The 119462-nt window shown below is 44.5% G+C and overlaps 10 protein-coding genes across 12 annotated transcripts; 5 read left to right on the top strand and 5 right to left on the bottom strand.

The window, feature by feature from the left end:
* The first annotated feature begins 1140 nt into the window (after window positions 1–1140).
* Window positions 1141–10868, top strand: asphd2 (aspartate beta-hydroxylase domain containing 2). Of its 3 annotated transcripts, XM_083644521.1 has the most exons (6): window positions 1141–1240; window positions 1385–1465; window positions 2539–2586; window positions 4597–5787; window positions 9522–9635; window positions 10292–10868. In XM_083644521.1, exons 4-6 carry the CDS (start codon window positions 4941–4943, stop codon window positions 10399–10401), a joined length of 1071 nt encoding a protein of 356 aa, XP_083500647.1. In that variant the 5' UTR covers window positions 1141–1240; window positions 1385–1465; window positions 2539–2586; window positions 4597–4940; the 3' UTR covers window positions 10402–10868. The 3 variants fall into 3 exon arrangements, with proteins under 3 accessions (XP_083500647.1, XP_083500648.1, XP_083500649.1); XM_083644522.1 differs by lacking the exon at window positions 2539–2586; XM_083644523.1 differs by lacking the exons at window positions 1141–1240; window positions 1385–1465 and having other exon boundaries at window positions 2537–2586; window positions 4604–5787.
* Window positions 10869–20469: 9601 nt separating this feature from the next.
* Window positions 20470–36090, top strand: cabp1a (calcium binding protein 1a; the record flags this gene model as incomplete). The annotated part of the gene is made up of 7 exons (XM_083645188.1): window positions 20470–21132; window positions 33940–33970; window positions 34072–34215; window positions 34313–34422; window positions 35301–35375; window positions 35845–35917; window positions 36049–36090. 7 exons carry the CDS (start codon window positions 20470–20472, stop codon window positions 36072–36074), a joined length of 1122 nt encoding a protein of 373 aa, XP_083501314.1. The 3' UTR covers window positions 36075–36090.
* Window positions 36091–40702: 4612 nt separating this feature from the next.
* mlec (malectin) lies at window positions 40703–50924 on the top strand (the record flags this gene model as incomplete). Its single annotated transcript, XM_083644119.1, has 6 exons — window positions 40703–40828; window positions 41343–41586; window positions 42658–42836; window positions 43974–44150; window positions 48737–48794; window positions 50680–50924. Exons 2-6 carry the CDS (start codon window positions 41376–41378, stop codon window positions 50922–50924), a joined length of 870 nt encoding a protein of 289 aa, XP_083500245.1. The 5' UTR covers window positions 40703–40828; window positions 41343–41375.
* An 11110-nt stretch (window positions 50925–62034) lies between these two features.
* hps4 (HPS4 biogenesis of lysosomal organelles complex 3 subunit 2) lies at window positions 62035–73661 on the bottom strand. Its single transcript, XM_083644400.1, has 12 exons — window positions 73315–73661; window positions 71297–71387; window positions 70416–70559; window positions 70195–70302; window positions 69802–69918; window positions 69124–69218; window positions 68921–68993; window positions 68566–68690; window positions 64482–65106; window positions 63550–63676; window positions 62942–63053; window positions 62035–62374 (listed from the first exon to the last, which is right to left on the bottom strand). The coding sequence occupies exons 1-12, from the start codon at window positions 73344–73346 to the stop codon at window positions 62203–62205; spliced, it is 1821 nt and encodes a 606-aa protein (XP_083500526.1). The 5' UTR covers window positions 73347–73661; the 3' UTR covers window positions 62035–62202.
* A 1458-nt stretch (window positions 73662–75119) lies between these two features.
* On the bottom strand, window positions 75120–78562 carry cox6a1 (cytochrome c oxidase subunit 6A1). The gene is made up of 3 exons (XM_083644757.1): window positions 78440–78562; window positions 76018–76163; window positions 75120–75566 (listed from the first exon to the last, which is right to left on the bottom strand). Exons 1-3 carry the CDS (start codon window positions 78543–78545, stop codon window positions 75474–75476), a joined length of 345 nt encoding a protein of 114 aa, XP_083500883.1. The 5' UTR covers window positions 78546–78562; the 3' UTR covers window positions 75120–75473.
* A 3896-nt stretch (window positions 78563–82458) lies between these two features.
* LOC310783828 (C-type lectin domain family 10 member A-like) lies at window positions 82459–85210 on the top strand (the record flags this gene model as incomplete). The annotated part of the gene is made up of 6 exons (XM_083644725.1): window positions 82459–82534; window positions 82612–82695; window positions 83031–83081; window positions 83172–83311; window positions 84753–84865; window positions 84950–85210. 6 exons carry the CDS (start codon window positions 82459–82461, stop codon window positions 85107–85109), a joined length of 624 nt encoding a protein of 207 aa, XP_083500851.1. The 3' UTR covers window positions 85110–85210.
* Window positions 85211–85739: 529 nt separating this feature from the next.
* On the bottom strand, window positions 85740–87614 carry LOC310783827 (phospholipase A2-like; the record flags this gene model as incomplete). Its single annotated transcript, XM_083644724.1, has 4 exons — window positions 85740–85864; window positions 86578–86711; window positions 87260–87413; window positions 87572–87614. 4 exons carry the CDS (start codon window positions 87612–87614, stop codon window positions 85740–85742), a joined length of 456 nt encoding a protein of 151 aa, XP_083500850.1.
* A 1329-nt stretch (window positions 87615–88943) lies between these two features.
* On the top strand, window positions 88944–91885 carry LOC310783826 (phospholipase A2, minor isoenzyme-like; the record flags this gene model as incomplete). Its single annotated transcript, XM_083644723.1, has 4 exons — window positions 88944–88980; window positions 89231–89390; window positions 89765–89892; window positions 91678–91885. 4 exons carry the CDS (start codon window positions 88944–88946, stop codon window positions 91806–91808), a joined length of 456 nt encoding a protein of 151 aa, XP_083500849.1. The 3' UTR covers window positions 91809–91885.
* Window positions 91886–101100: 9215 nt separating this feature from the next.
* prkab1b (protein kinase, AMP-activated, beta 1 non-catalytic subunit, b) lies at window positions 101101–110122 on the bottom strand. Its single transcript, XM_083643889.1, has 8 exons — window positions 109983–110122; window positions 108729–108901; window positions 108407–108576; window positions 108207–108300; window positions 107794–107908; window positions 106925–107058; window positions 106769–106837; window positions 101101–103718 (listed from the first exon to the last, which is right to left on the bottom strand). The coding sequence occupies exons 2-8, from the start codon at window positions 108873–108875 to the stop codon at window positions 103641–103643; spliced, it is 807 nt and encodes a 268-aa protein (XP_083500015.1). The 5' UTR covers window positions 108876–108901; window positions 109983–110122; the 3' UTR covers window positions 101101–103640.
* On the bottom strand, window positions 108877–116036 carry LOC310783825 (transmembrane protein 233-like; the record flags this gene model as incomplete). Its single annotated transcript, XM_083644722.1, has 4 exons — window positions 108877–108901; window positions 109002–109075; window positions 113387–113521; window positions 115860–116036. 4 exons carry the CDS (start codon window positions 116034–116036, stop codon window positions 108877–108879), a joined length of 411 nt encoding a protein of 136 aa, XP_083500848.1.
* Window positions 116037–119462: the final 3426 nt, after the last annotated feature.

The following is a 119462-nucleotide window of genomic DNA, read 5'->3' as shown; positions in this document are numbered from 1 at the left end:
CCCAGAGCTTATAACCTCAAGCCATGATGGCGCATCAAATCTGCTGAGACGTTACGGTAGGCGACACCTGCCACTCCCACAAACAGCAGGCTGTAGGTGACTTGGCACAAACCTCCTTACTACAACAAGCCTCATTAACTCTAATCTGCCAATAACGTGCACAATAAAATATTTGACATCCGCCCCATGATTAATGGCAATCTCTTATAATAATAATCATCATCATCACCTAAGAATGCGAAGTAGACTATGTGTGTGTGTGTGTGTGTGTGTGTGTGTGTGTGTGTGTGTGTGTGTGTGTGTGTGTGTGTGTGTGTGTGTGTGTGTGTGTGTGTGTGTGTGTGTGTGTCAGTGTGTGTGTGTGTGTGTGTGTGTGTGTGTGTGTGTGTGTGTGTGTGTGTGTGTGTGTGTGTGTGTGTGTGTGTGTGCTGATCATCTGCATTGGCAAACAGAACTTGTTGAAAGTGTGTAAGTTGCAAACTTCCAGGAAAACACATGTTGATCATTCTGCCACAACCTATTTATTGATGTAGTGATATCGTAATTGCAGGGGCCTTGTGGGCGCAACCCTCGCAAGTTGCATCTTGGGAACTGTAGTCTGCGTGATCAAACAGTTGTCGATGGGCGAGGAGCCATTCAATCTCGAGCCATTACGGAAGAGAAGGTTTACAGTTGTCAAGTGAGCTGGCGATAATCAGAGCAATACCGGAAATACTTCGTTTTTCCCTTCAAAGTAAAAGCATATAATAAGTCACTTTTGAAAAGGGAATACGCATTTTGCTCAATGATTTTGCTTGTACAGAACAGAAAAAATACTCAGTGGAATCAATAGTTAAAGGAACACTCCGCCGATCCACAAAATCAGTCGTACCCAAAAACGGCAAACAGTTTTGCAGGCATTCATTAGTTTGACAGTGAGAGTTGATTTGAGTTAGGTTGTGGACCAGTGATATAAATTCGTGTACAAATGACATCACTGAGTGTTAAATATGGAGCGTCATGATGAGGACAAATTCCTCGCGAAATGAAATTGTTTTACTGTTATGTTCGTCAATAATACTTTTATTTTTGAAAGTAGCAACCAGAAGTGGTGCTGTGCATTCTGGCCGCTTTACGCTTCGATGTGGCTTGGCTTCCCCGGTGGATCTCTGTCAGTATATTTACAACAATAATGGTTTGAAGCCACCACAGTCTGACGTCGCTGATCACCACCGCCAGCAGGGAGGCTCTCCGGCCGTCGGTAGGGGCTTGTCTTGTGTCATTTTATTGTCTCGGAATGAGACGCGTGTTTCCTTACAGTCAGGACTCCTGTTAATGCTTTTTGGAAATATTCCCTATATAATGTTGGCGAGTGATATCCGTCTGTCCGCCTGTTTCTCTGCAGTGGCGTGTGCAGCTTCGCCTGGAGAGAAACACCTGTGCGCCGCTGCTTCCTCTCCTCCACCGGCCACAGTGTGACTGTTGAGTAGGTATTATGGCTGCAATGCAAACCTGTGCACGAACCAACACACCATGTAGCATAGGAGCAAACAAAGAGAGATCTGCTTATTTATATTGACCGTGCTTCATTCAGGCCAATAGCTGGCCATCTGTTTGTCTGGGCTGACATGACACCTTGGCGCGGCTTGGCCTGGTGGTGATGATGACTGCAGGCAGCCCAGCCCAGGCAGGCGTGTAATGGCCAGATGACAGTTGGGCCAGTGAGGGGGTCTGGAGGAGGAGGAGGAAGAGAATCGTGTCTTGTCTGCTTTTTAGATGACTGTGGGTTGTTAGATAACCAGAGAGCCCGGGCCTCTCTCTTCAAAGCAGCGGGAGTATGGTGGGGGGATGTGGGGGTGTCTTGTTGCTGTCAGACAGGGTAGAGAGGGGAGGATCTGTTGGAGGATTACTACCCCACCATTTTTAGAGAGAGAGAGAGAGAGAGAGAGAGAGAGAGAGAGAGAGAGAGAGAGAGAGAGAAGAATCGTGAAGGAGTTGTGATCACTGTTGTTGACGCATTGCATAGACTCCTGAGTTTGGGCTGCTGCTGCTGACCCTTCTCATCATTATGTAATCATCATGCCCAGGCAGTGGTTTTGTATTTACTTTAGCTATATGATTGCACAGACTAACAGCTCGCCAAACCCCCAGAGGACGCATTCACACACTCAGCCTACTGCTGAGCAAACTGTGATGAAGCCTATTATAAATGTGGGTGGGTATCAACACTGTTTACGTTTACATAATTCATCCTCTGTGTGTGTGTGTGTGTGTGTGTGTGTGTGTGTGTGTGTGCGTGTGTGTGTGCTCGTGTGCATGGTGCGCAAAAGAAAGAAAGGAGTTAAATGCAGCAATGTGCCCGGCACATGACTCATGGTTTTATACAGTGTGCAGTACAGTGTGCAGTACAGTGTTTACAGTGTGCAGTACAGTGTGCAGTACAGTGTTTACAGTGTGCAGTACAGTGTTTACAGTGTGCAGTACAGTGTGCAGTACAGGGGTGTGCGGAGAACTGAAGTGCCTTCATAGTGTGTGTCTTTTTCTTTCTTTCTTCTACAGTGTGGTGTGTGCACGGCGCAGTCATTTTGAAGTCCACACAGTGTGTGGGTGAGTTTCAGCAGGTGGTATTTAGATGTGGTGCACAGACTGTGTGTATTATTTAGATGTGGTGCACAGACTGTGTGTATTTAGATGTGGTGCACAGACTGTGTGTATTATTTAGATGTGGTGCACAGACTGTGTGTATTTAGATGTGGTGCACATACTGTGTGTATTTAGATGTGGTGTACAGACTGTATTTTGATGTGGTGTACAGACTGTGTGTATTTAGATGTGGTGCACAGACTGTGTGTATTTAGATGTGGTGCACAGACTGTGTGTATTTAGATGTGGTGCACAGACTGTGTGTATTTAGATGTGGTGCACAGACTGTGTGTATTTAGATGTGGTGTACAGACTGTGTGTATTTAGATGTGGTGTACAGACTGTGTATTTAGATGTGGTGCACAGACTGTGTGTATTTAGATGTGGTGCACAGACTGTGTGTATTTAGATGTGGTGCACAGACTGTGTGTATTTAGATGTGGTGCACAGACTGTGTGTATTTAGATGTGGTGTGCAGACTGTGTGTATTTAGATGTGGTGCACAGACTGTGTGTATTTAGATGTGGTGTACAGACTGTGTGTATTTAGATGTGGTGCACAGACTGTGTGTATTTAGATGTGGTGTACAGACTGTGTGTTTTAGATGTGGTGTACAGACTGTGTGTATTTCGATGTGGTGCACAGACTGTGTGTATTTAGATGTGGTGCACAGACTGTGTATTTAGATGTGGTGCACAGACTGTGTATTTAGATGTGGTGCACAGACTGTGTGTATTTAGATGTGGTGTACAGACTGTGTGTATTTAGATGTGGTGCACAGACTGTGTGTATTTAGATGTGGTGTACAGACTGTGTGTATTTAGATGTGCACATACTGTGTATTTAGATGTGGTGCACAGACTGTGTGTATTTAGATGTTGGTGTACAGACTGTGTATTTAGATGTGGTGCACAGACTGTGTGTATTTAGATGTGGTGCACAGACTGTGTGTATTTAGATGTGGTGCACAGACTGTGTGTATTTAGATGTGGTGCACAGACTGTGTATTTTGATGTGGTGCACAGACTGTGTATTTAGATGTGGTGCACAGACTGTGTGTATTTAGATGTGGTGTACAGACTGTGTGTATTTAGATGTGGTGTGCAGACTGTGTGTATTTAGATGTGGTGCACAGACTGTGTTTATTTAGATGTGGTGCACAGACTGTGTATTTAGATGTGGTGCACAGACTGTGTATTTAGATGTGGTGCACAGACTGTGTGTATTTAGATGTGGTGTACAGACTGTGTGTATTTAGATGTGGTGTACAGACTGTGTGTATTTAGATGTGGTGCGCAGACTGTGTGTATTTAGATGTGGTGCACAGACTGTGTGTATTTAGATGTGGTGCACAGACTGTGTATTTAGATTGGTGTACAGACTGTGTATTTAGATGTGGTGCACAGACTGTGTATTTAGATGTGGTGTACAGACTGTGTGTATTTAGATGTGGTGCACAGACTGTATTTAGATGTGGTGCACAGACTGTATTTAGATGTGGTGCACAGACTGTGTGTATTTAGATGTGGTGCACAGACTGTGTGTATTTAGATGTGGTGTACAGACTGTGTGTATTTAGATGTGGTGCACAGACTGTATTTAGATGTGGTGCACAGACTGTATTTAGATGTGGTGCACAGACTGTGTGTATTTAGATGTGGTGTACAGACTGTGTGTATTTAGATGTGGTGCACAGACTGTGTGTATTTAGATGTGGTGCACAGACTGTGTGTATTTAGATGTGGTGCACAGACTGTGTATTTAGATGTGGTGCACAGACTGTGTATTTTCTGTCGCACATTAACTCATTCAGCCCTGTGAGCGCAGCAACGCCAACATTAAACACAATCGCAATACAGCAGCACTTAAGCCGTTAATAACAGTGTCCTGTTCTCTCCATCTCTCTCTCCCTCTCTCTCCCTCCCCCCTCTCTCTCTCTCTTTCTCCCTCCCCCTCTCCCTCTCTCTCTCTCAGACCACAGATACTCTAAGCTGCGCTGTCTGTCTGCATTTGTCTGAATGAACCATAGAGAGAGCAGCACATCCAGTCCAGATGCCATGCGAGGCAAAACCCCCCCCTCGTCCCCGAGCGCTGAAACGTTAGGCCTGGACGAGCGTGTCATATCAAATCAGCACACTTTTTACAGTAGGGGGCGCTGACGAGAAGAGCTGCCCGCTAGACTCACAAGACACCCCGTGCGTGTTTTAAGGGCCCTTACAGTCAGCAGCACCGAGCAAAGCGGCGTTAACTGCTCTCTCTTCCATCAGCTCTTTGTTCCCCTCAGACTCAGCGCTCCAGAGCAGAGGACGAGAGACGAGATGGAGTGGTCACTGGAGAGTGTGAGGGAGATGGTGGCCGGAGGGATGCAGTCCATGAGGGAGTGTGAGACCAGCGCGTTCGGCACCGCCATGTGCCTGCTGCTGCTGTTTGTGTGGTATTGTTACCGGGTGGGCCGCGAGCACAGCTCCAGCCCCCTGCGCGGCCGCTACGGCGGGGAGCCCGGCCGCGTCGGAGGCGGGGTCCTGATGGGCTCCGAGGGGGGCCGGTCCAAAGGGAAGACGCTGGAGGAGCAGAACGGCTTTGCTTACTGCCAGTCCACCGACTGCTTCCGCTGCACCAGCGCCGGGGACGGCCTCAACCAGAGGCTGTACCACAGCCTGCAGGACTACGCCAAGCGCTACACCTGGTCGGGCATGGGCCGGGTGCACAAAGGGGTGCGCGACCAAGGCCGGTACCTCAACAGCCGGCCCACCATCCAGCGGCCGGAGGTGTTCTTTCTGCCCGACCTGCCCTCGGCGCCCTTCTTCTCCCGGGACGCGCAGAAACACGACGTGGAGCTGCTGGAGCGGAGCTTCCCGGCCCTGCTGGCCGAGTTCGAGAACATCTACCACCACCCTCCGGCGCGGGGCGGCTCCTCTCTGCCCCCCGGCTGGAAATCCAACAGCACCCCCCACGGGCAGTGGTGGACCTACTACCTGGTCAACCAAGGCACTCCTCTGGCGCTCAATGCCAGGAGGTGTCCGCGCGCCTGGAGGGTCCTGGGCCAGCTGCGCACCTTCATCGCCAACAACGTGTTTGGAAACGCCTGCTTCTCTGTGCTGACGCCCGGAGCTCTGATCAGCGAGCACTACGGACCCACCAATGTCAGGCTGCGCTGCCACCTGGGTAAGAGAGTGAATGTCAGGCTGCGCTGCTACCTGGGTAAGAGAGTGAATGTCAGGCTGCGCTGCCACCTGGGTAAGAGAGTGAATGTCAGGCTGCGCTGCTACCTGGGTAAGAGAGTGAATGTCAGGCTGCGCTGCTACCTGGGTAAGAGAGTGAATGTCAGGCTGCGCTGCCACCTGGGTAAGAGAGTGAATGTCAGGCTGCGCTGCTACCTGGGTAAGAGAGTGAATGTCAGGCTGCGCTGCTACCTGGGTAAGAGAGTGAATGTCAGGCTGCGCTGCTACCTGGGTAAGAGAGTGAATGTCAGGCTGTGCTGCCACCTGGGTAAGAGAGTGAATGTCAGGCTGTGCAGCCACCTGGGTAAGAGAGTGAATGTCAGGCTGCGCTGCCACCTGGGTAAGAGAGTGAATGTCAGGCTGCGCTGCTACCTGGGTAAGAGAGTGAATGTCAGGCTGCGCTGCTACCTGGGTAAGAGAGAGTGAACTGCTTCACACCACAGTTCTTTCACCCGTATGGATGTCAAGGCCCCAGAGACTGCAGGTTCTGATTCTGCAAGTTCTGATTCCAGCCAGACACTGTAACAGCAGCTCATCTTTCTGATTAGCACAGGGTTCCTACGCAGCTCTGGGAAGTCTGGAAAAGTCTTACAAATGAATTGGCTCATTTCCAGGTCTTAAATAGTTTGGAAATAAATAAATAAAAAAAGCCTGGAAAAGCATGTAAAATGTTGAGGTTCAGGTCCGAGACACACATAATTCTAGCTTTTATGCGGTTGTTTTTTGAATCCACAGTTTGTGTTGATGATCAGACTCATGTTCAGAGGGGTGCTCTTATTACTCAGCTGCTGCCAGCATTCATGATATCAAATGCCCTGCCCACCAAAATCACATCCAGTCAGGAACATAGGATCTGTCGGGAAAAATATGGAATTTTAAAATGAAACGGTGTAGGAACAATGCCAATCAGTAAATCATATTGAACACCAGACAAAATCTTCAAAACAAATCAAGATCTGGGAAAAAGTATGGAGTTTTTTTTTATAGAAGATGTGTAGGACTGTTAGCACTTTCAACCAGAGAGGAGAACTAACCAGTGAAACCAGAGAGGAGACCACTGACTAACTAACCAGTGAAACCAGAGAGGAGACCACTGACTAACTAACCAGTGAAACCAGAGAGGAGACCACTAACTAACTAACCAGTGAAACCAGAGAGGAGACCACTAACTAACTAACCAGTGAAACCAGAGAGGAGACCACTAACTAACTAACCAGTGAAACCAGAGAGGAGACCACTAACTAACTAACCAGTGAAACCAGAGAGGAGACCACTGACTAACTAACCAGTGAAACCAGAGAGGAGACCACTAACTAACTAACCAGTGAAACCAGAGAGGAGACCACTAACTAACTAACCAGTGAAACCAGAGAGGAGACCACTAACTAACTAACCAGTGAAACCAGAGAGGAGACCACTGACTAACTAACCAGTGAAACCAGAGAGGAGACCACTGACTAACTAACCAGTGAAACCAGAGAGGAGACCACTGACTAACTAACCAGTGAAACCAGAGAGGAGACCACTAACTAACTAACCAGTGAAACCAGAGAGGAGACCACTAACTATCTAACCAGTGAAACCAGAGAGGAGACCACTGACTAACTAACCAGTGAAACCAGAGAGGAGACCACTGACTAACTAACCAGTGAAACCAGAGAGGAGACCACTGACTAACTAACCAGTGAAACCAGAGAGGAGACCACTAACTAACTAACCAGTGAAACCAGAGAGGAGACCACTGACTAACTAACCAGTGAAACCAGAGAGGAGACCACTGACTAACTAACCAGTGAAACCAGAGAGGAGAACACTAACTAACTAACCAGTGAAACCAGAGAGGAGACCACTAACTAACTAACCAGTGAAACCAGAGAGGAGACCACTGACTAACCAGTGAAACCAGAGAGGAGACCACTGACTAACTAACCAGTGAAACCAGAGAGGAGACCACTAACTAACCAGTGAAACCAGAGAGGAGACCACTAACTAACTAACCAGTGAAACCAGAGAGGAGACCACTAACTAACTAACCAGTGAAACCAGAGAGGAGACCACTAACTAACTAACCAGTGAAACCAGAGAGGAGACCACTGACTAACTAACCAGTGAAACCAGAGAGGAGACCACTGACTAACTAACCAGTGAAACCAGAGAGGAGACCACTAACTAACCAGTGAAACCAGAGAGGAGACCACTAACTAACTAACCAGTGAAACCAGAGAGGAGACCACTAACTAACTAACCAGTGAAACCAGAGAGGAGAACTAACCAGTGGAACCAGAGAGGAGAACTAACCAGTGGAACCAGAGAGGAGAACTAACCAGTGGAACCAGAGAGGAGACCACTAACTAACTAACCAGTGAAACCAGAGAGGAGACCACTAACTAACTAACCAGTGGAACCAGAGAGGAGACCACTAACTAACTAACCAGTGAAACCAGAGAGGAGACCACTGACTAACTAACCAGTGAAACCAGAGAGGAGACCACTAACTAACTAACCAGTGGAACCAGAGAGGAGACCACTGACTAACTAACCAGTGAAACCAGAGAGGAGACCACTAACTAACTAACCAGTGAAACCAGAGAGGAGACCACTAACTAACCAGTGAAACCAGAGAGGAGACCACTAACTAACTAACCAGTGGAACCAGAGAGGAGACCACTGACTAACTAACCAGTGAAACCAGAGAGGAGACCACTAACTAACTAACCAGTGGAACCAGAGAGGAGACCACTAACTAACTAACCAGTGAAACCAGAGAGGAGAACTAACCAGTGAAACCAGAGAGGAGAACTAACCAGTGGAACCAGCTGCTGTGTCTGGTTTTAATCATGAGCTGAATAGTCTCAGGTCACGATGGTACATGAGAAATACTGCCTCAAGCTCTGAATTGTTTTTCTGGTTTTCGTTGCGCTTTGATTCTTCTCCCCAATGGTGTCCCTGTGAGACGGTTACAAATAGCAGTGTTTACTATTGTGTAAAGTTAGTTTGCAGGATGCTCTGAAACAACACCCTGTCAGGACATTGGCTACATACAGTATGTCAGGACATTGGCTACATACAGTATGTCAGGACATTGGCTACATACATTATGTCAGGACATTGGCTACATACAGTATGTCAGGACATTGGCTACATACAGTATGTCAGGACATTGGCTACATACAGTATGTCAGGACATTGGCTACATACATTATGTCAGGACATTGGCTACATACATTATGTCAGGACATTGGCTACATACAGTATGTCAGGACATTGGCTACATACAGTATGTCAGGACATTGGCTACATACAGTATGTCAGGACATTGGCTACATACATTATGTCAGGACATTGGCTACATACATACATTATGTCAGGACATTGGCTACATACATACAGTATGTCAGGACATTGGCTACATACAGTATGTCAGGACATTGGCTACTGTGTGGCTACATACAGTATGTCAGGACATTGGCTACATACATACAGTATGTCAGGACATTGGCTACATACATACAGTATGTCAGGACATTGGCTACTGTGTGGCTACATACAGTATGTCAGGACATTGGCTACATACAGACAGTATGTCAGGACATTGGCTACATACATACAGTATGTCAGGACATTGGCTACATACAGTATGTGTGGACGCTGGACAGACTTGTTGTGGTTCTCCTGCAGGTCTCAGAGTGCCTCCTTCCTGTGAGCTGGTGGTTGGTGGAGAGCCTCAGTGCTGGTCGCAGGGCAGCTGTCTGCTGTTTGATGACTCCTTCCTCCACAGGGCCTTCCATGAGGGTAAGAACACATTCAAACGTGATGGTGATGCCTGGTGATGGTGATGTTGTTGGGGTTTCTTTTTATTCCAAGTTTTTTCAGCATTTCTACCATTTTCTTCAGAATTGTACTTGGCCAATTCCCCCTGCTGTCCCGGTCGTTGCTCCACCCCCTCTGCCGATCTGGGGAGAGTTGTAGACTAGCACCATGCTTCCTTCGATATAAACAGTCGCCAGCCGCTTCTTCTCACCTGACAGCGAGGGGTTCCACAGGAGCTGGCGCGCGGCATGGAAGGATCACGCTATTGCCCACAGTTCTCCTTCCCCCAAACAGCTGCCCCGACGGACCAGAGGACACACTAGTGCAGCAACCATGACACACAGCCCACCGACACGGCCAATTGTGTCTGTAGGAACGCCAGAAGCTCCGCTACCGGGAATTGAACCCGCGGTCCTCCGCGGTGGTAGGAGAGTGCTTTCACCTCGACACTACCCAGACTCCCCCAAATCTAGATGTCTTTTTGGCAGTCTGTCTCTTTGGATTGTTCCTTGCAAGAGGATTGACCCAAAAATGCTAATCCCAGAGGTGTTACCCATCTAATCTGAGCCTGATCATTGGTGTCAGGAACCACGACAAGACGGCGTTATTGATTGATTTGTACCTCTGTGTGTGTGCAGGCAGTGCAGAGGACGGCCCCAGGGTGGTCTTCATGGTGGACCTCTGGCACCCCAACGTGGCCGCCGCTGAGAGGCAGGCCTTGGACTACATTTTTAGCCCGGGTCGCTGAGAAGAGGACGATGGGAGAGAGGGGATTAGGCGTGAGTGAGAAACCCATGTCCAACAAAGAGACAGATGGCATTTAGCAGAGAGCAGTGTCTGTAGGATCTTCAGCTTCCAGACCAGCGCTCACATTCACTGTGTAAACATCTTCTCCAATCCAATGACCAAACAATGGGCCTCTTTTATCAGTGTGTCCACATGTAGATCTACCACCACTAAACTGCAGCCCTACTCAAAAGCTCTCACGCAGAACTTTTCAGTCCCCATCAGTCTCAAGTGTCCGTCTCATCTTCATCTCATCATCAGTCTCAAGTGTTAGTCTCATCATCATCATCATCTCATCAGTCTCAAATGTCAGTAGGTCCCTTTTATTAACATGCATTCATGCAGTAGCGAGGGAATCCTTTTGCTTCTCTGTTGTTTGTCTTTTATTTTGAATCAAAATTCTATCTCATTGTCCCGTTGATGTTGACATTGACGTTTCATATAGGACCTATCTGAAACGTCATTGGACAATGACCCATGGCCCATCCCTCAATATAGGTCAATGATGTGATGGGACATTGTCTCATGACGTTTCATATAGGTCAATGATGTGATAGGACATTGTCTCATGACGTTTCATATAGGTCAATGATGTGATGGGACAATTACAAAAGTTACAGCCTTTTAATCAGCTCCCCCATATTATTCCGCCATACAGAAAAAGAACTGAACCATTCAGGTGTCTGATACATTTTCGTTGGATTTTCAATCAATCAATCAATCAACATTCCGGGCAAAGGTTTTCCTTGAATGATTGATCTGTCTCATAATGGCTGGAAGGAATTCTGGGCCAAAATTGTGAAGTTAAGCATTAGTTATTGTCCCTCCACTCCACCACGTTGGCTGCTGGTGGTCTGGCATTGTGACATGCAACTCATGATTAAAAAGAAATGTTTGGACCAATGAGTGCTGAGGGCTACTGACATTTAACCAATCAGCACCACTGAACGGCCAGTGTTGTGCATGAACGTGCTAAAATAGCGCCGTGCATTGAACAAGCTCATATCTTAGTGTACGGTGAGGCTGAGCTCAGCTGTTTGCGACTAATGAACGTGACACTGAGCGTCGTTAACTCCTGCCAGAGTGAACAGTGTTATTTTCACTCTTTTCTCGCTCTTTTCTCACCTTAATTGTGCATTGTGTTTACATGCGTGTGTGTTTACATGCGTGTGTGTTTACATGCGTGTGTGTTTACATGCGTGTGTGTTTACATGCGTGTGCTAACTTGCGTAAGAAAAGGCAGGTTTTGCTGTCAATTTGCCGTGCTGCTGATGCTTCAGTCTCTCATCTTCTCTTCTCTCTCTGTCTAGCGTGGGCGGGACACACACACACACACACACACACACACACACACACACAGTGATGTGTGTGGTAACGCTACGAGGATGTTTTCCTCCTTTCCCCGTTTTCCCCACGACTTGTTTCAAATCCAAAACTCCACAGCTCCTCCAGTGGGCTCCAAGAGAGACGCGAGCCAATTAACCTGAATGAGCTCAGTTTCTGCAGCTGCGAAGTTCAAAAGTCAAAATTGTGAACTATGAACGTGAACTAGTTCATTGTCATCTGAACTTTGAGCTAGCTCTTGTGAAGCGTGAACTTGCACAACACTGTATAAAATGGCGTAACGGGCGGGACAAGTGTGCCAGACCTAATAACAATAATGGAAAAAGGTAGATGCTGCTATGGAGGCTGTACTAAATCGATGAAAAGTACCAATTACCTTTTTAGTTATTAAATTGATCTGATATATCAGGCTAGTTTAGTTATTAAATTGATCTGATATCAGGCTAGTTTAGTTATTAAATTTATCTGATATCAGGCTAGTTTAGTTATTAAATTGATCTGATATCAGGCTAGTTTAGTTATTAAATTGATCTGATATCAGGCTAGTTTAGTTATTAAATTGATCTGATATCAGGCTAGTTTAGCTATTAAGTTGATCAACATTCTATCTCATTGTCTCATGCCGTTTCATATAGATACACCCAGTATCAGTTATTGATGGACATCTATAGGTTTTTGCTTGTGGCCGGTTATCCCCTACTAAAGGCTGGATCTGTCTCCGTCTGTCCGTTTGTTGGTTAGTCACACTGTAATGTTGACTTTGTGCCGCTAGGTCCATTCATGGTCCTTGGTCCATTCATTGACAATGAATGGACCAAGGATGGATGTTTGTATAGCAGATTAGGAGGGTACTTGGATGATGTTTGGGATATATATATACCCTTCTCCCTAGCTACAGGTTCATCACTCCCTTCTCCCTAGCTACAGGTTCATCACTCCCAACCTTCTCCCTAGCTGCAGGTTCATCACTCCCAACCTTCTCCCTAGCTACAGGTTCATCACTCCCAACCTTCTCCCTAGCTACAGGTTCATCACTCCCTTCTCCCTAGCTACAGGTTCATCACTCCCTTCTCCCTAGCTACAGGTTCATCACTCCCACCCTCCTCCCTAGCTACAGGTTCATCACTCCCAACCTTCTCCCTAGCTACAGGTTCATTACTCCCAACCTTCTCCCTAGCTACAGGTTCATCACTCCCTCCTCCCTAGCTACAGGTTCATCACTCCCAACCTTCTCCCTAGCTACAGGTTCATCACTCCCAACCTTCTCCCTAGCTACAGGTTCATCACTCCCAACCTTCTCCCTAGCTACAGGTTCATCACTCCCTCCTCCCTAGCTACAGGTTCATCACTCCCTTCTCCCTAGCTACAGGTTCATCACTCCCTTCTCCCTAGCTACAGGTTCATCACTCCCAACCTTCTCCCTAGCTACAGGTTCATCACTCCCAACCTTCTCCCTAGCTACAGGTTCATCACTCCCAACCTTCTCCCTAGCTACAGGTTCATCACTCCCACCCTCCTCCCTAGCTACAGGTTCATCACTCCCAACCTTCTCCCTAGCTACAGGTTAATCACTCCCAGCCTTCTCCCTAGCTACAGGTTCATCACTACCAGCCTTCTCCTTAGCTACAGGTTCATCACTCCCTTCTCCCTAGCTACAGGTTCATCACTCCCTCCTCCCTAGCTACAGGTTCATCACTCCCTTCTCCCTAGCTACAGGTTCATCACTACCAGCCTTCTCCCTAGCTACAGGTTCATCACTCCCAACCTTCTCCCTAGCTACAGGTTCATCACTACCAGCCTTCTCCTTAGCTACAGGTTCATCACTACCAACCTTCTCCCTAGCTACAGGTCAATCACTACCACCCTTCTCCCTAGCTACAGGTTAATCACTCCCAACCTTCTCCCTAGCTACAGGTTCATCACTCCCAACCTTCTCCCTAGCTACAGGTTCATCACTCCTAACCTTCTCCCTAGCTACAGGTTCATCACTACCAGCCTTCTCCTTAGCTACAGGTTCATCACTACCAACCTTCTCCCTAGCTACAGGTCAATCACTACCAGCCTTCTCCCTAGCTACAGGTTCATAACTACCAGCCTTCTCCTTAGCTACAGGTTCATCACTCCCAACCTTCTCCCTAGCTACAGGTTCATCACTACCAACCTTCTCCCTAGCTACAGGTTCATCACTCCCAGCCTTCTCCCTAGCTACAGGTTCATCACTCCCACCCTTCTCCCTAGCTACAGGTTCATCACTACCACCCTTCTCCTTAGCTACAGGTTCATCACTCCCAGCCATTCTCCTTAGCTACAGGTTCATCACTCCCAGTCCTTCTCCTTAGCTACATGTTCATCACTACCAACCTTCTCCCTAGGTACAGGTTCATCACTACCACCCTTCTCCCTAGCTACAGGTTCATCACTACCACCCTTCTCCCTAGCTACAGGTTCATCACTACCAACCTTCTCCCTAGCTACAGGTTCATCACTACCAACCTTCTCCCTAGCTACAGGTTCATCACTACCACCCTTCTCCTTAGCTACAGGTTCATCACTCCCAGCCATTCTTCTTAGCTACAGGTTCATCACTCCCAGTCCTTCTCCTTAGCTACAGGTTCATCACTCCCAGCCTTCTCCCTAGCTACAGGTTCATCACTCCCAGCCCTTCTCCCTAGCTACAGGTTCATCACTCCCAGCCTTCTCCCTGGCTACAGGTTCATCACTCCCAGCCCTCTCCCTAGCTACAGGTTCATCACTACCAACCTTCTCCCTAGCTACAGGTTCATCACTCCCAGCCTTCTCCCTAGCTACAGGTTCATCACTCCCACCCTTCTCCCTAGCTACAGGTTCATCACTCCCAACCTTCTCCCTAGCTACAGGTTCATCACTCCCACCCTTCTCCCTAGCTACAGGTTCATCACTCCCAACCTTCTCCCTAGCTACAGGTTCATCACTCCCACCCTTCTCCGTAGCTACAGGTTCATCACTCCCACCCTTCTCCGTAGCTACAGGTCCATCACTCCAGCCCTTCTTCCTAGCTACAGGTCCATCACTCCCACCCTCCTCCGTAGCTACAGGTTCATCACTCCAGCCCTTCTTCCTAGCTACAGGTCCATCACTCCAGCCCTTCTCCCTAGCTACAGGTTCATCACTCCCACCCTTCTCCGTAGCTACAGGTTCATCACTCCAGCCCTTCTTCCTAGCTACAGGTTCATCACTCCCACCCTCCTCCGTAGCTACAGGTTCATCACTACCAACCTTCTCCGTAGCTACAGGTTCATCACTACCAGCCTTCTCCCTAGCTACAGGTTCATCACTCCCACCCTTCTTCCTAGCTACAGGTTCATCACTCCCAGCCTTCTCCCTAGCTACAGGTCCATCACTCCCACCCTTCTCCCTAGCTACAGGTCCATCACTCCCACCCTTCTCCCTAGCTACAGGTCCATCACTCCAGCCCTCCTCTGTAGCTACAGGTTGATCACTCCAGCCCTTCTCCCTAGCGTGACTTTGGCCTACTTAAACGTCAGACTGTCATTACGTTCAGTCTCATATGCCTCAGAGGGGTCGTGACAAAGCGGTGGTATTTGACGCCCTGGGAGTGAGAACAGTTGCTGTAACACCTACCTTCCTGCAAGGGCTATGAGATGTTTGATCATTCTTGTTGAGCCAATAATGAACAAGCATTCCCATTTATTGTATTTTATTTGACATTATATTATATTAATCCGCATATCCAGTCATGCTTTATATGGTAAATGGTAAATGGCCTGCATTTATATAGCGCTTTTCTCCAAAACGCTTTACAATCAGTAGGTACATTCACCCATTCATACACTGATGGCGGCAGGCTACCACGCAGGGTGCTGGCACAACCATCGGGAGCAATTTGGGGTTCAGTCAGTGTCTTGCCCAAGGACACTTCGACATGCAGACTGGAGGAGGCGGGAATCGAACCACCGAGCTCTTTTATCCAAAGCGATTAGTGGACAACCCGCTCTTCCTCATATACCTAGAGTGGATGTTCACATTCATATTCAATAAAGACAAAAGATCAGTCAGTGGTTTTGCACATTTGGAACATAGGGTAGAAACTTAAATAGCCATGAATGGACACACAGTCTTCTGCTTGCATCAAGGGGACATGTTTGGGGTGAACACAAGGGGACATGTTTAGGGTGAACACAAGGGGACATGTTTAGGGTGAACACAAGGGGACATGTTTAGGGTGAACACAAGGGGACATGTTTAGGGTGAACACAAGGGGACATGTTTAGGGTGAACACAAGGGGACATATTTAGGGTGAACACAAGGGGACATGTTTAGGGTGAACACAAGGGGACATGTTTAGGGTGAACACAAGGGGACATGTTTAGGGTGAACACAAGGGGACATGTTTAGGGTGAACACAAGGGGACATGTTTAGGGTGAACACAAGGGGACATGTTTAGGGTGAACACAAGGGGACATGTTTAGGGTGAACACTGTGCCCATCGTGACTGATATACAAACTCACCGCCAACGTTTAGAAGCAGGAAGTGTTTGCACAGTGCTGGTTGCATTTAGGCCAACTGTGCACATGTTTCTAATAAAACACATGACATCAAGCCAGATGTCAACAACATCACTAATTAGCTGTTAACTCATATAACTGGGAGATCATAAACACACAAACACCATTCTGTGAGCCTATTTTATGAGTTGAGTTACTTGCACAAATCGTCTCTTATTACCATTCTGAATAAACTGACAACTGTTGACACATATTTAAACGTATTTATTCCTCAAGGTCATTGCATGCGCACACCGTGTTATCTTAACGTTGACCAAAAGAATAATAATCTCATTACCAAAAGCTTCCTTGTTTGATCATTTTCCAATCAATCTCTGAACCGATGCACTCCTTGAGTGAGGTCCAATGTGAAACATGACCTGAATGTTGACAGCCTCAGCCCATGTCTCTTGTCATAGTGTGATAGTTTGTTGTGAATAATCAGTACTGCTTTCACAAGATATGGTTAGATAAGCACATTTCTAGATCAGATGGTGTGAGTCGGCCTGTGCTGTAACACTGGACAAGTGCTTTTGGTAAATTTACTAAATCCCTGTAATTTGGTTGTATTTGATATCAGGTTTGTATTTCTGTAAATAGGGTTGGAGTAAAAACGATACAATCTGAGGTGTTTTGAAATAATTGTCTTAAACGCTGTAAGTATTGTGTTGTCTTGAGTTACAGGTGAAGTGATTGCATTTCGTTGTCATTCTCTGCTCCCAAACACCAACCACGATGACGTCATTACCGACCACGATGACGTCATTACCGACCACGATGACGTCATTTTTGATAGATTCAGTTTGTCAGTTCTATAAAATGTTTATCAAGTGATCTTGTTCAGTGACGTTTGTTCCGTTTAGTCATTTTGTAATGTTTTTGCGCCATCTGGTGACGACTTCCATTATTAAAGCCACAATCCTTAATTGTAGAAACAGCATAATGATGGACGTACGCGCACACGCACAAGCTTAAAGGTTTAGGATCTGTTGCATAATTATGAAAAGTAGCTTTTTGCAGCATTCCCAACCCGTCACAAGATATCTATTCATCTGTCTAATGTTTACAAAAAATACAAACATTTACAAACTGTTTACAACATCAAAATACACTTGACACTCACATTGAGCTGTCCATAATTAGGTCTTAACTCTCCAGTGCTGTGCTGTCAGCTGTGAGTATGAAAACTGTCATTCCCCATGCATTAGCCTTATACGTATGATGGGGCTTCCATTTTGTCCATTTTAGATTAAGGATTGGGCCTTTAACTCATTCTTTTGTGGATTTTGAACCGTATTTCTGTACATTTAATAAATGGCCAAGTATCTTATTTAACCATTTGTTGTCAGACGTGTCACTATTACACAAATGCCACAGATATGAAGCAAGAGGTAGCCTTGTATCAATTGTCGTGCCTCCACAGGCGATGGTCGTGGCCGGAGGCAGTATGTTTTCGGGTCGTCTGTACGTCCTTCTGATGTTTGTTAATGCGATATCGCAGGAAGGAACGCCTTGATGGAATTTCTTCAAGATTTGGCTCAAACGTCCACTTAGACTCAAGGATGAACTGATTCGATTTTGGTGGTCAAAGCTCAAACTTCAAGGTCACTGTGACCTCACAACCGCCCGTTTCATGCTTAAACGCAATATCTAAGGAACACCTTGATGGAATTTCTTCAAATTTGGCTCAAACATCCACTTGGACTCAAGGATGAACTGATTTGATTTTTGGTGGTGAAAGTCCAAGGTCACTGTGACCTCACGACTGCCCGTTTCAAGGTCACTGTGACCTCACGACTGCCCGTTTCATGCTAGTTAACGGGATATCTCAGGAACGCCTTGAGGGAATTTCTTCAAATTTGGCTCAAACATCCACTTGGACTCAAGGATGAACTGATTAGATTTTTGGTGGTGAAAGTTCAAGGTCACTGTGACCTCACGACTGCCCGTTTCATGCTCGTTAACGGGATATCTCAGGAACGCCTTGAGGGAATTTCTTCAAATTTGGCTCAAACTTCACTTGGACTCTAAGATGAACTGATTAGATTTTGGTGGTCAAATGTCAAAATTCAAGGTCACTGTGACCGCATGTCTGTCCATCCATCAAGGAAGGGGGATGGGGCTAAGTAAAGGGCCATAGCCGAAGGCCAGATGGCCTTGCTCCTAAAATGACGAAATTCCCACCCTGCACTGTATGAGTCTGGAAAACACAAGACTCTAATTTGACTTGCTGGCGGAGGCATACAATCAACCAACTATAAGTGCTGCTTCATACAGCTCCTATCTTCTTGCCAAAGTGTACAATCAGAAAAACCCAACAGCACGCATAAAAAAATAAAGTACCTCAGCAAATAGTCTTTGTAATATCCCACCACTGTGCTATTGAGAATAGACTTTGCAATATGAGACCAGCAGAGGACATCATTCTGTGCTGCTTACAGTACTGTTACAACCAGCTGCAGTTTTCTGTTGGTGCCACAGGGGGGCGTAGCTGCAACAGCTCTGTTTTCTCCATAGGGCAGCAGTTCTTTCCAGTCAGAGCTGTGCTGCCCTGGAAGCACCAAGCCAAAAAGCACTCGCAATGCTGACTGAGGCAAAAACCATGTTCCTGTTAGATAAAAACAGCCGTTTCAACACAGACTGGTGGAGAGTCTTGTGAATTAGTAACGGGTTCATATTAGGCCCTACAGCTGTCTGTGCAGTCAAGCAAATAGAATCGCAACACAAATTCAAGTCAATATGTCTTTATTACAGCATTCTTCAACAGGAAAGGCGTTGCGTCTTCTGGTCTTTTTGTGTGATAAAATTCAAGGCTCATGAGTTCTGAGTTTTCTGACTGCTATTAGAACTTCCCCATCTAAACCCCCATCACTTGTCGTAAGGAATATCAGAACAGAAGAGTTGCTTAATGTTCAGAAGGGCCTATACAGGGTGCAGAAATGTATAATTTTTTCGTTCTATATAGGTCAGAGATGCATGGCTGCTTAGGGCTATACTGCTTTATTTAGTAGTCTAGCTAGCCCAGTGCTTCCCAAAGTGTGGTCCAGGGACCATAGGGGTCCATGAGGGGTTCCAGGGGTCCCCCAACAACACAGAATAGTTTAATCTACATTTAATTTAATTTCTTTCACTTGAAAATGAGCACAACCAGAGAACATATAATTATGTTTGATCATAGGTTTCACTCTGCTCATTGTGGATTACCACACCTATGCAATTCCAATACAAAAATCTCATGTGATTATTGGGAAATCTTGGCAAAGTAATGGAAGGTCTGTGGTGTAATGCAGTGTTTCATGGACCCCTCCAGAACCCCTGCTCCCTCCATAGGGCCATGCCACGGACCCCCCAGGACCCCCACTCCTCATAGGGCCCCAGACCCCCACTCCTCATAGGGCCACGCCACGGACCCCCCAGGACCCCCACTCCTCATAGGGCCACGCCACGGACCCCCCATTTGATGAGATTTATAGATTTTCAGACTCAAATCTGAGAATATAATCTTTGTTTGATATGATTTAGTCCAGAATTCCATGACTCTGAATTGAGAGAGATAGACTATAATACAAAAAAGACTAGCCTATGATCAAAATATTCATTCTATTGTTCTATTGTAACTTGTAACTTAAATAATGGTGAAATTTGACACTTCAATTTATTGGGAGCCCAGCCCCCACTCCCTTCCCCCCCCCAATCCCCCAAGGACCCCTGGTGAACCACTGGTCTACTGTCTATTTGAGTGTCTCTCTGCCATGAAAAAGTGTGGGAACCGCTGGTCTAGCCTCACATCAATGAAAAGGTAACGCGCTCTGCAGGGATGTGTGTGTGTGTGTGTGTGTGTGTGTGTGTGTGTGTGTGTGTGTGTGTGTGTGTGTGTGTGTGTGTGTGTGTGTGTGTGTGTGTGTGTGTGTGTGTGTGTGTGTGTGTGTGTGTGCGTGCGTGCGTGTGCGTGTGCGTGCGCCATGCGCGCTCCCGCACAGCCGTCAGGTGGTGAGATGTAGTTAACGCAGGCAGGGCAGAGAGGCTGTGCTGTGTGTCTGTGTGCTGCACATTTATTATGGTGAGGCAACAATGGACCGAAAACGACCGTCTACCCCGTCAATGATCAACCCACCGACGAGAGCGGATCCGCTGCAACGATGAGCGCCTCTTTCCCCAAATCCGAATCCACCACCTCCCTACTGAAATCCTCCTCGGTGCCAGCACGGCACCAGCACCAGCACCACCACCGGCCACCGGCTCTCCACAGCAGCAGCGCCGCCGAGAGAGAGTCCTTCTGCTCGGCCGACGTCAGCGCCAGGAGACCCCTATGCCACCCCTCCCTCCTCAACACCCGGGACAACACGGACTGCGCCCGGGGCAAGAGCAGGTCTCATGTCCCCCAGAGCCCAGGTCCCGACCCGCTGGAGCCAAACGGTGAGGCGGACCGAGGTGTGAGGGTCTCCAAACCCACACACAGGCACAGGCACCACCGCAGGAAGCCGCACCGGGAAGACGCACAGGCACCCAGCCAGGCGGGACACCCTGAACCCGAACATGATCCCCGTCGCTCTCACGCACACACGCGCCCCAGGGTCCCCTCCCTGTCGGCCAGCAACGACGACACGGCGCCTTTCTTTGAGCCGAGGAGGGACCGCAGACAGCCAGGGGCCAGTGGTCAGGCCGGCAGCCCGTCCCCGTCCTCCTGCTCCCTGCTCCCGCTGTCCAGCAGCAGGTCCTCTCGCCGCTCCCGGAGGTCCAGCGCGACGTCCTCTGCGTCCGAGGTCAATTTGCGCATCATCCTCAAGTCGCTGTTCGGCCAGGTAAGGTACACACGTTAAGGGACATCAAATCAATGCATAGGCCAATCACAGCATTGCAATAATAATAATAATAATAATAGTAAGCATTGCAATAATAATAATAATATTAATAATAATAATAATAATACATAAAGGCTATGTAACCCCTGGTGGGGTACACATTTTTAAATATTTTAACTCTGGGGAGTGGGGATTTTTAATTCTAATGATTTTAATTCTGGGAATATAACCACCAGGGGTTACACCTATTATTATTACACATGCCATATCTTTAGTTGGTTGAGTCACCCCGGTCTCCACCTATAATGTAAGACTTGAAGGTGCGGGGGCTGCCCCTGCCACCCCCACCCCAATTTATCGAATGTGCACCCTCCATGCTGGACGTGCTATTGATAACTCCATACTGAGTTTGTGCTGACCTTATTGGACGTTATGGCATTGGTGTCTGTCTTGACTGGTCTTCAGCATTGTTTCATTTGATAAGAAGTTAAAACAATCAGATAATGTATGACTGTTTTGGTCATAGTTCCACTGTTAACCTGTATCTCTACCTGCAATACAGATAGACATGGAAGTCTGGACACATTTTCAGATTAGCGTTAGCCTTACGCCTGATTAGAGGATTACTACAGTTCTTTTTTGTACGGATGGAACTAAGATTCACTTAAAGCACTGAGGGTCATCATATGTATTAATAATACATGTTCCTGTAAAGCACTGAGGCTCATGGATGTTCTGTTTTGTTGTTGGTGTTGCAGAACACAGATGTGCTTGTGCCTTCAGTGACGTCAACCCACAATCAATACAGGCTCTGGTCTGTGATGCAGTCTGCAAACACTGTGCTTATTGGCCAGACTTGTCGATGTCACTGACTGGTTATTGAAAGTGGATGTGCAGCAGCGGCTGAATAGTGTGCCGGTACAGACTAGAGGTGGACCTCTCTGTAGTGCTAATTTGTGTGTGGCTGGAGAGAGCAAGATATTCACATTTCAGTGTGATTTAATCAGAAAGACCACAGTGATTTGAGTCTTTGAAGGAAATCACTTTGATGTGTCTTATGATGAAAGGGACATTTTGAGGAGAAGGAGTTCAGTGGCATCATTTTGGCCCACAGAGCTGACGGGTCCACCTTAATTAAACCCGTCGTATACGGTATGAGGGAATCTTGCCAATCTCTTCCACAGCATTCAGATTTCAGAGTGGCTGTTATTCTAGTTGCATTATCGGGTAGTTGGCTGGATTTTAATTTGAGAATTAATCGGGTCGCGGATTTTTTTTTTTTTTTTCTTAATTTCCCCTGGATTTTTCTCCCCTTTCTGCCAATTCCCCCAGTTGTCCCGGGCCGTTGCTCCACCCCCTCTGCCGATCTGGGCAGTAGACTGTAGACTAGCACATGCTTCCTCCGATACATGTGCAGTCACCAGCCGCTTCTTTTCACCTGACAGCGAGGGGTTTCACCGACAGGGCATAGCATGTGGGAGGATCGCGCTAAAATTTCCCCCCAGTTCCCCTCCCCCCGACCAACCAGAGGCAGCACTATTGCAGCGACCAGGACACATACCCCTAATCCGGCTTCCCACCCACAGACACGGCCAATTCTGTGACCCCTCGTGTTGGTAGGCAGGGAATCTACTTCTGCACTACCCGGACGCCCGCTTCACTGATTTCTCAACCTCTTTAGCCATCAATATGGAAAGATGGAGATCAGCTAAGAAAGGTATCCTACTTGTTTTGATGACAGTCTATTCTACAAATATCCTGTCTGTGAGCACGCTGTGAAAACATGAGCATGACCTGAATCAGGTATTTGATGAGACAGCTATGTGGAGACGAGCTGAATGACAGAGAGAAATGTAGCACATGATTTGAGATCCTCACGATGCCTTTGGCATTTCGTTTGAACAATGCATTCAAAACAAATGGAGTTCTTGTTCGGTGGCACTGGCTCCAGGCCATTTAGGTTTCTGGACGAGGCAGAAATCCACGCAGAACAGATGGTACAGACCAGTAGGGATGCACCGAATATGAAAATTTTGGCTGATACCGATAACCGATATTAACATTGCTGTTATGGCCAATAACCGATATTTACAGATGTCGATATGATCTGTATAAAAACAAGTTTCTATCATAATCGAATTTTGTACATAGTGGAAAAACACATACCATAACCGAAGTTAACATTGCTGTTATTTTGCTAATCTGACAGATAGCAACATATGAAAAAATGACTGCTGATATATCATGCGTCCCTCGAGACCATGAGGCACCGGGGGACAGAAATGGCTTTAAAACCCACGTGAAGGGGAAGCATGATCCTCGTTAGCTTTCTGCATTTGGAAAATAATAGCTTTTTAAGCCTATTGTCACACGGCCAGTGTCATTTGAATATTAAATATTTTCATAATCTTACAGTATACAATACATGATGTAGTCGCACTATATGCACCTCATCAGAAAGCCACTGTAAACTGATGGTTTATAACTAAATCTGCTCCTCTTTGGCTGGATGTGGCTTTGAGGTGGGAGTGACCTTGTCTTTGTTCACAGAGGGCAGTGGATGATGACATGATCACAGGGGGGTGGGGGAGCAGCAGACCCAGGCACAGTGCAGGTGGGGAGCAGACCCAGGCACAGTGCAGGTGAGGAGCAGACCCAGGCACAGTGCAGGTGGGGAGAAGAAATGAGACTGGAAATAGGCCATTGCATACAATGTGTTGTCAGTTAACTAGCCTGCTACAGATTTCCATAGCCTAGAAACAAAATGAACACCATATTTGTGTTGAAACCAAAGCAAAGGTGACTTGTCAGTTTCAGCTTGATGGGATAGCTGACTAGGCTATTTACTGCCAGGTCAGAGAGAGCCTAGGTCAGCACAGTGACCCCTGCAGAGAGAGCCTAGGTCAGCACAGTGACTCCTGCAGACTGAACCTAGGTCAGCACAGTGACTCCTGCAGACTGAACCTAGGTCAGCACAGTGACTCCTGCAGACTGAGCCTAGGTCAGCACAGTGACTCCTGCAGACTGAACCTAGGTCAGCACAGTGACTCCTGCAGACTGAGTCTAGGTCAGCACAGTGACTCCTGCAGACTGAACCTAGGTCAGCACAGTGACTCCTGCAGACTGAACCTAGGTCAGCACAGTGACTCCTGCAGACTGAGTCTAGGTCAGCACAGTGACTCCTGCAGACTGAACCTAGGTCAGCACAGTGACTCCTGCAGAGAGAGACTAGGTCAGCACAGTGACTCCTGCAGACTGAACCTAGGTCAGCACAGTGACTCCTGCAGACTGAACCTAGGTCAGCACAGTGACTCCTGCAGACTGAACCTAGGTCAGCACAGTGACTCCTGCAGACTGAGCCTAGGTCAGCACAGTGACTCCTGCAGACTGAACCTAGGTCAGCACAGTGACTCCTGCAGACTGAGCCTAGGTCAGCACAGTGACTCCTGCAGACTGAACCTAGGTCAGCACAGTGACTCCTGCAGACTGAGTCTAGGTCAGCACAGTGACTCCTGCAGACTGAACCTAGGTCAGCACAGTGACTCCTGCAGACTGAGCCTAGGTCAGCACAGTGACTCCTGCAGACTGAGCCTAGGTCAGCACAGTGACTCCTGCAGAGAGAACCTAGGTCAGCACAGTGACTCCTGCAGACTGAGCCTAGGTCAGCACAGTGACTCCTGCAGACTGAACCTAGGTCAGCACAGTGACTCCTGCAGACTGAACCTAGGTCAGCACAGTGATTCCTGCAGACTGAGCCTAGGTCAGCACAGTGACTCCTGCAGACTGAGTCTAGGTCAGCACAGTGACTCCTGCAGAGAGAGCCTAGATCAGCACAGTGACTCCTGCAGACTGAGCCTAGGTCAGCACAGTGACTCCTGCAGACTGAACCTAGGTCAGCACAGTGGCTCCTGCAGACTGAGCCTAGGTCAGCACAGTGACTCCTGCAGACTGAGTCTAGGTCAGCACAGTGGCTCCTGCAGACTGAGCCTAGGTCAGCACAGTGACTCCTGCAGACTGAGTCTAGGTCAGCACAGTGGCTCCTGCAGACTGAGCCTAGGTCAGCACAGTGACTCCTGCAGACTGAGTCTAGGTCAGCACAGTGGCTCCTGCAGACTGAGCCTAGGTCAGCACAGTGACTCCTGCAGACTGAGCCTAGGTCAGCACAGTGACTCCTGCAGACTGAGTCTAGGTCAGCACAGTGGCTCCTGCAGACTGAGCCTAGGTCAGCACAGTGACTCCTGCAGACTGAGTCTAGGTCAGCACAGTGACTCCTGCAGACTGAGCCTAGGTCAGCACAGTGACTCCTGCAGACTGAGTCTAGGTCAGCACAGTGACTCCTGCAGACTGAGCCTAGGTCAGCACAGTGACTCCTGCAGACTGAGCCTAGGTCAGCACAGTGACTCCTGCAGACTGAGCCTAGGTCAGCACAGTGACTCCTGCAGACTGAGCCTAGGTCAGCACAGTGACTCCTGCAGACTGAGCCTAGGTCAGCACAGTGACTCCTGCAGACTGAGCCTAGGTCAGCACAGTGACTCCTGCAGACTGAGCCTAGGTCAGCACAGTGACTCCTGCAGACTGAGCCTAGGTCAGCACAGTGACTCCTGCAGACTGAGCCTAGGTCAGCACAGTGACTCCTGCAGACTGAGCCTAGGTCAGCACAGTGACTCCTGCAGACTGAGCCTAGGTCAGCACAGTGACTCCTGCAGACTGAGCCTAGGTCAGCACAGTGACTCCTGCAGACTGAGCCTAGGTCAGCACAGTGACTCCTGCAGACTGAGCCTAGGTCAGCACAGTGACTCCTGCAGACTGAGCCTAGGTCAGCACAGTGACTCCTGCAGACTGAGCCTAGGTCAGCACAGTGACTCCTGCAGACTGAGCCTAGGTCAGCACAGTGACTCCTGCAGACTGAGCCTAGGTCAGCACAGTGACTCCTGCAGACTGAGCCTAGGTCAGCACAGTGACTCCTGCAGACTGAGCCTAGGTCAGCACATGTTTCAGATGCTGTGTTAGCTGAGAACACATTATTTGCCCTCTGTATTTGTGATGGGGTAGGAGGTGGCCACGAAAAGTTTTGAGATGTTCAAGTGGGCCCTGAGTTGGAAAAGGTTGAGAACCATAACTTGCAGACAGTGGATCATCCTTCTATCCTATAATAGGCATAACTCCATTTCCCTCCGTGCTCTGCTCGACCTCCCTCATGCAGTTTCTCTCTCTGGCTCTCCCTCCCTCTCTTTCTCCCTCACCTCCTCTCCCTCCCTCCCTCTCCCTCCCTCTCTCTCTCCCTCCCTCCCTCTCTTTCTCCCTCACCTCCTCTCCCTCCCTCCCTCTGTGGTATTACACCCTATACCAGTATACCACTGTTCGTTTGATTCACACTAGCTCGTGGGAGCCTGCACTGCAGTTCACTACTCTTTCACTCAGGTGTTCCAGACACAGGTGAACACAGGTGAACACACCCACGTCTTCATGGGTCTTGCTGAAACCAGCTCTCCTCTCAAAAGCCAAACTGTAGTGTTGACAGAAGGAAGGTCCCCATGCTCTTTTTTAGCACCTCTTTTCTCCTCTGGGATGGGAAACTGCTTAGAATCTCCTCTGACAAAGGTAAGATCTCATCTTTGTGATGCACTCACAGCATGTAGCACCAGCTTCTTCTCAGTTGATTCAAGATTCAAGATTCAAGATTTTTATTGTCACTCCGTAGTACAAGTATCACGTGTGAAACTCTTGTGCTGTAGGCTCCGTTACAACATAGTGCAAATAACAGTATAACAGTGCAAACAACAGGGCATATAGATGCAGTAAAACAAGAGAACAACAAGCAATAACAGTAAACTTTTCCTTTTCTTTTCTAGCGTAGACACCTTAAAACATGATTAAACATTCTGTTTGCACAGGTGCAAAATAACATCCACCAAATGAACGTCCCATTTGGTGGGTTTTGTGGTGTGCGGTTCTGAATTGAAATAATTACGTGAAGGGTCTCAAAGTTATTCTAGTGGGGCATGAAACTGAACAGTACCAGGACTTTTGTGCAAAATCTGTTGACAATGACACTGGATTTAGTAGCACTCCACAGCAGTTGTGGGCACGGTTTGTTCTTTCTGTTTAAAAGCACAAATAGAGTCGTTCATATTTCATACAAACCACTAGAAGTGTTTTTTTTATACCCATTATATCCAAACATGGGCATAGTTGTGAGACATCAAGTTAGGCGCTAAACAACAACCTGCACTCCAGTTACTCGTGGTTGTTTGTAATCTAGGAATGTTGCTAATGTAGGAATTGAAGCTCCAGCGCTGATCTCATTGTCAGCTCTGGACTGGAGTGTAAGCTCTGGACTGGACTGGAGCTGCCAAACTCCTCTTAGATTAATGGACATTGGTGCTCAACACCAAATATTGTCGAACAGGATTGAAGGTCTCACAGATTCAGTTCTGTTTAGATCCCCTATATGGCTTTACATAGCATCATCACAATCATATACTACATCATATGGTATATCTACACACACCAGAGGTTACATACTGTAACTGTACATGCTAGACGATACTACACTACACAAACACACTTTAGACTGTGGGAGGAAACCGGAGCACCCGGAGGAAAAACCCACACAAACACAGGTAGAACTCCACACAGAATGGACTTAGGGTGGAGATTTGAACCCACAACCTTCTTGTTGTGAGGGAAACGTCTCTGAATCTTTTCAGAGCATAATAATGTGTTCAGTGCCTGGTCTGCGTGTTTACTGTCCCTGTGACAGTGTATAGGTGCGAAGTGCCAGTCCCTACAACGTGGCAACTAAACTGTTATGAATGATGAGTGGAAAGTTGGCAATAAGCTATTTTATTGACGCGGCCAGTTCGTCTCTCTCTCTCTCTCTCTCTCTCTCTCTCTCTCTCTCTCTCTCTCTCTCTCTCTCTCTCTCTCTCTCTGTTTCACTCTCTCACAAGCACACATTTTATCCTAATCGCTCTTATAGCCGCATAACATTTAGTCTACAGTCGTTTTAAAATACATGCTACAGCATGCGCTGGGACGCGTCATCAGTGATGTTAGCTGGGGTCGTGAGGTGTTTCGGGTCTATCGAACATCATACACCCTCGCCCAGTAGACCCAGCCGAGGCCGATTAAGACCCCGACCCGCGTCCCAGAAGCAGCCGCTCACGGATCAGCCTTCCTACTCTGTCTGCAACGTTGCCCGCGGAAGGGTTGATCACGCCCAATCCACTGCAATAGAGTTTAGTGCTACACCGCAGTATTGTAAGGCCCTTCGGTGCATGGAGGGTCTAAGGCCCTGTGTGGGTGACTCCAGGCCGGGCACCTCCTTCGTCTCACCAGACCCTCCCGGGGAAAAGGCAATCCTACCAAGAAGGCCTGTGCGCTGCACGTCATTCGCCTGCGCCGAGCACCTCGCTCTAGCCTGAAGGACCCCAGGCCGCGCCGATCTTTGCACAGATTTTCAGGAGGCTGATCCGTAGCGTTTGTGGATTTCTCCCTCACGAGAGAGCCAGGCTGGGGTGCTAAACCCATCCCCTCCCTCACGAGAGAGCCAGGCTGGGGTGCTAAACCCATCCCGTACCGGATGCCGTCTCTCCGACAGTTAAGAAGATAGAAAGTCAGGTGTCCAGGTAGTGCAGCAGTAGATTCCCTGCCTACCAACACGAGGGTCGCAGGTTCGAGCCCCCGTGTTACCTCCGGCTTGGTCGGATGTTCCCTACAGACACAATTGGCCGTGTCTGTGGCGCCTGTTGAGGGGGGAGGGGAACTGGGGGGAATAGCACGATCCTCTCATGCGCTACGTCGGGGCCGGTGAAACTCCTCACTGTCAGGTGAAGAAGTGGCTGGGGGCCCGACTGCACATGTATCAGAGGAAGCATGTGCTACTCCAGCAGGTCCAAATCTTTTCTGAGTCATGGCCCACTTGAAAATCTGAAAGATGTTCGAGGCCCACATCTGAAACGTAAACAGTACGACGTGTTCTCAGAGCACTTTCTATTTGAGCGATAAAAGGAGCTGTCACATCAGCACCACGCAGAAATCCGAAACACGGTTCGCATCCTCGTGTTACCTCCGGCTTGGTCGGGCGTCCATACAGGCACGAGTGGCTGGTGTCTGCGGGAGGGAAGCCGGATTCAGGGTACTTGTCCTGGTCGCTGGCTGCACTAGCGCCTCCTCTGGTCGGTCGGGGGGCACCTGTTCGGTGCGTAAGCGAACTGGTGGGAATAGCGTGATCCTCCAATGTGCTACGTCCTATCGGTGAAGCTCCCACTGTCAGGTGAAAAGAAGCGGCTGGCTACTGCGCATGTGTCGGAGGAAGCATGGTGCTAGCCTACGACTCTCCCCAGATCGGTAGAAGGTGGAGCAGCGGCCGGCGCAGCAGAGGGAAAACATTTGCCAAGTACAAATGGGGGGGGGGGGGGGGGGGGTCTGTCTGCAATACATTCAGGTGGTGTCGACGTCATGAACGTGTGGTCAATGGATCAGCGTGGGGGAAATCCTCTCGTTTTCCCCCACGGCCACACACACACACACACATGTTACCGGAAGTAACGTGACCGACTGTATCTATAGGCTAATTAATGAATAATTAATTACAAATTAAATAACTGTATCATTCAACAATGGAGAAATGCATTCTCATATATAATAATAATATATATAGCTTATATTTTCCGCGAAGATCCTAATGTTTTCGCAAATTATTTTGTGGCCCACTTGCATTACCTTCGCAGCCCACCAGAGGGCCCCAACGCACAGGTTGGGAATGACTGCTATTCTCCAACTCCCAAATCGGCAGAGGGGGTGGAGTAACAGTCAGGACAGCAGGGGGAGTACAATTTATGGAGAAAAAAAATGATTTAAATTAAGTAAATAATAATGATAGGTTATAGAAAGTCTGCATTCACTGGGTGACATGGATATCCTCCTTCACACCTCTTGCAACCTGTATTTCTCGGTCCGTTCTGCTCCAAGATGGCGAAGGGCCTCTGAGCAGCCTGCTCACCGCAGTACGTTGACTTTGCACGTTTCTGCAATCCAGATCCAGATCCAGATCCATAGAATCTCAACGTTTCTCAACCAAAATATGTTGCATAAGATTCATGTGGAAACAGCCTTCTAGTGTCAAACTCTGCACAGACATCGTTCTGCACAGTGAAGCTCAGACCTGTAGGAACAAGAAGAAAAACTGATGTTTGACTTTAGGGGTCTTTAACCCATTGATACCTGATGCAGCATTTGTGTGTGTATCCCTTTAAGACCGCGAACCGCGTTAACGTGGTTCGTGGTCTTAAAGGGATACACACACAAATGAGGGATATACACGCAAATGTTGCATCAGGTTTCAATGGGTTAACCAAGTTGTTTTACTTGCCTAAACATAACCAACATTGTTAAAGTTGTTTTATAAGCATCTGATGTTGGAAAGGCGGTGATGTTTTCAAAAAATTATGTTTAGATTGTAAGTTTGCAGAAACGTAAAAGGCCACGTTTTAGAAACGTAAACGCTTTGTTTCAAATGTACGTTGAAATTGTACGTCTGGTTTGCACAGACTTATAAAAATGCCAATGTTTTATTCTGGCATTCCGGGTTGCTCTAACACTGTCTCTGCCCCCCCCCCCCCCCCCCACCTCCACCTCCACCTCCACCTCCACCTCCACCCCTCTGGAAAGATGCTGGGGGACACTGAGAGGGGCTTCAGAGGGGTGCTGTCCTGTGAGGAGAGGGGCCCAGCAGGGGGGCTCTTCAGAGGGGTGCTGTCCTGTGAGGAGAGGGGCCCAGCAGGGGGGCTCTTCAGAGGGGTGCTGTCCTGTGAGGAGAGGGGCCCAGCAGGGGGGCTCTTCAGAGGGGTGCTGTCCTGTGAGGAGAGGGGTCCGCCAGGGGGGCTCGGACCCTATCAGGAGTCCCTCGTGTCCATGACACAAAACCTGAGCAACATACTTGGGCAAAGCTGCATCTTCCTGAGTAAAGGCATGGCCAAGGGCAGGCGGGCTCAGGCTGTACGTAAGTCTACCCGCACGAGCACACAGACACACACACACACACACACACACACACACACACACACACACATAAAAACAAACACTATCTGTTACTGTCTGCATTAAAACCGCTATTAAAGGGACAGCTCACCCTAAAATCCAAAATAATATTTTTGCTCTCACCTGTAGTGCTATTTATCCATCTATATCGTTTTGGGATAGTTACCTGAGTTTTGGAGATATCAGCCACAGAGATGTCTGCCTTCTCTTGAATACAATGGAACTGGATGGCACTCGGCTTGTGGTGATCGAAGCACCAAAAATATACATTTGAAAAACTCAACAGCAATGTCTCTTTCCAGAAATCATGACCCGGTTACTCAAGATAATGCATAGACTTTGTTGTGGGCAGTTTAATGTAGGAACTATTTTCTTTTGCAGTCTCATGTAGGAACTAGCTAGCGGCTGTAGTTCGGTCAAAAGAAAATAGTTCCTCCATGAAACTGCTCATAACAAGGTCTGTGGATTATCTTGAGTAACGGGGTCATGATTTCTGGATAGAGACATTGCTGTTGAGTTTTTCAAATGTATTTCTTTGGCGATTTGAGCAGCACAAGCCGAGTACCATCCAGTTCCATTGTATTGGAGAGAAGGCAGAAACTATGTGGCCGATATCTCCAAAACTCAAACGCAAATAACACAAAACGATATAGATGGTAGATGGATAAATAGCACTACAGGTGAGAGGGAAAATATGTATTTTGGATTTTAGGGTGAGCTGTTCCTTTAAAGCTAACCTATATAGGATTTTTCTATCTAATTTTCAAAAGAACTGCGGCAACAACTATCAGCTTCAGCACTACATTGCAGACATCCTTTGACCTCTTTTCTTAGTTCCACTGCTGCTTGTGAATGGTTTCTTACCTCTCTCTCTCTCTCTCTCTCTGTCTCTCTCTCTCTCTGTCTCTCTCCCTCTCTCTCCCTCTCTCTCCCCCTCTCTCTCTGTCTCTCTCTTCCTCTGTCTCTCTCTCTCTGTCTCTCTCCCTCTCTCCCGCTCTCTCTCTCTCTCTCTCTCTCCCTCTCTCCCTCTCTCTCTCTCTCTCTCTCTCTCTCTCTCTCTCACTTTCTGGAAGGAACTTTTGACATTTGCCTGGAGATTCAATCTCAGCTCCTAAAATGCAGTGAGAAGTCAGTCACAGGGGCTTCAGCGTGTGATGGCAGCTGTTATATTTGTTTGACTGTAGATCAGATCTCGGGTCCAACAGTGATTCCCAACCTTTGCATATCAAGAACCCATCATTTAGTTAGAGCCACGGACCCCCATTTGAGGAGTCTTTGACTCTCAAACCCACAACTTTGTTTGTGTTGTTAGAGATGATTTTGTCCAGAATGCCATGACTCTCTGTATCACAGGTCAAGAGATAACAGTGCTCATTCTAAGCTACATTCTCTCATTGTGTTAGCTTATTGCAAAATGAAATAATGCTGAAGTGTAACAATTCATCAGGTTGCTGGGGACCCTCTGGAACCCCCTCAAGGACCCCTGTGGGTCCCCGGACCCCATATTGAGAACCACCGGTCTAACAGATACTGTACAGTGATGTGTTTTTTTATTTTATTTCTTGCACAATCCACATCTCAGTTTGTCTCAAAGCTTCAAAATCCTTCTGTAACTCATCTGGTTCTGTTGAACTACATCTCCTCCGTTGTGATTGGTAGTGATTAATAAGATGAGTTAGGAAGGGATAACAGAGGCGAAAGCACGGAGGATAAAATATTAGTCAAATGTGCCTCAAAATAATGAAAGGGGCACTTCACCGAAAAACAACGCTGAATTATTTTGCACATGATCTGATCTCACACATATCGGAAAACTGTAAACGGTTTGGCAGACGTTCAGTTTTACAGTTGTTGAGAGTTGATTTGAGTTCAGTTGATGTCAACGATGTCATCAGAAGACTTGCATTTAAATACAACCCAATGATTCAGTGCCTTCTTCTGATGACATCACTGGCTAACTCAAATCAACTCTCAATAACCAATGAAATGTGAGTTCACGTGACCGGCTGGTTCACCAGGCTAGATATGTGTGAGATCACATGCAAAATAAATCAGCATTGTTTTTTCTGATCAGTTCTCCTGAATCAAACAGGGACAGATCAGATCAGTATGTGGCCATTTTTTTACGTGAAGACATCTTGTTTTTGCTAAAGACGGTTCATCGACTGACTGATGGACTGACTTGAAGGCGATGTCTGTGCTGTGCTGGCTGGTTCCGCTCCCTCGCGGCCCATGGGCCTCCTGTGATTCTGTGTCACCATTGGTTCCGGTCGGGGGCAGTTCTTTTGGGCCTGACGTCAAGACGAGTGAGTGTTGTGTTTACACGTCTCACTGCTCCCCCCGTTAACCCCTGAGTGCTCTGGGATATGTCTCTCTCACTCTCTGCCCTTTAAAGGTTGCGTTCATTGTAAGCAAGCGGTGGAAAAAAAATAGAAACGGACGCATTCTTCTGCGTTTCCCACTCGTGCTCGATAGCCATCGCTCTCTTAGTACCTGGAACTAGTGTCACTGAGGTGTGAGAGAGTGACAAGACAACCTGTACGATCTGGGCTCCTTTGCTTCAGATTCACACGTAGATAGTTTGAGATGGAGAAGCTGGTTGGCTTTGGTGGAGCAGTTACTCCTCCAGTCACAGCATTGTCTCCGGTATGTTTGTTTGTCGGGTTGTGCATAGAAATCAGGAGTGCCTTCATAACGCATGATTGCTGCTACTTCCGTGTGTTTTTGTACTGATCGCTGACTGAATATTATATTTCCTCACAGGACAGAGAGCTGAGGCCAGAGGAGATGGATGGTAAGTCCAGTTCGGTTTATTTTTCTTGGGCTGGAGAAGACATGACGGGTCGTAACCATCATGTCTCTCCAATCATTTCTCTGCGTTCACTAACTCAACAGAGTTGCGGGAGGCTTTCAAAGAGTTTGACAAGGACAAGGACGGTTTCATCAACTGTAAAGACCTGGGAAACTGTATGAGAACCATGGGCTTCATGCCCACTGAGCGGGAGCTGATAGAACTGAGCCAGCAGATCAACTGTAACTGTGAGGACGTCACCCACGTTGTCTATATCGTGCAAATAACCATGCTGTGTGACGGGTTGATGTTTGACTTCAAATGTCTCCGTCTCTTCTTCTGAAGTGGGAGGACAAGTGGACTTTGAGGATTTCGTGGAGTTGATGGGCCCGAAGCTCCTCGCCGAGACGGCAGACATGATCGGAATCAAGGAATTAAAGGAAGCGTTCAAAGAGGTGAGTTCATGGATAGAAATTCAGAGAGCAAAGAGTTGTGTCTGTCTGTTGCTCTGCTGTTGAGGTGAGCTTTGCAATGTTTAACCGTAGTTTTGCCTTTCTCCTCCTCTGCTTTCTCCTCTTTCTCTTCCTCTGCTTTCTCCTCTTTCTCTTCCTCTGCTTTCTCCTCTTTCTCTTCCTCTGCTTTCTCCTCTTTCTCTTCCTCTGCTTCCTCCTCTTTCTCCTCCTCTGCTTTCTCCTCTTTCTCTTCCTCTGCTTTCTCCTCTTCCTCCTCCTCTGCTTTCTCCTCTTTCTCCTCCTCTGCTTTCTCCTCTTTCTCCTCCTCTGCTTTCTACTCTTTCTCTTCCTCTGTTTTCTCCTCTTTCTCCTCCTCTGCTTTCTCCTCTTTCTCTTCCTCTGCTTTCTCCTCTTTCTCCTCCTCTGCTTTCTCCTCTTTCTCCTCCTCTTTCTCTTCCTCTGCTTTCTCCCCTTTCTCCTCCTCTGCTTTCTCCTCTTTCTCCTCCTCTTTCTCCTCCTCTGCTTTCTCCTGTTTCTCCTCCTCTGCTTTCTCCTCTTTCTCCTCCTCTGCTTTCTCCTCTTTCTCCTCCTCTGCTTTCTCCTCTTTCTCTTCCTCTGCTTTCTCCTCTTTCTCCTCCTCTGCTTTCTCCTCTTTCTCCTCCTCTGCTTTCTCCTGTTTCTCCTCCTCTGCTTTCTCCTGTTTCTCCTCCTCTGCTTTCTCCTGTTTCTCCTCCTCTGCTTTCTCCTGTTTCTCCTCCTCTGCTTTCTCTTCTTTCTCCTCCTCTGCTTTCTCCTCTTTCTCTTCCTCTGCTTTCTCCTCTTTCTCTTCCTCTGCTTTCTCTTCTTTCTCCTCCTCTGCGTTCTCCTCTTGAACTTGTCAGTTTGACACTAATGGAGACGGGGCAATAAGCACATCGGAGCTCCGGGAGGCGATGAGGAAGTTGTTGGGCCAACAGGTGAGTTTTGGATGATGTTTGACTGACAGTTTTCTAAAGCATCCTCCAAGCAAACATCTCGACGTTGATCAGGCGTTAAATGTTAAATGCACGTTGGTCCGGGAGGTCGATTTGAGGAGCTGATTTGAACTTTTTTTTTCTGACGTCGGTTTCTGACCAACGTCATTTCAACGGCTCATATAGACGACATTTCTACCTATTACGATCTTTGTGTTTTTTTTTATTATTATTATCATGTATGAGAATGCATTTCTCCATTGTTGAATGATACCACGTTATTCAATTTGTAATGAATTGTTTGTTAATTAGCCTATTGCAGACAGACCCTCACTTTGAGTTTCTGACCTCTGTGTGGTGCTGATGAGAAGGCATTATTTTACGGTCACATGTGGGCCGCCAACGTTTTTGAGATTTTCAAGTGGGGATTCTTGTGTGGATATGAAGACCCTCTGACTTGTTCTATTCCCAGGTGGGTCACAAGGATGTAGAAGACATCCTGAGGGAGGTGGACTTGAACGGGGATGGGCGTGTTGACTTTGAAGGTAACACAGCAGTTTACACAGCACTATATAATCGTACGTACACTGTGGTACAACCGCTGCGGTACAACCGCTGCACCACTCCCTTTGCACTCACCGTCTTCCATGTTGTCCCTCTCACCCACTCTCTGCAGAGTTCGTACGAATGATGTCTCGCTAAAGGCGGACAGAAGGACGGTCCTGAATGTGAAGCGTTGCCCCTCTCTATTCTTGACTGAGCACAGAGGACATGCTAAGATCTATGAGCCACCCGAACCTGAACCATACTGGAATTCAAACGGAGCGAGGGATCACCTCACACTTTGTGTCCCCAAAAAAGTGTTCTTCCTGAGAAGGTCTCCAGTTCAACCTGAGGCAGAACTTGCTGTAGCGTAGCTGATGATTGTCCAAACTTGTCTTTTTTTGCACTTTAATTCTCACTATATAACTTAGCGTATGGGTAGATTGCTGTGGTTCTGTCCCGACCTCGATGTGGCATCACTATGTGTCTTGTAGAATGTCTCCACTTTGATGTAGCAGAACGTATGAGACTGTTTAGAGGTGAGGTGTAACAGAGTGTTCACTCGTGTGAGACTGTTTAGAGGTGAGGTGTAACAGAGTGTTCACTCGTGTGAGACTGTTTAGAGGTGAGGTGTAACAGAGTGTTCACTCGTCTGTTTAGAGGTGAGGTGTAACAGTGTTCACTCGTGTGTTTAGAGGTGAGGTGTAACAGAGTGTTCACTCGTCTGTTTAGAGGTGAGGTGTAACAGAGTGTTCACTCGTGTGAGACTGTTTAGAGGTGAGGTGTAACAGAGTGTTCAGTCACTCGTCTGTTTAGAGGTGAGGTGTAACAGAGTGTTCACTCGTGTGTTTAGAGGTGAGGTGTAACAGAGTGTTCATTCGTCTGTTTAGAGGTGAGGTGTAACAGAGTGTTCACTCGTGTGAGACTGTTTAGAGGTGAGGTGTAACAGAGTGTTCACTCGTGTGAGACTGTTTAGAGGTGAGGTGTAACAGAGTGTTCACTCGTGTGAGACTGTTTAGAGGTGAGGTGTAACAGAGTGTTCACTCGTGTGATGACTTTGATCAACACGCCAGCTTTGTTTGTGTCCGACACCATTTTGTTTTATTTGTGTGACATTGGTGCTCCACGGAGGACCCCATGTGGCCAATATCACACCTCGTAGTAACTGTGACCATATGTGATATATCACACCTGTATCGTAGTAACTGTGACCATATGTGATATATCACACATCTCAGGGCTTGTGGAGACTTGAATTATGGCAGGTGAGCAATATGTAAGCATTTTATGTTTTGTTTTCCCTGTTTTTTACATTTGAAAGTTGGTCACCACCATTCACTGCAATTGTTTTAGGAGAATTCTGAAACAGTGTTTTGCTGTGAAACTCCACAAATGTTTTGTGGACTAAAAAACTTCACCCGTCCTTCGATCGGCATGGGGGGTGAGTAGGTAACGACTGAATTTTCATTTTTGGGCATTTTTGTTACCACGTTGAAACTCATCCAGATCCACTAGATAATGACACCCCAAAACGAATGCGACCTGTAACCCGTCAATTCTGTAGTGTCCACAAGTCCATCTCCTGCTCAGTGTAAATGAAGCTGCTCCACGTCTTCTGATGTCCACATGTCTTCTGGTGTCCACATGTCTTCTGGTGTCCACATGTCTTCTGATGTCCACATGTCTTCTGGTGTCCACATGTCTTCTGATGTCCACATGTCTTCTGATGTCCACATGTCTTCTGGTGTCCACATGTCTTCTGGTGTCCACATGTCTTCTGGTGTCCACATGTCTTCTGATGTCCACATGTCTTCTGGTGTCCACATGTCTTCTGGTGTCCACATGTCTTCTGATGTCCACATGTCTTCTGGTGTCCACATGTCTTCTGGTGTCCACATGTCTTCTGGTGTCTACATGTCTTGTGATGTCCACAGCTTCTCACACTCTTGATTCCAGCTTTGGGAGATCCACATTGCTCTGCCCAAGATCATCCAGCAGGACTCATACAGTACGTGACTTGTGTTTAGAGTGGATGTGATCATGTTGTACCTGTACTGTACATCAATGTCAATATATATGGTTGTTGTGGTAACATTCCACAAACATTCTGTTGTCTGTAAGGAGTTTTTATGCATGCCAAAGAGAGAAATTTATTAAATGCAGTATGCACATTTGCATTTTTGTCTTATGAAGTAAACAACAAATCTTGCCAAGTTAGTCGTAGAAAAATAAAAGATGTTTACATTGGAGCCCATTTTTCTGTGGTGAATATATTCCAAACATCTGTGCTCCAAGCCAAAATGACATTGTTTTTTAGTATGCTAGCATAGCACTGTAGTGTGTGTTTCCTGTCACTCACTGGTTTAACTACTGAGGATGAATCTCATCATATTTATTCTTTGTAAGTGTGTTTTTCAGTGTCCAAGTGGTCAAATGCAGATAATAACCTTATAGTCCCTGTGTGGCAGCAAATGAATTTGTCTTGGACAGAAGAGAATCTTTCAGGAAGTGTAAAGAGCACCCCTGCTGGTGACCTAACTGAGCCAGACTTTTGAATTAGGTCATTAGGGCCCATTAATTGCCCTAATTACCTAATGATGTGATGTCACTCGAGCAATAATGACATCATCTGGTGACATCAGCACTGATGACATCATCATTGAGTGCTCGAGTGACATCACTGGTGATCTCACCAATTCTATACACTAGTGGACCCGTGGGGATCCACCTGGGAGTTAGGCCCCCCTGGTCTGGAACATCACATCATCACTGATGAGTCGTGACATCATCACTGATGATGACATCATCACTGAACTTATAGCCTCAGCCAGGAGGGCTGATAACATCATCACTGATGACATCACATCATTAGGTAATTAGGGCAATCACCTAATTAAAAAAATCTGGTCACCCGCACGGGTGCTCTTTACACTACCTGAAAGTTTCAGCCCGATCGCACGTAAAACGGCATAGCTGTGGCCGGCCAAGATTCCAAAGTTGCATCATGGAAGCGCTGTCGGGTTTATTCTGTCCTTATCCTTGACAAAATATGACGACAGTAGAATTGTAAACTAATGTAAAATACCAGTAACACAGTTAGGCTGATTGCCCAACTTACTCTCATTGTTACTTTAGTGCTCTGTCTTACCTAGGCTTAGAGGTTTTTGTTTAGTGTGTAGTGAGTGACAACAACTATGTTTCACTATAGTTTGGTCATTAGGATGTTCAGTGCAAGTAAGGTTGTGTCAGGAAGGAAGAGGCCTACAGGAGGTTTCATAAACAGATGCTATAACACCCTAGATCTCGCAAGAGATTGCAAAAGGTTAATAACACCCACCACAGAACTGTATCCTACTAACACACGGGCTCTGGAGAAACGTCTGAAACCTGCAGTATTGACACGAACTGATAGCAACGGTTGTTTGCCTGTAAGTGTATGCAAATTAGCCTACATTGTGGCAGACTTGTAGGAGTTTGCTGTGGATTCAGTGCAAATATTGTCAAACCCAAAGCAGCACCTGTGGCAAATAATTTAAATATGGCATTAAACTAATGGAGGTTTGCTTGAAGACTCACTGAGGGCATTTCTACATATGTATTAGTATTAGAAAAAAGTCATAAGCTCGGCTGATAAAAGATCTATTCTAGCCTGTCAGCCATATCATTTGTACATTGCTTGCTGTTGCCACGGCAACAATCTTCATTCATTCCCTTCGTCAGACCCAGAGTGCACCGCGTGCGCGCTGCGTTGGACTCTGCTGATTGGACAAGAAAGACTGACCATACCAAACCCGAGGGAGGGCTGACGATTCTAAAGGCCACGTGTGGACTACTACTAACTGTAATTTAATACATTTCAACTATTTCAACCCGGTGAATGAATTACTGTAGGCAGGTCAGGACCGGTCAGGACTGACACTTTATTTAGTTATTCATTGCGGATTAAAACGTAGATATTCCTGCAGCAGAGCTGGAGTGACAGAGTTAATGATTGAGCCTATAAGTAAAATAATAACATGTCTATAATGGCAATAAACTACTAAAATGAATTTTCTTCCGCATTTTGCCAGCTGGCTTGAACCCTGAACCGTGCTTGAACTGAACGCTGCTGTAGCTCTCAACCAAACCACCGCATCTCTGACATATGGGTCAGCCCCCATCTGGACTCCACCTCCTCCGGCTCCTGCATAGATTACTGATTCTGACAGACCTGCTATCAGAGGAGCCGATAGCCATCAGTGAAAGGAAACCTCTCATTAGATGTGGAAGGGAGATACAACACTTCAACCTGTCATAGTTTCCATAAAGGTTGTTCAGAAAAAAATATGATGGTGTTTTCGCTCTTCAAAATGTAACGTTAACGTGCCTAATGTGAACTTATTCCAAGTTGTGATTTAACCATGATTACCGTATTTATCAATTAGCCTACGTTAGGTCAAAATAGTTGAAAGACTCACGCTGTTCTCATGGATGTTGATGTGTTTTTTGTATTTATTATGCTAAGTATTTCAAAAATAAAAGTGACATCATAAAAGCCGGCGGGTAATAGCAGTTTGGTGTTTAGTTCAATTAACCTTACAATTAACTTTTTAACTAGCGCAGAACAGAGCAGAACTTGAGCAGAACTAGTAACCAAAGCGATGTGATTGGGTAGAAATTGTGTCACTCAGTAACATGACGTTAGGTGGCACTGCCCCGCCTCCTTCAACTGGCAACATTGTAGCTAGCAGCCGAGCTAATACTTTGGATGCACACATTGAATGAAAGTCAACGTCAGTGTATCAGGCAGCTAGGCTACCAGCAACCAAGGAGATCTGCACAGTAAAGTTAGCTTAGCTTGTAGAGTAGGCAACCGGCGAGACTATAACAGAGATTGCAAAACTATAGGTTGAAGAAAGTCGTGAACAGGGAAGGTAAGAAAATGGAAAAACTGGAATGCGTGTCTTTAGCCGGTCGCTTTCACAGACCAAGTATTTCTGGTTAGACAGGTAGCTAGCTAGCTAACTGACCACTGTCACCAGCTGCTGCTGCTTGTTCCTCTTTGTAACAGTTTTCAAATGAACAACGTACAAGAATAGGACAATGCAAATGTGGTAACGAAACGTTAAGCTAGCAGGCATGATGAATCGTTTCACCAGTCAGTTTGTGGATTTGTATGTATGCGTGCTGCTAACGTGCTGTCCGGTGATCTGTACTGTTAACGTTAGCATGCTGGCTATTCATATCATGTTGCACCTGGAGACACACTTGCTAGCCTCTCTCGCTAGCTAACCTTATCTGGAGAAATGGGGGGAGGGTTCCTTCCTTCCATGCAAGACAAGTCGTGATTTTCAGTCAAATCTGGGTAACTAGTTAGCTAGCTAACGCTAGCCACTACTAGCCAGCTCTGTCACAGCTGCTGTCTGTGTGTGTCTGTCTGTCCCACAGTTCTCTCTCTCCTCGGCCCGGGCTGTGAAGGCAATGCAGCGGGTCAGGGCACAGCTGTTGGGCTGGCTGCTCGCAGCGGTGCTGTCGCTGCTGGCGGAGCCGGAGCGGTGCTGGGCGGACGGCGGCGGGGGGCCCAGCCTCGCAGAGCGGGTTATCTGGGCTGTGAACGCCGGAGGGGAAGCGCACACGGACACGCACGGCATTCACTTCAGAAAGGACCCGTTGGAAGGGAAACTTGGGAAAGGTGAGTTGATGCTATAACCGGGGGGTTAACTGGTGAGATGATGGGAGCCGGTTTCATCTTGCAAGGTGTTGTTGATGCGAGTGACGGTGCAAGGTGAGAAGCGGTTCTTCTTCAGAGAGCCACATTTCCTGCAGAAAGCGGTGGACGCTAGTGGCTGGCTTCCGCAAGTAAACACAAACCAATGAGGAGTCGGCTTGGGCGGCTGCAGCTCCGCCCCTCTCAGCATGTGCAGGAAGCGGAGGATGATATGATTTTAAAAAGCTGGCTACAGACAGAGAGAGAGAGAGATTCTTTATGAGGGCAGAGGTCGAGTGAACAGGGTGTAGTAACCGGCCATTTGAGACAGAAGGGCTCTGTGCATGCAGTCGTGTCCAGTGTTGTTTGTTGTCCCGCTGAGGCTTGAGGGCCAGTGTGAAGGCTTTCAGCCCAAACTCTCCCTACACCATCATTACAACACATTGACTCAGAAAAGAGGAAACAGGTTGTTTTTGGTCGACTGGACGTGTTTCATTCAGTGAAGGAAAACGTCAGAAGAACACAAGCAAGTAGACTTGACTTGAAATATGACAATGTCCAATGTGAAAGATTGCCATGGACGATGACATCGTCGTTGGCAGGCGTGCTTTGACAAAAACAAACAAGCAAAACTCTCTGGTGGACAAAAGTTGTGCTTTCTCGGGGAACTGCTGTTGGTGTCGGCTGTGTGGTGACTTGAATCTCAGACAGCAGACAGGCTGCTGCTGTGACACAGCAGGCGATACTGGCAGAACAGTAGCCTGGCAGCTTAGCTTCGCTCATAACGGAGCTACTCCTCCATACAAACATTTTACTCACATTGGGTTGAAAATAGGAAAGAATGTGGAGTTTCTTCTTGATCACAACACGACCTCTCAGCACCGTGGCTCGTTTCAATGTGCATTTGTTTGTTTGTCACCCGGCGCGTCCTGGTTACTGTGTGTGTGTGTGTGTGTGTGCGTGTGTGTGTGTGTGTGTGTGTGTGTGTGTGTGTGTGTGTGTGTGTGATCAAACTGCACATTGGGCTTGATTGTGTCCCCTCCCTCCCCTCTATAGCTTCTGATTACGGGGTGCGTCTCCCCATACTGCGCTCCAGTCCAGAAGACCAGATCCTCTACCAGACTGAGCGCTACAACGAGGACACATTTGGATATGAAGTTCCCATCCGTGAAGAAGGAGACTATATACTAGTCATGAAGTATGCAGAGGTCTACTTTGCCCAGTCTCAACAAAAGGTACGGCACTTAACCAATCAGAGTCATTCCTGCCTAGCTAGCGACTTCTATGGGCACGTGCTAATATTGTCTAGCGCTTTTGTTTGCTTTGTAATTCTATACACTATACAAACACTATATATATATATATATATATATATATATATATATATATATATATATATATATATATGGTGTAGTCAGGAATGTCATACCGAACCGACCTGGATAGCTAGGCTTAGATAGTGAGGTAATATGCAGTTGTGCTGTGGTAGCATGGAGGGGGGTGTTTCCAGGATGCTGGATTACACTGTTAAGCCTTCTTGAGGTGTCGTGGGCCTAACTTAACGAAACGTCGGTGAAGGAAGGTGCCCACTTGAAAACCCCAATGACATGCTTCATACTGCTGTTGGCTAGGGTAGGTAACTGGTGATTTGTGTCTTGTTTATTAGTTTGTTAGCCTGTTAGCTTGTTTTATTCTGGATTGGGCTTCTAAATGTGTTTTTCCTCGGATTTTGGCACAAGGGATAGTAACATCTTGTCCTGTGTATTAATTAATATACACACACAATACAATCACTATACAAACAGGTGTTCAGGCAAAACACTGGTTGCTTTAATGATGACATCTGACACCTATGTGTGTCGTTCATGCTGTTAATCATTGCTAATGGGGGATGTTGCGTAGGGATGTAAACAATAACCGGTTTTAATGATAACCGTGATACAATTCCTTATGATAACCGTACCATTTCAAATTTTCATTATCTTTAAAACCGTGGTACCGTGATTACCACAGTAAATACTGTCCATCATCAACCAAAGTTGGCAACAGTCTCTCAGATGCAAACGTGCAGCCTTGGAGAAATTATTTCAGTGAGTGTATCAATCCTTTTTGGGTCTGAGTTTTCAATATAGAACTTGGTGAAATAATTTCTGTGCGTGTATTAGTACTTTTTGAACATTTTCCGCACATTTTAACAAACCGTGATAATACTCATAACCGTGATAATTTTGGTCACTATAATCGTGATATGAAATTTTCATATAGTTCCATCTCTAATGTTGCGTTTCCAAGGTGTTTGATGTTCGTCATGTGGTGATGTTGTTTTTCCAAGGTGTTTGACGTTCGTCATGTGGTGATGTTGTGTTTCCAAGGTGTTTGACGTTCGTCTGAATGGCCATGTGGTGGTGAAAGACCTGGATATCTTCGAGCGGGTGGGTCACAGTACAGCCCACGACGAGATAGTGCCCTTCTCCATTCGGCGCGGCAAGCTGAGCGTGCAGGGAGAGGTGTCCACCTTCAACGGCAAGCTCATCGTGGAGTTTGTCAAGGTAAGCTCACTGTACATGTTAGGATGCCATTGTCCGTGAAGCCCAGCCTTGGTTTGCTGGAACTGTCCCGCCCCTTATTCCAATATCACATTGATGTACAGCAGGGATACTCAACTTGCTTTGCCCGGGGGCCACTTTTGTGAAATGATAGAAGGCCAGGGATAGTTAGTTAGGTTAAATACATACATAAGTGCCTGGGTAGCGAGCAGACGGCGGTATTTGACAATTTAGCAGCTAAATCATAGATTATTGAAAGATATTCCATATTCCAGACTGAAATGCTAAGTATTGGGCAGGCGTATTGGCCAGAATGACATGAACATATGGACACTTATTCAGCGGGTATCTTGCAGGTTGCGTTCAGGTGCACTGTAAAAACAAAACAAAAAAACAATTGCAATTCCATCGCGGGCCACACAGGGGCGCCGCCAGTTGAGTATCAGTTGAGGTACAGTATACAGTAGTAGTCCAGTAAAAATGTCACTTGACCTCACACTAATTGCAACAAAACCAAACTCAACTGATTTTGTATCCTCAATATGTCCTCAATGAAGGAAAAAAAGTGTTAAGGAAATGCATGAAGGGAAAATTTTGAAAATGACCTATATGATGCTACCAAAAACGTTTATTTATTTATTTTTTAACATTTATTTTTATTTTTATTTTTTTTATTTTCTCCTTGAAGCAAAAAACACATACAGGATATAAGTGATGAGATTTATGGCACATTAAAAAAAAAAAAAAAAAGGCTTCCATAGGCTGCCATAGGCTACCATCATATTTAGGTCATTTTCAAAACTTTCCCTTCATACATTTCCTTAACACTTTTTTTCCTTCATTCAGGACATATTGAGGATACAAAATCAGTTGAGTTTGGTTTTGTTGCAATTAGTGTGAGGTTGACCCACATATTTGCGTAAAATGCCTGGACTATAGCTCCATGCACTGACTGAGGTTGAGGTACAGTATACAGTAGCTCATGCACTGACTGAGGTTGATGTACAGTATACAGTAGCTCCATGCACTGACTGAGGTTGAGGTACAGTATACAGTAGCTCCATGCACTGACTGAGGTTGATGTACAGTATACAGTAGCTCCATGCACTGACTGAGGTTGAGGTACAGTATACAGTAACTCATGCACTGACTGAGGTTGATGTACAGTATACAGTAGCTCATGCACTGACTGAGGTTGAGGTACAGTATACAGTAACTCATGCACTGACTGAGGTTGAGGGAGAGTATACAGTAGCTCCATGCACTGACTGAGGTTGAGGTACAGTATACAGTAGCTCATGCACTGACTGAGGTTGATGTACAGTATACAGTAGCTCATGCACTGACTGAGGTTGAGGTACAGTATACAGTAGCTCCATGCACTGACTGAGGTTGAGGTACAGTATACAGTAGCTCCATGCACTGACTGAGGTTGATGTACAGTATACAGTAGCTCCATGCACTGACTGAGGTTGAGGTACAGTATACAGTAACTCATGCACTGACTGAGGTTGATGTACAGTATACAGTAGCTCATGCACTGACTGAGGTTGAGGTACAGTATACAGTAGCTCCATGCACTGACTGAGGTTGAGGTACAGTATACAGTAGCTCCATACACTGACTGAGGTTGATGTACAGTATACAGTAGCTCATGCACTGACTGAGGTTGAGGTACAGTATACAGTAGCTCATGCACTGACTGAGGTTGAAGTACAGTATACAGTAGCTCATGCACTGACTGAGGTTGAGGTACAGTATACAGTAGCTCCATGCACTGACTGAGGTTGAAGTACAGTATACAGTAGCTCATGCACTGACTGAGGTTGAGGTACAGTATACAGTAGCTCATGCACTGACTGAGGTTGAGGTACAGTATACAGTAGCTCCATGCACTGACTGAGGTTGAGGTACAGTATACAGTAGCTCCATGCACTGACTGAGGTTGATGTACAGTATACAGTAGCTCCATGCACTGACTGAGGTTGAGGTACAGTATACAGTAGCTCCATGCACTGACTGAGGTTGAGGTACAGTATACAGTAGCTCCATACACTAACTGAGGTTGAGGTACAGTATACAGTAGCTCATGCACTGACTGAGGTTGAGGTACAGTATACAGTAGCTCCATACACTGACTGAGGTTGATGTACAGTATACAGTAGCTCATGCACTGACTGAGGTTGAGGTACAGTATACAGTAGCTCCATGCACTGACTGAGGTTGAGGGTGCCCTGTTTTGTTTTGCTCTGGTAGGGAAACGTTAAAAAGGCTGAAAACTCAAAGCAACATTCTTGAGTCTCCTGCTCACCTTCACTGGAGCAGAGCAACAAGAGTCTGACAGGTTTACTTTGGATTCTCTTTTCCAGTTTGGGAACCAGACTCGTTCACAAACAGGGATTGAGCTGCTGCTGCAGCCTGTAGGCCATAGAGATAATAGCTTTAGAGTTTGTATTCCCCTGCTTAAAGGCATAGTTTGGATTCTTTGACATGAGGTTGTATGAGCTACTTATGCCTGTCAGTGTGTTAGCTGCAGTAGAGCCATATATATATATATATATATATATATACATCATAATAATAATAATAATAATACACATGACTTATATAGCACTTTTATATATATATATATATATATATATATATATATATATATATATATATATATATATATACATACATACATACACATAATAATAATAATAATAATACACATGACTAATATAGCGCTTTTATATATATATATATATATACTCATTTTCCCTCTCTAAAAAGACACAAGTGGGACACGTTGCCTGCTGTTTTTGCAGCCAAGTAAAAGCTGCTTTCAGCTTTGGTAGTGTTTTCAGCAGTGACCTGGTAGTGTTTTCAGCAGTGACCTGGTAGTGTTTTCAGCAGTGACCTGATAGTGTTTTCAGCAGCAGTGACCTGATAGTGTTTTCAGCAGTGACCTGATAGTGTTTTCAGCAGCAGTGACCTGGTAGTGTTTTCAGCAGTGACCTGGTAGTGTTTTCAGCAGTGACCTGGCAGTGTTTTCAGCAGTGACCTGGTAGTGTTTTCAGCAGTGACCTGGCAGTGTTTTCAGCAGTGACCTGATAGTGTTTTCAGCAGTGACCTGGTAGTGTTTTCAGCAGTGACCTGGTAGTGTTTTCAGCAGTGACCTGGTAGTGTTTTCAGCAGTGACCTGGTAGTGTTTTCAGCAGTGACCTGGTAGTGTTTTCAGCAGTGACCTGGCAGTGTTTTCAGCACTGACCTGATAGTGTTTTCAGCAGTGACCTGGCAGTGTTTTCAGCACTGACCTGATAGTGTTTTCAGCAGTGACCTGGCAGTGTTTTCAGCAGTGACCTGGCAGTGTTTTCAGCAGTGACCTGGTAGTGTTTTCAGCACTGACCTGATAGTGTTTTCAGCAGTGACCTGATAGTGTTTTCAGCAGTGACCTGGTAGTGTTTTCAGCAGTGACCTGGTAGTGTTTTCAGCAGTGACCTGGTAGTGTTTTCAGCAGTGACCTGGTAGTGTTTTCAGCAGTGACCTGGCAGTGTTTTCAGCACTGACCTGATAGTGTTTTCAGCAGTGACCTGGCAGTGTTTTCAGCACTGACCTGATAGTGTTTTCAGCAGTGACCTGGTAGTGTTTTCAGCACTGACCTGGTAGTGTTTTCAGCAGTGACCTGGCAGTGTTTTCAGCACTGACCTGATAGTGTTTTCAGCAGTGACCTGGCAGTGTTTTCAGCACTGACCTGGTAGTGTTTTCAGCAGTGACCTGGTAGTGTTTTCAGCAGTGACCTGGTAGTGTTTTCAGCAGTGACCTGGTAGTGTTTTCAGCACTGACCTGGTAGTGTTTTCAGCAGTGACCTGGTAGTGTTTTCAGCACTGACCTGGTAGTGTTTTCAGCACTGACCTGGTAGTGTTTTCAGCACTGACCTGGTAGTGTATTCAGCACAGGTGTTTGTTTTGCACTGTCCCAGCCGGGTTCTTTGGGAATCCACCTGCACCTAGATTCTTTAACCCTGAAAGCACACCTTAAGATCAACTTGACTACAAATAAAGTAGCAGGTCAATTTAGTGATGGTTGTTGGCAGGTCAAATTATGAGTTTTTTTTATTAGGTTAAAGGAAAACACGACCAAGTTTCAAAATGTGTCACTGACTGACCCAGTTACATTTCAAGCACTTTATTCAAAATCCAAACACTTTTCAAACCTTGAAAATCGAACCACCAACCTCTTTTATCCAAAGCGATTAGTGGAGGACTCGATCATAATTTGATTATCATGCTGCTGACTCAACCCAGTTTCAGTAGTGTGAAATACCAATCGTGCATTTGGAAACACTGGTATAGTGCCATACTTTAGTGTTCTGATTGTTTTATTTTTTTGTGTGTTTTAAATGTAGTGTTTTTTTTTTTGCTTGTGTGTCTTCATATTGGACCTTATGTGTCTGTCAATAAAGAGTTGATTGATTGATTGATCTACAGTACCTCCTCTCTGCATAGTGATGACCTGTCCCTCTGTAGTGATGACCTGTCTCTCTGGCTCTGTCGTGATGACCTGTCTCTCTGTGTAGTGATGACCTGTCTCTCTGTGTGTTTCAGGGTTATTATGACAACCCCAAGGTCTGCGCTCTCTACGTGATGAAAGGCACTTTAGAGGGTGAGTCTCCTGAGAGTCAACAGAACCTTTAGCATACCTCGCTCAGCTAGCTGCAACCACTTTTACTATCATTTGTTGTCAAACTCCCACTGAGTTCACAGTTTTTGTTGATGTGAAGATGTTCTTATTACCCAGCCGCTGTCAGAATGCATTATATCAAATACCCACCAAAATCACATCCAGTCAAAAGCATCGGGTCTGCCCAGAGAACTAGGGATGTCAACAGCTAACTGTTAACCGACATTAATAGTTTTTTTGCCAATTAATCAGTAAAAAAAAAGTAAAAGAAAAAAGTTTGTTGCATGGTAAAAGAAAAATAGGCTATAGGCCTACAATGGATTTCTTGCTTGACATGCAGGCATGACATCCTCTTCCATGAAGTCTCCGCACTGTGTTGAGCAGCGTTAATTGATGATTGAAAAGTATCTAGTTACTCTTTACCGTTACAACAAACACCAGTTCGGACAAATAGAGCACAGCAGGAAGGAGTCCGGAAGTAGCATCGAAGGCGGAAGTTTTTTGATGACTGGATGACTTTTGAAACGTAAATGCGTTTTTTTAACGCAATTTTTAGAAAACGCTTCAAAAGGCATTCGTGAAGATTATCCTGCTGAACCCAAATTACCACTCGCATAAACTTTTGTTAACCACAGACCTTATTTTATGCATTTAAGTGAAATCCCAATGCTAAAACCCCATTGACTTTTCCACGTAAGATCCAGGAAGTCCGGGACGTCCGGCTACAAAAATACGTCATCTACTCTATTGTGGAATTTTATGTATTTTACTGCTGTTTTCAGAACGCGAGACGGACTGTGTGTCAGTGTTACAGAGCTCAGCAAATGACAGAGATGATGTGACGCGCACATTAGACACATTACAGAGCCATATAGATCCATTTCTATGTATTGATTAACTGCTTATATTTCCCTGGCTGTGCCGATATTGTGGCGCTGCCCCAGTTTATGCATTGGAAACAATGGCAGGACAATCTACTGGTTTATTTCAGAATAAGAGCATTATCTACGTGGTCAGGTTGATTTCAGAATAAGAGCATAATCTACGTGGTCAGGGATAGGGATGTTCATCAATTATCGAAAATCGATAATCGATCGTTAAGGATTGGAATCGATCCTGTGGCATTTGGATCGATTTTTTAATTATTAAAAAAAAAAAAAGTTTTTTTTTTTTTTTTTTTTTTTTTTTTTTTTTTTTGACTAGGTTTGGGTGGAATTCGTTCCTCCTCGCCCCACTCCATTGCACAGCCGACTAACGTGAGGTGGAGCTTCATATAGTCTCTAGTTTTCTGGCTGGGCACGGGCCTTTGTGCCAACAAAACTGTTTTAAACATGAGAAATTCAAACCGGCATGCGCCGGGGACAGCAGTGTTGGAGAGGAGACACATTGAAATAAAGAGTTCATTGAGGAGAACACGTTGTCTTTCGTATTTTCTGCCATAGGCATTCATTTTGTTAAAAAAAAAAAAAAAATTGAAAATATTGAAAATTTTCTAAGTATTAATAAAATCGATAATCGATAATTGATCGTTAATTCTCACCGATTATCGATTTTGGAAAATTTTCAAAATGAACATCCCTAGTCAGGGATGAGTCCATTGGGCAGCCTGGTGACAGTGCACCCGATGAAACATGCTCCGCGCGCCAAAGGAACAAGTCGGGAGGCACAAATAGTGTTGCGCCAACTTCTCCCACCCGGGGGAACGCATTCTAAATAGTAACGTTCCATTTGAATCTTGTTGCTTAACAGTTAATGGTTGGTTAACGTGGGTCGCCATCCCTAGTAGGAACCCTGACTCCTTGTTAAAATGTCACACTTTTGGAACAAGCTCCCCCATCTTCCCCTCATGTGTGTTCTGGCCTCGTAGACGTACCAAAGCTCCAGCCTCACCCCGGCCTGGAGAAGCGCGAAGAAGAGGAAGAGGAAGAGGAGGAGCCGGAGGCGGGCGAGGAAGGCGGGAAGAAGAGCCCCTCGACGGCCCCTAAGTACCGGGTCCAGTCGGGCCCCCGAACACCCAACCCCTACGCAGCTGACAACTCCAGCCTCATGTTCCCCATCCTGGTGGCGTTTGGCGTCTTCATCCCCACACTGTTCTGCCTCTGTCGGCTGTGAGGACTCCAGAGCCAGGGGGGACGACGGGTGGGGAGGAGGGGGGGTGAGTGAGGGCGAGATGGACGAGAGACTGTGAAATGAGAGACAGAAGAGAGAGCGAGAGAGATATGGGGGGGTCAAACAGTGACAAGTGACAAACAGCGGTGCAGGTAGAAGCATACAGACAGGAGAGAGCTCACAGCTTTGGAGGAAAACATGACGATAGAGGACAAAAAAAAAAGACAATTTTTGGAGAGTCAACCACAAGATGAGGCCAGATGCCTTCGTTGTTTTTTTATTTTATTTTTTTTTACATGGAGGAGATGTGAGAAGTGTGTGTGTGCTGCTGCTGCTGCTGCTGCTGCGCGCTTCTGTGTCAACCTGTCTTACATCCACCTCCACTCACCCATTTGAACAATGTTAAGTCATTAAAAAAAAAAAAAAAAAAAAGACTGGATAAGATTGACAGACGCCACTTGTCACGGTTTGGATGGAACATATTTCCGTGGCGCTGGGAATGCTCAGGCGCCGATCCCGCCTGGGCCGTTTTATAAACTCAAAGCATTGTTTTGTACCGGGCTGTTAGCACGGAAGAACATTGTGTTTAACGCCCCAACCGCCCCCCGCTCAGCATCTGCTCCGAAATGTTACCTTGAAATTGGATGAATTGGATGGAAAATGGTGCTGCTGGGCTGGGCGATATGGTTGAAATCAATATCATGATAATCATACCGATTTTCCTCCGTCAATTAGACATCACGATGTGGTTCATGTATGCAAAAATCACTGTAAATAATCAAATCATCTCATTGAACCCGAATGGTCATGTTTAGGTGTGATGTCAAACAAAACAGAAATCTTATTAATATAATATTCCATACCTCATTTTATGAGTTTTTAAGTCAAATGTGTTTGTCATCATCATTTTAGACGGCACAATGTTTTTGTCCTTCTAATCACAATATGATTCCAGTGAAAATGATCAAGGATAATATCACATTATCGCCCAGCCTGAGCTTTGAAATGGGTTCAATTGAATAGAAATCACGAGGCAGACGGCTTAAGTGGAAATTCGGATGACAGGTTCATATTTTTCTTCAGCTCGTTAAGATTTCTGTGTCTCTCCACAGTTCGTCCTAAGTTAAGTGCAAACCACGCACGTGCCATGATGTGTTGGAAAGAAATGATTGCGTTGTTGTTGATTACTGGTCCTACATGCTTCTCTGCTGTCTAAATGTTAGAGCGAGGCTTTGCCTCGACGTTAAGTACAGGTCGCTTTCTCACATCTGTTGCGTGCTACGTCTCCACTGACGAGCGAGTTCACAACCGCAGAAAGCACAGGCGACGTGATCCCAACTTGCGAGTCCATTTGTTAGCACTTGTCAGAGTTCTTTATGGGATGGACATACTATGAAGTTATTATTAGAAATTGCATGGCGAAAGTGTCGGAACCTTTTCTTTAGGGCTAACTCTTATTCGCTTCAGTCCGAGGTACCGTAGCTGCAGTTAGCGAGACGCCATCTTTGTGCTATGAGACTGAGTTTGTGTTGCTAAAGCTCTTGAGTCAGGATCTTCACAGGCCACTAGGGGAGCTCTGCCTTCACGCATTTTAGGATGACTCACGCCTGCCGTTTTGTTTCACCAAAGAAAGCTTTTATTTTGTTAAGGGAAGAAGAAGAAAAATACTTAGTAGCCCTTTTTTTTTTTTTTTTTACTAAAGCCTGAAAATCTCAACGAGGGTTTACAAATATTATTCCATGATGGCTTCTGTGGCAAGTGGTTGAAGTGAAAGCATTTGGATCACTTATCACAATCACCCACTCAATTTCGAGGAACAGCTCTGCCAGTCTTCACATTGTATAGTCAGTGGTAATACCATAGGGTCTGTGCTGTTTCATTGTTTTTTCTCGCTGTTAGTATTTCTGGTTGAAAGTACAGAATGAGGCTGATGGCAGGCTGATGGACACTGAGAGGGCGAACCAGAACCACGACCGCTGAGACGTTGAACCACGACCGCTGAGACGTTGAACCACGACCGCTGAGACGTTGAACCACGCCCGCTGAGACATTGAACATGCTAACATGCGGGGCGAGGAGGATCAGGGTCAGTCTATCAGGGGTGGCCAAACGTTTTTGGTTGTGGGCCGCATACAGAAAAAGAGTCGCGGGCCAAACAATAATAAGTGCGGCAGTTTTCGCGGGAAAAAAAAATTGGACCAGAAAACCCTTGTGCCATCAAAAATTTAATTTCTACCTAAATGAATATATGACACATAGTTTATTGATGTGCTCACCTATTACAATGGGTATTTCTGTATGTTTTCAAATTTTCTTTTCCTGGGCCAACAGGTTAAGACAGAGATAATTTAACATAACATTAGTATTAAACATTCATTCAGTATTAAAAATGTCTTCGACTATAACACATTTTCAATGGTTTTAAATTGGAAAAAACGAAATGGGGGAATCAGTTTTTTTGTTTTTGTTTTTCAGTTTCTTTTTCTTTCTTTTTTAGTTTTTCCGTTTTCGTTATTTCGTTTTCGTTTACATTTTAAACTTTAAAACAGAAAAACGGAAAAAGGTTTTTTGTTTTTGTTTTGTTTTTTGCTAAATTCATGGAGGGCCACTTAAAAACGGGCAGCGGGCTGCAGTTGGCCTGCGGGCCGTAGTTTGGCCACCCCTGGTATGCATTCGTCTTGTACATCTGATTTCACCCCAAAGTTTCTATAAAGCACCGCTGACTTGACTTGAGTGGTTTTCCACCTGCAGTGAGAGAACAGAAAGCACAGAAAAACAAATGTTTAGTGGATTTTATTTTTATCAATACATATTGAATTTCCCACATTCTGCATCCAGACCAAACCTGTTGTCTTAAGAGCCTTTTCAACCTTCTGACTGTATCATGTTTTCGTTTTGATTTCAGCCCATCAAGGGAGGCAGTTCAGTCAGTGGCCACTGAGTTAGTAGCAGTCACGGTCTTTGAATACGTCGAGGGGGAACCGGGGTAAAGCGTTACCTTGTGCACACGTTTCTGCCCGGCGCCCATGTTCTGTCCACTCCTGGACATCGATATCCCTCTTGCTTTGCACCCCACCTGCAAAGCGGCTTTGTCCATCCTATGTATGTCTCTAGTTACCTCCATTAAGTGCTTAGCTCGACTCCAAGAAGGACACATTTGTAACTTTGCCTGTTTTACTGACGTGTCTTAAATGTCGCCCCCCGGCCCGCCCAGACCCCCCAGACCCCCTCCCTCTGCTAATTTCTGTCGCTATATACAGAACCTGACAAATAATTGATAATTCAGGTGTTGTGGACGCTTTCTCACTCCTCCATTCTCCCTTCCCACATTAATCGCTGGTGGACAAGAAGTGGTCCCTAGAAAATATTTGCTGGTTAGTTGAAGGCTGGTTGGTCAGTTGACGGCTGGTTGGTCAGTTGACGGCTGGTTGGTCAGTTGCCGGCTGGCTGGTCAGTTGACTGCTGGTTGGTCGGTTGCCGGCTGGTTGGTCGGTTGACGGCTGGTTGGTCGGTTGACGGCTGGTTGGTCGGTTGACGGCTGGTTGGTTGGTTGACGGCTGGCTGGTCGGTTGCCGGCTGGTTGGTCAGTTGAGGGCTGGCTGGTCAGTTGACGGCTGGTTGGTCAGTTGACAGCTGGTTGGTCAGTTGACGGCTGGTTCTTGTAAAACTCGACTCCTATTTAAGACGTGTAAGCACCTTTTGTTCTCTGAAAAGATGCAAAAAGCTAATTTGATTTCGCACCAAAGTCACCACCTTCTCAACTCGACACCGTTTTGCGTGTGTATATAAGGTACAAAGTCACGCCTTCTGTAGTGTGACGCCAATTATGTTTTCATCACTTTTTGTGTGCTAGCTGAGGTGTTTTAGAGGTTGAATTGTTTTCTTGCGTGAAGAAGACTGTGGCCTTTCTGCTGGGGAGGAACGCTTGTTGGTACAGAGTATAACACAAATAACGGTTGGTTACGTTGTAACCCAGGTTATGTGAGTGGAGAGACTATCTCTCAGAGTCCCGAGTACATTCCCATTGTATGGGATTTACCCTGATTAGCGGCAGCTGATGTGAAGTACCTTTTAAGAGCGTACCGCCATTGTATTCTGTTACATCACCACACGGCCATCTTGCTAATCAATTAACAGGTGATTGTAATCAATTAACAGGTGATTATTACAATCAAACGACATGCACAGCCAATGTGTGTATTGTGAAGGGCCATATTGGTAGGAAATGCATGTGACATAATTGAAATACTATGAATATCAGTTCCCGGCAGACGCTGGGGTGCCTTAAAGGTAATTCACGTTAGCTTAAAGGTAATTCACGTTAGCTGCCACTAAATCAGGGTCGATCCCATAGATGGGAAATGTGCTACGGAGAAGCTAACGGGCGGCCAGATGTGCTGACTGCCAGAAAGTCAAATAAATGAGATGCATCTGAAAATGTGGGATGTTCCATTTCTGTCATATCTAATTTAAATCGGAGCGGGGTTGATCTGGAGATATTTTATAATAATGCTTGGATTTGTATCTTTGAATTTTTTCCTCAGGATCTGTTTTGTTTGACTTTTTAAACATGATATTTTATTGGTGTGACATTTTGCACTGCCTCATGTATTTTAAAATCTCTTGTCATGTTTGTGTATTTTTGTCTGTCTTTGTTGCCTTGATTATTGAATACATTGTGCTTTACCATCATTCGCTTTGAGCTCCCTCTTTTGTTGTGCTTGTTATTTCATTACTCATTTTTACTCACTTTTCTTTTCAACTTACAAGTTTCAGGGCTGGATTTTCATTCCACTATTAACAGCTCTTGGGAGTAGCGGGTGGGTCAGATGGGTCAGCTCTTGCGAAGTAGGGCGTGGGTCAGTTGAGGCATTTTGCTGCAGTACTTTCCTAATATCTCTCAATAGAATAAATATTCAGTGAGTCCTTTTATACGACGCAATTTCCTGCATTGACATAAATTAACCTCAAACTTTTCTAGGAGCAAAGCCAGTTGAAAACATTTGTGAATGTTTTTTAAGAAAACGATGTAACCTAATTTCTACGTCCAGCAGTTGTTTTCAAACTGTCTTTAGCTGCTATGTTTTTAGAGCCTTTTGTTGGACATCCATCCTGATGGAGAATAATGTGAAGGAAACATCTCACAGCTTTGATGGAATGAAGATCCTGCTCAGTGTTGACTGAGGTTCCTGATTTGTTCCTCGCCTCAGAACCAAAGACTTGCTGTCATTCCATCCTAACACCTTCTCCCTCCCTGGCCATCAAACACCCATTTGTCACCAGCCCTCGACGGCATATTCAGACGCGATGTGCACGTTCCTCCAGCACAGACAGTGGCTCTTCCTGGTTATTAGGTTGAGCAGTGCGTAACCGCCTCCCTTGACCCCCCCCCCCCTCGGAGGAGGAGGAGCCCCGGCTACTTCCTGGTTACCGTGACCACCGACTCGGCCCGGTAACGTGTCGCGGGAGCCGCAGTCAGAATCACCGGTTAGGCAAGTAAATCAACCTTAGGTTTAGGCCGCAAAAGCAGCTCGGTTGGGGTTATGGTTTTTGGGTCGGGGGGGTTCGAACCCGCTCTCGTGATGAGAGAAAGTTACAAGTCGGGAAGGTTAGACCGCTGGAGGTCTCCTCGCCACACGGTCCGGCGGTCCTCCGCGGGGTCATGACCTCGTGCCTCCGTGGGGTCACGTGACAAATCAGCATAATTTGATGCCCTGGGAGTCCATCCCAACTCCCCCACATGACATTCACACACACACACACACACACCTAGGGGAAACATTTGGTTGCTCATGGTTTTGTTTTTGTTCAGAAATGTCACCGCTCGCTAGCTAACATCCTTTCATTGCCAAATCATCTTAAACGTCTTTTTTGTTTTGTGGCTCTTAATTGTTTTTGAGATGACGATGGAAGTTCAGTGCAAAAACATGGCGATCATTTGATTCTATTTGCAGCTTGATATGATTTCTCCTCGTCCCGACTCAGCTCAACATTGAACGACAAAGCACCACCCATCCTCCACACAGGCCGTACAAACAGAGGTGTACCACAGATCACACTGCGTGTGTGTGTGTGTGTGTGCGTTAAATGTGAATTATAGTGTCTAGTTAAACGTGTGGGATAAGTTGCATCTTCCTGGAGGGCTACAGGCAGCAGCAGGTGGACTGATCCCCGGGCGGTCTGACTCAGTTGTGGCATATAAGTGTATCTGCAAAAATGGGAACTGCTGATAAATGCTGTCTTTTTAATAAATGTGCTATTTTATCTAAACGTGTTGCTGTTTGAAGGACTCCTGCACACCTGCTGCGTCATCTCTGTTCATTTAGGGAAAAGCAGGTTGCTGGTTGTTCTCGGTCACGTTGGTTCATTTTGCAGTGTAGAGAAGCAGAGGGCTGTAAGTGACACGGGTGTGTGGTGACAGCAGGTGATCGGTTTCTTACGCCGCCCACAAAGTCTGCAAGTGCAGTGAAGTCCAGGCATTTGGATCTAGCCTTTGTCCTGACTTTGTCTATTAAATTCAATCTTTAATATGAAAACTTGTGGATGACTAAAAATATGTTTCTATATATATATATGTATATATGTATATATATGTACGGTATATATATATATATATATGTATGTATGTGTATATATATATATATATATATATATATATATATATATATATTAAAGAAAGTCTCAGGGCCAAGGGCGGTGGGCCCAAATAGTTCCATGTGTTCAGTGTTTGGTCTTTTGGTGTTTAACTGTTAGATGAATAACTCTGGGTTGGTATAAAATTCCCATGTGCCATTTTGGCAGTAGAAATAGCTCATCAAGAGCTGATACAACTATCACCCTCTTGTTCTCACCCCTCGATATATAAATAAGATTCTTATCTCCCACTATATTAGATCATCAAATCTAAAAGTAGCCATTACAGAAAAGTCACGTCTTGGCATTACAACTAACGGCTAAATGTAGCAGGGAGATTTGGGCCTACTCAGCACATGTACAGGCTTGTGTTTGTCCAGGTGTTGTTTTTCCCACCTTTCCCACCAACTGTGACAGAGCTGCTGTTGCTTCAACGGGACCAGAACAGCTGAACAAAGGAGCCGTCCCACGTACACGGGTGGTCCCACGTCCACACACGCACGGGTGGTCCCACGTCCACCCACACACGGGTGGTCCCACATCCACCCACACAGGGGTGGTCCCACTACAATCTGATGCTTTAATATGGTGGGTCTCAAAGTCCTCTGGCTTCAGGGCCCCCTTTCCCTGATTTCTCAATCCAAGTACTCCCTTTACCCGACTACAACATTTTACTTTGAAAACTGTGAGAGAAAACTAATAACACAATGAATGAATGATAAGCCACCTTTTGAAGAATGTAACATTACAAAATAAGAAATGGAGTGAAAGAGTTGCAATGAGTGCCTCCTGAGCAGATTTATTTTAATTATTCATTTATTTTCATGATTTATTCCTAAAACAAAATTATTTCCCCCTTTCAAGTAAACCCCCCCCTGTAGTACCTCCACATACCCCTAGGGGTACGCGTAACCCCAGTAAACACTCCTAGCTTTGACATAACACGAGCTTAAACCAAAGAATGAATCCATAAACATAATGTAATATACAGCATTTACATATTAACAAAATATTCTTTCTTTCACAAAACAACACATTTATAAATTAATATATTTGACATTGATGAAGTGCATTATTTCCCCTGTATGCAGTGAGATGGATGTACAGTATATCTTTTTGGTTCGCTGAAGATTAAATTTAGAGATGCACGATGATCTCGCCAAGTCATCGTCGTCAAGCCGATATGAGCGATAATGCCGATAAAATGATGCTTTAATTATGAACAAATGCTCAATGCTTGACTAAATATACTTAACTAAATACTTAGTTTTGTTTGAATGAAAATGAAAATGTTACATAAAAAATATGGCATGTTTTACATCATCTAAGTAGTAGTGAAGTAGTTTTCTTATTTTGCCCAGTGAATCTGTACATGTCGAAAAACATTGTATTTATGTCATAGACCGTTAATATGTCTGTGGAACATCACAATGTTAATTCCACTACAGGAGAGACTTAATATTGGCATACATCGGTATCAGCAATCGGCCAAAACAGTTGGAAAATATCGGCATATTGGATATTGGCCCAAAAAAATCCAATATCGTGCATCCCTAATCGAATGTTTCCTCCAGGTCTCAGCAGCAGAGTTTGACTTCATCTATAGGACAGAGCCATGAACGGGGTGTGTAAGAGGTGGACCCCGTTGGGCGCGCAGGGCACCCCCGCCCCGCCCCGGCTGCAGCCCAGGGCCAGGCCCAGCTCCAGAGTGGGGGGCAGCGTGGGCTTCCCGTTCCCCCACGCGGCCCTGTCAGTGTCCTGCAGAGCCCGGGCGGGAGGCACACCCTCCATGGAAGACCCCCCCACACGCCGCATGTTGACCAGGCTGGGGCCCCCTCCGGCACCAGGACCTGCTGCCCCCTGCAGGCCCTGGAAGAGGAACAGCAGGTCCACTCTCAGCTCCACCGTGTCGCCCCGGGGCCACAGGCTGTACCTGAGGGAGGGGAGACAGAGAGAGCAAGCTCAACACCCAGTAGCCTTTTCTCCAAGCTTTCAGAAAGAGGAACAGAAATGAGATGGTGGTAGATGTGGTGGTGATGGTGGTAGGTGTGCTGGTGACGGTGGGAGGGAGGTTTTCGATGTCTTACCTTGTGGGAAGGTTTCGTTTGGCCATGGACGGAAGCAGCGGGCGGATGTGGAGGCGCTGTGGGTTGAACAGCTGCAGGTGAAGCTCAGCTCTTGTGACTGATGCAATTGATAAAACATCCTGGGTGAGGAGAAACTCCACATCTGTATCTGAGAGACGAGAGGACAGGAGGGGTGGTTAGTGTGGTGAACGTTTTCATGTCACAGAGCCCCAAACACATTCATGTTAGGCCCCACCACAGATGCACATTCTTAGTCACAAGGACTCAGGGGAGCCATAGAAGGTTGTTGTTGCCCACTCCTCCCTTTTCTCACTTCTGGTTGTCTGTCTGTCATCTCAGTTATCTCAAAATCTTATAGAACAGCTTAGGGCACAACTGATCAGAACCTCAGATTTCTTTAGATTTGCCATTCGACAATTCAAGGTGTTTATATCCATAACTATAGCCCATGAAATTAGCCAGATATATAGACTTGACTCCAGTCTCCAACATGTTTACAGGGTCAATAAATCAATTTCACTTCAAATTTAAGTCATCAGAAGAATTAGGCTATTATGTCTTGGGTGTACCAGTATGTTGAAAGTGTGTTGCACTCTCTGGGTGCCTGATCGATAGTGCTGAGCTACGGAGGCCGAGCTGTAGCCTAGCTGGTTGGACCAGTTTCGGATTAATTATATTATGAAACTCAAATCAGACCTCGTTTACAGGGGGACGCCTGGAACCGCCTCAAGGAGCCATTGAGCGTCCCCGGGCCACACATTGAGAACCACAACTTTCAGCACAACACAACGCAACACTAAAGCTGCTTTCTTTAGTTTGAGGGTTAATTACAGCTCCGAGTCCACAAGTGTAACGTTTTTACCTGCACTTAAGCGTCCCTGAATCCCTTTGACGCTCCCGCAGCGGAGTCCCTCTTGACAACAGTGGTAAACCCGTCGCACAAAGCTGAACAGGGCTTTCCCCGGGAACACCGTGCCCTGGCCCCGGGCTCCTCCCGGGGAGAGGGGCCGCACACGGAGTCGGAGCAGCGTGGCGTTATCCCGGGAAGGCTGCGGCGCGGTGCTCTCCATCCACGGCGCCGCCAGCTCCGCGCACCGCTCCCCCCGGCGCGTCCCAGCGCTCCCTCGCCTCGCGCGTAAAGTTGATCCGTGGTCGTTGTCTCCGAGAGCGAGTGACTGTGAGAGGAATCCCCGCGTGTCCACCGCACGACCAAACACTCCAGTGTCACTTGTCATCATCACCACCCAGAGAAACATGAAGGCAATCCAGCTGCAGTGAGAGCAGGCCATGGTGAGGTGAGGTGATCCTTCTGCGTCTTAACGCCGCTTATGTGGTGCCAGCTCTCCTTGCGGCGAGGGCTTGTGGCTTCGCTTTACCCTATTGGTTGACCTATATACTCTGCTGACAATGGGGACATTTCGCCACTTTAGAATTTGAATTGTGGGACTCCTCGCTGTCCTCGCTGTCCCTGCCCCTCTGTTTTTGTCTTAACCACCCATTTGCCCCCCGTCGGGTTCTTTTAACGCACTTGCATAATGAGGCGCCCCAAGAGCGCCCACCCCATCCATTCAAATTCACCTCCTTAGCTAATGACTCTAATTACACTATATTTGGATCATCACCAACGACCTCATTTGCAAAGTGCAGTATAGCCTACAGAAATATTCCCACACACAACATGGATAGAAAGATTTTATGCGCAGGATGCGCTCTTCAAATAGCGCACAAGCGCATTCGGGCCGTTTTAAAGCTTTTTTAGAGACAATGTCATTAGCTTATTATGGCGCAAAACAATAGGGGCAGATGCAGGGTCACATGCAGGCCGCTGATGGCCTAATAAGGCCGCATGGCCCCTGGGGCTTAAAACAAGCACTTACAAAAGAAACGCACATGCGAGAAACACGCACAGCCAGGATGATCTATTCATTTATTTTCCCAGTATTGATTCATGATATAACAGTGATCCTGTAGCCTACTCGACTCAGCAAACACGCACACATGTTGGGCGGTAAATAACTTTTACAAAGACAACAACTACAGTGGATCTAATTCATATTTAAAGAAAATGATTCCTGAAGAGCTTTATTTGAAATAAATAGACATTTGAATAAAAAAAACATTTAGGTTATTTCAGGGGGGTTATAATTATGTGCATCAAAAAGGAAAAACAATCTATACAAACATACAAAGCTAAAATGTATATGTTTAAATTGTGTTTTAAATTCTATTACCTTCACCTGTACGTGAATAAGCAGAAGTAGGAGTAATAAATACATTTGGTGTGTTAACCCATTGATACCTGATGCAGCATTTGTGTGTGTATCCCTTTAAGACCGCGAACCGCGTGCACGCGGTTCGCGGTCTTAAAGGGATACACACACACAAATGCTGCATCAGGTATCAATGGGTTAAGGACTATCTGTGAAAGTGAGCAGGTGGCAGAATGTGTGCAGTGTATAATAGGTAAGCTATAAATCATAGTCTCCTCTGTTGACTTTGCAGACTTAATCACAAAGGTTCTTCACAGAGGAGGTCTCCAGCGCTCTCCTCCGAGCCTGCGGTCAGAGCAGGTTGACCCCGTGTTTGAGGAGTCTGTGGCGGGCCTTGCTGGGCAGGGAGAAGGCGCTGTCCTGATGGTTGGGGATGCCCGAGTTCCTCGCTGTCCCGCCTTGCTGCAGGAAGTAGGTCTCCTGGGCCACGCTGCGCGTCGCGTACACGGCCGTGCCAGCGCTCCTAAGGTCAGAGGTCACAGCTGATTAGCATGCTGCTCATTCTACAGTGATTAACATGCTGCTCATTCTACAGTGATTAGCATGCTGCTCATTCTAGAATCTAGAGTGACTTGTAGAATGGACTTAAATTCCCAGATTGCCAATGTTATAAGCGGCTAATACTTAGTAAACACAAGTCCCAACACAAAGTAACAAAGGTCCACGTGTTCCTAGACTGATTAGTGATGACATACTGAAGCTGTTTCTGGACCTCAGAAAGGCATTTGACACTGTCGACCATCATCAGGTACTTCTGGCAAAGCTGTCTTGTTTCAATTGTTCTGCAGATAGTTGCTTGGGCGGTTTTGTGTGTGTTTTTAGAGGTTTTGGAACAGCCTTTGGGCTGGAAACTCATCAGCTGCATCTGGCAACACTGAGCACAGGGCCGACGCACGGACGCTCCAACCCCCGACTTCTACTTGAGGGGCCATGAAAGGCCAGAGACCAGCCCCCCCCTCCCTCCCCCATCCCTCCCTCCACCTCACCAGCCCCCCCCCCCCCCCCCCCCCCCCCTCACCACCATACTGACCTGATAATAGCCTCCTGCAGAGTTTGTGTGTCACAGAAATGCGAGTGAAGGAGTGATGTGGCTCGCACAAAGGAGCGCTCCTGGGCTCCCCCCGGCCGGGCAGACAGGTTGGCTGCAGGGACACACAGAGATGTTATCCTGGACAATGACGTTAACCTGGAAAATGATGTTAACCTGGACAATGGTGTTAACCTGGACAAGGCAGCGCTGCTCATTACCCGCTAGCTCATGCAAAAACAAATACAAGCTTATGAAAAACAGCTTAACCGCACCAAAATAAACCCCTGCTGGCGGGGCACAGAGCTTACACCTCAGTAGAGGAAAAGTGAACATTGGCAAACTGAAAGAGACAGACTTCCAGAGATATCAGAAATTAATTCCAGAGATATCAGAAATTAATTCCAGAGGTATCAGAAATGAGAAAAAGATGCATAGAAGAGCGACACAAAGAGAAAATACAGGGAGAATCAACGAATAAATAAAGAGCGATATCTATCTGAGAGTATTAAGGGAGTGTGTGTGTGTGTGTGTGTGTATGTGTGTATGTGTGTTTTTGTGTGTGTGTGTGTGTGTGTGTGTGTGTGTGTGTGCGTGCGGGGGCAGCTCACTTGTCAGTGTGTTTTGAATACAGTCGAAATGGGCAAAGACGTAGGGTCCTTGAGGGCCCGGGGCCCCTGGAGAGACGCTCCTCAGGTGGGCCTCCAGGCCATTCAGCGATGCCAGGCTGCTGTGATACTGCATGCACAACACAAAGACACAGCTGATTGGCTGACAAAAGCACACATTATCGTCACAATGACAAATGACTGACTGCACTCTGCTACTTTTACATTGGGGGGGCTGACTTGAATGTATGCCTGAATGTTTCATGCTTGTTATGTTGTTGCTTGCATTCGATGCCGTTTGAGTCAAAGTTGAGTGAAAGTTGATGGCTTGTAGAGCTACACAGTGTGTTAGTTATATCATGAAGCGTGTTCTTGAAGCATGTCATTTTGTTAAGGTAAGAAATGAAGGTCACTGACTGCGGCTTCTGCAACAGTTGACATGCCTCAGACTACTGTATGTGACTCTGTGGCTCAGACTATGTGATTTTTTTAACCTTTATTTATACAGGGAGAGTCTCACTGAGAGCAATGCTCTCTTTTTCAGGAGTGCCCTGTTCACATTCACACACACATTCATACCTGGAAGCTGACCAGTACAACCACAGTCTGATCTGCTGGCCACTGATCAGCTCCACTGGAGCAGTTGGGGTTAAGGGCCTTGCTCAAGGGCACCTCAGTGGTGGTAATGCGGGAGGGGCAAGCGCTAACTTTTCATGTGTGGCGTACCACTTCCATTTTTGGGTGTCATACCTTGCCGTTTACGCACGCATGACTTTAGAGACTATCCTTCCCACCAGTTTATAAAACATTTTCAAGACCTTCATTCATTTGGACATTTTCATGCTCACAAACCTCCAAGATGACACATGCAACATAATGAATGTCCAATGAAATCAATTTGCAGTGATTAAAGAAGAGCATTCTTATCTTCTCACCACTTCCTCCATGGCTGCCATGTCGGTCTGGAAGTGAGGCTCCACCAGTAAGACCAGCACCAAGCCTTTCACCCGGTGCTGGTACAGTGTCATGGGGAGAAGAGGATTCTCTGCTGGGTGATCTCCACTCTCCGCCTGCTGGCCTCCGATACTCCCACTGCCAACTGCTGCCACCATCTTCTCAGCATGCAAGCCTTCCTTCCCAGCCTGTCTGTAGTCAACCATCGTCGGCGCACAAGCTCCAAACTTCATCTCCTCCAGCACAGAGCCGTCTCCTTCAGTCTGCGTCTGGCTGCTTCCGCCACCGTTGCTATGAAAACTGTGATAAAATGACTCTTCCAGCGATTCATCGTCCATTTCGCCCGAGATTCTTCCATTTGGGAAGGGAGACCCGAGGGACTGTGTCGGCGGGCTGAGAGGACCGGCAGGACTCTGTGACGGACTCGGGCTAAACACAGAGTCATCTGACCAGACGGGGCTGCAGGACACCTTCTGGGGTGTAGAAGGAGACTGGGAGGGCTCGGGATCACATGGCTCTGAATCGGTGGAGGTGGGCGTGTCAGATAACGTCCTTGACAGACGCGTCTTCTTTGGAAAACGCTCTTTGTTTGGGGTTGAATGGGTCCTGGAAGGAAGGAGGGGAAAGTGAAAGTAGAAGTTGTTACAGAAGCTTCCCGTGTCGGCATGAAGAGCTAGTTGGGACAACCTGCTGCGTCAGCACCTGGTTACATCTGAGTCAAACTTCCATGTTGGCATTATGTTACATTACATGACATGATGTGTATGTGTTACATGTGTGTTACATTATGTGTGAGAAAAAGAACAGCATATTTATATGAGCAAATTTGTCAGCAGCTGTAGTAGATTTCAGAAATCTCCTACCTTGGGAGCAGGCTTTGTAAAAAACAAAAACAAACCAAAAACACCCCAACAAAACAGAAGATGGCTTTAAAGCCCCAACATGTAACCTTCTGCTGAGCCGCAGCAATGGCGGCCTCTGCTGCCACAAGTGGTAATTACAGCTGCTAACTATGCTACTTACTTCCCTGTTTGTACGTTCAGATATCAGCTCTACCTATACAGTCTTCACAATAAAAGCACCCCGCTAGTTTGTCAGAGGAGAGCTTTTAATATGAAGGAGCTGCAGCAGGAAATGGAGTTACACCCAGGCAACTCTGAGGCCCCGTCCCGGAGGTGATATTTTTTTTCCCATGATGGCGAAGGCTAGGCGAAGGCATGACCCGCCCCTCTCTGCCTCTGATTGGCTGACTGTACTCGGCTGCTCCCACCTTCTTTCCAGGCGAGCCAGAAGTATCTCAAACGTGAGCAGCAGGTGCAAAACAATCATTAAATCAACAAGCATGAGATACTTCATTATATGGAACGTTACAATTGCAAACCCTATATCTGAGTTATTTCGGCCTACTTAGCCCATTGCACAGACGTGTAATTTTTTCTTGTCATTCCAAATTTAATCACATTGTTGCTCTGATTAAGTAGAAGTAGTTATTTGTGTAAAAAAAAGACTGGTAAAGCAGAAGTACGGATTCAACTTAATTAGTCAAGTAAAAGGAAAAAAGTACAGGCTCTGAAAGGTACTCAAGTATAAAAGTAAAAGGTTTTCTGTAAATACTATTAAACTTAAAAGGTTCCTTCAAAACATATTTTAAGATGCATAAAGACTATACTTTAATCTTCTAGTCTTAATCACTATGACCCACTAGCTCAGAGAGTTGGATTGCTGTCTAGCAGTTTGGAGCTTGTGGGTTTGAGCCTCAGTGACTTTTGAGGTTGTGGGTTCGATCCTCAGTCAGTTTTGAATGTCGACAGCCAGAGGAAAGAGTCATTTAAAGCCCTGAGAAAACCACATTCAATCAGTCTGACTTGGTGGCACAGAGAGTAGGCTTGCTGCCCGGCAATATTGAGACCTCAGCTACTTTTGCGATCGTGGGTTCGAGCCTCAGTCAGTTTTGAATGGTGACAGGCAGAGGGAAGAGACAAGAGCGCCCGGAGAAGAGCTGTGAGTGTGAAGGGCAGCTGGTGGTGTGAAGGAATAATACACACAGAGACACCGGGGCCAGAGGTTGTGGGTTCTAATCCCGTTCAGCTGGCACTGCCTGGATCCAAGGGGGGGGATGTTCTCCCCCCCCGACCTCTGCAGAGACATGAGCAGAGGGTTATGAGACAGAAAACCACAGAGAGCTGAAATTTTACTGACATCCCATAAAGTATGTCTTACGGGATGGGTTATGGCTTCCGCTAGGCGTAAAAATAACTTTTTAGAAAAACTGCTCTAGACTCAGTATATGACATGTCTGGATCTCTTTGCAGTCTGTCCACAGTGTCCATTTCTGTGGATCTGTAGGAGGCGCTGTGTTGCTCTGTGTATCTGCCTGTAGGAGGCGCTACGCTGGTGATGTTAAAGACAGGGCAGTGCTGTAATATGTCTCCTCCATCGGGAATCGAACCAACAGTCTACCTGTCAGACAGAGACAGTGACACAGCCGCTCAGCCGACTGAGCTATGAGCTGTTGGGAGTTAAGCTTCTGATTTCTACACACTGTATTCACACTGACAATAACACAGAGCATAAAGAGTGAGACAGGTGAGATTTGTACCAGTGAGTTGAGCTAGAGTCAGGGACTGACTAGTCTCCTTCATCAGCTTATTTCTATCAGTGTTCAAACTACTGGTGATGATAAAGAAGGATCACTGCTGCAGCTTATAATCTGAGTACTTTTTAAGAAATTGCCTGAGGCTGGGATTGAACCAACAACCTTTGCATATCACACAACATTCACATGTTTATCTGAGTGAGCTATAATCCATCTACAACATCAACACTGCTATGGATGCATGTCTCCACCTAGTGGTGCACTCCTCTTCCAAACTCACACACACTTTTCCACAACTACACCATGTATCTGTAACAATGTTTACTTACTGTCAATCTCATCAAAGTTTCTGAAGACCATCTCCACTCCATAAAGCTGCATTTCCCAATGAAGGGCTGGGCAAACACCACATACTGATACATATTTCAATTCAAATACATGTCACTCTTGTGTTAGAATGAGTAAATGGGCATTGACAGTTTTTATATAACCCTTGATCAATTCTCATTCATCTTTTATCTTTTCTTTTTTATTTGTCTGTAGGCTACATACGTGCACTGCCAAGAGTAGCGGCAGCGAGCAGACTATATCAAAAACATAAAACACACAGTGGCATCTTTCATGCATGCTAGCAAGCGAAACTGCTGTCTGTCTGACCACAGACTGTAGAAAGAGACGCAGGATAGCCAAGCGAATGTGATTGGATGAACGTTTGACGCTAGGCCAATCACAGGCAGAGAGGGTGCCTCCAGCCTTCGCCATCATCCGGAAAAAAATATCGCATCCCGGAGCACTAAAATGACAGAAACAGGCGGACGGGGCGCAGAGTGGGAATGATAGAGGTGCCATACTCCAAATGAGAAGTCAGTGTACCATTCAAATGATTTTAAGGTCAAATAGTTACATATTGGGGCTTTAATTTCAGTTCTGTCAACTTGGAGAGCAGACAATGGTTTTGGGACACAACCTTTTCTGAAAATGTTAATCAGCAATGTTATGTCTTCTAAGTGTGAAAGCTCGTGACTTCACCATAATAAGCGACAAATGTCTTGCTGCTCGCTGCAGTTTCATGTAGGAACTAGCTAGCAGCTAGTGGGTGTAGTTTGGTTGAAAGAAAATAGATCCTATATGAAAATGCTCACAACAAGGTCTGTGGATTATCTTGATTCTTGAGAAACCGGGTCATGATTTCTGGAATGAGACATGTTTTGTTTTTTTCCTCTGTGCTTTGAGCACCACAAGCCAAGTGCCATCCAGATCCATTGTATTCAAGAGAAGGCAAACATCTCTACTCAACTCACATCAAAACGATCTAGATGGATAAATAGCACTACAGGTGAGAAGAAAATATGTATTTTGGATTTTAGGGCGAGTTGTCCCTTTAAAGACAGCACATCAAAACGATCTCTGGGCTACCCGACTTCTCTGTGGACAGGAGAGGACTGTAGGTAGAGAAGTCTCTGGGCTACCTGACTTCTCTGTGGACAGGAGAGGACTGTAGGTAGAGAAGTTCAGACGAGGTGAGGAACACGGTGGTGAAGCTCACTGCGCTGCCTGAAGAGCCAGGGGAGCTCAGTCCGTTGGGCTTCTGGTCCTGAAGCAACATTTAAACACCGGCTTAGCATTTAAACTTTCAACACTGGCAGCAACATTCGAATACATGTCTTTGTAGAAGTTAAACGTCTTTCTAGTCATGTGACCTCTTCAAAATAGCTGAGATGTGGGGAAACACTTGTGTCCTCTAGTCTAAAATCAGTGGTTGCCAAAAATGGGGTCCGAGGCCACTGAAGGGTCCCTGAAATGGAGGTAAAATACATGTCCTACCTTGTTGTATGTTTCACTCTCGTGCACCATGACCTTCACCGTGAGATCTGGAGGCATCTGTGTGCTGACAACTCTGTGGAGCACAGAAAGGTCCTGGTTTCAGAACAAGCTGTTATCTAGTGTCATATCACAAGAGCGATATAGGAACAATATATATATTGTCCAGCCCTACTTCTGGTATAAGTGTTGAAATGCCAGCTTACCTTCCTCTGAAGAGAATACAGCCGGCAAGCACTAGAGGGCAGCGCTGGCACGCCTGAAGAATGAGGGCAGCTTTAAGGAGGAGAAGTGGGTCGATCTGAGGATAAGATGGACATTTGTCATAAGTTAGAAGAAGTAAACAGACTGAAAATTAATGAACACAGTACTCCTATGTGTACGAGTCCTGAAAATGTGCCCAGGACTCGGACTCAAGCGGGCCTCGATTCCAACACTGATCATAAACCATATGAAAACAACACTGATCATAAGCCATATGAAAACAACACTGATCATAACTCATATGAAAACAACACTGATCATAAGCCATATGAAAACAACACTGATCATAACTCATATGAAAACAACACTGATCATAAGCCATATGAAAACAACACTGATCATAACTCATATGAAAACAACACTGATCATAACTCATATGAAAACAACACTGATCATAAGCCATATGAAAACAACACTGATCATAACTCATATGAAAACAACACTGATCATAAACCATATGAAAACAACACTGATCATAAACCATATGAAAACAACACTGATCATAAACCATATGAAAACAACCCTGATCATAACCTATATGAAAACATATTTGTGCAGCAGCACTATTAGCAGATTGACTGCTAATCAAATCCATAACAGAGTATGTCTTTCTTGCGTACATTAGTTGAGTCGATGGTCCTGAGGCAGCTGAAGACACGATGCAGCTCTGTGGATCCTGCCTGCAGGTGTGACAGGTACTGGGCCCATCGCACGGCCAGAGCCTCCCGACTGCTCAGCTACGGAGGAAGACAAAACTCACTGTCAATTATGCCAAGAAGACACACATCTGTGACTTTCAAATGGATCATACAAACACACGATTCAGATTGTCGTTCTATCCCAAACACCGTAATAGACAACTCAGGGGTTCCTACACATTTTGCATTTCAAATTTCCATGCTTTTACAGACTCAAATCTCCAGAATTTATACAGGCCGGCGAGGTGTAATAACAGCAATATTCCTGCAGTGAACAGGCTGTATAAAAGGGGGCGGGGCTACTGAAGACAGCACCTGGTAGCTCTGGCGGACAGAGCCATTGTAGAAGCAAAAGAGACTGATGAGATGGTCCAGCAGGTCACACACACTGACTGTGGGAACGTCCACTGAGCAGCCCAGCGCCTGGGAGACACAAAACACATGTCTCAAACTGTTACAGACTGTTTCAGGAGGAAGCGATGTCAGAAACACTTGTTGAAAACGTGTTGCTGGTGCACCTGTTGGGCTTCACTCACCCAGAAGAAGTCATCTTTCATGCGGATGGCAAACTTGCTGCGGCGCAGTCGGAGTATCCGTACGGGCGCGGAGGAGAGCTCAGAGACGCAGCGGCACACTCCAGCAAGCTGGCCGCACAGCAGCTCCTGCTTATCTACAGGGGTCTGCAGGTCAGGAGACACATGGCCTGCTTACAGCAAGAATGATCAGCTTATGTTGCATTCCATTTGTATTGGGAACTAGGAATTTACAAGGTCAAAGGTTGGAAACACCCCTTGTGAGGTCACCTGACCTCGCATTTCCTACCCCGACTTTCGGGGGAGCCTCGCCAGCCCCAACCTCAAAATCCAAGATGGCAGCTCTGCACTTCAACAGTAGTGAAAGTTGTAGTAAATATTGTTTATTAGCACTTCTGTCTTATTTGTGTCAATTCTATCTGTTGCTGCGGTGTTTGTATGCTCAAAATACTGCATAATGCGTTGTTATCAGAATCAGAATCAGCTTTATTGCCCAAGTATGTACACATACAAGGATATCTACTGTTATTGCTATCAATGGCTAGCCTGGCTCGAGCTAACCCTGGCTGCTTTACAGAGTGCTTTACTGGAACGGTGTCAACTCGGGTGTGACATCACTCAACTGGGATGTTCCTCCTAGTTGCCAATACAAATGGAATGTGCCATTCATTTCTGCATGGCCTTTCCAAACGGACTCACAGGGTTCAATAAAACAACTATAAATAAAAACCAGGAAATAGGTAAATGCATATTGTAAGTGCCTGTCTGGAAAAAAAATTGTTTTGATAAGAGACTTAAAATAAGACACCAAACAAACACTCAAGCGTTATGCCAAACTCACAAGCCAATCAAATGGCACGAATGTGAAAGCCAAGACTTGGTACCTCTTCAGGGTAGAAGTAACAGATGCCGTCCCTGGTGGGGTCTCCCTCTCCCCTCACCTTGGATCCATCATACAGGAAGAAATAGTTACACCTGGCGAAGACAAAAAACAGGTTTCTCTCAAGATGCATGTTATGGCTAAAACAGCAAACATGATTGTTTTCATATCATGCAGAGCTGCTTACAGCTAGGGCTGGGCGATATGGACCAAAAATAATATCTCTGTATGTTTAGGCTGAATGGCGATACATGATTATATCCCGGTATTTTTTTATTGTAAAAAGTGGGCTAAATGTTCATCTGTAAGTCAAAGCCACATGTGAGAGATGTCACAAGCACTTTTAAACAAGACCGATCCAAATAAAATGCAAAGACAGCGGGTTTCCTTGAACTGACTGATCGGTGCTTTCACAAAAATATTTACACAATGAGATGTTTGATCAATAATAATCAGAAATCTGGATATAATGACTGAAGTGAGTAAAGGGAAACAACAGCTAGAACAGTCTTGTAAATTCAGAAAGACATCACTTTATATTATTATAATGCAGCCTTTAAAACGACAACATAAACATGCCTCATATACCACGACATCGATATAATAATTATGTATATTGCCCAGCCCTACTTTCATTCAAGTTACAATAACTCAATAACACAGCCCAGCGAGCACAAAACGTTTTTTGAACGTTGATTTTTAGTTTAAATCTGGGTGATATTGGGTTTGAACGTCTAAGACCTAATTTCACCCTCTTTTCAACCGGCTAAAATGCGGTTACAACGTCAACGTGTAAAAAAACACAATTTGGTTCATCATATTGTTAAACATTTGTTGTAGCTTGGAATAGAGGCAATATTGATAGTGTGTGGATTGGCATTTGTCCATTTTATTGTGTAACTGAGAGTTGAAATCTGGTCTATACGAAAACTACATTTCAACGCATTTTATGTCACATGAAATATCATAAATATGGGACTATATAGGCTATGTGGTGCCAGCAAAAAGCTTCCAGGACACAACTATGGTTAATAGTTTAGCGCAATACTATAAAATAATGAATTCAGTTCCTGCCGCATGCGCAAGTAGGCTACTTACTTGCTAGCTATACTAACCGTGACTGACTAGACTAGACCAAAGCAAGTCTGCACCGGTCTGCACCAAGTGCGAACGAGGTGCTCTGGGCACTATGTTATTGTAACAGACTGTATACGAGGCTCTGTGTACCTCCTCAGTCTCTGGTGTTAAATGAAGTAACCTCTGAAGCCATAGGCTACAGCCTATAGACAACACACACACACAACATAATTTTAGTCTGTTACATTAATATAATAGTCTGGTACACATCACATAAAATAACTTAACTCCCGATCGTCGACAATCATGTAGTCTACAAGTTGTGTGCGAGATAGAGTATATATGTGCCCAGCTCTCTATAGAGTATAAGAAAATGTATAGCTCAGCGCGTTAAGCGGACTGGCTTGAATGTGGACTGGCTTGAATGTGGGAAAGCGCGGTTCGAATCTCGTGTGCGCTGCTGAACTTTTACTTTAAGATCCTGGTGAAATATGGTCTAAATCTGAACGTTCAATAAACGTCTGCAAATAGTGGGTGAAAAAACTTTCACTTTCAAACCTTCCTTGCACGTTTTTTCAACGTTGACCCTAAACGTTTTTTAAACGTCTTTTCAACCGAAAAATGCTCGCTGGGAGGATGGAATTAGTTCCACAATATTCATATGACCAGGGATGCAAGTCATGCATAGTGGAAAAAGGTGACAGATAGATAGCAGGGCAGACATAAAACCACTCAGAAATCCTATTTTGGAATGAAAAAGTGGACTAGTTTGAATCCCTGTGTTTGTTGTGTTTATGTTGCAAGCAGGAAGCGGCTATACAGAAACCAGAGACCAGCACAGACTAGATCAGCTGTTTGCACAATGCTACTGTACTTGTTTGAACTTGTCAGGGTCCAGGCTAAAACTAGAATCAGATTAAGGACATTGTACTATACTGATCTCACCTTCTTGAGTCTGGCATCAGGATCTCGGCCATCGCTGTCAATCCAGTTTCCTTCTGATGTGAATATGTTCCTAAATCATCGGTTCTCTCTTATGCACGTCTTTCCAGCCATGACTTTAGTCTCGGGAAGTAGCATTCAACTTCGCGGTTGCAAATCCACCTCAGGTCTTACGAATTCTGCCAGACGGCCAGCGAAACTATCAGGAGTTGTGTACAACTTACAACTCGAATATGTTATTACATCGTAACAGCAATGGGTAATACTTTCAATCACTATATATTCTGTTCCGACGACATCGCCTTAATAATGCTAATATTTTGAATAAAGCATGTAGCCTAATGATCAGACAGAGCGAATGGGTCTTTCTTGCGGAATGCGCGAGTCACAAGCAGGAGTCATGTGAAAGTATGGCAAGCACGTAGGGTCAAAACAGTGCGCCGTACTCGGTCGTTGTGGTGAAGTGGTTCTCAACGTGTGGTCTGGGGACAGACCAGGGGGGGGTCCTTAGGGGGGTGCCCAGCAACAACAACAAAAGAAAGAAAAATAATTGATAAACTTCAGCATTTACAGGAAGTTGAAACCTTTTGGAATCGTTTGATCATGGTTTCACATCACTGTTATGTGTCCAAATCATATCTAATACAAAAATATTCTCCGATTTGGGTTAGAGATGAAATCTCATCACTCTGATGTGGACAAATTTAGATAATTGAAAAAGTTTGAGAATCACTGTTCTTCTAGACCAGGGGTTTTCAAAGTCTGAGACTGGGCTTCCTCTCAGACGCTGATGCTTGTACATAGTACCCCCCCGCCCTCCCCATCATGATTATTTTTTATTATTGACAAAGCAAATTTTTCCATTTTCCCACATTAAAGCTTTTTATGAGCATTTTTCTGTAGTTTCCCCTTGTGACATCATCAAAGAGTGATGTCATAATTCACTGAGTGGCCCTGCCTGCCTCAGTTGACATCAGTTCACTGGACATTGTGAAATCATCATCACTGATCTATTTTGATTTATAAATAACTACAATAACATATTTGGCATTTACATGGGAAAATATGAAACGGACAGAGAAATACAGTAGATGTCTTGCATATCCCTAGAGTTGCAGAGCCCCATCATGGCCCCGACACTGCCGTGGTGGGCTACCACACACATCACCATGCACACATGAAAAAACATTACCAGCTTGACTCTGAAAAATAATTTGTAAACTATAATGCACAGTACAACGAAATAAAATATATTAGATCGATAATACTCTGGGCATCCTAAGGTCACCCAGGAATGTGTACTACTGCATTTCTTTTAACCCCAATTGGCTACAATATAGATATCTGGATACATTCTGCTTCACCAAAACCAAAAATGAATCAAGTAAAAAAGATAAACTAACTAAGTCACCATAATTCCTGAACTACGGTATACATGCTTACCTTATCACACAAGCAAAGCATACACTACACAATGTCTACTTCAACACACAGAAATAACAGAAATGAAATACAAATTGAGGTCATAATAGATATTTTATTTATGTTACATAAGTTTAAGCAGACATTTTGTTTAATGGTCCAGAGAGATGTAACTATGGGTTTGGGTGCCCTGTGTGGTCAGCACATGGTTTGGGTGCCCTGTGTGGTCAGCACAGGGTGTGGGTGCCCTGTGTGGTCAGCACAGAGGTAAACATATATGGAAATGAATAAGAGTAAACTGTGTTAAGGGAGTGTGGTCCAGTAACAAACAATGAGGAAGGACTGGTCCCTGTGCCAGTGATGAGGTCTGGAGGGAGGTGTTACTGTTCGGTCCCTGTGCCAGTGATGAGGTCTGGAGGGAGGTGTTACTGTTCGGTCCCTGTGCCAGTGATGAGGTGTGGAGGGAGGTGTTACTGTTCGGTCCCTGTGCCAGTGATGAGGTGTGGAGGGAGGTGTTGCTCTTCGGTCCCTGTGCCAGTGATGAGGTCTGGAGGGAGGTGTTACTGTTCGGTCCCTGTGCCAGTGATGAGGTCTGGAGGGAGGTGTTACTGTTCGGTCCCTGTGCCAGTGATGAGGTGTGGAGGGAGGTGTTGCTCTTCGGTCCCTGTGCCAGTGATGAGGTCTGGAGGGAGGTGTTACTGTTCGGTCCCTGTGCCAGTGATGAGGTGTGGAGGGAGGGCTTACTCGTCATCATGTCCCTCATAGCCATCAGGAAGGGCATTGAGATGTGCGTTGTGGAAGAGGCTATGGTTGCCGTCTCCCCAGGGGAAACGCTGTAAAAGACAGGAAGCAAAAACACAATCATCTTAAGTCATAATATATATTCTCATTCAAAAGGTCCGATCTGTAATGATGGTATGGAGCCCTGTGTCACAAATCCTGGCTTTGACAGGAGATTAGGCCTGAAAGATGTAGTGAACCACTGGAATGATACTCTATCTCTAGGCCAAGATCCTCAAGAATATATGTGAATATAAGATAATTAAATAGAGGCTGTATCTTTAAAGCCAACACATCCCATTCATCTTAGCAATGCTGTAAAAAAGGCAGTGATGTACAGGTTGAAGTGTAAATGGCAGACGTGGTATCAGACTTTGCTGCAGAGGTGTGTGTGTTTGTTTGTTTGTTTGTTTGTTTGTGTGTGTGTGTGTGTGTGTGTGTGTGTGTGTGTGTGTGTGTGTGTGTGTGTGTGTGTGTGTGTGTGTGCGCGCATGCGTGCCAGACCTTGCTGCGGATGCGGAGGTGGCTGTAAGGGACAAACTCTGGCCGTGCGTGGTGGTCTTTCGCCTGCTCTTTCAGGTACATGTTCAACATGCAGACTGCAACACCGGGCAGAGCGACCACAAAGGTGAGAATCTTCCATGTCTTTGCTGAGAGAGAGAAAGAGAGACACACACAGAGAGAACAATGATGATCAGTTCAACACGGTTTGGTGAGTTAAATTGTTCCTTGGAGATCAGCTGTAACAAAGGGCAACTCTTGGGATATGTCAGACTAAGCAAGCAGTATATTTAGGATAACTCCAATCAGTAGCCATAAGAAGATGGTGGTAGTAACGAGCACTGAAGAAGGACAGCATATTCTGGCTGTTGTGTAACCAACCATAATGGGTTTGTTGTAGTCATCATCACTAACTGCTTATTATCATTAAGTGGCTGGCTGGCTGCATTCACTGATTAGGTAATTAAACGTTTGGCTAAATTAACCACACACAAAATGAGTTAGTTTAAGCATACACTGCAATTAGAAAATAAATAATCATGACTTAAGCTTAGCTAGCAAAGTACTGTAAAAGTAGCTACACTTTCTGACTTTTGGAGTTGAATACTACTTATTTATCAGCTGCACAGTAAATAAACTTGGCCTGGTTAGAAGAGCTGATATAACCCAAAATGTACTCATTCTTTCTTGACCATAACTTAAGTGGGAGTACATTTCCAGCCAAACCAAGACTGATGTCACAGCCAATTTGCATATCAATAACGGCACTCTCCACTTGCAGCGGGGGGGGGGGGGGGGGGGCTGTGTATGTGCTGTGATGTGATTCAACACCTTTTGCCATGTTTAAGCATGGTGATTGGCCTGAAGGTTAAAACTCCGCCCAGTCGGGATTCGGGAAACTACAGGCCTTCTCACGAAGCAACACCTCTGAATTACACACAACAACTCAGCATGGTTGTGGCGGTTGCTTGCCATCCACCGCGGTTGGCTTGTCTGTAGCACGGTGTTGCAATATTGGTTATTGTGACAGTAAGGAAGTAGCCGACTGGAAATATTTAATGTCCGGCCATTTAGCTGGCAGCTGGTGCTTATGGAAAACCCTGCGGCAGTGTGAGTCAGATGAGGTTTGGTTTTTAAATGGCAAAGGTCAGCTGTCATGCAGTCTGGGGAAACACTGTGATAATACCAGGTCAAAGTTCAAAGTAAGTGTCTTCAGGCTTTTGTGTGTGTGTGTGGAATTATTTGCACAACTGCTATGGAGCCAGTGTTGCCAGATTTGGGTTGGTTTGGGTTGTGCAGGGGGGAAAGCTAGCTTGGACGGGCTTACAGAACAAGGCACAACCCTTAGACCTGCATTTGCTTGGGTGGTTGTGTGTGCGTTTTGATGGATCTTGAACAGCCTTTGGGCTGGAAACTCATCTATCTGGCAACACTGTATGGAGCCAGACAGAGAAGACATGGCAGGCTTCAAGACAACAGTAGACCGTTAACAGAGCACACAGTCAGACACAAGAGGGGTTGGGACAACTACCATAGTTGAAACAGAGTGCTATCAGCTATTCTATACGAAATCTAGATGGACAAGTTCAAGCAAAAATTGTATGGCTGCAAAAAAGAGGGAGGGGGAAAATACCTTGCATGGCTAGTTTGGCTACATGCCAATTCTTATAAAAGTAAACAATTTTATTTAAAACTGCCAACTGGTTCAATCTAAATGTCTAGTTATGTGAAATGGAGGGCCAAGAAGAGTCTGCAGGACTATTAGATTAACATTCAGCCAGAGGGAGCAGCTGTTCTGCTCTTTGGTTAGAATGAAAACCTTATGGCACATGGGTGGAAAGCGCTGATCTCGACTGTATGCCGAATATACCACAAGACCCTAACGACCTCTGGTGTCTGGTCCCAAGCCATGTTGTAAGTTAGCAGTTTAGTTTACATTTAGCTACCGATAGCCAAGGCGACATCAACCTGGTAATTGGAGAACGACTGCACATAAACATTACAGCACATAATATAACTTAGGTTTCTAATGCTCTGGCGTTTAACGTCATTGCTTGAAAGCTAACGGTTAGCTTTCAAGCAATGTTGTTCATGATGTGGCTGCACTATTTAGGCCAGGTGAGTAACAAAACAGTCCATGAAGAAATAAACCGTTAACCGTATAAACAGCATTGTCTTAATTATGAATTTGAGTTGTATTCTGGAACTAAGGGTACCCTTGCTAATAAAGAACAGAAAGCTAATGTTTTGGTCAGCGCTACTGTAGCTAGCTAGCTAGCTGCCCTCTCAAGGATGTAGCCGGCCGGCGGCAAGCTAACGTTAATGCTAGCCAGCTCAACAAGGTCACTGACAAATCCAAACAGTGGTGAAAAATCAAAATTTAACGATTTATAAATAGTGACTTATAATAACATGTCAGCATTACCTGCCTGCTCCCCATGGCCATGGGCGGCAGCAGCAGACAGCTGACGCCTCGTCTGGGTCAAAGAAGCCCGCAGCAGCGCTTGCGAGATCCGTCCGAAAGCCGCCATTTTCCTTCTGCTGCCTGACGCCGAGACCGGAAGCGCAGACCGGAAGAATTGTCATGTTGGGGGGATACATTTTGGGGTGATGTCGCCACCTAGCGGCGTGACTGAATAAAAGCTTGGCGGAAACTCCAGTTCAATCATTTCACCCAAAATGCACAGTAAAAAAAAAATCACAAGGCAACATTAGTGAAAGAATGCAAAGTGTTAAGTAGTCTACCAGTTGTGGTATTCAGAAATTAAATAATATATATATTATATTATATTATTTTATATTATAATAATATAAAATATTGCTGTCATAGTATCATTCATAATAATAGCAATAGTAAAAAAAAGAGTGATGCAAAGAAATTTCAGCATATTGTAACGGCACAGGCGAGGCTGGTATCGAACCCAGGTCTGTCATTTACAAGCAGTGGTGTCGTGGACAGCTACATCACATCCAGTGTAGTGGTTAATACGGTAAATCTTCTTCAATCTTCTTTCATCTTTATCTCACACAGTGTGAAGTTTCCACCTTTTTAGGGTAATATTGCTGATACTGTTGGGTGTAGTTTACCCTAGGCCTAGGGCAGTCAAATTAGTATTTATGACTATGAACAACTTTCTCAGACCTAGAGCCTCCAGAGAAAAAGACTAATCTGGCTCATTCACAATAAACAGGAAACTGTTTTTGTGTGATTTTGTGTTGGAACTTTTACATTAAATAATCCTGGATTCCATCTTTACCAAGTAAACCTTTATTAAGATAAATCCATACATTAGAGAGTGGGACTAACACTTCCCTCCTGTTTCTGGGTATGGGAGAGAGTAGAAAAGGATTATTAATGTCAGATTCTTTATTCTATAGGCATAAGTATTAATTAATACGCAGGACAAGATGTTACTATCCCTTGTGCCAAAATCCGAGGAAAAAACACATTTAGAAGCCCAATCCAGAATAAAACAAGCTAACAGGCTAACAAACTAATAAACAAGACACAAATCACCAGTTACCTACCCTAGCCAACAGCAGTATGAAGCATGTCATTGGGGTTTTCAAGTGGGCACCTTCCTTCACCGACGTTTCGTTAAGTTAGGCCCACGACACCTCAAGAAGGCTTAACGGTGTAATCCAGCGTCCTGGAAACACCCCCCTCCATGCTACCACCGCACAACTGCATATTACCTCACTATCTAAGCCTATAGCTATCCAGGTCGGTTCGGCATGACATTCCTGACTACACCACCACTGTCAATGATTCAGCCCTGTTGATGCGGACCGTTAATCATGACCAACAACAAACAATCAATCTGACCTTAGCGAGCTCCCCAGCTAGCATGTTTCCTCCTTATCCACAGCCATTCACTTGCTCGTTCTGCTGCCTGAGACATGTTGCTAACCGCAAGTTTCAGGCTCCGTCCCCGAATGCCCAACTCAGTTAGTAAGGCAATAACGGACTTTGCCACAAAACCATGGCAGCCCACCTCTACAGGCCGCACTCGAGCCCTCCAACCTCGCTGCTCTGCCTCTGCTGCCATTTCAGCATACCTAGCTTTCTTGCGCTCATAAGCCTCCTCAACTCGATCTTCCCACGGGACTGTGAGTTCGATAAAATAAACTCTCTTCTCTACCTCAGACCACAGTAACAAGTCCGGACGTAGCCGGGTGCTAACTACGGTATATATGCTGGGATGACTAGCTGTTCATTCAAGTCAACCCTCATTTCCCAGGCTCCACCTACACTTAGCTGCCCTAACTTGTGCCTGACCTTAATTGGTCTAATCTTTTCTCCCTCACGTACAAACTTGATCTGACTAGTCTCTTTGCTAGCAACTTGAGAATTTACTTCTAGCCGCTTTTCCTCAACTGCAGCTGCCAAACATTTCAACACCTGGTTGTGACGCCAGGTGTATCGCCCCTGGGAGAGACTGACCTTACACCCTGACAGTATATGCCTCAGTGTACATACACTAGAACACAACGGGCAGGCACCATCCTCGCCCAACCACTGATTTAAGTTCTGGGGAGATGGCAGCACATCATAAGTAGCCCCCAGAATAAATCTAATTCTGCTGGCCTCCATGCTCCACAACTCTCTCCACTTCAACTTTCTCTTGTCTACACTCTCCCAGTTCACCCACTGTCCTTGCTTTGCCTGCGACACTGCCTTAGTACATCTTATTGCCTCCTCTTGCCTATGTACTTCTTCAACTACCATCTTCCTCTTTTCCATTACTGATGCCTTGTTCCACACAGGTTTCCCTATGCACAACCCTAAGCCTCCACGCCCATGCTGCACCTGACCTATGATATCCCTGTGTCTAAGAGCTGACTGTGCTTGCTGTACTGCCTCCTTTGGGTTCCACTTCCTCCCTGTTTTAACTGTGGGCGCTACACTCCTAACCACTGGATCCTTTGACTGAGTCAGAGTCATTTCCAGTCTAACCTTAGCACACTTGAACTCCTCTGTCAGGCTAGATAATGGCAATTCCAATATGCCTTTCCCATATAAGGCTACACTGCTTAGGTAGCGTGGGACTCCGAGCCATTTTCTAATGAATGAGTTAATCATCCTTTCTAGCTTTTCTACCTTTGAAAGGGGAACCTCATACACTGTCAGTGGCCACATCAACCGAGGCAACAATCCAAACTGCAAACACCACAACTTTAACTTTCCTGGGAGCCCTGACTTGTCTATACTTGAAATACCTTGAATCATTTCCTGCCTCACCTCCTCAAACTGTCCCTTATCACTCAGACTTGCATCATACCATCTTCCCAAACTCTTGACTGGTTTCTCTAACACTGTAGGCACCACCTCATCATTTATAACAAACTTCTTACCTACTACCCTCCCTTTAATGATTGAAATACTCCTGGACTTACTTGGCTAACATGTCCCAAAACCAAAATTCTGTAGTATTCCCCTTTAAATGGGAGGACTTTGTGTGATCTCATGATCAGACACCAGAGAAGAAGTTCAGAAATAGTTTGGTTGAAAGAAGGGAGGTAAGTGATATATGTTTATTTTGTTGATGTGTCATTATTTTTAAAATGTCTTTGCAATATTCTCAACATAAATTATGTAGCATTTCATTAAACTGTATAGAAGGTTGCATGTTTTAACTGTGGATGAGTTCTACACGCAAAGGACACACAAAACAATCAGCATACTAGACTGAGTAGAAGATATCACAATAACATAATTTCATATTAGGTCAAAATTTGGTCAAAATAACTTGGAATTTGTCAACCGAATTTGCTCAAAAAGTATTATGCGACTGGTGTTTTGGGTAACAAGTAGCCTAGGCCAAGGCATTTATTTTTTCAGCTGATCAAAGTGCAGATTGTAATCTTTCAAATGATGTGTCATACATTGAAATCTTAAAATAGTTGATTATTTGAATGTTCGTATTCCTAAAAGCAACATCCGAAAGATTGCTCTGAAGTTGGTGAACAAGCTTGGTTCGCCCTGAACAAGCTTAGTTTACTAACAAATTATAAGTATTTAGTGATTGTAAAACTCTTGTTATATTGAGTGTGTTCTGCAACATCTAAACGTACATCATGTGAAAAAGAGAAAAGAAAATAGCAAAAAGCAACATTGTATCTTGATTTGTACGATTTCACGGTTGCCGTACTTGTTCTTCCTATGACCAGACCGTGTGTCACATATGTGATGTTTGTTTAATATACTGTACATGACAGAAGTCGCCTCTATTTATTGAGCCGTTAATATTTAACATGTTGGGCCTTTAAACCAACAAGGAACATTTACTACCTTTGCACTTTTACATTAATATCACAAAATGAGTATGGATTTATTTTTCAGATTGGAAGTGACAGCATTACAGCAGGGCGGAATAATAGATTGTGGAGTTGCATTTATTGCATTAAATGGTCCAAACTGGTCTGAACTGATCTCTGTCAGTAATGGAGTTCCCTGAGTATCATGAGTTTGGACCCTCGAACAGCGTTGGACAGCAGAGAAGAACCACTCTACAGAGAGGTCAGATCTGCAGCAAAGGCATGATGTTTGGATCAGCTGTCACCTTCTGTAACTCTTTCTGTGAATTTCCCCTATAGGTGTGAGGAGCGGAGTGGTTTATGTCCTCTATGCCATCCTGGTGCTGCTGCTGTTCATTCTGTTGCTGGTAACTGGGATCAAATGTACGTCTCGAACTGGTTACTTTCCAGTGACGCTGGCAGATGAACACGACTGATACCCACTGGTCTCACTGGTCTTACTTACTGTTCATCAATGTTCTTCTCTCAAAGTCTCCACGTTAACCCAAGACATGGCTAACGTCAAGATGCACCTTGAGACGATCAAAACCTCAGTAATGCTGCATGGTTATACTTCAGGTAAGCAAATGTGTTTCGGATGCTTCTGACGAATAGCAAAACTTGAATACATTCTCAAACGAAGAGAAGTTCTGCAGCCTCAACATTGCTGCTCTTTCTATAACTCTTTTCTTGTGGCCTTGTCGCTCCTCGACCAACAGGCAGAACCCACGTGGAGCCGGTCTATTTAGAGGAGATCACTCCAGTTAAAGGTAATGACGGGTCACTTCTTTCAGATCAATCAAAAATCTTTTTTCTTTTTTGAGTTATTTTTTCATCTGACCCATCCCTTATGAATCCAGGAGCGTGTGAGGAAGGATGGGTGATTTTTCTGACCAGCTGCTACCTGATCTCCAAAGCAAGTCTTACCTGGAGCAAAGCAGAGGAGCAATGTAAAAGAAGTGGGGGACACCTGCTGGTGGTGAATAATGCAGAGGAACTGGTAAGAACATAATTGAGTTCAACTGGAGCCGGTCCCATATTAGAAGAGCTTCAGTGCAGCTACTCGATGGCTGCACTTGCACTGGGATGTAAATGTGTGCAAAAATATGAATGTGAAGCATGCAGTGATGAAAAAGACCAAACCTGAATAAATAGCCTACAGTGTAGAAGGAGTCTCTTGCGCTTCAGCCCCTCCACAGAGGGAGGTCAGTGCTCCCAGAACAGGACAGTATACACACACTGACAAAGACGCTGTGTGCGTCGGAACGTTAGTTATTGCGTTTGCATGGGCAGAGTTAATGTCGTAAAAAAAATAAAAATAAAAATTGCTCACCATTGTAAATCTCCATCTCACTGTCTGGGTGAATATGATCATACAATTTATATCCACTTTGACAAGAATCACAGGTATCTCTTTGCTAAAGCTGTGACAGGGGGGCCTCTGACAGGGCCTTGCTGCAGCCGCCCCCTCCCTCTGGAATGGCCTCCCCAGTCACATCTGACAGGCCAAAAACTCATTATGTCATCTTTCCAAAAAAGCCCTTTTCACTGTTGCTTTTGACCTATAATATTTCTCTCTCCCCCTCTCTCTCGCACATCTATTTTCATATTTTCTCTCTTTGTTAAAGTTGTTTTATCCTGTATTTGTAAAGTGTCTTTGAGCACGGTCAGAATTAACAGTGAACAGTGAAGCACTATATATAATATACATTACATTACTAAACATACAATAATGAGTATTAATGTTCTGTAATTCTACTCATATTCTAATATTTCTTATATTTCCACTCATACTTATTAAACAATAATTAGAGAGAGACCATGATGATGCCAGCCTTAAAATGAGATATTCCTCTAAATCTGGCTTCAAACGGGCAAAATTTCAAATGTAAATGGCCACATTGTTTGTCAAATGTGTGTCTCCTGCAGAAGTGGCCCCCCCAGAGCTAAAAGTCAAACTCCGCCTACCGGTATGCGCGTTTGCACCTATTAAACCTTTTCCAGTCAATCGTGTGCTCCAGTATCCTCTTTGGGTTCAGTGTAGGACATGTCGAAAATGTGTTTTTCAGAATTTCCAAAGTGTGTAGAGGTCAGCTGAACATGTGGAGAAAAGTTTAGTGAAAATCCTATACAAAAGGGATGTACAGTGTGGAATGTATGGCCTGCAAAGTCTGAAATTCTAACCTCACAATATCTAATAATAATAATAATCTAACAATATCTGTCATTTGGCAAAATTTGATGTCTCTGTGATTTACCAACTCTCAGGAATTTGTATCAAATGAGGACACCTCAGTAAGTGTTCGTCAGTAAGTCTCCATGAGTGACTGAGTGACTGACTCACCCTAAAACGCCTCCTTATGACCACGGCTCTGCTAGTGGGCGCCATGGTAAAAAAATAACAGAGATTGTTGCCAAAGTTGTTTTCCCCCAATTTATAGGACTACATCTCAGAAATTAGTCCAAGAGTGGCCTTCTGGATTGGACTCGTGGAGCGACGACCCGAAGGACAGTGGAGCTGGGTGGACGGGACCGACTATGCATCGACTCCCACGTAAGACACTGCAGTTATGGGTGAAGGCACGAGACTTCACCGAGTGTAACGTAACCGCTGCTCTCCCCCCTTGTGTGTGTCCAGCTTCTGGGAGCCTGGTCAGCCTGATAACTGGGACTACGTGGAGAACGGAGAGGACTGTGGAGAGATTCACGCCACGGACAGACGCCAACGCAGGCTTTGGAACGACGCGGACTGTAACCTGCAGTACCGGTTCATCTGTGAAGCCACCCACCCATCATGAATACAATAACATGCGTTATATTTGGTTGACTTTCAAACCCTTGAGCACCCATTTTAAAAGTGTTACACTAGTGTCCCTAGTGGGCAGAAATTTGCACAGATTGCCATCAAAATATTATATATTAATGTATCATAAAAAGAAAATTCTACATCTTTAATTAACTTCCGTCCTTTGCATAGCATGTGGGATGTGAAATAGCTGTCAATCTAAATGAATGTCTGCAAAACGGTTTGCAGTTTTGGGATGTGTGTGAGATCATGTGCAAAATAAAATCTGCATTGTTTTTTGCTGAAGTTCTCCTTTAAGAAACTTGACTTGTAAGAATCTCTCAAAGAGACAACAATGATAATACCTATTCTCTGATAGGCCAGGCCTAATGTTGTTGAGACAGATATGACAATCAAAGATGGTTTTTAGTAATCATCACAAAAGTTTATTCGTACATCATACATTGGCTGAAAGCAGCATCCTCATCTGTGATTAACACGATTTCATGGATAATAAAGCAATCATAATGCAGAATCATGAACACGATCACGTGTTATATTTTGTAGATTTTAAGAGAAAGGCTCGTTTTGTGTTAACGGCGTGGTCCAGTGCGTGTTTGTCCGGGTTGCGTGTTCCTGTCGTCTAGCTTTGGTGGCAGAGGTTCTGGGGGTAATGGTCATGCTCCTTGATGTAGCCCGCCTTGGAGAAGCACAGGGCAGCTTTCCTGTCACACTCACAGGTGAACATCTGGCATTTGTTGTTGGTACCTGAAGGACAGAGAGAGCAGAGGGATGGAGAGGAGAGAGCAGAGGGAGGGAGAGGAGAGAGCAGAGGGATGGAGAGGAGAGAGCAGAGGGAGGGAGAGGAGAGAGCAGAGGGAGGGAGAGGAGAGCAGAGGGAGGTAGATCAGTCTTATCACAATGCCTCCTTTTTTTGTGTGTGTGTGTGTGTGTGCGCCCCCTTATGACATCACTCTTGACATCATCACTGATGACATCACATCATTAACTAATTAGCCTAATTAAAGAATCCAGCTCCGTCAGGTCACCCGCACGGGTGCCCTTTACACACCCTGAAGGTTTCAGCCCCATCGCACATAAAACGGCATAGCTGTGGCCGAACACAGAACTTGAAACAAAATCCACATACTCAATTTTATATATATATTGTTACATTTTAACATGCACATACAGTAGGCTATGTATTTTTCAGGTCTGCTTTGGGCAGCATTGAACACATCTCCTCTTAGCATATCAATTTCTCTTTCACGTCTGACAGCTATATGTGAGATCTGATCTCAACGAGGATAACGAGAAGACGGTTAAAATACCAGGTGTAAACGCAATTAAAGACAAGATCAGATTGTTTATAATCCAGATAGCTTATTGGGATACAGAGTGCACTTTAATAGCAGGTGTAAATTGGGTCTAAATGTCACATGGAAGCTGTGGAAGTGGATAGGGGGTGGTTGAACACTCACTCAGACAGGTGGTGGTGTGGGAGGCCTTGTCACAGTGGAAGCTGTAGGAGTAGGTGTAGGGGTTGTCAAGGATCGGCCAGCAGTCTTTATCCTGCTTCGCTGCATGGTAGCACAGGTCATGGGTCTGACAGCATCTGAAGTGGGACAAAACACAAGCAATTACAGCAGCTTCTGAATACCCAGTGTTGAATCAAATCTTCTTCTGGATGAAGCTAAGTCTGTTTGTATCGTCCTCCCTAAACACGCCGTAGTGATTAATTGAAGCTGCTCAGACGTGTCATTATCGATTAATCTGACTATTATTTTCTCGATTCATCGATTAGTTGTTTGGTCTATAAAATGTCAGAAAATGGTGAAAAAATGTTGATCAGTTTTTCCCAAAGCCCAAGATGACATCCTCTAATGTCTTGTTTTGTCCACAACCCAAAGATATTTCGTTTACTGTCATAGAGGAGTAAAGAAACCAGAAAATATTCACATTCAAGAAGCTCGAATCAGAGAATTTTGACTTTTTTTTCTTAAAAAATTACTCAAAACGATGAATCGATTATCAAAATAGTTGTAGATCATTTTTCTGTCGATCGACTGATCGATTAATCGTTGCAGCTCTAATGCAGAACAGGCAACATCAACATCCGATCTGAATGGGAGCTCTTTGCATTCCGTGGCCTCAGTTCTTTACCTGTCGAGATCATCGACGGCTGTGCCAGAGCCGCCCTTGCCGCAGTAGCAGCCGTAGTCGGTATAATCCACCACCGGCCAGCTGTCGGGCATGTCGCACAGGATCTGGCCTCTCAGCTGCCACAGGCTGCGGGCGCTCATGGGTGAGGCCAGCACTGGGAAACATACAGTAAGGGTTTAGAGCAAGAAGGACTTACATATACCTCAAAGCCAGTTGACATCTCAAAAATCCCTGTCATTCCTTCTTATGAAATCAAAGTGCCACTTGTTCTTCATGTGATCATGGAAATACTGTAGACAACCAGGCTCAGACCTTCTGGGATCTGGAGCAGGTTGGACTTAACAACCGTGTGCATAGTGCATAGTGTGAACAACACTGATCTCTCTGCAATGAAGAGCAATGGCAGAAACTAGAGAATGGTAGCAAATGACGATCAGTGTTTCCCAAAGCCCAAGATGACCCCCTCAAATGTCTTGTTTTGTCTTCAACTCAAAGATAATATCAGTTTACTGTCATACAGGAGTAAAGAAACCAGAAAATATTCACATTTAAGAAGCTGGAATCAGATAATTTAGACGTTTTCTCTTAAAATTGTACTCAAAACGATTAATCGATTATCAAAATAGTTGTCGATAAATTGTCTGTTGATCGACTAATCGATCAATCGTTGCAGCTCTAGCTGGGTCCCCTCCCGTCGGGCTCGAGCTGAAACTGTGGACTCTATCAGAAAATACAAGCACATAGCACATGATGTAAAAGTACAGGAAAAGAAGAATGTGTTATTAAGTACTCACAAGCTGGGAGACAGACGGCCAGGACCAGCAGGATTCTAGAAGGATTCATCTTGAAGATCTCGATATCTGCTCATCGTTAGATCGACTTATAAACCTTTAGAACTTTAGAGGCGGTCCATCTTTGAACAATTGCCAGGACTTCACCCATTCATCTCCTACTGTACACATGGCTACATTATGCAACATGCATAATACACTCCTTTTGAAGTATTTTGTTAATTACTTTTGGCAAATGTCACCATATTCTGTTTACCTTTGTGTTTGCATTAACATTGCAACATTGTAACGTTGAACTTGCCTGAAGAGCAGTGGAAATTTGTGGGAACTCCGGCATGTGTGAGTCATTTACACAGCTGCGTTCTTGGAAAGTCATTTTTAAATTAAACTTTTATTTAAACTGGCACGACCCGCTGGAAAAAGGCCACCAGGCAGAGCGATGAGCAGGTGGAGTTCCCAGGCCAGCCCTGGCTGTTTGAAACTCAGAGGCTACACAGCTTTTCTTAGAGCAAACCTTAAGCTTGATACTAATGCACTGTGCATTTATTGAAATATGTCGATGGGAAAAATATTTTCTCACACAGTTAACCATAAGTTAAGATATTTTTGGATCCTAAATATTTTACTAATTTAATGATTCACTATTGTATATAATTGCGTCGGTGGCCTCCGATTGCTTCTTCTCAAAGCCACCTGTTCTTAAGAGCATATAACTCCAAGTGGAGTACAACTATTTCCCTGACACTAAAATAAACCACCCTAAATCTAAAATAAACCATCCTTATCTGAACCCCCCCCCCCCTGCCTTGTATAACTCCCACCCTGTTCCCTTCTTATCTACCCCCCCAGCCTCTATAAGAGCAGGCCTGTCGGCACTAAATATGACTGTAGCCATGAATCTCACAGCTCCTCTGCTGCTGCTTCTCACCGGTAAGACTGACACAACTAGTTACTATACTACTGGTTACTATATTACTAGTTTCATAATGTATCAATATTGAATAATGCAGATTGTGAATGAAAACATCTGTACGAGTGCAGTTTGTGAAATCGCCCTCATTCTCATGTCTATTTTTAACGATCAACAAGATTGTTGAGAAGCGATCTGATTTCACTGAGCGGAGGAGCGGAGTCTTTCTGGAGCACAAAAAAAGTAAAATGAATTGTCTCCGTTTTCTAGCTTGCGTGGCCGGTGGTGCGCTGCTGCCCAAGGCCGTGTGGCAGTTTGGGTACATGATCCACTGTGCCAGCGGGGCCGGGCTCAGCCCTGTGGCCCTCTACGACTACGGCTGCTGGTGTGGCTTCGGAGGGACAGGAGCCCCCGTGGACGCGATGGACGCGTAGGAAAACTTTAACTCATTCATTTTCAAACCTGAAGAAACTTGACTTGGTCGATTTTTCTCAAACATCTTTAGGGCTGCAACTAACGGTTATTTTCATTGTCGATTAATCTGGCGATTATTTTTTCGATTAATCGATTAGTTGTTAGTCTATAAAATGTCAGAAAATGGTGAAAAAATGTCGATCAGTTTTTCCCAAAGCCCAAGATGACATCGTCAAATGTCTTGTTTTGTCCACAACCCAAAGAAATTCAGTTTACTGTAAAGAAACTACAAAATATTCATATTCAAGAAGGTGGAACAAGAGAAACCTGTAAGATTCTCTCAGAAATCTTGACCATCTCCCCTTCACTCTGACCAACCTTCACTCCCAGGTGTTGTGAGGTCCATGATAACTGCTATTATAAAGCCAGAACGACTCCCGGATGCACGGCCATCGCTGACCTTCCCTATGTCCTGAAGTATGACTACACCTGCACCAATCAACAAGTGTCCTGCTCAGGTAATACTGTCACTGGACACCTCGATGCAGTTCTCACACACACACACACACACACACACACACACACACACACACACACACACACACACACACGGCATTGAAGAACTTATTTGGTTCATTCAAGCACTCAAAATTGGCATGTTGTAGCATTGGTCAGAATTAGACATGACAGAGGCTTCAATGTTTTTTAATTATTCATGATCTTATCAAGAAGCCTGGTGAAATGCTTCATGGTAAAACTAAAACAAAAAAAACTATCAGGTGTAGCACCTATAGGACAGAGACTCTGCAGCATATTGATACATTAAGCTCCTACAGTTTCAAGGCCTGTAGCATATGATAATGTAATAATTCCCTGAAAATGTAATCATTGCTGAAAATGTAAATTTGCACTTAAAACTGATCAAAAAATCTAACAAAACCCAATAATGTAATAACTTGAATAACTTCTAATAAATTCTTAAAACACAAAATGTAGAACTCTGAATTGAAAATGAACATCATAAGAAAAAGGATCCACCTGAAAATGTATGACATTATCGGCCAAAGTGTATTACAGTATCAGTCAGGACATTCTATTACATTATTGGTCAAGTTTTTACATGTTAGGTGCAAATTGTATTACATTTTCAGGTGTTATTAAATTTCCAGGAAATTGAGTGCTAGAAGGCCCATCAAGCAATTTTTTTCTCAAATCCACAAACTTTCAAGGATTTTCAAGGAACCCTGTTGACATGATTTAAACTAAATGCAGGCAAACGGCAGAGTATAGGCTTCATGTAAACACATACAATTAACCAGCAGTCCCTGAATGTTACACTATCTGATCCTCATCTTAAAGCTCTTTTATTAAGCAGCTCTCCTGTTCTAAGCTCCCTCATCCTCACCACTGTCTCTGAGCAGCTCTCCTGTTCTAACCACCATCATCCTCACCACACTCTGTCTCTGAGCAGCTCTAATGTTCTAAGCTCCTTCATCCTCACCACACTGTCTCTGAGCAGCTCTCCTGTTCTAACCACCCTCATCCTCACCACACTCTGTCTCTGAGCAGCTCTAATGTTCTAAGCTCCTTCATCCTCACCACACTGTCTCTGAGGAGCTCTAATGTTCTAAGCTCCCTCATCCTCACCACACTGTCTCTGAGGAGCTATAATGTTCTAAGCTCCTTCATCCTCACCACACTGTCTCTGAGGAGCTCTAATGTTCTAAGCTCCCTCATCCTCACCACGCTGTCTCTGAAAAGCTCTAATGTTCTAAGCTCCTTCATCCTCACCACACACTGTCTCTGAGCAGCTCTAATGTTCTAAGCTCCTTCATCCTCACCACACTCTGTCTCTGAGCAGCTCTCCTGTTCTAAGCTCCCTCATCCTCACCACACTCTGTCTCTGAGAAGCTCTAATGTTCTAAGCTCCTTCATCCTCACCACACTCTGTCTCTGAGAAGCTCTAATGTTCTAAGCTCCTTCATCCTCACCACTCTGTCTCTGAGCAGCTCTCCTGTTCTAAGCTCCCTCATCCTCACCACACTCTGTCTCTGAGAAGCTCTAATGTTCTAAGCTCCTTCATCCTCACCACTCTGTCTCTGAGCAGCTCTCCTGTTCTAACCACCCTCATCCTCACCACACTCTGTCTCTGAGCAGCTCTAATGTTCTAAGCTCCCTCATCCTCACCACACTCTGTCTCTGAGAAGCTCTAATGTTCTAAGCTCCCTCATCCTCACCACACTCTGTCTCTGAGCAGCTCTAATGTTCTAAGCTCCTTCATCCTCACCACTCTGTCTCTGCAGCTGCCAATGAGAAGTGCCCGGCTGCTGTGTGTGAGTGTGACCGTGCAGCCGCCCACTGCTTCGCTGGGGCCGTCGCGTCGTACAACCCTGACCACAAGAACCTGGACCCCAAAGTCCACTGTGTCACCTGAGCCCCCAAAGTCCACTGTGTCACCTGAGCCCCCAAAGTCCACTGTGTCTCCTGAGCCCCCAAAGTCCACTGTGTCACCTGAGCCCCCAAAGTCCACTGTGTCTCCTGAGCCCCCAAAGTCCACTGTGTCTCCTGAGCCCCCAAAGTCCACTGTGTCACCTGAGCCCCCAAAGTCCACTGTGTCTCCTGAGCCCCCAAAGTCCACTGTGTCACCTGAACCCCCAAAGTTCACTGTGTCTCCTGAGCCCCCAAAGTCCACCGTGTCACCTGAGCCCCCAAAGTTCACCGTGTCTCCTGAGCCCCCAAAGTTCACTGTGTCTCCTGAGCCCCCAAAGTCCACTGTGTCACCTGAGCCCCCAAAGTCCACTGTGTCTCCTGAGCCCCCAAAGTCCACCATGTCTCCTGAGCCCCCAAAGTCCACTGTGTCTCCTGAGCCCCCAAAGTCCACCGTGTCACCTGAGCCCCCAAAGTCCACCGTGTCCCCTGAGCCCCCAAAGTCCACTGTGTCCCCTGAGCCCCCAAAGTCCACTGTGTCCCCTGAGCCCCCAAAGTCCACTGTGTCACCTGAGCCCCCAAAGTCCACCATGTCCCCTGAGCCCCCAAAGTCCACCGTGTCCCCTGAGCCCCCAAAGTCCACCGTGTCCCCTGAGCCCCCAAAGTCCACCGTGTCCCCTGAGCCCCCAAAGTCCACCGTGTCCCCTGAGCCCCCAAAGTCCACCGTGTCCCCTGAGCCCCCAAAGTCCACCGTGTCCCCTGAGCCCCCAAAGTCCACCGTGTCCCCTGAGCCCCCAAAGTCCACCGTGTCTCCTGAGCCCCCAAAGTCCACCGTGTCCCCTGAGCCCCATCACACAGACAACACACATGATGTCAACTGAAATCTCGCTTTCGATTTTAATTTCATCAATAAAGAACTGTTTTTTATTTGATTCAAACACATCAGTTCAAAATAAAATAGGCTCAAGTTGAGCTTTCAACCTGTCTGTCCGCGTCCTTGTGTCTTTGTTGACTCAGGTATGGAAAGCTTCCACCTGCACAGCAGAGCTCACAGCTCCGTTATCTCACCGTGACTCTATCTGTATGTTTCCACTCATGGCTCCAGGCCAAGTCAGGTTCATTCTGCAAAGACACCTTTTCAACTCTCAGCTGTCACTTTATTTATTACGCCTGCAATCAATGTGGTTCATTTGAAAAGAGAGCTTTAGGTAAGAACTGTGGCCAAATCATAAATACACAGTATTATACAATATCACTCAAGGTGAGAGGTTTGAAGAACACTGAGAAATAATAACGGTATTTAATGTATTTGCCCTTTCATCTTTGTTCAGGCACTTATGCATCACATGTTTTGTCCCATTATTACATTGTAGAAACATTTCTATTTACAGATCCAGGTCAAGTTCAGTTTAGTAGGAAAAGACAACATTGACAAACAACATCAGCTCTTTGTGCCCACGTCTCTCTGAGGTTTAACCGGTTTACATTGACCGATGGATCACATGGAATGGATTTGGTTTGATATAAAGGAGAAGTGTTTATAGGTATATATAGGTTTTATATAATAAGGGTTGGGCCATAGGACGAATATATGACCGGAGAAGAAAGGAGCGCTCACCTGGGGAGTACGACGGCATGACAGCAGACATCTTTAGGAGTGATGCATTTAAAATAAGTTACTGTCAAAGTCCGACTGAAACTTAAACTAGTGGCCTGTAGAAAAATAAGTCAGTTTACACGAGCTATGCGTCCTCTGATTTAAAATAACTCCTGCCAAAGTCTGACTGACACAAAGCACCACTGAACATTTGACTGTTACAGTCAGACACGTTGTGCGCTGAGAGGAATGCTCCACTCTTATCTGCCGGTCTGTCTGTCTCTCTGCCTGTATGTTTGTCTCTCTGCCGGTCTGTCTCTCTCTCTGTCTGCCTGTCTCTCTCTCTGTCTGCCTGTCTCTCTCTGTCTGCCTGTCTCTCTCTCTGTCTGCCTGTCTCTCTGCCTGCCTGTATGTCTCTCTGTCTGTCTCTCTGCCTGTCTGTCTGTTTCAGGAGGGCAGTGTATTATAGCTGTAATGTTTCAGTAAAATGTGATTTTCACATTAAAGACCGTGGATGTCAGAGGCATCTGGGTGTGCTGCACACACATTATGTGCGAAAATATCTCCAATCGCCGGTTGATAGGCTGACGGTTGATAGGCTGACGGTTGATAGGCTGACGGTTGATAGGCTGACGGTTGATAGGCCGGTTTGAAAATTAACATATCGCCCAACCCTATTAACGCTGGTGTAGTGAATTTAATCAATAATAATGGCGTTATGAATTATGAACCATATAGACATAAAAATTATGATTTATAATAATACTTTCACCATTGAAACAATGGTCTGTCTTTCAGGAAATGCCTAGGGATGCCACTAGCTTTAGATTATAGCTTTAAACTAGAAAAGCTTCATCTATATAATTCATTTAATTCATATGAGCCATTATAAACCAGGGTGTACAGTAAGTCCTTCTCGCTTTACTTCTGCATCGCTGGAGTATTGTATTCTGGAAAAAGACCCAAACCACTTCTCTCATATATAATCAGATTTATTAAACCATATAAGCATAGTAAAATCACAGTATTATACATAACACCTTGTTCGATTGAGAGAAGAAAGGAGGGGAAAAGTGAAAAGGAAGGGAATAAGATAGCTGCTGATAAAAGGTACCAGCAGGTGGAGGATTCTCTAGAAAGCCTAGTTTAAACCTAACCTAATTAAATACATATTCTAATTCAATAGGTGAGTATTTTAAGTTACTCTATATCTTCACAGCACTCTCAAAATTAGCAGAATGAGACTTGTGGTCACTGTGCCTGACTTTCGCCGAGTTGAGTGGCTGATCATTCTCTCTCTCTCCCTCTGTTCGTCTGCGGGAGAACGGCCTTCCCTGGCTTAGGATGGGATCCCACCGGAAGGCAGGAGCTGCCATGGCAACGAAGGGTAGCCATGTCTGCTTGGACGGGCAGGCGAGGGGTCTCAAAACCGGCTGGTTGTTGGTTCAATTGTCTTTTAATGATCCTCTTGGTTAGAGGATCTCATCCCGTTGAAAAAGGGGATCGCCCTTTAGTAATGGCAATTATAAAAGGGATCATCAAAAATGATTTAAGCTTCACCTATCAAAAATAAAGCAACAAAAGGTATCTAATCTCACTATATCGTCTGGAACTGAAAAAGCCATCCTTAAGAGTCAGTCAGCGTGCCTATTTGTGGGAAGACGGCCTCCTGAGTACTGCGGTCGGGAGCGGCTGTCCTTTCTCGATAGGGCCACGTGACACTCTTTGTTGGTGGCAGAATTATGAGACAATCACCATTTGGTGTGGTGAAAGCTGCAATGGCCTTCAAAAGCATGGCATCTTTTGAGGCCTAAAAGTAAGGACTACATCTTGAATTCTTGAGTTCTAAAAAAGTCCTTGTTGTTTCAAAGTTTTTCTTTCGTCTGCTCAAGTCTGTTAGAGAGCGCAGCCAGCCACAGTTTTATCTCCTCCTGTCAGGAGAAAGGGGGCAGGGAACGCCCCTTGCAACATGGCCCTTTCATGCATTGAGATAAGGAATAGTAATTTTCACTATTTATAGAACTTAACTAAACTATGTACTTCTTTTACAAACCTATTTATATTTCTTGACATCACTCTTGGTGTGAGAAAACAAAATATAGATGGAAATGAGAGATGAACAGATAAGATAGCAAAGTAGATATAGACAAGCATTGGTCTTGTTACACAGGGATGGAGTCAGGCTGGCCGAGAGATTTATGACTGTGTTTTCCCAGAGACAAGCCCAGATGGGGAAGAGCTTCTGCTCTCTTTTCCCTTAAAACTTATAACACGATTCAAACATCTCGTCAAATGACCTCATGGCCATGGCACATTCACAATTACATCCCACATATTATTCTGATTATTTTGAAATCAAACATGTGTGGTGTATCTTTATATTTAAGGAACAAACCAAAACTATTTCTGGAACACGTATCTTTACCAAATCCTATATATGTGTACACAACCAAACCATATCTAAGGGAACCACAGGTTAATTAATCACTTATCTCGGGTGAATCCAAAGGAATTACTAGATTCAGTAATATGGGACAGGTTGTATACTAATTGTACTTAGTATTATCTTATTATAAGATAAATGACTCTTTATTTCACACATACAACACTTATATCTTGACAAAATATAAAGTCAATTTGGTTAGGCTATGGTACATTTCTTATGAGACAACACAGTTTTAGAGTAATCCTGTCTCCCGCTTCGACACGGTCAATTAGTTTTATGACCTCTGGTTGAAAGCACATAAAGTCATAGTATTGCATTCCTTCATTCCTTTACAAGAGCAAGTTAAATGCATGTCATCCCTATGAAATACATATTGTTAACTCCAATCACAATGTCTGAGCAGTTTGATACCAAACATGAAGTCATAGATATGCATACATTGCGAGATGTTTTTATATGAACATTCTGAGCATGTCTTTTAAGAAAATGTTTCCACAGGAAAAGGTCAGTGTCTGTGTGACCTGTTAGATAACTCTCTCTCCTGTCTGATGGGTAATAACAAACGGTCTGGTTCCCCGGAGTCACCTCAAGTCCATTGGGATAAGTTGGGGCTGTTTTCCACCTCCCTTGGTGTCATTCATCAAGGGTAGGTGAGGGGATCAGCCCCACATGACCGGGCTCCCCAGTCAAAGGTCAGCTGAGTTACCTCTCTACAGGGTCCAGGACTCTGGTGTTTGGCGTTTGACAAAACAGTTGAAACCGGTCTGGGGGGGTTGTTCCCCCACCCCTAAGATGCAGGGCACATCCAGAGGTCAGTTCCTGTGACCACTGGAGGAGAGATCTGTACATTAAATACTCAATACTTAATGCACGTTGCCAGATGATTTTCATTACAAATCCCCCCCGTTGATTCCTTGAAGCTGTCTTTCAGGAGCTTCTGGGAAGCAAGGAGAATCATTCAGAAATCAGATGGTAGATGGTCATTGTTAAGGCGGTTGCACAGCGACCACTTTCTGCATTTTAAAGAGTGCTGTGTTCTACCTTCAGACAGACAGATGAAGCAGAGACAGGACAGATGAAGGGAAAGAGATGATCTTTGCCTCCTCAGTAACTTGTTACTTGACAGAGTCGCTGATATAACAGTATCAAGATCCCATTGGTACTAAGTGTGTTTACTGGATCATTACTAAAGTAATACACTACATGTAATATGTCACTTTAGCAATGAATTCCCTTTTACACTGGTAATTAGCCTACTCATGGTTCAGGATTCACAAGTTCTGCCTTTAAAACAACAATGGTTGCCCATCCTCCTATAATGAGGATAACACAGGCTGCTTAAGTCTAAGCATTACTAATATCACAGGTCTAAATAAACATGCTCCCTTTTTGGAACTGAATCGGTCATTGATTAGTACAGTCTGTCGTTACCTTACAAAGACCACAGGTATCAGGTCAGACACAACACCCATCAGAAATTCTCCTATTTCAGGATGAAAAGGGACTGTCACTTGAGAGTGGCTATTTAGGACCCCCCTGATTAGTTATTTGAGCTATACTCATCTGTGTTTCGAAGTCTGAGAAGACTCTGGTTTAACGCACAGTGCCCTTATAGGCTGTAAAGTTTACCACTGGGACCGGTACTTAACCACTGTAGGGGGAACCTAACCCCCCCCTTTCTTAAAAAGAGACCATTCTGCTTATCCCTTTTTCAAAAACAACCTCTTGAAGTCCTGTGTTTCATTCGCAACCAAGGAGTTGCTTTTAACGCACCTTGGTTATAAACCAGGCACGGTTCAGATTTCATTGTTTGAAAATAATGTTCAGACATCTTATCAAAATTTGGTATAGGCTAGCACAATAGCAATGTCAACTTAAGTGCCTGTTCCATCATGTGAAAAATGGTTAGAACATATGGGACAGTTAACTGCATGTACTTGTTTTTATTTAAAACCAGGGCTCCATTGTGCCCAGTAACTTTCCCACTCTCCTCTCTGAGCTGACTTCACACCCTGTGTTCAGGCTGTCCGTCAGGATCAAGCAGCCAGACAATATGGGAAGTGTGGAAATTATAATTAGTATTCTCTAGATACCTAAATGCTGTTTTGGGCCCATTACAGACCAAATCAGTGGCTATTATGTAATGTGATAACAAGTAGGACTCATTCATATCATGTTACATTTAAAGCTTGACTCTTTTATTACAGTCATAAACGTGGTTCAGCTGTGAGGAGTTTAGTGTGACACCCCTGCTCTGAGGACCCCCCTCCAGAGCCTTCCCGGGGTGAAATTGAGTGATCTGATATTTAGATGTTGCCTCTACTGCAGTCTGCGGATAGGCTACAAGTACGCCTTTGTACATGGATCAGCGGCTTGAAATGGCGTGAAGGCTCAGCCTGATAACTAAAACAAACGCTCCATGCAAGGGATCTCACTTGATTGTAAACAAGCCCAGTCCGTGAGGTTCCGCAAGGCAGACGTCCACAGATCACAATATTTACTTAGTTTTCCCGCATGGAAAAACGCAGCCGTCAGCAAACATTTCTCGGTTGGAGACACGTTAAAAAAAAAACATTTAGGAAGGCATTATGGGACATTATATTCCTATCATGTACACCAGACTGCCATATCACAAAGGAACCACTTTATTAACTGTGTGTGTCTGTAGGCTATTCTCTGTGACGATACCATAGCGTACATAAACCCGATCACATCGCCTTGTATTTAATTCAGTGGTCCTGACTGATGGGTAAATTCTGCTTTCCGGCCGTCAGTCACAACCGGCGGCTAAGGACCCGCATACTGGGTAAATTTAATTGACAGAATTAAACTAGCGACGTCTCGCAGGTCGAACTCTGAACAATTCTAATTCAACAGCAAACGGGTTTTTTTTATATCTGGCGAACAGTCACGTTGGTGTCATATTATCGCATTGTCGCATTATAGCCATGTTGGAAAATGAGAAATCTTTCAGCTCAAACGGACAAACGCGACCCCAGCTGAATTTGTTCATATAACGCTATAATTAATACCGGCTGGCAGGCCGTATTTCCACATCCTGACAAAGCAATTATTAGTTAAGGATGCATCATGCAAGCGGATTACATTTGCCTGTACAATAAGATTATACATTAGATGTGTGGCGGCAGTTATGACTGGGGGTTTGAGATCAACCCCCCTTTGCTTCCTCGCGTATGCCAAACATGGTAACCCAACATGTCAGTGTGCCGAAGTGTTCCATCCACACAGCTTGTGGGATAAATGTAGGCTATTCGTGTCTAAGCATTACTAATATCACATGTTGCATACAGCGGTCCTCAACATGGGGTCCGTGGACCTAGATGGCATACTATCTAGGTCCCATACCAATGTGGTTACAGATACTTTTAGTATCATTCTCTTCCTTGATTGATCATGGTTAATTGATTCTAACCTGAAAGGGATTGAGCTTTGAACTTGGGACTTCAATAGCCTATGAATGTGTGTGTTGAAAGCCGACAGCTGTTACATGAACACTTCACACAAGTTTAAAATGCATTTTCGTTCAAAAGCAAAACACTGCTTGATGTGCACCTCCGCTTTCATGGGGAGACTGAAAGGAGGGGGAGGGGGGGAGGAAAGAGTTTGCTTTCCCCCCCCATGAGAGACTGACGTGTTGACGTCAGCACTGGTCCCTGTATACAGTATATACACACATGCAGATGAGTCTTTGACTGACTGTCAGCATCTAGGTTTTAAGTTTTAGGCTTATAGCCTACTCTACTGTAACCTACACATAACATGTCATAACAGTAATTAGTTAGCCAGCATCGGGCTGGTTAAACGCAGCACCAATGCACATGGCAGAAAACACAGGGCAAGCAGCTTCCTGAGCGCGTCGCTCGCTCTTGATCTGTGTTTTGATTCACAGGTGTAGAGTTTTCTACTCTCTGTGACAAGATTAACCTTCTCAGCTCATGGCTTGTCAATAAAGTCAGGTAGCTAGTCTGATTTAAAAACGCGAAGGGGTCCGGATTGATTTAATCAGCTAGAAATCGTAGCATGATTCATTCTATTCCGGAGCATATATCTTTCTTGTAATCCACGGGCACACGCGCAGATCAATACTCGATTAATGCAATTATGAAGATATCTTTTTGGCCTTTATATCGGTTCTCATACTGCGGACACCGCGCAGTGAAACCTCACTCTGCATTCATTCACAATTCACTGTTAGCAGCAAACTTGTCAACAACAGTCTATACAGAGCAACGGCAGCGTATCGCTGCCCTGAGCCGCGGAGCAAGGAGACGCTTGGCTCCTTCAGCCAGCTGACGAATCGCAGCAGCTGGCCATTTGACTCAATGTTTGGTCCCGTCTGTACTGAGCAGACGGAGAAAGGGCCTCCTAACACTTGAATTGTGTTATCAAAAGAGGTCTATAATCAATAGGCTAACTTTGCCCACTACTTTGGGGGGGAAGAAATGACTCTCACCCAAACAGCCTCTCATCAAATAGGCGGGCACACGCGCCATTTGATCAAAGTCTGTATTCATGCATGCCTAGTCTATTTCCACAGCCTCTTAATAGGCAGGACCGCTTGTAGCAGTCTACCGTAATTGAAATCATGCTTGATAGCTGACCAGCAGTCTATCAAATTTCAGGTAGGCTATAGGCTATTCTCATAACGAACCCACAACCCACAAATGTCCTTATAGAAATCCTTTTCCCATATTCATGTCCTCTTAACACAGCTATGTTGTGTTATCTTAGTTTCCTTCTTTTTCTCAGAATGGATGATACTCAGCGATGCGTTTCAGCGTCCCATCTGGGGTGCCAAAATATGTAGTGAATTTAATCAATAATAATGGCGTTATGAATTATGAACCATATAGACATAAAAATTATGATTTATAATAATACTTTCACCATTGAAACAATGGTCTGTCTTTCAGGAAATGCCTAGGGATGCCACTAGCTTTAGATTATAGCTTTAAACTAGAAAAGCTTCATCTATATAATTCATTTAATTCATATGAGCCATTATAAACCAGGGTGTACAGTAAGTCCTTCTCGCTTTACTTCTGCATCGCTGGAGTATTGTATTCTGGAAAAAGACCCAAACCACTTCTCTCATATATAATCAGATTTATTAAACCATATAAGCATAGTAAAATCACAGTATTATACATAACACCTTGTTCGATTGAGAGAAGAAAGGAGGGGAAAAGTGAAAAGGAAGGGAATAAGATAGCTGCTGATAAAAGGTACCAGCAGGTGGAGGATTCTCTAGAAAGCCTAGTTTAAACCTAACCTAATTAAATACATATTCTAATTCAATAGGTGAGTATTTTAAGTTACTCTATATCTTCACAGCACTCTCAAAATTAGCAGAATGAGACTTGTGGTCACTGTGCCTGACTTTCGCCGAGTTGAGTGGCTGATCATTCTCTCTCTCTCCCTCTGTTCGTCTGCGGGAGAACGGCCTTCCCTGGCTTAGGATGGGATCCCACCGGAAGGCAGGAGCTGCCATGGCAACGAAGGGTAGCCGTGTCTGCTTGGACGGGCAGGCGAGGGGTCTCAAAACCGGCTGGTTGTTGGTTCAATTGTCTTTTAATGATCCTCTTGGTTAGAGGATCTCATCCCGTTGAAAAAGGGGATCGCCCTTTAGTAATGGCAATTATAAAAGGGATCATCAAAAATGATTTAAGCTTCACCTATCAAAAATAAAGCAACAAAAGGTATCTAATCTCACTATATCGTCTGGAACTGAAAAAGCCATCCTTAAGAGTCAGTCAGCGTGCCTATTTGTGGGAAGACGGCCTCCTGAGTACTGCGGTCGGGAGCGGCTGTCCTTTCTCGATAGGGCCACGTGACACTCTTTGTTGGTGGCAGAATTATGAGACAATCACCATTTGGTGTGGTGAAAGCTGCAATGGCCTTCAAAAGCATGGCATCTTTTGAGGCCTAAAAGTAAGGACTACATCTTGAATTCTTGAGTTCTAAAAAAGTCCTTGTTGTTTCAAAGTTTTTCTTTCGTCTGCTCAAGTCTGTTAGAGAGCGCAGCCAGCCACAGTTTTATCTCCTCCTGTCAGGAGAAAGGGGGCAGGGAACACCCCTTGCAACATGGCCCTTTCATGCATTGAGATAAGGAATAGTAATTTTCACTATTTATAGAACTTAACTAAACTATGTACTTCTTTTACAAACCTATTTATATTTCTTGACATCACTCTTGGTGTGAGAAAACAAAATATAGATGGAAATGAGAGATGAACAGATAAGATAGCAAAGTAGATATAGACAAGCATTGGTCTTGTTACACAGGGATGGAGTCAGGCTGGCCGAGAGATTTATGACTGTGTTTTCCCAGAGACAAGCCCAGATGGGGAAGAGCTTCTGCTCTCTTTTCCCTTAAAACTTATAACACGATTCAAACATCTCGTCAAATGACCTCATGGCCATGGCACATTCACAATTACATCCCACATATTATTCTGATTATTTTGAAATCAAACATGTGTGGTGTATCTTTATATTTAAGGAACAAACCAAAACTATTTCTGGAACACGTATCTTTACCAAATCCTATATATGTGTACACAACCAAACCATATCTAAGGGAACCACAGGTTAATTAATCACTTATCTCGGGTGAATCCAAAGGAATTACTAGATTCAGTAATATGGGACAGGTTGTATACTAATTGTACTTAGTATTATCTTATTATAAGATAAATGACTCTTTATTTCACACATACAACACTTATATCTTGACAAAATATAAAGTCAATTTGGTTAGGCTATGGTACATTTCTTATGAGACAACACAGTTTTAGAGTAATCCTGTCTCCCGCTTCGACACGGTCAATTAGTTTTATGACCTCTGGTTGAAAGCACATAAAGTCATAGTATTGCATTCCTTCATTCCTTTACAAGAGCAAGTTAAATGCATGTCATCCCTATGAAATACATATTGTTAACTCCAATCACAATGTCTGAGCAGTTTGATACCAAACATGAAGTCATAGATATGCATACATTGCGAGATGTTTTTATATGAACATTCTGAGCATGTCTTTTAAGAAAATGTTTCCACAGGAAAAGGTCAGTGTCTGTGTGACCTGTTAGATAACTCTCTCTCCTGTCTGATGGGTAATAACAAACGGTCTGGTTCCCCGGAGTCACCTCAAGTCCATTGGGATAAGTTGGGGCTGTTTTCCACCTCCCTTGGTGTCATTCATCAAGGGTAGGTGAGGGGATCAGCCCCACATGACCGGGCTCCCCAGTCAAAGGTCAGCTGAGTTACCTCTCTACAGGGTCCAGGACTCTGGTGTTTGGCGTTTGACAAAACAGTTGAAACCGGTCTGGGGGGGTTGTTCCCCCACCCCTAAGATGCAGGGCACATCCAGAGGTCAGTTCCTGTGACCACTGGAGGAGAGATCTGTACATTAAATACTCAATACTTAATGCACGTTGCCAGATGATTTTCATTACACTGGTTCGATCAGGAATGCACATTATGCAGCATCACACGATGTTACAAGCTGAACAAGCAACCGTTTGACAGACAGCGACAAGACTATGTCATGAAAATCAATATTCTAACAATATGTTGCTGATGAGACAAGTAAGGCATTTCAAATCATATTCAAAGGTCCACAGTTCATCGGTTGAGGCAAGATTATTGGCTGAATACTATTTAACAATTCATCAACATCTTATCACAAAAGACAGATACTTATTTTAAAAAATAACACTTTAGTGTTCGACATGATTTGCAGGAGGCCGGCTCATAACAATTGGTGTATTATATATTATATCGGCTTGTACAGAAGAGTGGTAACATATTTCTTTTTGTATCGGTGGGTTGCACTGAGAACCATCACCCCGTCCTGAAACACAATGAAAGGAACATGTTTATACATCTAAAGTATACATATAGGAACATGTTTATATATCTAAAGTATACATATAGGAACATGTTTATACATCTACAGTATACATATAGGAACATGTTTATATATCTACAGTATACATATAGGAACATGTTTATATATCTACAGTATACATATAGGAACATGTTTATACATCTAAAGTATACATATAGGAACATGTTTATATATCTAAAGTATACATATAGGAACATGTTTATATATCTAAAGTATACATATAGGAACATGTTTATACATCTAAAGTATACATATAGGAACATGTTTATATATCTAAAGTATACATATAGGAACATGTTTATACATCTAAAGTATACATATAGGAACATGTTTATATATCTAAAGTATACATATAGGAACATGTTTATATATCTAAAGTATACATATAGGAACATGTTTATACATCTAAAGTATACATATAGGAACATGTTTATATATCTAAAGTATACATATAGGAACATGTTTATATATCTACGTATAGTATATAACGTGTTTATTCACCTTATTCAGAAGAGACCGTCTGGCTTGAGGGACTAACAGGAAGTGTAAACACAATCAGAGGTTCAGATCGCATTTACACTTCCTGTGACTCATAAACCTAGTCTGGCACAATAATGTGAGTCAAACTAGGTTTGACCAGGTGAGTCAGACTAGTTTGAGCAGCTAAAACAGCCGGTGTTTTGAACAGGAAGTCGCGATACAATGGGTCAAGTGGGCGGGGCTGCATAAGGTGAATATATCTACAGTATACTGTACGTATAGGGTTTGATATGAACATGTATATATACCTACAGTATACCTATAGGGTTTGATATGAACATGTATATATACCTACAGTATACATATAGGGTTTGATATGAACATGTATATATACCTACAGTATACATATAGGGTTTTATATGAACATGTATATATACCTACAGTATACATATAGGGTTTGATATGAACATGTATATATACCTACAGTATACCTATAGGGTTTGATATGAACATGTATATATACCTACAGTATACATATAGGGTTTGATATGAACATGTATACCTACAGTATACTGTACGTATAGGGTTTCATATGAACATGTATATATACCTACAGTATACCTATAGGGTTTGATATGAACATGTATATATACCTACAGTATACATATAGGGTTTTATATGAACATGTATATATACCTACAGTATACATATAGGGTTTGATATGAACATGTATATATACCTACAGTATACCTATAGGGTTTGATATGAACATGTATATATACCTACAGTATACCTATAGGGTTTGATATGAACATGTAAATATACCTACAGTATACCTATAGGGTTTTATATGAACATGTATATATACCTACAGTATACCTATAGGGTTTGATATGAACATGTATACCTACAGTATACCTATAGGGTTTGATATGAACATGTATATATACCTACAGTATACCTATAGGGTTTGATATGAACATGTATATATACCTACAGTATGAGTATACCTATAGGGTTTGATATGAACATGTATATATACCTACAGTATACCTATAGGGTTTGATATGAACATGTATATATACCTACAGTATACCTATAGGGTTTGATATGAACATGTATATATACCTACAGTATACCTATAGGGTTTGATATGAACATGTATATATACCTACAGTATACCTATAGGGTTTGATATGAACATGTATATATACCTACAGTATACCTATAGGGTTTGATATGAACATGTATATATACCTACAGTATACCTATAGGGTTTGATATGAACATGTATATATACCTACAGTATGAGTATACCTATAGGGTTTGATATGAACATGTATATATACCTACAGTATACCTATAGGGTTTGATATGAACATGTATATATACCTACAGTATACCTATAGGGTTTGATATGAACATGTATATATACCTACAGTATACCTATAGGGTTTGATATGAACATGTATATATACCTACAGTATACCTATAGGGTTTGATATGAACATGTATATATACCTACAGTATACCTATAGGGTTTGATATGAACATGTAAATATACCTACAGTATACCTATAGGGTTTGATATGAACATGTATATATACCTACAGTATACCTATAGGGTTTGATATGAACATGTATAGATACCTACAGTATACCTATAGGGTTTGATATGAACATGTATATATACCTACAGTATACCTATAGGGTTTTATATGAACATGTATACCTACAGTATACCTATAGGGTTTGATATGAACATGTATATATACCTACAGTATACCTATAGGGTTTGATATGAACATGTATATATACCTACAGTATACCTATAGGGTTTGATATGAACATGTATATATACCTACAGTATACCTATAGGGTTTGATATGAACATGTATATATACCTACAGTATGAGTATACCTATAGGGTTTGATATGAACATGTATATATACCTACAGTATACCTATAGGGTTTGATATGAACATGTATATATACCTACAGTATACCTATAGGGTTTGATATGAACATGTATATATACCTACAGTATACCTATAGGGTTTGATATGAACATGTATATATACCTACAGTATACCTATAGGGTTTGATATGAACATGTATATATACCTACAGTATACCTATAGGGTTTGATATGAACATGTAAATATACCTACAGTATACCTATAGGGTTTGATATGAACATGTATATATACCTACAGTATACCTATAGGGTTTGATATGAACATGTATAGATACCTACAGTATACCTATAGGGTTTGATATGAACATGTATATATACCTACAGTATACCTATAGGGTTTTATATGAACATGTATACCTACAGTATACCTATAGGGTTTGATATGAACATGTATATATACCTACAGTATACCTATAGGGTTTGATATGAACATGTATATATACCTACAGTATACCTATAGGGTTTGATATGAACATGTATATATACCTACAGTATACCTATAGGGTTTGATATGAACATGTTGGGACTGGTTACCTTGATGGAGAGGGCGTACAGGTGGTTGAGCATCACATGGTTGGGCTCTGGCAGCAGGGTGGGGTCACACTGATGAAGACACACACAGACAAGGTGAGTATTACTGGATCAACCACAGCTTTCTAGGCAGTGACATGTTTGTGCTCCTCCACTCACAGAGATGCCCGTGTCCTTGTTGAGCAGGACCTGCAGCAGGTGAGGGGGGAGGATAGGAGGATGTTTGATCTTGTCCTCTGTCTTGGTGATGTACGCCTCCTGCAGGTACGGGCCTGGAGGAGAACTGGACAAGTCTGGAGAAGGACCATCACATCAACACCATTGTAATACAACCTCACAGCAAAGGAATAAGGTGGATTTTAGCCCCGTACAGTAATCAACAAATCTCAAATATGAATGCTTTTTGATCTACTTTAAAATGAACCAGATATGGTTCATTCATATTTACAAATAAGGCTTAGCACTTGTTTTAACCTACTTGGAGCAACGGGCATTTACACACAGAAAAAAGGTATGCACAAGTTAAAACAAACAACGCACAGGTACATTTAATCATTTACTCAATTTTGCATTATCTACCATACATTAAGTGTGGTATAAAGTGTCTATTTTAAATATGTATATATGAAAGAATGTATATGTATAGTATGTATAAATAAGCCACACAGGATCATAAAGAAATGCAGATATTGCAGTTATTGACCGTTCAACGTGAACGAGGCCTCGTGTCAGATATTGTAGTTATTTCCCAGTAAACGTACATCAAATAGTGTGCGCGCGTGTGTGTGTGTGTGTGTGTGTGTGTGTGTGTGTGTGTGCATGGGGGGGATATTACTGGGATATTACTGTTCCTGGTTTTGAGTGTTTCAACTGGTAAAGTGTCAAAAGTAAACTGGTGTTCAAGTGCCTGGTTGAAGTGTTAATCAGAGTGATGGCCTGTGGGTAGAAAGTGTTTTTGTGTCTGGTGGTTTTGGCGTTCTTCACATGAACACGTCTTCACACAGTAACTGTGCAGGCAGCGTCTGTACCTGAGATGTCTGCAGTCTCCTGAGAGTCGATCCTGAGGGCGTCGAACACTTCAAAGTCAGTCGTCTTCACCTCGATGACGTTATTGACCGTTCCGGTCTTGGTCGTGATCACGGCCTGGAGAGGATGGCAAAATGAAACGCTGAGTCAGCTGAACTCTGTGTCACTGTCATCACGACCAGGCGAGCAACCGCCAACATAAACACAACAATCATATTTTCAGAACAGCTCATGTGACATTTCAGCTTCTTAAAAAGACAGATTACCGCGTCTCACTCTGATATGGCGTCCGTCCTTATCAGAGTCTGATAGAAACTTCTTACTCACCCCAGTAGGATCATATCAGAGTCTGATAGAAACTTCTTACTCACCCCAGTAGGATCATATCAGGGTCTGATAGAAACTTCTTACTCACCCCAGTAGGATCCAAGGTCCACTGTCCGTCTACACACATTTTATACTGGTGCTCTCCCTCCGGCAAGTCCACAATAGCCACAAAGTTGTTCTGACTGAGTTTGGGAGAAAAATCCTGTGTGAGGTTTACATCAAAATCCATACTTCAAACGTGTCATATTTGAACATGCATATTAAAGCATCCTCCATCAGCCAAAGCACCTTCTGTTGAGTGGGATCTTGGTGGCCCAGTTGTTAAAAGAACCGGACACAAAGACTTCTTTGGCGCCGCCCTTCCATCTGAACACAGTGGGCCGGGCCTGCGTTGGACTCTTACTCTCACTCTCCAGGTCCTGCTGCCAAGCCAGAAACTCCTGGATCTCCTGTGGAGCCTGGGCAGCATGAGGTCCATGTGTTATTCACCTGCTCTCCTCGGTACAGTACATCATCAGAATCATAATAATAATTTGTATTATTATTATTATTACTACTACTACTACTACTACTACTACTGAGCATGAGTCTTGTACAGAAACTCCATTACCTTTGGGTCCTCTCTCTGGAAGAGGTCTGCGTCCTCGGTGCTGTCCATGAGGATTTTGGGTCCAGCCTCTTTGCCCCCTGTCTGTCCCTCTCTGTCTGACCTTTCACCCTGGGCCCCTCCGGCCCTGTCGCTGCTGCTGTTCCCCATCTCAGAGGCCTCCACGGGCCACCACCCTAAAGCAAACAAGCCACACATCATGTTCAAGTTCACACTCTGGCCCCCAGGGGCCCCCGCCCTGCAGCAGCAAGCCACACATCATGTGAAAGTTCACACTCTGGCCCCCAGGGGCCCCCACCCTGCAGCAGCATGCCACACATCATGTGAAAGTCTACAATCTGGCACTGAGACTGGGAACAGAGGCGCAGAAGTGATATTTTGGGCAGAAATTAGTTGTGTATATATCAAATGAAATCTGTTGAGCTCTACTGTCCTTAAGTGCACATGTGAATTCTAAACTAAGTTATTAATAAATAATAATAATAAAAAAGACCTAACATTGAACACACTGAACTATTTCATTGTGGGCAAAAGGGCAACTTACGCCCCTTTGGCCCTGATGACTTTCTTCCAAATATTGTCCATTAAGTATATTGTCATCATCATCCACATGTTTATGACGTTTTCATAATACAGTGAGTTAATGCATGTATAATGCATAACATAACACAATGCATAGCAAAGTCAAATGTCAATGACTATAGGCCCTTCTGGTTCTCACCTCTTGATTGTTTTGGCTCTCCTGTAAAGTTAACGCCCCTCTGGTTCTCAAACTGGAGGCCCAAGGACCCCTGGGGCTCAAAGGTCCCTGTAGGGACCCTAGTCCCTAGTAGGGACAATGGTCGGGACTCCCTACTAGTTAAATCAACAGCTTCATTTGACTTGAGGTTAGGAGGAGTGATGTGATTGGTTCACAGGTTTCTCTCCACCAACTGTTGCCTCCCTGGCTAGTATCAATAGTTAATAACCATTGATTTGCATAACTATTAGTTATGTAATTCTACACTGAGTCATAAGTTAACTAACGACAGAAATCTGGACGCTCCTTCGGAAGCAGTTTTATCAGATGGGGTCCTCCCTGGTCTAATGTGTGTGAACGATCGGTTTGTTTGTAGAAAAGTACCCGGAGCCGAGCTGCTGCACAGGCAGGCAGTCCCGCGTTGTTTCCGTCTTTCTGCTGGAGAGGAGCTCTGAAATAGCCTGTGTGTGTGAGCGGTGTGCATATGAGCGACCAGTGTTTTTCCGCCTTTGTCTTACCTGTGTGTTGTTGTCTAATGTCCTTTCAGATGTTGTGTGGCGTGCTATGCTGCTTCGCCATTGAGTGTAAACTTGTCTCCTCTGACCTGTCCTCCTCCTGCTGCAGATGGACGGACAGAGCAGGAAACACACCTCTTCCGCCTCCTGTCTGCTGCCGCGCCAGTGGATGACGTCATCGTTTAAGCCCCGCCCCATTGACTCCTTGAATTTGAGGGAATTGGGCCTGAAAAGTCCTTGAAATGTCCTTGAGTTTGGTGTTTATAGAAGGTGGTGGGAACCGCTGGTCTAAATTTGCATAGCTCAGGTAAACAGTGTCCTGGTACCATGATACTGTATATCAGATTTCTCTGGATCTTTCTCACGGCTATCCACTTTCATGCTCTTTACAGTTATTATCTCAGAAATGTGTGTCAACAACAATCTGCAGCTGTACTGCTCTCAGGGTTGGAGAGCAGGATTACATTTAATGAGGACTAGATTACTGAATGAGAGGAGGATTACATTTAATGATGATCTCAGATTGCAGAATTTGACACTGCAATTTGCCCAAGAGTGAAAACTGTATGGTACACACCTTAAAAAACCCTGATGATTTATTTGTTTGATTTTAGTTTGAAGAGGAAACGATAAAAACACAACTCTCAATTGTGATTTGCAATGGTAAATAAAAGGGTGGAAAAAATGCTCTCCAGTCAGTGCTCAGCATGAGGCCTAGAACACACAACTGGAAGTGATGTCATGCAATTGTGGATCCAGAAGAGGGCGGTGATGCAACATTGAGGATGCCAACTGCCATAAAACACCGAAAAGAAGAAGAAGAAGATTGCCCGACTGTGATGTCATCAGGCAGTTGTGATGCCATCAGTTCCTCGAGTGCTTTTCTTCTTTCTTAAGCATTTGTTCAAGGCTTGAACCCCTGGTATTTATTTGTTTATTTATTAGGATCCCCATTAGCTTTTGCAATTGCAAAAGCTAGTCTAACACAGAAAAACATTACACAAAAACTATAACATTACATTCATTTTGTAATCATTTTCAACCTTACAGTTGCGCATTTGCATTCATCCTACAATTATTTCATTTTTCAATAGTAAAATCATGGGGAAAAAGAAAGAAAAAGAAAAATACAATAGTAATGGTACAAATGTTTGATCTCTGAATCACTCAGCAACCAAACCAATTTGCAAACAACAACCCCCAACAAGAGAATAATAATTGCCGCTATATTTAGTAATGTTTAATTTCTTTTTGCTTAAAAAAACATCCTCAAATTAAATCAGTTTGAGATAGATAGATATCACAGTAACTGTTAATTTAACTCTGAAAGTGTTGAAATCTACACTAGGCCTATCACTTAGCCTATTAACACTTTAATACTAATTATACTAATAATTATGATACTATTAATACCTAAATTGGGAATTGACCTGATAAAAAGTATGTCAGGTGTAAAAAGATTGGTAAATTCAGTTTACTGTAGGCTGATTGTCCCTCCATTAGTCTACATGTAGGCTAATGCTATTATTTGACAGATGTTGACCATGCATGTCCAGGGGTTTGCCTTTATAAAAATAAATTCTAACATATTACAATCAGATGTGTCCATAACTCACTGGTTTCATCTCATTGCTGGCAGGTAGAGAGAGGACTGAAGGAGTGGTGAGAGAAGAACTGCATGTCTTGGTAGTGGGAGATGACCTGAGTCACACCTGTAACACCAGCTGGGCACTTGACCACAAACCTCCTGTGGTAATATTATTGATGCTCACAAGTCATTTTTTGCAAGTCTAAGTCAAGTCTCAAGTCTTTGAGCTCAAGTCCAAGTCAAGTCTCAAGTCTTTGAGGAGCAAGTCCAAGTCAAGTCTCAAGTCTTTGGTCACAAGTCCAAGTCAAGTCTCTTATGGATGAGCGTTCTATCATCTGTTACATGCCATCCAGTCTGCTTAGAACACTGCATAGCTAAAACCAAGGAATTCAAAGCATGTACTGTATTATCGTCACTCCTTTATCTATTAGCATACATTATCAGCATTGATTGGATGACATCAGTATAGATTTCCTTAATGTTAATGCACCAAAAAAATAAAGATTGTTCACAAGTCCCAAAACTCAAGTCCAAGTCAAGTCTCAAGTCTTTGAGGACGAGTCTCAAGTCAAGTCTCAAGTCACTGTGAGTGAGACTTAAGTGCGACTCAAGTCCAAGTCCCAAGTCCAAGTCCCCATCTCTGGGTAATAACCATAACCCAGCATTTCATGGGTTCCCATCATGCATTCATTTCCAATGCTCAAAGTGAAACCAAATGGCAATGAAATGAGTAAATCAATAACTACAACATGTGAAAGATATCGCTTGCAGTTGCTCCACCTATGATTTTGTTGATCATCACTGTAAATAGTGTGCTGGTGGTGTGGCCTGAGGATTATCCACTCTATTCTTAGCCTTTTAATGGTGTTAATATGACATATCATATTAATATGACATATCAGAATACAAGATCCTTCAGACTCAGGACATGGCAGCAGGTGTGAAGGATGAAGCACAGTATGTGTCACTTACGACTCACCAAAACCAAAATATTGTGCAATATTGCACAATATCCTACCAACATTTATTTGATCTAAACATGGTATTATTAATTAAAGTGATTTCCCTGAATATTACTGTGTTACATTACAAGGAATAAGAAGGGGGAACTGTTCAGTAGCTTGCCAGAGAGGAAGACATCAAATTAAATCAACAGAAGCACCCCTCCCCCCCAAATATATGACATTTTGAAATTAAACCCATCAGATTAACATGGATGGCTTTGTCAGAGCACATTTTAAAGTAAAAAAATGTGTTGTTTTTTACGTTTGTTTTTACAGTTCAACAATGCATGTCACATAAATTAATTCATTCATTCATTCATTCAAAGCCTGTCAGGGTATTCATTAGGCATCTTTTCACATGCTAGCCTACATTTCATGTTCACTAAGAAAACAATGTTGTTGAATGGATAGAACATAGAACAGCTCATCACAGGCTTTTGTTACAAAAATAAACACACAATCAATCCATGAGCGACACTTCTCATCAATGGAAATGTTGATGTGGTCCTCTTTCATAGAGACTCTGTCATCAACTCAGCATGTTAAGATCAAGTTCATAAAGAAACAGACTCTTTCCTCTTGCCTGTCATTGCACAGGTTCCAAAGGGACTCCAGCTCTTAAACGTCTGATGCTCTGGATGAAAGGAGAGATGTTCTTCATCGCATGGAGGTGAGCGCTCCGTGTTAGTGTCACCTCCTCTCCTCTTCCTCCTCCACTACAAGGGGTCAAATACATCTTGTGGGGTTGAAAGGAGAAAAGACACTTGGAATCTGGCGTCTATCTTTGGCCTCACTGCGTTCTGGTGCGTTCATACCGTGGTGAAGTGCACAATGATGTATATGGTGATGACGAGGAGGCCGATGAAGAAGGAGGCGATCCCCATGTGGAGGGCTTTCCTGCCCAGCCGCTGAGCACCTTCATAGTCCTCGTCGTCATAGCTGTTTTGGGCCTACAGGGGTCATGTTGGGAAAAGAGAAGAAGGATACAAATTAATATGAAGACATTTGAAGTGTGGAGCAACACCAGGAGACACAGCTGAACTTTATTTCAAATTTTATTTAATTGATCTTACATTCTAGTCAAGGTTTCCAAAAATACCAAACATGTCATGCTGAATTACAGGGGAAATGTATAAATGATACACAAGACATCTCGATTTTCTCCATTTGATGTCATGGTGAAACATCTTGAGTTTGAATATTTCACTCAATATAAATGTGACATAGCTTCAGTGAAGCATTGGAACGAGGAGATACTGACTATGTGTGCAGCATTCTGATATCAGTCCAGGTCTTACTTACACCAGTCTGATATCAGTTCAGGTCTTACTTACCAGTCTGATATCACTCCAGGTCTTACTTACACCAGTCTCATATCAGTCCAGGTGTTACTTACACCAGTCTGATATCAGTCCAGGTCTTACTTACACCAGTCTGATATAGGAGTATCATAGTCATACATCATACCAGTAAGGCAAATGGAGTCACCCTGGCAAAGTGACATGAGAACCTTTTTCAGAGGACATGTCATATCTGTTTGACGGCTCCAATAAGAGACTTGAGCAGAAGATCATTGTTATGATGGGGCTCTAGTCTGTTAGGGAGAAACATTTTGATGCTTTGCCTCTGTGTTTCTCACCTCGGCCCTGCTTGGCTTTCTTCTCTAGAGTGTAATCGATGTGAAGGCAGATGGTCCTCATCTGGTTTCTCACAGCTACAAAGATGCAGCAGCTGCTGCTGCCTCATCGAGTTGCGTTAAGGGGGACAGTCTGTCTCTCATGCCAGTTTTAAAGGGGGACAGTCTGTCTCTCATGCCAGTTTTAAAGGGGGACAGTCTGTCTCTCATGCCAGTTTTAAAGGGGGACAGTCTGTCTCTCATGTCAGTGTTAAGAGGGACAGTCTGTCTCTCATGCCAGCTCCCAGACTTCTGACATAGAGACAAACAGACAAGCACCGTCCGTCCGTCCATCCGTCCGTCCACCACACTTCTGTGCGAGGAATATTCTCCAGGATGCTGAGTCAGTCAGCAACCAGTAAGCCAGCTGCTTTCTCCCTCCCTGAATCTCAGCTGGGATAAAGCCATTGGACAGTGACTATGTGCCATTTGCAGTGTTGGGGGTAACTCATTACAAAAGTAACATATTACATGTAATATATTACTTTTAGCAGTAACTCAGTAATATAACTGATTACTTATAGGTGGCAGTAATATTATACCAGTTACTTTGTCAAGTAACTCAAGTTACAAATTGAGTTACTTTTTTTTAATCAAAGCACCTATTTAAATAAAGATACAATCATTTCCTAATCAAACCGTGTTTTTTTTATGCAAATAACCACTATAGATGACAATAACAAAGGAAAAGAATACAAATTTGAATTTTGGATTGTTTACACTGACTTCAAGGCAGTTGAAATTATTTTTCGGCATGGTTCTGGGGTGGCAATGTCATTCTGCTGCTGCTGTTGTTTTGGTGAAAGTAATGCAAAAGTAGTGTAATAAGTAACGAGTTACTCTACACAGACAGTAATATTGTAAAGTAACTTATTACTTTCAAATGAAAGTAACTAGTAATATGTAGTATATTACATTTTGAAAGTAACTTGCCCAACACTGGCCATTTGTCTGAGCCTGGAGAGGCTCTGGGTCAGACAGCAGCTTTGGTTCTGAGCCTGGAGAGGCTCTGGGTCAGACAGCAGCTTTGGTTCTTGGATAGTCCGTCGTGCTGGAAGTACATTTGATCTGAGCTCGCATCAGCAGAAGCACTCGTTAACGGCACTGACCTACTGCTCAAAGCAGTGGACGGGCTATTTCTGTGACCCATGAGATGATGGTTCAGACTACTCATTTGTAATGTCTGGACGGTCTGGACCCCCAGGACGGTCTGGACCCACAGGCATGTTTCACTCCATGTTGAAAAGATGAAAAACATGCAGGCTCCTGCTGTAGTATGGCAGACATCTCTGACACATAATCAATAGTAACCCAGCATCCACCACTGTTACTGATATCAGTCCCTCCTCTAATGTGTCAGTCCATATGCCCTGCATGCCACATATGATTTCTATGCAGTGCCTGAAGGGACACACGCTGTTGGCTGAAAACATCATAACAACATCACTTAATTTGAACCATTTGTAGAGAGGGACCACCAGGTGAACCACATCATCACTTCTCATTTGAACCATTCGTAGAGAGGGACCACCATGTGAACCACAACATCACTTCTCATTTGAACCATTCGTAGAGAGGGACCACCAGGTGAACCACAACTTTGCAAGACTCACCATGACAGAGAACACCAGAGCCACGATGTTGAAGGGCCACGCGGGGCAGAAGCAGGTGACCATGGTGAGGCAGAGGTAGTTCCTCAGAGGGGGGACCTCCAGGAGGCCAGCGCTGCCGGCCAGCGAGGGCTTGGTGGTGGTGTCGAGGTCCGGCCGCGGTGGCCTCCCCGGAGACATGGGAGCAGATGGGCCCGGCTCAGCAGCACCGGGACACAGGGAGAGCGCAGACTGGCAGGGGGGTGGAAATCCGAATGAAATTGCACTATCAGCCAACAGACTGGTGAGAGAGGGGCCGATCGAGGCTGTGCTGAGCAGTTAGACACCAGCTGCTGGTTACTGTGAGGACGGAATGCAGCCGTCAGTTAGAAAGAGGAGTGTGAGTCAAACGGAAGGAAGAGGAAACTGACACGTGGGAAGGAGAGTTTACTGGACACCGATGTCATAGATTCATTTGTAACGGGTCACAATTTTGGAAAAAAGTCAAACATGACGCATGAGTGGAATGTTTTAAAATAATTTATTAGGAATTTTAAAAAGTTTTTTTCCCCCCCGAGGAAGAACCATGACAGGAAAAAAAGAAATCAGAAAAGGTTACAGTGTCGACAAGATGATTGTTATTTTTCAGTGAAGACAGCATCAAAAGTGTGAACTACCGTGGTAGTCCGCAGCAGTGTGAGAAAGTGTATCAAAAATCTAAAACCTTTTGTAGATTGATAGTGCTTTTGTTCTTAAACTAACATTCAAAGGAAAACATGTATCATGATCTGCCAGTGCAACATCCTCGTAGCTCTGGACCGTTATTTTCATCTGGAAAATAGCGGTCACATTGCTACAGTCTGTGTCGTCCAGTGGATATGCAGTGTATCTGTCCAGTGTTGTGGTGGTGATGGTGGGCGGGGTTACAGGTAAACAGAAGGTACTAACGCGCGGGACACACAGGCCCCTAGCCCTTCTAGCGTCCTCTATGAGACAAGCACCCGGGGTTCACAATTCATTCTCAAGCTACAAAGACGTCGTCCGCGCTGGACTTTACGAGTGTCGCACCGAAATGTCAAACTCACCCTCTGTTACCGGACAGTCTTGCAGTCTCGCACAAAGAATATTGAAAGTCAGTGAGGCTGATAGATTTTTTTTTTTTTTTTAATGGTTCGACCAGGGTCAATTCTTTCTAAACAACAGTTCAAGATGGCACCCGGATGGGTTGGGTTTAGGCATGAGGAGTGAGGATTGGTTGAGAATATCAGGGTAAGCCAATCAGAGGCAGAGTAGGGTGGGTTTTAACAGCCTCGCTGACTTTCAAATACTCTTGGCGCGAGACTGCAAGCCTGTCCGGTAACAGACGACATCTTTGTAGCTTGAGAATTAATTGTGAACCCTGGGTGCTTGTCTCATAAAGGACGTCCTGAGAAGGACTAACAGGCCACATGAGCAGCGCATGTGTGGCAGAACCTGTTTCTTTTCATTTGGGCTCCCATGTTAGCAGGTTAGAGCAGCCATACAGCCCAACTGAGCAGCGCTGCGGCTCTGCTGCGCCTCGGCTGCGGCTCACCTAGAGATTCGGGGGTCAGTTTACAGCAGAACACTGTCTGTGAGCACACAACAGGTGAGCGAGCCACAGCAGTTCAGTGAGCCTCGCCTGCTTGTTGTGTGCACACAGACGGCGTCGCTGCCTTCCAGTAAACCGAGACGCAGCCAAGCTGCTGCTGTCTATTTTTTTTGTGGTGGGAATCGTGTCGCGTTTAGTGTTAAAAATACTGTAACCGAGACCCCGAATCTCTAGACGAGCTGCAGCCGAACTGCTCAGGTGCGCCGTGTGGCTGCTCAGTGCTCTAACCTGTTAACATGGCGGGCGCTGAAATTAAAATCAGGTTCGGCCACGCACGTTAGAAACCCCCAAGACTTCCACATCCACACTTTGACATCGACAATGGTGTTAATGTAATAATAATAATAATAATGATAAAAATAAAAAGTCAGGATACAATTTTCACATTTGCAACTGAGGTACCCCACACCATAACAGCACATGGCACACTGAGGTACCCATACCCTAACAGCACATGGCACACTGGAAACCAATGTGTGTGACCACATAACTGCCCTGCACATGGCACGCTCTCACACATCAACACAACCTGCAGGATAAACCGGTCATAACCACACCTGCTTACGACGGCTCCTGCATACTAGTCCTTCATTTTCCTTCACAATCATCAAAATCACTCCTTAACAATCGTGACATGTTCAAAATCACTCCTTAACAATCGTGACATATTCAAAATCACTCCTTAACAATCGTGACATTATTCAAAATCACAGTTCAAAACAAAATATGACAAAGTAAGAAAACAGCATGATAAAAGAGCTTTTCCTCCATGTGGTGAAGTGCTGCCTCAGACCAGCTCCGGCTCCGGCCTGCTTTCACAGTTGACGGGAAAACCAGCTTTTGAAAACAGTAACAGACTCAAAATGACACATGGTTTCTAAACCCGCTTACTGTGCAGAGTCATATATGGCTGCTTTAACATGGACAGACAGAAACAACGGAAATGCTTGTGAAACTATGATATGTAACAGTCAAGATTTCCACCACATCAGGGTTGAGCATCGAGAACCGGGTGAAAAATTCGGATTTCTCCAAACTCCAAAGGAATAAAAAAAAAAGGAATAAAATTTTAAAATTTTGATTCTGCTTATTGATTCCTAAACAAATCTTTTCTGCAGAACATTATTGAAACCCGAGTTCCCACCCGAACATATTAAGGGGCAGACACGGACCACTACTTAAGAGTGTTGAAGGAACACTGCCCATTTTCAACCAGCTTTGTATCATTAGAACATCAGTAGTATATCAGAAAACTGTAAACTGTTTTGAAGTCTGTCATTTAATTTGACAGTTATTGAGTGTTAAAGTGTGGACCAGTGACATCACTGGTCCACACTAACTCAAATGAATAACTCATTAACTCAAATCAACTCTCAATAACTGTCAAACTAGATGAATGATGAATAGTTTGACAGTTATTGAGAGTTGATTTGAGTTAATGAGTTATTAATTTGAGTTAGTGTGGACCAGTGATGTCACTGGTCCACACTTTAACACTCAATAACTGTCAAATTAAATGACAGACTTCAAAACCATTTACAGTGTTCTGATATACTACTGATGTTCTAATGATACAAAACTGGTTGAAAATGGGCGGAGTGTTCCTTTAATTTAAAATTGTAAACAAAAAATCTAAACTGTTGATGTTTACAAAAGTTCATAATAAACAACAAGCAATGAATGAATATGACTGAATATGACTTAGTTAATAATGGTTTAAAAAAAAATCTGTGAAATAAACATGTGACCTGGTTTGACTCCACCCCTCAAAGAATGGGAATTTAGATTAGTTAAGAACCGGAATCGATATGCAGAATCGGAATCAGAATCATCAAAATCCAAACGATACCCAACCCTCCACCACATACGGTTTTTATGAAACAAGCAAAATCCGCAGAATACAATCGTAACGTTTCTCCCACACCGCTCCTCCCGGACCCACATTCTGCCCCGAAACCCCCCCAAAAGCAGAGTCGTATTTACAATAATTTACAAAA

Source organism: Poromitra crassiceps, assembly GCF_964638095.1.
Source record: "Poromitra crassiceps genome assembly, chromosome: 10".
Classification (NCBI taxonomy): domain Eukaryota; kingdom Metazoa; phylum Chordata; class Actinopteri; order Beryciformes; family Melamphaidae; genus Poromitra; species Poromitra crassiceps.
Note: the sequence above shows the minus strand (reverse complement) of the source record. Positions and strands in the feature narration are given on the sequence as shown.

Coding starts and splice junctions, on each gene's coding strand:
- asphd2 (XM_083644522.1), top strand. CDS start 4,941: ATGGAGTGGTCACTGGAGAGTGTGAGGGAGATGGTGGCCGGAGGGATG. Junction 5,788..9,521: donor CAGGCTGCGCTGCCACCTGG/GTAAGAGAGTGA, acceptor GTTCTCCTGCAG/GTCTCAGAGTGCCTCCTTCC. Junction 9,636..10,291: donor CCACAGGGCCTTCCATGAGG/GTAAGAACACAT, acceptor GTGTGTGTGCAG/GCAGTGCAGAGGACGGCCCC.
- prkab1b (XM_083643889.1), bottom strand. CDS start 108,875: ATGGGGAACAGCAGCAGCGACAGGGCCGGAGGGGCCCAGGGTGAAAGG. Junction 108,577..108,728: donor TCCAGAGAGAGGACCCAAAG/GTAATGGAGTTT, acceptor CATGCTGCCCAG/GCTCCACAGGAGATCCAGGA. Junction 107,059..107,793: donor GGAGACTGCAGACATCTCAG/GTACAGACGCTG, acceptor GTCCTTCTCCAG/ACTTGTCCAGTTCTCCTCCA.
- cox6a1 (XM_083644757.1), bottom strand. CDS start 78,545: ATGGCGGCTTTCGGACGGATCTCGCAAGCGCTGCTGCGGGCTTCTTTG. Junction 76,164..78,439: donor TGGCCATGGGGAGCAGGCAG/GTAATGCTGACA, acceptor TCTCTCTCTCAG/CAAAGACATGGAAGATTCTC. Junction 75,567..76,017: donor ACCTCCGCATCCGCAGCAAG/GTCTGGCACGCA, acceptor TGTCTTTTACAG/CGTTTCCCCTGGGGAGACGG.
- hps4 (XM_083644400.1), bottom strand. CDS start 73,346: ATGGCCGAGATCCTGATGCCAGACTCAAGAAG. Junction 68,994..69,123: donor TGTATTCTCTTCAGAGGAAG/GTAAGCTGGCAT, acceptor TGTGCTCCACAG/AGTTGTCAGCACACAGATGC. Junction 62,375..62,941: donor CTGCAGGAGGCTATTATCAG/GTCAGTATGGTG, acceptor CTCTGACCTTAG/GAGCGCTGGCACGGCCGTGT.